The sequence below is a fragment of the Oenanthe melanoleuca genome, chromosome 1, assembly GCF_029582105.1.
Source record: "Oenanthe melanoleuca isolate GR-GAL-2019-014 chromosome 1, OMel1.0, whole genome shotgun sequence".
Taxonomy (NCBI): Eukaryota; Metazoa; Chordata; class Aves; order Passeriformes; family Muscicapidae; genus Oenanthe; species Oenanthe melanoleuca.
This window is the reverse complement of record NC_079333.1, coordinates 1,936,085-2,076,518: the sequence shown is the minus strand read 5'-3', so window position 1 is coordinate 2,076,518 and position 140,434 is coordinate 1,936,085. Positions and strand designations below refer to the sequence as shown.

The following is a 140,434-nucleotide window of genomic DNA, read 5'->3' as shown; positions in this document are numbered from 1 at the left end:
ATCTTTGTTGTGTTCTGTCCCAGAAAAAGCACAGCAGAGCTGGGCTCACACAGATCTCAAAGGTAAGGGTAAGGATTGACACCCATTTCCAACTCAAGTGAAAACTCAGTCAGAACTGAAAGGATTTTTCTGCTGATGTATTAACAGGCAGCGGTCGCAGCCTCTGGAAGTCACTCCAGCATTTCCTGCTGTGTCCCAAAGAAAATCCCACATTTGAGACCTATTTCTGATTTTGCTCATCACTCTGTGGGACAAGAGCACTTTTGTTGAGCAAGTAGCTGGGGAAATTGGGTTCATCTTTTGCTGTGTTTCTTTGAACAACTTCAAACAATGCGCAATTCTAAACTTGCAAGATTTACAGAACGCCATGGGAAATGGATGTCTTGTCAGAACTTAGCAGGCAGTCAGACTGTGCTATTGACACACACATGTGGTTCCAAGTTTGTCTGACATGGTTTAAATTAGCAAGAAAAGCCTCAGGGTTATTAGATTGAGTGGCATAAATGGGACACCCCATCCAAGAAAACAGTGGATACATGAAGTTTGAGAAACATTTGCCCTATCCCGAGGTTTTGCTCCTTCTGTCTTCAGCCCCTGAGTTTCATACTCGTATTAAATGATGTGTTGACAGACACACAAGCATCCTTGTTTAATTGGGAAGCCCAGGAGTTGTCACCAACAGGTACACACATTCTGTTTTTATTCACACATTTCCTCACCACTTCTTTGCCCTGCTCCTCCAAAGAGGCCTCCAGAAGCAGAAAGCTGGAGCTGTTCACATAAAGAATTAAGGGGATTAGCAGCACCACCATGCTTGGGTTATGGCTTCAAAGCAAAACATTGGCTGCACCTACGTAAACGCCTCTGTTTAAGTGATTAGAAAGGAACCATTTCTCAGAAGTACAGGTGCATGACCGACTGCAGCTATCAGGGGCGAGAAAGGGCAGGAACTGCTTGGGAAAGGGGGGTAGGGGAAGGGAGGGGAATTAGAAATAAAAATAAAAAAATAAAAAAAATATATATATAGAAGGAAAAGCGAGGAAGGCGAGCAGGGATGTGCCCCCTCCCTCCCCCGCCCCAGGAGCTCCGGACCGTCCACCTGCCGCTGCCCGAGCCCCGCGGGGCGGCTGTCGGAGCCGCAGCGCTCCCAGGAGAGACTCCCCGCGGCGGGCAGCGCTCGGAGCCGGGCACAGCAGCGGCGGGGCAGCGCCGGGGCGCAGCGCAGCCCTCGGGCAGCCGGGGGCCGACCCCGGGCCGGGCGCTGCCGTCCCGCCCCGTCGGGGGCGGCGGGAGGCGGCGCGGCGGGGGCCGCCCGCGGGCGCGTTACGCACGCAGTGATCTCAGCGGCGGCAGCGCCGGGCTGGGGGCGGCACGGCCGGACCCCATAAAGGGCGGCGGCGAGCCCCGCTCCCGCACTCACCCCGCACGGCGGAGGCGGACGGGCTCCGCTCCGCGAACCACGGAAGTGCAGGCGGGACCGTCCCGGGGCTGCCAGACCAGCCGGAGCGTCCTCCCCGCCCGCCGCCGCTGCGCCGGGGAAGGCTGAGGAGGAGCGGCAGCCGGAGCAGCGCAGAAGACAGCGGGACGGAGCGAGGGGCAGCGCTGCCCTCGCACAGCCGCGCTCCCCGGCATCGCCGCCGCGCCCCGGCCATGGGGAAGCCGACGCCGCCTCTGCAGTGACCGCGGGACGCGGCTCCCGCGCGGTGCTCCGCCGGCAGAAAGGCTCAGACACCCCCCAAAACCTGAAAGCAAAAAAAAACCCCACATCCTCCACATCCATCCCTGTATAAAGTGAAATAAAGAGAGGAGGAGGGCCGCGCCCGGCGATGAGGAGCGGGGGGCGGCTGCCGGCGCTGGCGCCGGTGCTGGCGGCGCTGCTGGGGCTGTGCAGCGCCGAGCGCAGGGCGCTGGTGCTGCCGCGGCGCCTGGGCGCGCCCGGCGCCCGCGAGCGCTTCCGCCTGGAGGCCTTCGGGGAGCGCCTGACGCTGGAGCTGGAGCCCGACAGCAGCTTCCTGGCCCCGGACTTCACCCTGCAGTACCTGGGCGGGCCGCCGCCGCCGCCCGAGGACGACCTCTCCCGCTGCTTCTACTCCGGCACGGTGAACCGGGACCCCGGCTCGGCGGCCGCGCTCAGCCTGTGCGCGGGGCTGCGCGGCGCCTTCTCGCTGCGCGGCCGCCAGTACCTGATCCAGCCGGCGCCCGGCACCGCGCACCGCTCCGGGCCGCACCTCCTGCGCCTCCGCGGCGCCCCGCGGGCCGCCCCCGCCGCCCGCTGCGCCGTGGCCGAGGCGGGGGCCGGGGCGGAGGGGCCGGAGCCCGCCGAGCCCGCAGGTACCGTGGGGATGCCGCGCCGGTAGGGCCGGGGAGGGGGGTCTGGCGGGGATGCCCGCACGCTGCTCGCCCCCCATCCCAGCCCGAGGTGCCCGCCCGGCTGCGGGGATCGCGCGGACCGCGGGGCGCATCGTGGGGCTCCCGTGGGTTTGGGCTGCTGAACGGCGCGGTCTCGCCCTGCTCACCTGCGCTTTCCCTCCCTCTCTTTTTCTAACGCAGAAACGAGAAGCAGGAGGAAGAAGAGGTTCGTGTCCAGCCCCCGCTACGTGGAGACCATGCTGGTGGCCGACCAGTCCATGGCCGAGTTCCACGGCAGCGGGCTGAAGCACTACCTGCTGACCCTGCTCTCCGTGGCCGCCAAGCTGTACAAGCACCCCAGCATCCGCAACTCCATCAGCCTCGTGGTGGTGAAGATCATGGTCATTTACGAGGAGCGCAAGGGCCCGGATATCTCCTCCAACGCCGCCCTGACTCTGAGGAACTTCTGCAGCTGGCAGAAGCAGCACAACCCGCCCAGCGACCGGCACGCCGAGCACTACGACACGGCCATCCTCTTCACCAGGCAGGTGAGGGACTCCGAGGTCACCGCCAGCCCCACGCCCACTGCTCCCTCTCCCCTCTGCCTGCAGACCTCCGAAACAGTGTCCACAGACAGTCGTGTGTCTCCGCAGCTGCAGTGGAGCAGGCTAAAAATGAGCTGCTTTTTATTTTATTCTTTTTTTTTTTTTTACTGTTTGCACCGTGTCTGGTGAAGCTCGCAGTTTGTGCGCTGTCTTTGTAAACTCGCAGTTTGTGCACTCTGTTCCTGCCCCATATATTTTTAGCAGATTTCAGATGGAAATTATGCATTTCATTTCTACGTGTAACCCTCGCCTATGTTCCAGAGACAGATTTTTGCCATCATACCCATTGAAGTGCTGAATATTTATGCTCTTTCCATAAGTAAAGGCAAACTGCCAGGACTGGATGGCTCTTGCCAAGGTTAAGTCTCTGATCTGATTAATAATGAAACTGCCTTTTTTTACAGGACCTGTGCGGTGCCAAGACATGTGATACTCTTGGGATGGCCGATGTGGGAACAGTTTGTGATCTAAACCGCAGTTGCTCTATCATAGAAGACGATGGTTTGCAGGCTGCCTTCACAACAGCCCACGAATTAGGTACTTGAAATTTGCAAAGCCTTTCCCTGGGATTAATTGAAGCCAGCTTGATGCCATAAAGCCCAGCCTGGGAGGAGGCAAAGCCCTGTCTTGGAGCAGGCTTGGACTCTGGGAAGCAAATCCGGCCTGCACAGCACTGTCTGCGAGAGCTGTGTGTGTGCCTGCAGGGAAAAAAAAAAAAAAAAAAAAAAAAAGAGAGAGAGAAGATCCAGTGCCATCTGCTTGAAATCTGGGAGTGTTCAGATTCGGGTTATTAATTACAGACCGGGCTATGAGCAGCTCTAGAGCAATATTTAAAATGCTGTTGGTAATGCTTAGTACAGACTTCCTAAAGTCACAGACTTTGCTTTTCTCCTTTTCTCCAAGGCCACGTGTTTAACATGCCTCATGACGATGCAAAGCAGTGTGCTGGCATCAATGGAATGAGCCGGGATTTCCACATGATGGCATCCATGCTCTCCAACCTGGACCGCAGCCAGCCCTGGTCTCCATGCAGTGCCTACATGATTACAACATTTTTGGATAACGGTCATGGTAAGGTTATTAAGCTTTCCATTCATGTGGCGTTTCAGCTCTTGTGCTTTACTGCTTTCCTTTTTTGCTTTTTTTCTTTAACAGTGCTTTCTGCTTCAGCACAGACTTAACCTTTTGCATGCCGAGGAACCTTATTTTTACAAAAATGGTGGCACAGATGGGCTCAAAGGCTTCTGTTGCAAAGCACATGCAGTTCCTTTTTAAAGCTGAACCCACGGCATCATCTGAATTCTTTTTTTCCCCCTTTTTTTCAACTTTTTCAGGGGAGTGTTTGTTGGACAAACCCCACAGGCCCATCCAGCTGCCTTCAGACTTGCCTGGCACGCTGTACGATGCCAACAGGCAGTGCCAGTTCACGTTTGGAGACGAGTCCAAGCACTGCCCCGACGCAGCCAGTACGTGCACGACGCTGTGGTGCACCGGCACCTCGGGAGGGCTGCTGGTGTGCCAAACCAAACACTTCCCCTGGGCAGACGGCACCAGCTGCGGGGAGGGGAAGTGGTGCATGAATGGCAAGTGTGTCAATAAGACTGAGAAGAAGCATTATGATGTAAGTAGTGAAAAAGGAACGGGTGCAGCTTGGGGTGGAGAGCGCTGCGGTGGGAGGGATCTGTCAGGAGGGGTTGATTCAGTGCTAAAAAGCAAACTCAGGGCAGGTTTTTTAATGAATTTGGGTAAAAATGAGCCTGATGATGACTTTTATGGCGTGCTGTTGTATGGGTTTTCCTGTATTAACTTGTGTCCTGCTTCTGTTGTCGTTGCAGACGCCAGTGCACGGGAGCTGGGGGTCCTGGGGGGCGTGGGGCGAGTGCTCCCGCAGCTGCGGGGGGGGAGTGCAGTATTCCTTCCGGGAATGTGACAACCCCGTGCCCAGGAACGGCGGCAAGTACTGCGAAGGGAAGCGCGTGCAGTACAGGTCCTGTAACGTCGAGGACTGCCCCGACAATAATGGTAATTCTTCCTCATTTTTGACACCCAGGATTGGTGTGTTGTGGGGGAAGAGCGTGGACAGAGATGATCTCATGCCCACCTGCCTTTTCTCTGCCTGCAGGAAAAACGTTCAGGGAGGAACAGTGTGAAAAGCACAACGAGTTTTCCAAGTCTGCCTTTGGAAGTGGACCTGCTGTGGAGTGGACACCCAAGTTTGCTGGTGTGTCTCCAAAGGACAGATGCAAGCTGGTTTGCAGAGCCAAAGGAACGGGATACTTCTTTGTTCTACAGCCAAAGGTATTTCTAAACTGCACCTCTTCCAGCTGATCATGTGAGGAGGATTTTTTTTTCTCTGTTTAAGTGAGGGGTCAAGCAGTGTAGAAATCTGAAATTGTCTTTCTCATATTTAAGCTGGATTATTCCTCCATGTACAGTGGGATCATTGCAAACAGGCTTTAAGTGTTTTTGCACAATCCTCCCACCTCCTCTACCCACTCCACCCTGGTTTCCTTCCCTCTTCTTCCACCAATCTGATTGCATTGAGATAGGTTTGGAAAACTCTGAGGGATCTCTGCCAGAACATTGGTGCTTTCTCATACTGGTTACTAATATGCTGACAGCTTAAAATAAACACGAGGGAAAAATGTTCATCTTGCATAGCTACTTGAATTCGCTGTCATCAGATGGTGAGAGCCAGGAACTACCAGGGCGATGACACAGAGGGTTTTTGTGGAACAGCACTCCTAGAAATAAAGGATGTGCTGAACAGCATTGAAAGCAACGCTGGCAGTGTGCTTTGAGGACATGGCTGCCTTCTAGTGACACTAGAAAGCAGTGGGGCTTTTTTTATATGAAATCAGTAAAACAGTAGGTGTTTTAGATTGTTTTCTCCTCTCACCATGGCATCATTTTTGCAAGTGAGATGAAGTAGCACCACGATCCTCCAACTCCCTGCTACTGCTCCGGTTTTTAGTTTCCAAAGCCCTGAAAACGGCAGGTGCTGCAGGTTTCTCCCCATCCATACTTGGTGTTAGGTGGTTTCCAAGCACTGTGCGTGTTGTAAGGAGGCTCCTTGTGTCCCCAAGGTGGTGGATGGCACCCCGTGCAGCCCCGACTCCACGTCGGTGTGCGTGCAGGGCCAGTGTGTGAAGGCGGGCTGCGACCGCACCATCGGCTCCAACAAGAAGTTCGACAAGTGCGGCATCTGCGGCGGCAACGGCTCCACCTGCAAGAAGGTGTCCGGCACCCTCGTCAGAGCCAAGTGAGTGCAGGGCTGCTCCTCCCCTTGCCTCGTGGGGCAATGAGCCGCCTGCCTCGCCTTCGGACGAGGTTTAGTCTCGTGCTGGGAGGCGTTTTTCCCTTCTCAGGGGGACTGACTCAGAGTTTCTGTTCTCTCCCGCGGCAGACCCGGCTACCACGACGTGGTCACCATCCCGGCGGGGGCCACCAACATCGAGGTGAAGCAGCGGAACCAGCGGGGCGCCCGGCACGACGGCAGCTTCCTGGCCATCAAGGGCGCCGACGGCACCTACGTGCTCAACGGCGACTACACACTGTCCACGCTGGAGCAGGACATCACCTACAAGGGCAGCGTGCTGCGCTACAGCGGCTCCTCGGCCGCCCTGGAGCGCATCCGCAGCTTCAGCCCGCTGAAGGAGCCGCTCACCATCCAGGTGCTGACGGTGGGCGACCTGCCGCAGCCCAAGATCAAGTTCACCTACTTCGTCAAGAAGCCGGCGCAGCCCGGCGCCGCCGACAAGGCGGCCGGCAGGAGGAGGGAGTCCTTCAACGCCATCAGGGAGATCATCTCCTCGGAGTGGGTGATCGAGGAGTGGGGCGAGTGCTCCAAGTCGTGCGGCTCGGGCTGGCAGCGGCGCGCCGTGGAGTGCCGGGACCCGCGCGGCCGCCCGGCCGCCGACTGCGCCCGCGAGCTGAAGCCCAGCGCCCTGCGGCCCTGCGCCGACCTGCCCTGCCCGCAGTGGCAGCTGGGGGACTGGTCCCCCTGCTCCAAGACGTGTGGGAAGGGCTTCAAGAAGAGGTTGTTGAAATGTGTCTCCTCCGACGGCGGCGTGCTGCCCCAGGAAAGCTGTGAGCCCTCCAAGAAACCCAAGCACCTGATAGACTTCTGCAACGCCACGGACTGCAGCTAGATAGGACGACTTGGGAAAGCTAAAACTCCTTTGGTTTTTTTATTATTATTTTATTTTATTTTTTTCCTTCAGACCAGTGCACTGAGAAACACAAAAGAGGGCTAGAGGCAGCGCCGGTGTTTTTGCGTTCAGAAGGTTCGTGGTGAAGATCCGCGGTGGGACGGTGCAAACGGCTTGAGTTGGCTTTGCATCCCAAAAACCCCCTGCCAGCTGAAAATTGGATGGGATAGCAGACCCATGTCATTCATTTCTCTTTAGCAGATGAGGCCCAAACGCATCAGAATTGCCTTTTTTTAAGTCTGTTACAAGTTAAGCCACACGTGAGCAGTGAGACACATTTCAGCAAACATTTTGGGGTTTGGTTATTCTTCCCTTCTTTTGGATTTATCTTGTGGTACTGATCAAATCCCCACGTGTAGGAAGGGGAGGGAAAAAAGATAGCTTAAAATAATTGGTCAGGGCTTACCTACCTCACAAAGGGCAAAAAACAAGATTGGAAAAGGAGCTTTAACTATGTCATTCATGGCTGCTATTGTTTCAGAGAATAGTTTTATATAAAAATAAAGCCATATTCTCTACCTGTCAAGAGTAAGAAATATCAAGAACAAATATCAACTCCACAAATCACTAGAATATCTTTCCTTTTTTTTTTTTTTTGAAGTACCTTTATGTCATCCCAATGTGCCTGTCCACGTCTCTCAGCCACTCCAGTGCCATTGTGGTGACATATGTAATCCAGGGGCTTGGAAAAGTGGAAATCTGAGTCTGAGTCGTTGCTCTTTGTGCCTTCTGCATACCTTCCACTGGCTTTTCTGGTTCCAGCTTGGTCCTGCCTTCCTGCCAAACAGATTCATGGAGTGTGTGAGCATTCCAGTCTTGCTTTCACACTCAAACCTTTGGCCTTACCCCAGCAAAATGGATATTATTTGAGTTAAAAAAAAAAACAAAAAAACAAACATCCCATTATGAATGGGAACATCCTCTGTGGCCTCTGCTGGGTTTGTAGAGCTCATCACTGACCAGGTGGGAAGGCAAAGCTGAGGGATAGCAGGTCCATCCACAGCAAAAGGCCAGCACTCACATCATTGAAGATTGTGCCAGTCCATAGACCATGAGAGAATATGGCTTTCCATATGTATATAGTAAAATATATTACTATAGATTTTACATACTTCATAAGTATTTTATATTTCTCTCCCTTCTGGGAAGGGTTATAATTTGTAATAAATGCATATAATGAGCGTATTTATTTTTATACTTCTTGTCTAATGTGATCTTCTAAGTTATCGCTTTTTTAAAAGGACATATAACAAGGATAGAGTATTTATACAGTATAATATGTTACTAGAGGTAATAAATGAACCCTATAAATTTTGGAAATGGAGTGTCTTTATTTCACTGGACTAAAACCAGTCCATGGAGCAGAAAGATCTTGGAATCTGAGGGAAATATTAAGCAAAAGGCAACTAATTACCTGTGTTAGTGAAGAGGTTTGGAAAACTCTCCCCATAATGTCACACACCACCTTAAAAGAGGTAATTTTGTATTTTATTACTTAACCACCAACTCAGCTATTTCAGAAAATGGAGTGCAGCTGTCCTGGTGCCACTGGTTGTAACAACAGCTTGCAGAGGGAGCAGCGCTGTCAGTGGAGTTTAGACCCAACAAATATGTCCAGAAGCAGCAGGTTTGCCTCACTCTGGTGGGAAAGGAGCAGTCAAAAACCAGAACTGTGCATGAGCAGTCAGAGGTTTCCCTGAGCTCCTGGAGAATTTCCCTCTCTAATTTTCTCCTGATGCTGCTTTTCCAAGAAGCACTGTGTGAAAGAGCTGTTCTAACGCTGCTGGTAACATGTTTTATTATGTTAAAATGGATACTGAACATCAAAAGCTGATTTTTGCTCCCTCATACCTGATCTCATCACCACTGCAGTCAAGAGAAAATCTTCTGTTGGGCTCCATTGGATTTTTGCCATGGAATTTGAGACATCAGTCATTTCTGGATACTTTTGGCTTTGTGTCATGTAAAAATCTATTAAAACTTCCTTTGCCAAAGTTTGGATGCTCTCTCTGCAGAAATAGTTCCTGTTTTATTCCGTGGATAAAGTCCTGGCCCCTCTGAATCTCTGAGAATTCCCATCACGTCACTGGGCATTGCTTTGATGTGCAGAAATGCTGGGGAATTTTTTATTCCTAACATTATTCAGGAGACAGCAAATCCCCTTCTGGTTTTTTTAAATACAAGAAATAACTATTTATTTGTATATATAGATATATATGTGCATATATGTTTTATTCACCATCTCAGTTAAAAAATAACTGGGAGTTTAAAGAGGAGAAGAGTTATCCTGGAGCCAGCCAGACAGATGAGATGTGAAATTGTGGTAGCTGTGCTGGGTATCTGAGCACTGGAAATGGTGTAGCTGGAAAATATGGAGCAGCTCTTTTCCTCTGGCACTGTTAAAATAATAATGTGATTTACTGCTTGAAATTGCCCTAACAGTAAATGGGAAAACACCTCAAAACTCAGTCAAATCAACATCTCCAACAGTGGAGATGCTTCAGTATATTTTGCTTTTATCATTTTCACATCACAAGTGGGTCAGCAGATGCAAAGCAGTGTGATTTGTTGAACTTTGTAGGACAAATAGGGATATTTTAGACAAAATATCTTCACCCACTAGCTAAATTGGGGAATGGAGAAGAAAATACTCCTGGAAAAATTCAGAAAGGTGACTTCAGAGGAATAAGCCAGGCTGCTGGGCAGAGGATCCCAGAGCTCTGGCTGGCTGTGCTCATCAGCTCCCAGGGAAACTGCTCCCACAGCCTGGTGTGACCCAGTCACCCAGCTGGGAAGGTTCCCATCCCTGCAGGGGCAGAGCTGCCTGCCAAGCCCCTTCTGGGGCAGAGACCAGCCCTGTGGGATGTGGCCATTGCCTGCTGAGGCAAGGCAGGTGCAATTAGGTGAAGTTTCATCCCCAGCAAAGGTCACCCAAGCACAGCAAAGGGATCTCCTGGCAGGCAGGTCCCACCCTGGACGTGTCCAGGCTGCAGCAGGAGAGCACTTGGCTGAAATATTCCTGTCTGGCCCTTTCTGCAGGGGCAGAGCTGTGTGTTACAGCATGTGGAGGGTCCACCCTGTGCTTCCCTAGCAAAACAGCTCCAAACACTGACTCCTGTTCCCCTCAGAACACAAAACATGGGCAGAGGGGAAGCCCAAACACAGTTATCAGTTATTGTGTGAGCAGGGTGTTTGAACAACTTGTGCTCCCAAAGCCTGGGGCAGAGGGGTGATTGTGGAGATGAAAGCATTGTTTGGACTCACAGATGGTTTTACAGCCCACAGCAGAGCAACAGGGGCTTGTGCAAAAGGGATTGAATGCTGGGCAAGAGAAGGGCAGCTTCCTGCAGCCCCTCTGCCTGGAAGCTGGGCTTGGCAGCATCAGAGGGATACAGGATCATCCTTGGTCCTGCTGCAGCCCAGCTGACCCCTGGAACAACATCTGAATTTAAATACCCAGAACCAAAGTTGCTAAATCCATCATCTTTAATATGTTGTACTTTTGTGTCATGGTGCTGCAAATCTGAATTTCTCCTGTCTTATCATCCTTCACAGGTATTCCAGTTGGAAATTAGTATTTTCTCCAGTATTAGCTGTAAGATATTTTTCCTACAAACACAGAAAAAGGAGCTGTGTGTTCCAAGGGGGAAGTCATATGGTAGAGATTATAATCAGGCAAGCTAAGAGCAGTGGCCATTCTAATTGTACACCAAATATATTTTTTCAATATAACTAAGACAATATGTCTGTCCCGAACAATTTAAATGTCTGCTGCTGCTTTGTATCATTTCCCATGTGAAAAAATGGAGATGATTAGGGATAAAAAACAACTGAAATTCAAATATTTTGATTTAAAAAATTCTCTGTCAAACAGCACAATTTAAGGGAGAATATTTTATAATTTTTTTTATAATTCAATACTTATACCCATCCTGGCCCAGGCCAGCCCTGGTTAAAGCTGAGATCAAAGGAAAATTTGCCTTCTTGTGTTTAATCCAAGTTTTAATTACATGTTGAATTAGCCCCAGAGGTCAAGCTTTGGTGAGAATATTTTCACAGAGATTAAACTGTGTGAGGAAAAGGGAAGAGAGAGGGAGAGGGAGAAGACAAAGAGAAAAGGAGGAATTTTGTGGAATTTTTAACTGTGGAAACTTTTGAAACAGATGTTGGTGATTAGATTTCAGAATGAGGCCTGGGCAGATTTAGAAGTGAATTAAATGCAGTGTAAAGCCCATCTCCTTTTTCTCTCCCAGTGAACCAACACACACATTAGGGGATATGCTAAAATAATGAACACTGGTGTTTTCCATTTCTTGTTATCCTCCTGCTGGAACAAATGCAAAGCACAAAATGGAAGCATGAAGAGGCTCAGCTGCCTTTGATGAATAAAAAAAAAAAATTAAAAAGCCTTCTGCACATGTCTCCTCTTCTCTCTTTAATTTATAACATTATTTATTTGCACTTTCAAAGGCATGATAGCTGATGTCAGAAAGGAGAGCCCCCAGAGCAACAGCTGCCTGGTGGACAAGAGGGGCAGAGACATCAAAAATATAAATGTCAAAATCCTGCATAAAATACTTTTGAATCTGATCTAAGCCAGCAAAAGCCAGGCAATTCTGAGCTAACTCTGCCATTTGCATAGGGATAAAAATTTGTACAAGCCCATTCCCAAAGCTCAGGCTGGAGTGATGGGTATCACTCTCATGGGGACACTGGCTTTAGGGAGGCTAAGCCTTTTTGTTACAGGGTTTAAATCAGATTCCTGTTGCTCTGACTGGAAGAATCAGTAGGTTGATATCATTTAAGTCTGTACCACAGATGTCCTCATCACTTGCAAGTAGTGAATGAGAGGTGGGGGTAGCACAGGGGGGGACAGGGCTGGCTCCATCCTGCTGGAGACACCCCAGTGCTGCAAGGACAGGAGGAGGGCTTGCAGCTGGACTGTCCCTGGGAGATGGGCTCTGGAGAGCCTCTGGATGGTGGACAAGGCCCATGGATCATGGGTGAAGGTTCATGGCTCAGGGACAGGATGCTTGGCAGGGTGTGACAGGCTCTGGGCTGCTGGGGCCAGTTTGGCAATTTCACTCTCGAGATATTGGAAACATCAGGTGGTTTAAAGCAAGCTGCTGACAGGACTTTGGGCTTGGCAGAGGAGCCTCTCCAGCCAGGTTATCCTTCCCAGCTCCAGGAATTCCCCTGGGGATGCAGGGCTGTCCCTGAGCCACAGAATCATGGAAGCCCATTCCAGCAGTGAACCTGCTCTGAGCTAGAGCTACAGCAAGAACTGAGTGTTTGGCATCGCTGATTATTTGTTCAAAAAACAGAAAATGAAGCCAAGATTCACACACTACATTCCCTTGAGAGTCTAGGAAAGGGCTTCCCACTGGAAGGGGTTCTGAAGTCTGTTTGTGGAGCAGAAAAGCTGCTTTTATGGGTGATTAGGGCACAATTCCCAAGAACAGAGACACAATTTAATTAAGACACAATTTAATTTAGACTTAGCAGAGAATTGGTTCAGTGGCCTGACCTGAAGAGGAACACTGTCAGAGAGCAGAAATGCAACTTTATCAAGTAAATGTACTCGTTGTCCAGTCTGTTCTGAGGGAGAATCACTTTTTTTTGAAGTATCAGTGATGAAGGACAGTCCTTTAGGAGAGCCAGGTTGAGGAGTGATGTTTGACCTGACAGTCCCAATACTGCTCCCCCAAAGACCTGGCCTGCTGGGGGCTGTGTGGTGGAAAACAAAAAGTTGCTGGACTTTTTTCAGCGCCAGGAAAAGCAGATCCTACAGTTCACATTCAATTTCAGCCGAATTCCAGGAAAGTGCTTCAAAGGATGGAAATAATTTGTTACTCAAGACCTGAGCTACTAAAAGATAAAGTGTTTGGCACATTTGTTTTTGGGACTCCAGAGGAGAGCCCTTAGCTTTGGGGTGAGGTGCTCAGCTGCTTTTTGACACAATTCACATGAATTGTTGAACAGGTTTTGCCTGAGTATCCTCAATGTCCAGTGCCCTAAATCTCCTCCATGTTTTCCTTCAGTGGAGCCTGATGTGTCTTGTAGCCAGCTCTCTTATTTTTCACTAGTGAGAGCTTGTTTGTTCTTTTGCTGGGGGCTGTTTGACAAATTCACACAAGACCTGCCCAAGTCAGGCTTGCTCTTAGAAGCATTGCTGGCATGGTCATGTCACTGGAGAACAGGGGAAAGCAAAGCACAACTCGATGTGTTAGAGCTGTAACAGCAAAAAATCCTGATGAAGATGCATTTACACTGCCCAAATCCTTTCTTCCATTCTGAGAGCATTCTAAGCTGTACCTACAAGGCAGTTAAATTTGCTGAACTGAGTTAGATTTGCATTTTCACACGGGCAGAAATAGCTTCACTGGTTAAAGCATTTGCATACAGAACATTAAATCTTCTTTCTTGTGTGCTTCAAGAAATCAGAAATCCTCTTGGGAAGGAAAAATCCTGCTTTTCCCCCTCACAGTGCTGGGGCTGCAAAGGAGGGGGGGTGTTACACACCTACTCTAACATACCCACTGCTTTTAAGTATTTGGGCTGTCAGAAAGTTCAAAACATTTCAGGCACCGAGCAGAATATGAGGTTTGCTGATGCCTCTGCCTTAATGGACACAAATTCTCACAAATAAGCATCCAGCGCCCTGGAGAGTCAAAAATTGCCCACTGGAGCTGGCTGGAGATAATCAAACCCACCCCACACTCCTCAGCAGGGTCTGGGATGGAAAAGCTGAGGAAGCCTAAGAAGAAAAAAGCGCAGTTAGCAGCATTTTAAAATCTGAGAATGGCAGCATTGTTTGGGGAAACAATAAATGTTGGGTTTAAACAATTTAACGTCAAACAAATGTGAAGGCTGTGTCATGCAGGAGCAGCAGCTCCAGCAGCGTTTGAGCTTAAATTTAACATCAAGCAGCAACTCCAGGCGAGCTTTGTTCCCTAGCAATGAGATGTCTGCACATCACAGATGCACCACTTCTTCACAAAACTGCCAGAGTACCGGATTACTCCAAGGAAAATTTCGCAATGGCCTTTGATTCCTTCCTGATGAAGTGATTTTCCACAACACTTTGCTCACTGGCAGATGAGGAGAGGCCGGGGAGTGAAATGTATGTTGGTATTATTACACAGTAACAATAAATGCAGTCATCAGTGTCTGGATTCAGGAGGCCAGGCCTGTGGGCACACTGGTAACAGCAAAACTTCCTGAGGCCCATGAGGTTCACTTCATAAGTGGAATAAAATAAATAAATAAATAAATAAATAAATAAATAAATAAATAAATAATCAGCCATTCCCTTTTGCGAAGCCACGGTAAGGCAGGTTTCAGCCCCAGATTCACTTTAAAAGTGGAATTCATTAATTAAATGATTAAATAATTACATAATTAAATAATAAATCAGCCATTCCTTTTTGTGAAGTCGCAGTAAGGCAGGTTTCAGCCCCAGAAATGTTGAAGTCAAAATGATGACTGGAAGCGCTTATCAAGTGGAGTTTGGAATATTCTACATTCCCCAGTCTGCTCCGGTTGCTTGGAGAGCAAGGATGGCACAGCAGCAGGAAAAAGCAGGAAAAAGCAGGAAAACTCAGGAAAATGCAGGAAAAAGCAGGGAGGGCATCCCAGGGCAGGAGGTCGTGCACCTCCCTTGCCCAGTCCCTGCTGATGAATTTAATGTGACACAGGTGGCAGATCCAGCAAATATCCCTGGAAAAAGCCTCGCTGGCTGACGAGGAGCAGCTGGGTGGGTTTGGAGCGCTGCCTCTCCCTTTCTCTCCCTTTCTCTCCCTTTTTCTCCCTTTCTCTCCCTTCCTTTCTCTCCCTTTCTCTCCCTCTCCCCCGAAGCTGTTTCGCGGTAACGGAGCTCGTTCCAGGTGATGTTTGCTGTCAGTGATGGGGTTGAGATGTTCAGTGGTGCACGCTTTGATTATTAAATTTCCTGCGTGTTGAGCCCTTCCCTTTACTGCCTCTATTGCTCCTTCAGTGCTGAAATGATGCTGTTGAGTCCGGAGGAGGTAGAGAATTATTTGAAGTGGTTTTATCAGAAAAACTACTGTTTTGAGAGCAGGAAGCTTTCCTGTTTTGTTTGAAGTGTAAATATTGTGCAATGCTGCAAACATCAGGCGTTTGTAAAAGCTGTTAGCAGGTGCTAAAAGAAATGCTGGGTGTTGTAACGGCTGGAAACGATAATTTACCTCTCGTGGTTTATGTTAATGTATAATTCATCTCGGTGGTGGCACGGACAAGGAAGCATTTCGTTTTTATGGTGGCTTTTAGTTTAAAATTGGTGAGGATGATTTTTAAAGATTTGTCCGTGGCTGAGTAGGTCTGTCAGATCTGATGGGCTCTGCATTAACAAAATTGAGTTATTCAAGCCCAAGAGCAGAGCATTAGTCTGCCTTGGTATCTGAGCCACACAACCTTCTCTTTCTCCTCCATTCTCTTTCTGCCTGCTTTCTTATCTTTATTTTTAGTCCCATCGTGACATTTGCACTTTTCTTGGGCAGAGAGTGCTAAATAAAAGGGGGAGAGAGAGAAAGTTAGTTTATAAGGTGAGATAATTGACAACTGTTTTGAAGCAAAAATTCAAACCCCTGGTGAGATTAAGGATGAGTTTAATTTTAAAATCATCAAGATGCCATTGTCACTGCAGAAGAAGAATTAAGCTTTCATTTTTTAATTTTCATCTTGATGTGAGTTTTTGCCACAGGCTGGCTGGGGCTGGAAGGGAAGCAGGGATGGTTTTGTGTTTCTCTGCAGCAGGGGGCACGAGAAGCAGCATCCAAATCCAGATTCACAGAGATTAAGGTCTTGGGACAGAGGAAAAGCTAAACCAAGCATCCTTCTTCTGTTCCTGCAGGGAGAGCAAGGCAAGCCCTTCAGGAAGGGAGGAAAGCTGCACAGGAGCTATTTAATTATTCTAAACTGCACTTCCCAGTTTCCTCAGGGGAGGAAGATAGGCATGGAAGGAGAGGGAGGTGTAGAAATTCAGACCATCAAGATTTCTGCCTCCTCTCTCTTCCTGGGGTCACACTGCTTGGTGAGACACGCCAAGTTCAGCCATGCAAATCCCGGTTCTCAAAGTGTCAAAAATCCCTGAATCTGTGTCACTGGACCCCAGGACCTCCCCTTGATGACCCTAAAGATGTGGCTGGAGAGAAATGTGACACTACAGAAAGCCTGAGAGCAAAGTTAGGGTGTAAAGATCCCCGTTCCCTCATTCTAATTCATTATTAGAAATAAAAGATTGGCAAAACAGATCCTTATGGAAATGACTCAAAGTATGGCTAACACTGAAGGAATAACTTTCCTTTTGGCTCCATGGCTGAGGTGCAGTGTTTGGGGGTTGTGAATTTTCAAGTGCTGGCTGATTTGCATAGGCACATAACTTCTTAAAAGTGGAGCTGGCAGTGCTGCCAAGACTTACAGTTGGCCAACAATTTCACTTGTAAAATCCTGCTGGGGTAAATTACTTTTCAGGGCTCTGAAATTTCTTGTGTCGGGCCTCTGTCTCACTCAGTGAATATCTGCTGTTTCATTTTACAGTTATTGGTGTGGTTTATTAAGAATTCTGGAAAAAAAAATAGAAAAGAAAATAAAAGAAGTCATCTATTCTCAAGATAATTGTGTCATGGTGCCCAAGAAAAAGGATGGAGCTGCTGGGACTGGGGAAGAGACTGAGATTTCTGTAGCTCTAATTTTCTGACTCAACCAAAGCCTGTATGCTTTGAAATGCTCTACAGTTTTCCAAAAATGTCTAGAATTTAGTAAAATGAGGATAAAGCCATCAATTTCTCAAAGCCATCTGCAAGGATTCATTTTAAAACCTGGGCTCTGAAGGTACCCAGGTTTAGGATGGCTCAGTTACAGTCCTGGACATGAAATGTTCTCCTTATACTGATGCCAGTCCCCCCTGCCTGCTCCAGAAAAACTTTTTGCTTTTCCAATTACTAGCAGGATGAATTTACACTGTTTTCAATCTGTCAGTTCAGTGACTCAGTAAATTTAGTTATAGTTCTTACATTTGCAAGGCTTTAGAAGAGAGATTTTTTTTACTCTTTGAGGTTATAAAGAACACAGGTGGCTTTAGAGTGGAGGACAGAATTAAGGATACTGAAACAGGCTTAATGAAGAGAATTTGCCCAATCCCACAATTTATCATGAATTAATGCCTGTGGTCCTCACAGTCTCAGAAGAATCTCATGGATTTTATCTGAGGCTTTTTCCTATGCAAAACAAGTGCAGAGGTACTTGCCCTAACAAAGGGCAGAGTGGGAGAGGAGAAAGCCAATTGTTTTGGGAAAGGAATTTAGAATTATTTCATATATGTTTTCTTGGGAGGACTTAATGATGAGAGCAAGAAGACCACTGTTTTAGGAGGTTTTTTTGGGAAGAAAAATGCTTGTCTTAAAGGGACTGCTGGAATAGTCAGCTGAGATGGGGCTTGGGCTGACAGAAACCCCTGGTGTTTGCTTCAGCTCACCTTGGACAGTGCCACCACTTTCCTGTGAGCCCTCCCAGGAACCCTGGGCAGAAATGGGTGCAAACCAGAGTCCTCTAGAAGGGAATAAAGGAAGAGCAGGCTCCAGGCACAGATCAGCTTCAGTGCAGCTGTTGTGAGGCATTGTTTGGGGAACAGCAGAGCTGCTGTGCCCCACAGAATCCTGCTCTGTGCTGAGCACAGCCTGGCTCTGCAGCTCACTGATGGATGGATAAATAACTCCTTTTCTGCTGCACATCTGGGGGAAGGGCTGCTTCCCCTGCTGGCCACATGCCTGCTAAATAAAGCCCAGAGGAAATTGGTTCTGTGTGCTGCTGTCACAGAGGTGAAGCTCAGCAGTGACCTCTGGCCCCTTGAACCCAAGGCCCTGGATGCTCCACGAGGCTGGCAGTGCCAAAGCTTTGCTCTGCTCCTTGGCCAGCCAGGTTATTCTTTAAAGGGATTAGCTAGCACAGCCTGGCAAGTGGTATAGGTATAGGCTCAACAACAGAGGTTGGGAAAATGCAGAATAATTAAAAAAAAAAAAAAAGGTAAAAATAGAGATGTTAGAGTGCAGAAGCTAAAGTGTAAAATTATAGAGTAATAGTATTTTTGGATAAATGTATTCATCCCAGTAACATAATCAATGACCACTGTGATGCAAGTACTACCTATGCTTCAAAGACAAATTTGGTGCAGTTAATCACTCTTTTAAACCCTTTTTTTACTCCTGGTGAAGTAGCTGGGTGCTTTCCCAGCGTGTCCTGTGACAAAGCTGTCAGAGACAGAAGTCACATTTCAGTGTGATTTTGCAGGGCAGAGTTTGACCCTGCAGAACGTGCTCAGGCACATCCAGTGCACCAGGGAGGACAGGAAGAATTCCAAGGGAAAGAAAAGGGAAAAGAAGCACTTGTGGCAGCTCAGACCTCGGATTATTTAAGTGCTTTGGGACCCATTTGCATTTAGACAGGAGTAAATACAATGGAGACAAATATAGCTGAAGCTAAGCCTTTGTATAAATTCTGAGATGATTGGGTGTGTGTCTCTATGGGGTTACTCATGAAGTTGGAACTGGTAAGAGAGGAATTCTGTTTCATTCAATTTGTAGGATGTAATTTGAATTTAATAGTCTTCAATGAAAGGAGGTAGGAAATTGAGGAAGGGAGTGTCTTGTTTCAACAAATCAGAGATTTGATTTGCCTCTTCCTGTGCAAATTTCCCTTAATGCTTGTTATTAGCAAGTTGTTTTTCCTGCAGAGAAGTGCAGAGAAACAGAAAATTTTAAAAAGGTTATTTAGGGAAAGTAAATATTGAAATCCATAGTACAAAATCTTGCTGAGATACCTGATTTTAAATGTCCTTCAGGTCTTAAAGAAAGGAAAAAACCTGTTTTATACATGAGCCTAAATCCATACCAAAGAGAATTAGGGATACACTTATCATTAGTCTTTGCAAGTAACCCAACAGGGACTGTTTGCTTTGGTGTCATTGGTGATAAATTTTACCTATATATGTAAAAAGTGGTCATATTCTAGGCAAAACAAAAATAAAAAAATAAAATAAAAAGTCTAACTTATGCAATTGCTGTACAGAAATTGAAGTTCTCGTGTCCTTCTCAGCCTGTCCTTGTTTTTGTGGCTATTACTCAGACCTTAAACAATGATGTTTTTCGTCAAAGATAAGCTCTCAAGCAAACAGGAAGAGGGTGTAGTAAAAAGTGAACATAAACCATATACTGGAACTGCTGGAATCGACAGATTTTATCAGCCTTTTCTTTTTTATTATGTCTGTATATTGCAATATATCCATCTATTGTTTTTTCTTTCGTTGCTGTCCCCTGGCACCAGGAAATTATATATATAACACAGGGTATCTTTGTGTCCAGGCTGAAAACTGTTGTGCAGAAATTCAAAAATTGGCATTATGAATTTATGGATTCCTTTATGATTTAGCACAGTTTGTGGCAATTACAGTTGACCTGAAAGCAGGGAACAAATATCATGAGGCAAATCCAGTTTTTTCCACACATTTATCCAGGTAAATAGCAACTAAATTTTTCCTCTGTGTGTTTTTCATGTAGGTTCTTACAGCAAAAAGCCCTTCTGCACTTCCCACGTGTGATCAAAGCAAATCAACTGATAAAAAAAAGCAAATTAAAAAAAAACTTGCTGCTCTGCAGAAGCATTCATTGAACCCCTCAGTGAGGCAGATTTTAACTGTGCAAAATATGGATTCTGCAGAGCAGACCAAAGTCCCCCAGAGGTTAGAATTAACCTGGCCCTCTGAAGAATTTGCTTGGGTAACAGAGACATTCAGCACTTTGCCATCTCTCAGTTTACCTCTAATTTTGGCTCACCCTATTTCTCTCAGAACAAATCTCTGCAGCCTCCTGGAAGCTTTTTCAGGCTCTGTCACAGCCTCTTGCTCTGAAGAGCATTAATGGTAATGCTATTTGCCTGTCTTGTTTAGATTTATATTACTTAGGCTGATATTTTTTTCTGGGATTTGTCCCACAGTGTGTTCAGGGTGGTGGTTCCACGGAATTGTTGCATAAACAGAGCTCTGCTCCTTCAGCTGTGCCTTGCAAACAACCTGCTGCCAGCAGCATGGCAACTTGCTTAAGTCACAAGCATCCAAAAAATCGTGTTAAAATCCTGTCCCAGAAATGTTCCCTGCCTTGGGTGGCTGGGAGTGCCTCCCTGTGCTGTTCCACACTTGCCCTTTTTACCTCAGTGGGAATCTCCTGCTCCCAGCAGCGATTCACCTGGCCTCTCTTGAGCTCAGGAATATTTTGCTCCCAGGGATGTGAGAGATTTGCAGAACCAGGGCAAGTCCTGAGGTCAGACCTTGCTTTACCCTTCATTTTCTAGCAGCTGCTTACTTGTTTTCTTGAGGTTGCTGCTACCCCTTTAAAAACAAGCATCCCAGGAATTTTCTTTTGAAACAGGCTTCCCCTCTCTAAATCCAATTATACTCTTTCAGCTGGGTCATTCTCAGCCCCTGCCACATTTTTGGATTTTTTTACTGAATTTATTAAAAAACATGGCCCTGCCACAGGGAAAGCAAGGGGAATTTTCACCCTGCTGACTCCCAGCTCAGCTCAGGTGGGTTTTATTTCCCTTTGGAAAGCACAGGGAGCTCATCCCAGGCAGGACAGGGATGGGCGTTGGGGGAATGGCAACAGGAAAAAGGAAAAGGATTCAGGGTGTGGATGGGGAAGCCAAGCTTTATCACTCATGTTGGCTGAGATAACGGGGTGCATTTTATTTTAGCAACGACAGGAGGAATTCACAGTGCCTTGTGACACTGGCTATGAAGTGACACACCAGTGCCACCAAAACTGCCATCAGAATTTTGGAAAGCACCATTTGAGTTTAGAAGGAATAAATATAGAACATTTTGTTAACCAATACATTAATCATCTCTGAAGCCATTCCAAACAATTTCCCCCTCAAGTGTCAAATAGCATTCATGTTGTAGCCACGAATAAAGACTCTCTTGTTATGGGTAGTGAATGGGGCCAGTAATGGACCACATTGCCTTCTTCAAAAAACTGGACATCTGTTCTTAGAAAACATTAGGATACTTTCAAAAGCAGCACAATCAAGTGTATTCCTTAGCTTCAAATTAAAGTACAACAGTCCAGAGTAATTTCTATTTTTGCTGTCTGCAGAGTGCTGTTATCCGGGTTTAAATGGGGATTACTCAACTGATTTATTTTATTTTCATGAACCCCTCAGATTCACCTTTCAAACACTTCTTGCTGTTTCATATTTCAGAGTCTGGGTGTGAAGCCCCTGCCTGTGACCCCCCAGCTGCAGGGGGTGAGCAGGCAGGGATGCCTGGAGGACGTGTCACTTGGGAGGATGCCACTGCTCTGCTCAGGTGTCTCTGCTGGAGCACTCAGCAAACACTTGTTGTGTAACATTCTGCACTGCCCAGCAGAGAGGAGCAAATCAAGGGGAGAGGCTCTCAGGACCCGAAAATGCATTCATTTTTTGTTATGAAATCCCATATAAATCTCCTTAACCACGCACAGTGAGGGAGGGCAAAGACCTTTGCTTCTGACAGCTATCAGTGTTCTTACTTCCAGCACAGCATTTTATTTCTGCAGCCAGCAAGAGGCTCAAAGTTTGCAAAATGCCTGAATCTGGGTCAGGAAATATTTCTGCTTGTTGCAAGCTGATTTCCCTCTATGCTGGAGGTGTTGAGAACAAGACATCACTGCAGTGCTCTGCTCTGCTCTCCCTTCTGACAATGATCTGTTAGGAGTCCAAAAGGAAAATTCTGGGATAAAACTCCCCTCTCTGCTAGCTGTTACCATCCTGTGCTCCTGCTGTCACTTGAGGGTTTAACCTGCAGGAAAAGAAGCAGCATCACAACCTCAGTAACACCAATTCTGAAAGAGATGGATTTGAGCTGACCCCTTACAAATGCTGAAAACTGCTGTGCCAAACAGGCTGGCTGGGGTTGGGATGGTGGGAAGGGCTCAGCTGCAGCCCCAGTGTTTTTCAGGACACTTGTCAGGTCCTAAACCCTGTCCTGGCCCAGCAAGAGGCTCCCAGTTCCACCCTCTGAGCTGTGGAGAATCTCCCTGGCACTTTCTCCTGCTGTTTTCCCAGGAAAAACCAGGAGCCAGCTCTGCAGCTCAGCCTTTGACCCTTCTAAACCTCATCAGTGACAAAGAAGAGTTAGGAGCTCAAGAGTTATTTTTTACAGCATTTATCTCCTGAGGTTAAAAATAAACCAGAAACCAAGATTTATGGTGCTGTTGTTGGGATTGTTTCCTCTTCTATAAATTGCAAACAGTAAATCAGTCTCATTTAATATATTCTGTCATCTAAACATCTATTTTGCTTAGGCTATTTCTTGATCCACCTTGGCTCTCTGGTGATTCCAATCATATGAAAATGCTCAAACTCAAGGCCTGAAAATGGACAGTTTTCAAAAATCCCTGTTTAATTCTGCAGGATTCTACAAGAAATGCTGCTGCATGTGACTGTTTGGTTGCACATGTACTAGAACATCATGTTGAAACAGGTATTTTGAACATGAGGGAGTTAAGAGCTGAAATTTTAAAAGCATTTTACTTTTTAAAAAAATATTGTTTTTAAAGCCAAATGCTCTTTTAAAAGCTGGGGCATGGAAATGCAATCAGTTTGGGAGTTTCACCTCTTTTCCCCCACCCTCTTGGATATGTCACACAAAAATCTGAGCTTGACTCAGTCCCCTCACTACCACAATTTCCCAGAGCAAGCAGATAGGCTGCACCTCAGGACTGTCCAGAGACAGCCAGGATGCTGTCCATGGAAAAATCAGCTGTCCCAGAAGTGAGGAGGACACTCAAACCTCACAGCTGCCCTGCTTTAGCTCATGGAGAGCTGCCTGCTGGTTTGTGAACAGAGCAGGAACTGTTTGCATGTCTCTGTGTCAGGGCTTTTGTTTATGACTTGGGTCACTGTTTCCATTTCAGAAGAAATAAGATAAATCCTTTTGACATTCTAGCTCTTTCTCTTCTTGGCTCTAACTGATGGTGAATAATTCAGATTTGGCAAAGGGTTTTGTCTGCCCTGAAACTGCATTTCTCAACATTTGCTGGTCAAATTTGCCAACTGTAGTCTGGACTGCAAAGGATTTTACACATTTCAAACCTGAAGAAAAGCCTTTGTTGGTTTTTGGTTTTTTTTTCCAGGTCTCTGTTGTTCTAGTAAAAGATATGGTGTCTCTCAATAAGCCTTTCTGCCATTATAGATCACAGGGCATGGATCTGGCTTAGCCCCATCCAGTTGCAAATGATTTCAAGCTCCTTTGCTGCCTGAACACAGAAAAGCAGCAGCAAAGAACTTAAGGCAGCTCCTGGGTTTTGAACAGTTCAGGATGCAAGTCATGGCTGCAGTTTAGTGGGAGGGAAACACCAAAATCCTGAACTCACAAGGGTTTCTATTGGATATTGGATACCCAGTTCTGGTTGTTGTAGTTTCCAATGACAAAGCTGTGTGCTGGACATACAAAATAATGGAGAAACTGCAATTTGTACATTGTGGAATTGTCTTCATTTTCCAGATTCACCTCCCCAAATCCAGAAATATCTTCAGTGACTGTGATGGTGCCTGTCTTGGTGAATTAACAATTTAACTATGATTTTCTCCCTAATTCCAGTTAACAGAGTAATTGGATCTGCTGGAGGCATGTTCATCAACTGTGGGATGCACAATGAATCCACCCTGGGCTCTGTGTCTAATTCACTGTGTGCCATGAATCTGGCAATTTGCCACTGCTTGAAGTTCTTCTGAGTTCCCTGCTGTTTGCAGGAAGGTCCATGGTCACCCTGTGGAAGCAGGAACAAAGTGGAAGGTGAGGCAGGATGGGGGGACACCCAAAAAGCCCTGCAGGAATCTTGGGCGCCAGGGGGCTGATGTAGAGTCAGTGCAAACAAATCCTTCTGGGCATGAGAAGCACTGGGCTCCTGGCACTGCACTCCAGAGCCTCCAGGGCCTCATCACCCATTAGCTGGAAAATCCCAGTGCTCTGGCTTGTGTGCCTTGGTGCCAGCCCTGCTTCCCTGGGGCAGCAGGACCACTGTCCTTGAGGGTGGGATCAGGTGAAAAGCCTCCTCCAGCCCTGACTTCCACCAGGGTTTCTGTCTCTGGTCCCAGCTCTAATCCCTGGATCCTGCACTGGGAATCACTTCTGGCTCTGTGTGGCTGTGGCCAAGAGTTTCCCAAGCTTCAGAAAGTGCCACAAGCCCACAATGAAGAGCACAGCCCCTTCCCTGCTCCCCAGTGCAGCTTAAACACTTGGGAGAATATTTAGGATTTCTGGGCTGAAAAGTGTCAGCGTGGAAAAGGCTGAACCAAGGCAGAGAGACCAGCGGAAATAGATGGATTTAAAAATAGTGGAACAGAGAGGGGCTGGCTGGGGTTCAGGAGCTGCCGAGAGCTGGGAGCACAGCCCCAATTAGGGCGCTGCAGGACTCATTTGGACCCTGCTCCCGTCCTCGGCAGCCCTGGGCATCCTGCAGAGACTCCTCCAGGCGCTGGCACCGCTCGCCTTTCCCGGGGTTCCCCAGGAGCAGTGCCCGGCCAGGATCCCTCCGGCATGCAGGACCCGCAGCCAGCCCGAGCCTCTCCTGCTCCCCGGGGAATCAACCTCCCGAGCCGGGGAGCCGCGGCTGCCCGGCAGGACCGTCCGTCCGTGTCCGTGTCCGTGTGTGTGTCCGTGTGTGTGTCCGTGTCCGTGTCCGTGTGTGTGTCCCGTGTCCGTGTCCGTGTCCGTGTTCGTGTCCGTGTCCCGTGTCCGTGTCCCTGTCCGTGTCCCGGTCTCGCTGCTTGCCCGGGCAGGACCGTCCGTCCGTGTCCGTGTCCCGGTCTCGCTGCTCCCCCCGCTGCCCGGGCAGGACCGTCCATCCCCGTGTCCGTGTCCGTGTCCGTGTCTGTGTCTGTGCCCGGTCTCGCTGCTCCCCCCGCTGCCCGGGCAGGACCGTCCATCCGTGTCCCGTGTCCGTGTCCCGTGTCCGTGTCCGTGTCCGAGTGTCCGTGTCCCGTGTCCGTGTCCGTGTCCGTGTCCCGGTCTCGCTGCTCCCCCCGCTGCCCGGGCAAGACCGTCCATTTGTGTCCGTGTCCATGTCCCGTGTCCGTGTCCGCGTCCGTGTCCCGGTCTCGCTGCTTGCCCGGGCAGGACCGTCCGTCCGTGTCCCGTGTCCCGTGTCCGTGTCCCGTGTCCGTGTCCGTGTCCGTGTCAGTGTCCCGTGTCCATGTCCCGTGTCCATGTCCCGTGTCCCGTGACCATGTCCCGTGTACCGTGTCCCGTGTCCCATGTCCCGTGTCCCGTGTCCGTGTCCGTGTCCCGTGTCCGTGTCCGTGTCCGTGTCCGTGTCATGTCCCGTGTCCCATATCCCGTGTCCCGTGTCCGATGTCCCGTGTCCCGTGTCCGTGTCCGTGTCAGTGTCCCGTGTCCGTGTCCCGTGTCCATGTCCCGTGTCCATGTCCGTGTCCGTGTCCCGTGTCCGTGTCCCGTGTCCGTGTCCCGTGTCCGTGTCCGTGTCCGTGTCCGTGTCCGTGTCCATGTCCGTGTCCGTGTCAGTGTCCCGTGTCCGTGTCCCGTGTCCGTGTCCGTGTCCGTGTCCGTGTCCGTCTCGCTGCTCCCCGCTGCCCGGCCCGGCACACCCCGGGCTGGCCGCGCCCTCCCGGCCCCGCTCCGTGCAGGAGGGGCACAAAGGCTCGGGACAGCCCCGGGATGTGCCCCAGCAGCGCCGCTGGGACCCCCTCCCCAGGGACGGGCGCTCCCCTCCCTCTTGTCCCGGGAATGATGCTCTTCCAGGCCAGCCCTCCCTGCTGGAAGGAGAAGAGCAGAGCCAAGAGGAGTTACAAGGCTAGCAGGGGCCAGGAGGGGGAAAGGGAAGCAAAGATGGATGTAGAAACCCACGGCATTTTCACTTGTTTGCTGTCTTTTCTTGTTTCGGGTTGGAAAGAACCTTAAAGATCACCCAGTCCCACCCCCTGCCATGAGCAGAAACACCTTCCACTATCCCAGAGTGCTCCAAGCTCTCCAACCTGGCCTGGAAGAGGAACTTAGCTTATTTCAGACTCTGCCAAATGTAGTTTCAACTGTGATTTATTGGAGTTATCACTAGAAATAAGATGATGATAGTGTAGATAACCCCAAATTTTGGGAGCGTGGCATGCGTGCCCGAGCAGCAGAGATTCCTCCTGTCTTTCCAGGGTTCAGTTTCAAAGATGCTGTTCTGCCCTGGAGCAGAGAGAGGGAGTCCTTCTCCTTCTTTTGGAAAGAGCTGCAGGATCCTCTTCTCCTGAAGAGGGCTCCCCAGGCTGCCCAAATAGAGAGGCAAGGGACAAATGGGATCTGCCGGAGAATCTTGGCAGAAAGTAGGGATGGGAGTGACTCAGAGCAGCTCTTGTATAAAATCACACAATCCTAATGGCACAGAATGGTTTGGGTCAGAAGGAACCTTAAAGCTCCTCCAGTGCCACCCCCTGCCATGGGCAGGGACACCTTCTCCTGTCCCAGGCTGCTCCAAGCCCTGCCCAGCCTGCCTGTGGACACTTCCAGGGATCTGGGGCAGCCACAGCTTCTCTGTTTCTGGGCCATGTCCGTGTGTCCTGGAGGGATGTGCCAGGATGCATAGGCAGCAGGCAATCCCTTTAGCAGGGAACAGGAAGGGTTTGCTTCCTACAAGACACAAGGCTGGGCCCCCAGAGGGGGTTTGCAGTGAAACCCTTCAGGTCTCCACTCAGCTGTGGTGCAGAGAAACAGCACCTAGAAACAGCACCTAGAAAAGGGGGTTTGGCTTGTAGGGAAGTGTTTTATTTCCTTCAATGCCTGGATCTGAACTGGATGGAGCCCAAGCCTGTTCTTGGCCACCAGTGAGCCCAGAGCTGTGCATGATCAGAGCTGACAGCCCCAGTGGTGCTGTGCCAATGCCAGCAAACCCCACTGATGGACCTGAGAAACCCCCACAGCTCTGACACCAAACTCACGCTCAGGGGATGGATATCTGAGATGAAACCTCAGCAGCAGTTCCTGCTCACATCCCCTTCTCTCCTGACTTGGCAATTGCCAGCAGTGAGGAAAATCCCTGTAGAGTAACTCAGGGATGGCTTACAGCCCCTTGCATTGGGATAACCAAATGAAGCAGCAAGTTTTACCCTGTATCTATTCAGGAGAGAGAAACTGGAGCCTGTCAGGGCCCTTAGAGCCTGGCTGGGGTGAATTACCAGGCACCTGAGTGCACACAGCTCCAGGTGCCTCCTGCTCCCCTTCCTTCAGGACACGCTGCCTCCCGCAGGGGGCTGCTGGATGAAGGAATGAAAGGCATTTGTTATCCCTGCCACAGTCCATCACCAGGCTGCCTTCCCAAAGAGCTGCAGCTCAGAGGTTTGCCTTGGAGGGAGGAGCTGCTTCACCATGGCATGGCAGCTTGCCCTGGGAAGAGCTGGGAGACACCAGGATTTATTCCAGAGCCATGGGGAGGCTCAGAGAGATGAGCCAGGCTGCAGGAGGGAGGCAGGGAGGGGGTTTCACACTCCTGTGAGCACTCCAACACTGCAGGTCCCAGCCCCAGCACTCCCATCCCGGTTCCCAGAGCTCTGTGCCTCTCATTGGAAGCACAGAGTGGGTGATGCTCCATCAGCTCCATCCCATGCCTGATCCCTGCTTGCTGCCCACCCTCTCTGCACCCCCTTGGGGAAGAGGGAGTTCTGTCTCCAAACCCCTTCTGCTTCCAAAGGCTTTATTTCCACACTCCCAGCTCCCCTCTTTGTCCTGGAAATGGAAAGGCTGAGGCAGACACTGCTGCACATTCAGAGCTGTGTGACCACGAGGTTTGCTGCAGCCAGCCCTGTCAGCTGATACAGCCACACTCATCCAAAGAATCATTTTCCACTGATGTCCAAGCTGTGGCTGCCCAGAGTGGGGGGGGGGGGGAAAGGAGACTTGGTGTGTTTGGGATAACTGGTGAAGGAAAAGCACATCTGGAGAAAGGGGCACATCTCTGCCCTCCCTGTATCCTGAGCTGCTGCATCTGTCAGGGTAAGCAGTTGTGGGATGAGGTTATGAACCAAAAGAGAGTGGATTTAGATGGGATATTGGGAAGGAATTCTTGGTTGGGAAGGTGGTGAGGCCCTGACCCAGGGTGCCCAGAGCAGCTGTGGCTGCCCCTGGATCCCTGGCAGTGCCCAAGGCCAGGCTGGACAGGGTTTGGAGCAGCCTGGGACAGTGGAAGATGTCCCTGACCATGGCAGGGAGTGAAACTGGATGAGCTTTAAGGTCCCTTCAGCCCAAACCAGTCTGTGATTCTGTGACTCTTATTTTTCAAAAATCAGGTCCTCCTGTGGACTCTCCTTCCATCTCCAGCTTTCCAAGATCTCCTTGCAGGTTCTGTACCTTGAGAAATTGAGGAGTGCCCCAAGGCTACCCTGGACCTCCAAACCCCTCAGGGCTGGAGCCATTGCTGTTGTGTGAATCCCTCAGGGCTGGATCCCTTGCTGTGGTGTGGAGCTGAGGAAAAGTCTTGTGTCACAGCAGCAGCTGCTGCAGCACCAGCCCTGCTGCTCCTGCTGCTGTGGGACCAGGCCACGCTTGCTGGCCATGGCAAGAGGCACCTCCTTCCCCTGTGGCTTTGCCACTTGGCCTGGAGGAGAGCTGGAGGAGTGACTGCAGCTTCAGCAGATGGTTATCCCATGAATCACGGGCTACCTGGCTGGTGGTCATCCCTGGATGGCTCCTGCTGGACCTGTCTGGGCACATGCAGCTCATCTGAGCTTTCCTGGGAGGGCTGAGCTCCCTCTCGTGCCCTGCCCAGCCCTGGCTGCACCTCGAGGCCACCACAGGGACAGCTGGCACATGAGATGTCTCTCTTCTGATGCCCAGTATCCCTGTCCTCATATGGGGCAGTTCTGCCCAGTATCCAGAATTCCCAAACACTCAGCTGGGAGGGAGTGGGGACCCCTGGGACACGTCCCTGCTGTCAGGGATTCAGGGAAGGTCTCTGCCTCTTGGCTGATCTCAGGCTGCCCTCACCCCTTGCTGCTGCTGGGGAAACCTCCAGGCAGAGAGGGGCAGGAGGGGATGGGTGAGAGGAAATTCCTGCCAGGAATGAGTCACCCCCTCCTGCTATGCCTGGAAAAAGCAACTGCTCCCATCCTGCTGCAGTGGGGCAGAGGGATCCTTCATTCCTTTGGGATCCCTTTAGGGACAGCCTTTATATTCTCCTGCTTTAAGATACATTAAGCTGGAGTTTCACCCAGCTTAGGGAGAAGCAGCAGAGCCAGATATCAAATCCCAAATGACTTCCCAATTCCTGGCTGGTGAGGCACAAAGCATAGGGTGACTCTGGTTTACTGACATCCTTTGTGTCATTTTAAACTGAGGGGAGAGATTTTAGATTAGATATTGGCAAGAACCTCCTCCATGTGAGGGAGGTGAGGAACTGGCACAGGGTGCCCAGAGCAGCTGTGGCTGCCCCTGGATCCCTGGAAGTGTCCAAGGCCAGGCTGGATGGGGCTTGGAGCAGCCTGGGATGGTGGAAGGTGTCCCTGCCCATTGCAGGTCATCTTTGAGTTCTTTTCCTACCCAAAACAAGAAAAAGAAAAAACATTTATTTCTGCTTCCCACCCTGCTTAGCATTAAATTTTCTGAAAGATCCTCTTGCACAGGACCATCCTCCTGAGCAATTTGGAATTTCCAGGAAACATCCCCTGCTTGTGCAAAAAGCCAAAACTCTCCTGCCTAAAAGACTATTTTTAATGAAGGAATACTGGAGATGGTTTAGGCAGAGAGGGAGCAGCACTAAACCAGCTTTGGGTGTGGCTTTGGGCCTGTGATGGAGCTGCACAGCATAATCCACACTGAACTTTGCTGGTGCAGGATTCATGCTCTGGGAGGATAACAAACCACCCCTCGGGCTGAATCTGGGGCTGATGGCTGGAATTTGAGGAAATCCTGTGAGTTTCTAATCTTAGGCTGTTTTTTTCCTGGGCAGTTTATTCCTTTAAATAGAAAGGCTTAAATGGGATTGACTCCTACAATCCTTCTGGCCTGGGCTGTAATCTTTAATGGCCAGAGATGGGCAGGGATGTCCCATCTCACATCCCTTCTGCTTCTGCTGAGAAGGGAGAACACTCAGCAGCCCTCACTTTCCCAGGGGTCACCTGGAGATCTCCAGCTCCATCCTTGGAACAGCAGGGAAAGGAGCCTGGTGTCTGCCAGGACCCAGGGATGGGGGCAGCTGTGCCAGGGCAGCTCTAGATTGAATATATAGGGAAGGTTTTTCCCCCAGAGGGTGCTGGGCACTGCCCAGGCTCCCCAGGGAATGGGCACAACCCCACAGAGCTCCAGGAGCATTTGGACAGCACTGCCAGGGATGCCCAGAGTGGGATTGTTGAGATGTCTGTGCAGGGCCAGGGGTTGGACTCGACCATTTCCCAGGACTGTGGAGGAGAAATGCCAGATGTGGTGTTCTGACTCACACAACAGCTCAGGGAGCTTTGTCCCCCACAATGGCATGAGGAAACAGCTTTTTTAGGATAACCAATTATGTATCTGAATGTCCATTTAAATTTCAGATCTCCAGGAGGACCATCCACCTCATCCCTGGCAAGCAGAGCCAGGTTCCTCCACAGTTTTCCAGCAGGATTTGCAGTGGGTGGTCACAGACCTGACAGCTTGGCTGCTCCAGTGGTGCTGTTTGCTGCACATATTTTTATCTGTGTGTGGAATAATCATGTCCTGATGAAATCCAGGATCTGTGCAGCCAAGCTGACTTTGCAAGTGCCACCACCCTTTGCAGCTGCCAGGACACCAACCCTGGATTTCCCCATCCTCTTCCTCAGCTCAGTCCTGAGCCAGAAGAGCACATCCTGGAGGAGAGCTCGCAGTCCATTCTCCCATACTGGCAGCAGCTCCCACTCCAGGATCCCCTTATCTCTGTCCATGCCTGTCCAGAGGGTCCCTGCCTGCCCACCCTGCTGATGCATCTGCAGTCCTCCCTCAGGGCACAGGGCAGGCAGGATGGAGCCTTTCCCTCTCCCACCACCCTCTCTTGGAGCCTGTGGGAAGTTCAGAGCTCCTGGGAGCTTGGGATGAGTCAGTGTTTGCACGTCCTGAGTCACTCCAGGGAGTTGCCACAGAGATGGGGGGATGTCCATTCTTATCTGGGGGTGTAAATATCCCAGGAAGTTCTATCTGAAAGAAAATTCCCACTGAGAGGTCACCATCTAGAAGGGTTGCTGCCAGCAGGGCCACCACCATGGACCAGAAGTGTCACTCCATGAGAAAAAGTTTTCCTTGGCCCTGCTTCCATGTGAATCCTTTCAGATGGCCCACAGCTGATTATTTGGGAGGGGTGCCACATCCCCATGGCTGTCCTTGGAAACTCCTGGGACATGCCAAGGTTTCCTCTTGGCAGCTCCATCAGGGCCAGTTTGTGGAACCATGGCATCCCACACACCAGGGAGCCGTGCAGGAATGCCAGGCAAGTCTTCAAAGCTGGGATTTTGGGATGTCTTTTGAGTAGAATAAATTCCCATCCTCCCACTGATGGCAATTTTTATCACTATTTGGGTTTTTTTTTTTGAGCTAGAGATGCTCCTGAGCTCATGTGATGGCCTTGGGAGTGGATTGGCTCAGGAGTCCATCCCTGGTGCTCAAAGCAGATCTAAGATTTAAAGGGGAGAGTGGACACCCTTGCTGACACCCCCACAAGCATCTGGGTGTCCTCTGTGCCTTGATGAACAGCCCAGAGAACACCACAGGATACTTCAAATACACACCCAGGCTTTAGATTTTCACCTCCATTTCCAGCTTGAATTCCCAGGTCAAGAAAAGCTGAAAGAACCACCCCAGGATTTTTGTGTTCTCAGAGTCCCTGCCTTTAACATGAACTAAATTCTCTGTGCTTGCTCAGAGCAGAGGCTGAGCAGGGAGTGAGGCCAGAAAAACAGGGGGTCATGTCAGACTTTCTTTTTTTCTCCTCTTAGCACTGAAATAAAAATACATCCCAAGCTTGTTTTGGGATTAACAAGAAAAAAATTGCTCTTGATGGGAACCATCTGTGGCGGGGAGATGCCGGCTGCTCTCTGCCTCCCACCCTCACACAGACACTCATTCAGGGTGTGCTCCTCTCCCAAATATTATTCCTGTCATCCCTGTGCTGGTGGGAGGAATCCCAACTATTTCAGGAGGTTTTTCTCCCAGCATTTCAGAGCAGCAGCAGCTCGTGGCACCTATGGAGGATAATATTTGCTCTCCCCATTACAGCCCCAGTGCCCAGCTCAGCTTGCTGGTGGCTGCTGGGCTCAGAGGGTGAACACTGTCAGTGTTTTGGCTGTGACCTTTCCACCCCAGACATCAGCTCAGGGCCAAAGCAAACATCTGGAGCCTGTCCCACAAACCAGGAGGGGAAATCTGCCCCAGCAGTGGAGATTCCCTGGCTGTGCCTCTGCTGTGCTGCTGGAAATGAGGGGCTGGTGCTGGTCCCTTCGTGGTGTCAAAGAATGAGGGGGTTCATGGGGTGGACCTTGACTCCAGCTGAGGTTTTGGGGTGGGAAATGGAAACTTCTGGGCTGGAGGACAAAGAGGTGCATTTGCAGCATCAGAAACTCTAGAGAGATTTTGGAAGAGGAAAGGAAGCTCAAGGTGAAGCCAGCAGAATCCAGGGCAGGTCTGGCCCCAGGGGAAAGGCTGGAAATGTTTCTCTGCTCTCTCTGTGAAGCTGAGCAGGCTGCCTGGCTGAAATGTCTCCTCCTGGGATCAGCTCCTGGCAGGCTGAGCAGGAAGCTGGGAGAAAGACAAGCCCAACAGGTTCTGGGCTGTGAATTCTCTGGGATGAGCATTTTGGGGCTTTCTCAGACTTGGTTGGATGAAGGATTTTTGGGGGCCCTGACATCTTCAGTGATCCAGGTCTGGCTTGGGAGGTGGTTTGGGTTTATTTGGAGAAAGGAGGGCAGGACATTTAGGCCTTGCTTACCCTGCCCTCCTGCTTGTCCTGAGTTCTTGTACCCTCCCAGGACTGAGTTAATCCTCACCTCTTCCATGGAGCCCAGCATGAGCTGGTTGGAGTGAAAGATGCTGCTCTCTTCTTCCCACTGGGGCTGGCACAAAGCATCACAGGGCCCTGGTGGGTTCCATACTCCAGCAGATGAGGGCAAAATGCTTTCCACTTCTGAGGCTGGAAAAACCCACCCCCAGACACGGCAGCTGGGGGTGCAGCCCACGCCCCCATCCCAGGAATGTGGGATGTTCTGGGGCTGCTTTGCCCAGCCCTGCTCTGACCACAGGCTGGGAACAGTCCTGGCTGCTCTCAGAACATCCCATGGATCTCTGAATCCATGACTATTGTAAAGGGCTGACCCAAAAGCTGGTGTTGTGCAAGGAGGACTCATCTTTCCAAGATCTTTTAACAAATCTCTCCTGGGCCAAATATACCCTAAAATGCCACTCTGGCTTTAACAGAGAAGGGTGTTTGTGCACAGTTGCTGATGCTTGGGAAGCTGAATGCAGGTGCTGTGCTTCACCCATCAAAAAGCAATTTACAGATTAAATTTATAGAAATTTATATAAACTGCTGGAACAGCATCATGTGGAACACCATTATATTGTAACAGGAGGAAAAATTGCTGTTGTTTTATTAGAAATAGAGGGAAATGGATTCACATAGCATTTTTCAGAGGGTGAGGTTTTGAACTCAGGGGGTTTAATTCCAGCTGTGTTTGTGCACACACGCTCCATCCCAGGCAGGCTGAACTGAGGCTGGGATGGGTTTTTCATCCCCTGTGTTGGGGTCAAACCTCACATCTCCATCTGAGAAAACTCTGGGATGGAGAGGATCAGAAAACTGATGCTCCCCCTGGCCTGGCTGAATAACAGGGGCTTTGTTCAGGGATCCAGGGGTTTTATTTCATTACCTGCAAAGAAGCTGTGAGAAGAATGCAGCAGGTTCCTCCCAGCCTGGAGAAATGCAGAGATATCTCCAAAGGTGTTTAATATTAACTGGAGCAGGGCACATCCCTGAAGGGCTTGACTGTGAGCCTATCTGTGTTTGTACCCAAACATCAGCTGCAAATCCACAACGTGGCCAGGGCTGGAGCAGGTGAAAGTCCTGGAGGGAGCAGATCGATGAATAAAGATCATCCCGTGCTGGCACCAGGAATGTGAGCCCAGACCTTCCTGTGCAGGCACAGAACAAAGGCCTCAGCCAGAGGGCTCTGATTAATGAGCTGGTGAAGGGGAGAGGGCTGGGTGGGCAGGGAGCAGAGGGAACAAAGCAGCCCTGTGTGCATGGAGACTGGGAGAACGCTGGACTTGCCTTCCAGGGTGGAGGTGATGGGAGCTCCTCCAGAAAAACCCACTGGGACCTTGAAGCAAGCAAGGCTTGGCCTTCACACTCACCCTCTCTGACTCTTCTGGTCAGATGTTATCAGAAGCTGTTTGATAAAGCTCCTTCTCACAGGGCAGGGAAGTCTTGCACCACATAATGGCAAATGTATTTCCTTCCTTGCTGTTTCAGCTGCATTCACTTGTTTATTAACTGGACTGCACTAGAAAATGCTGTTAAAACAAAGTTTAATTTAAAACAAATTAGTCCAGAATGCCCTTACTTACTTGCCCTGAAGTTTTCCCAATATATCTGGAATCATGGAATCACTGGAAAAAACCTCCAAGATTATCAAGTTTAGCCTTTGACCAAATCCCACCATGCCCCTAAACCATATTGTGATGTACCACACCAACATGATTTTTTTACTATGTTTGTTTTTGGTTTTTTTTTTCCACAGGAGACTTGTGTTTATCTCAAGCTCGATACTGAGAGCAAGAGCTGGAGGTTATGGATGGCTTCATTCCCTCCAATTCTGTATTTAATTTGGGAAAAAATGCCAGCAAATAAAAGTTCACAAGCTTGGGACACAGGGCTAAGTCTTGCCACCAGCTGGGGGACCCTCTGTGACTGTCCTTGCCAGGACACTGCCCAGCTCCCCTTACCAGAGGGCTCTGGATGGACTGAGCAGATCTGTATTTCTCCACCATCTGAAAGGCTGTGGGCCAGTCCAGGAGTTGTTTGCCCATGACAGTGATGTAGGGCAACATCTTTTAGGGCTTCAAAGGGACAGGAGGGCACTTTATCCTGAGAAACATCTATGGAGACAGATATTCTTCACCTTGCCAGTGGGTCATCATCACCACAAAAACTGCTCCTAGTTCCTCCAGGTCTTCTCAATTTTATAGTTGTTATATTTATTTCATATTTATTTACCTGTTATTTTTATGACTGAGCCATCCCTGTTTCCTCCCCCACACTGCAAGACTTCAGTGCAGTCATCAGAGGGTGCTAAGGGTGACAGGGACCTGATTTACCTGCTACAATAATCCCTTTCCCCCTGCTTATGTACATCCCTCTTATCTCCTGGAAGGGGTTGCTGGTTAACTCTCCCAGAGCAGACAAACACAGCTATTGTGCAAACAGTGTTTCCTGACTCGGTGGACAAAAGATATCTTCATTTCCAGTTGCTGGGTAACCTCAAATATTCCCATTTTCACCCCCAGGGATCTCTTCAGGGCTCAGCAGTTCACCATGGCTTCTGCTACAGGGATGGAGACCTTGCAAGGGCTTGTTGGGGCAGCTTGAGGAGGCAAAAAAAAAATGAAAGAGAGGTGGAACTACAGAGGATGTAACAGGAAAATGGCTCTGCAATCCCCTCCTGTAAATGCTATTATGGTAAAATAATTATGCCTGAGGGGACGCTTACAATCAACACCCTCCTTGCACTTATCAGAGACACAAAGACCTTGGAGAAAGAGGTAGGAAAAAGGACCTTAATGAAAATATTCGCAGCACAAACACAGGAAAGCGCTGAGCTCCCTCCTGCTTGTCCTGCACTCCCTGAGAGCTGGAGTGGGCAGGACAATGCTGTGTCCCTCTGCTGGGCAGGACAATGCTGTGTCCCTCTGCAGGGTGGGCAGGACAATGCTGTGTCCCTCTGCTGGGCAGGACAATGCTGTGTCCCTCTGCTGGGTGGGCAGGACAATGCTGTGTCCCTCTCAGGAGTGGCAGGACAATGCTGTGTCCCTGTGCTGGGCAGGACAATGCTGTGTCCCCCTGCAGGGTGGCAGGACAATGCTGTGTCCCTCTCAGGAGTGGCAGGACAATGCTGTGTCCCTCTGCTGGGTGGGCAGGACAATGCTGTGTCCCTCTCAGGAGTGGCAGGACAATGCTGTGTCCCTCTGCTGGGTGGGCAGGACAATGCTGTGTCCCTCTCAGGAGTGGCAGGACAATGCTGTGTCCCTGTACAGGGTGGCAGGACAATGCTGTGTCCCTCTCAGGAGTGGCAGGACAATGCTGTGTCCCTGTACAGGGTGGCAGGACAATGCTGTGTCCCTCTGCTGGGCAGGACAATGCTGTGTCCCTCTGCTGGGTGGGCAGGACAATGCTGTGTCCCTCTCAGGAGTGGCAGGACAATGCTGTGTCCCTGTGCTGGGCAGGACAATGCTGTGTCCCCCTGCAGGGTGGCAGGACAATGCTGTGTCCCTCTGCTGGGTGGGCAGGACAATGCTGTGTCCCTCTCAGGAGTGGCAGGACAATGCTGTGTCCCTCTGCTGGGTGGGCAGGACAATGCTGTGTCCCCCTGCAGGGTGGCAGGACAATGCTGTGTCCCTCTGCAGGGTGGGCAGGACAATGCTGTGTCCCTCTGCTGGGCAGGACAATGCTGTGTCCCTCTGCTGGGTGGGCAGGACAATGCTGTGTCCCTCTGCAGGGTGGGCAGGACAATGCTGTGTCCCTCTGCTGGGTGGGCAGGACAATGCTGTGTCCCTCTCAGGAGTGGCAGGACAATGCTGTGTCCCTCTGCTGGGTGGCAGGACAATGCTGTGTCCCTCTCAGGAGTGGCAGGACAATGCTGTGTCCCTGTGCTGGGCAGGACAATGCTGTGTCCCCCTGCAGGGTGGCAGGACAATGCTGTGTCCCTCTGCAGGGTGGCAGGACAATGCTGTGTCCCTCTCAGGAGTGGCAGGACAATGCTGTGTCCCTGTGCTGGGCAGGACAATGCTGTGTCCCTCTGCAGGGTGGCAGGACAATGCTGTGTCCCTGTACAGGGTGGGCAGGACAATGCTGTGTCCCTCTGCAGGGTGGCAGGACAATGCTGTGTCCCTGTACAGGGTGGGCAGGACAATGCTGTGTCCCTCTGCAGGGTGGCAGGACAATGCTGTGTCCCCCTGCAGGGTGGGCAGGACAATGCTGTGTCCCTGTACAGGGTGGGCAGGACAATGCTGTGTCCCTGTGCAGGGTGGCAGGACAATGCTGTGTCCCTGTACATGGTGGGCAGGACAATGCTGTGTCCCTCTGCTGGGCAGGACAGTGCTGTGTCCCTGTGCAGGGTGGCAGGACAATGCTGTGTCCCTTTCAGGAGTGGCAAAACAATGCTGTGTCCCCCTGCAGGGTGGCAGGACAATGCTGTGTCCCTCTGCTGGGCAGGACAATGCTGTGTCCCTGTACAGGGTGGCAGGACAATGCTGTGTCCCTGTGCAGGGTGGGCAGGACAATGCTGTGTCCCTGTACAGGGTGGCAGGACAATGCTGTGTCCCTCTCAGGAGTGGCAGGACAATGCTGTGTCCCTCTGCTGGGTGGGCAGGACAATGCTGTGTCCCTGTGCAGGGTGGGCAGGACAATGCTGTGTCCCTGTACAGGGTGGCAGGACAATGCTGTGTCCCTCTCAGGAGAGGCAGGACAATGCTGTGTCCCTCTGCTGGGCAGGACAATGCTGTGTCCCTCTCAGGAGTGGCAGGACAATGCTGTGTCCCCCTGCAGGGTGGCAGGACAATGCTGTGTCCCTCTGCTGGGCAGGACAATGCTGTGTCCCTCTGCAGGATTCCTTCCCCTGCCCGGGGTGCTCTGGGCAGCCCTAGTCGGGATTTGCATCCCAGAGAGAGACACGGACAGGGCTCAACTCCACACGTCCCCAGGAAACCCAGCCTTGTCTGGGTCATCCACACTGCTCAGGAAAGTGTTTCTCCAGCAAAGACTTCCCCACTGTGAACCTGAGAGGAGGAAAAAGGGTTTTTTTCTGCCTGCAGAGGAGATGGAACAGCACTTTTACTTGGAGGAGGCTGGTGCTGAGGATTAATGAGTCCATTCCTCCTGATCCCCCTCTTGAAGGCAATTGCAGCATCTCCCTCACCATCCATCCCAACCAAAGACCAGACCAGTGACTCCTCTGAGACTTTGCTTTGCTGCCCTCCTGAGCTGCCAGCCTCGTACTTCCCTTCCAGGGAACAAAAATGTCCCTTCTGGAGGAACCTTCCCTTCCATAGGCACGTAACAAAACGCCTTCAGGATGTGACATGGAATCCCAAAACTCAGCCCTGGTTTAGAGCTGAGCCAGCTCCTAAAGGAGCAGCTTACAGAGGGAATCACACACAGGGAGTGTCACAGGGTCCAGAGGGTTTCAGGAGGACTTTAGAGCTGCATCCTTTGGAAGGGAAGCTGGCTGGAAATGTGAGGAATGAGCACAGCAGAAATCCCTCCCATGCCAAAAGGATATTTAAAGTAGCTTTGAGCATTCATGGCTCTCACCACAGGACAAGGGGCTTATAAATCTGAAACCAGCCTTGCCTGTCCAAAATTGCATGTTTTCCTGGAGGCTGCATGGAAATTCATGGTAAATTTCCTCCAGTGACTTTTCTTTGACACTGCACAGCCCTTAGCAGCTGAATGCTGCTTTCAGGGGTCAGAGATGGTCCTTCTGCTCACCTTTGCTGTCCTCACAGCTGCTTGGAGTGGCTGCAGAATAAATCCTTCCCCAGCCCTGAATCCTGGTAGGATCCTGTGTTGGGTTCAACCAGACTAGTCACAGAAATGTTCTGAAAATGTGCTTCTGTATCTTTTCAGAGGCATTTTCCTCAGCAAATGGATGCTGTAAAGAACTGACTGGCTGGTGCTGGGAGCATCTGCAGGGATTCTGGAACCTCACAAGTTTCAAGAGTATTTCCTCTTGGTGCCAGAAAAAAATATTTTTTCCTTGATCTTACAAAAGGCTGAACTATTTCTGCTGAAGTTAAAAGGCAATCCTTAGGCACAAACCCAAGGATGTTTAAAGTTTGGCTAAGGCACCAGACTTTCTTATGTGCCTTGAAATATCTGCATCTGTCCTGTCCCCTCCTGCACATCCACCTCCAAGCCTGCAGGAAAACACATCCTAAAGCTCTGCCATGGACCCACAACCAGGCAGCAAAGAAAATGCTCCCACAGATTTCCATCAGGATTTAAGGTAATCACAGCTGGTGATTCTGAAATGTCTCCTGTCAGCAGTGCTGGAAGGAGAAGCACTTGGCAAAGGGCTGCCAGGACAGCTGCCTGTTCCTCAACCCCACAGCTCCTCTGCTGTGCTGCTCATTGCTTGGATCAGACTCTAAATTCTGATTTTTCACCTCCAGTCTTCCCCTTCTGCTGGGTGCAGCAGGATTATTTCTGCTTCTCCTAGGAGAAGAGCCAGTTGCCAGTGACCTCACAGCTTAGTCTGCCTCAGTAAAGAGGAGTCTGGCATTTGGCTCGTGCTTGCTTGTTATTTTGACAGCACATCCCTTCCTTTTGCACTGCTTGGATCAGTCTCTACTTCAGGGCTGGGCCAGAAAAATGGAAAATGGCCAATTTGCAGCAATCCATTGCTGTCAGCCAAGTGTTCTGTCACCTTGCATCAAGAAGGGCAAAGGATTCACAGCCAGGACACAGCTGAGTTTTGGCCACAGTGCAGGGCAGGCCTGGGCATCCTTCTCATCCCAAATAACCTGTGCTGCTGCAGGGTGAGGAAAAGTCCTGAGCATGGTGAGATCCAACAAAACACTCATCCTTCCTCTGAAATGCTACAACCCAAGGACCCCACACCAGGATGGTGGCAGTGTGGAGATCAGGTCCACTGGGAGCTCGGGGTCTAATGTAGGACCAGTGACAAAGGGGGTAGAAAAAACAAAGGGTGAGTTGGAAAGGGGGGGAGAAATCAGGAGGCTGCAAAGCCCAAACTTGCACTTTTTATCCACTTCTATCCCCCCAGGTGGGAACACAAAGCATCCCTCCTACCCCGAGCTGTGCCTGCCCCATCCCTGGAAGTGTCCAACGCCTTGGAACAACCCGGGACGGTGGAAGGGGGGTTGGAATGCGATGATGCTTGAAGTCCCTCACCAGCCCTACCCATTCCCGGGCGCTCACTGCCCGCTCGGGGCTCAGCATCCCCGAACCCCGGCACGGTGCCAAGCACTCCCCAGCCCAGGCGCGCCCCCAAACCAGAACCCCTGGGGGTTCGCTCGCAGCCGGGGCACACCCCGAAGAGAACAGCTCCCCACGGCCGGGCGCAGCTTCCTTCCCTCCTCCTCCTCCTCCTCCTCCTCCCGCCGCTCTCGTCCCTCCGCTCCTCCCGCGCTGCCCGGGGCGGAGCCGCCCGGCGCACCGCCCGCCCCGCTCCGCGCCGAGCCGAGCCGAGCCGGGCCGAGCCGAGCCGAGCCGAGCCGAGCCGGGCCGAGCCGAGCCGAGCCGAGCCGAGCCGAGCCGAGCCGAGCCGGGCCGGGCCGAGCCGAGCCGAGCCGAGCCGAGCCGAGCCGGGCCGAGCCGAGCCGAGCCGAGCCGAGCCGAGCCGAGCCGGGCCGGGCCGGGCCGAGCCGAGCCGAGCCGAGCCGGGCCGAGCCGAGCCGAGCCGAGCCGAGCCGAGCCGGGCCGAGCCGAGCCGGGCCGAGCCGAGCCGAGCCGAGCCGAGCCGAGCCGGGCCGAGCCGAGCCGAGCCGAGCCGAGCCGAGCCGAGCCGAGCCGGGCCGAGCCGAGCCGAGCCGAGCCGGGCCGAGCCGAGCCGGGCCGGGCCGAGCCGAGCCGAGCTGCGGGGCAGCGGCCGTGCCAGCGCCGTGCCTGCCGGCCCTGGCACAGCGCTGCCGGCAGGGATCGGGAACCCGGCGGATTTCCCGGCGGCAGCAGGTAAGGGATAGAGGGATAAAGGGATAAAGGGAAGGGACGGGCAGGGTGGGCTGGGGGCTGCCCGCGTCCCCCGCTGCCCAGGGGTGATGCTGAGCTGCTGCGGGTGGGACGGCTGTGTCGCGGTTCCCCCCAGAAGGTGCTCCGCTGCCCGGAGCCGCGTTCCTGTGCCCCAGAAGGTGTTTCTGCTCCATCCCCGGCAGGCGATCGCTGCCCTGCCCGCGGGTGCTCACCTGGCCGCCAGCATCCCGAGCGAAGTTGGGGATGGGAGCGCCGCTCCCGCCCGTGGGGGACGCGTGGGCACCCACCTGGGGACAGTCCCGGGTGCCCCCTCTGGTCCCTGAGACCCCCAAGCTGTCCGGGTGTGGATCTGGACACCGCTTTTCCCCCTCAGGCCCTGCTCGTTTCGTTTTGGTATAAAATAATGGCATCTGCAGTGTCCCGCGGTCGCAGGGCTTCGCACCGCTCTTGTTCGGGGCTGTAAAATCCTGAGGCAGCAGAATCCCGGGAGGGATTTATTTACTGTTGCTGGTCCAGCTGGAGGAACACTCGGTGCCCATCCAGCTCCCTGAGGATGCTCAGGGATGTCCTGGATCGCACTTGGCGACATTCCCCGGCAGCACAGCCTCTGTTAAAGACCCTAAATTTCCAGCACTGAGCAGAGAGGGTGGAAAACATAAGAGGCTGTTACTTTGTCTCGATGCTTGGCAAATAAACTAATTAAAAAAGAAGAAGAAGAAGAGTAATTAAGGAAAAAGAGGGGGGAAATCGTCTCGTTGCTGTTTTATTGAAGCCCTCACCCATGTCCTGTCTGTTCCCCGCCCGGAAAATTGGGCATGGAGGACTTGGAGCCGGCATATGAGCTGTGGAAAAGGGCTGCTGGAGCAATTCCTGGTGTGGAAGCTGTGAAATTTCACCCCTGGCGAGATGGAAATGGGGATTCTCCAGCCAGGAAAAACCTGGCTGTGTGGAACTTGCCGTGCTTTGGGACTTCAGGGGTGGGTCCTTACATCCACTCTTGTTACGTGTAATCGTGTTGGCTTAAGGGTTATTTTGGGGTTGGAGAGGGATTAGGGATAGATGGCAGGAATAGGAATAGCTGTGCTGTATGTGAAGTTTGAAAAATAATGAATGATGGTTCTCTCTGCTGGCTCTTTGTCCTGGTGGGAAGGAGCCCTGCAGATTTTTCAGCATTGGAAAGTTACGGTGTGCACGGAGAACATTCAATCCAAGTTCGAGTGCCGGAGTCTCCTCGGGGTGCTCCAGCTGCCAGGAAATTTAAATTGCTGCTGATTAGCAAGCACGAGTTAGAGTGGTGCTGCCTCTTACCGAGGTTTTTTTGGGGGGTTTGGATTTCCCAGCCATGCAGGATAACAGCCTTCTCCCTTCTTTCCCCTTTACAAATCGCCAGCCTGCACTTGGCAGGTGTGGCCGGGGAAGAGCTGAGGTAAATGGATTTCCTGCCTCGCATTTTGTCTGGCATGTCCATTTTCCTCATCAGATTGCTGTGGAAAATGGTCCATTAATTCATTAGCCAGCCTTTATCCACCTGGGCAGTGATGCATCCTGACTCCTTAAAGCCTGTTATTTTAACATATTCTCCTCTGCCAAGCTGATATCACAGCAATGTGGAGCTGCAAAATAATTCCCTGTGATTTAGGAGGTGCTTCTTCAGAGGCAAATACAAGCTCTGCTTTGATGGCAGAGTTAATTTTAGAGTGGGTGTCTCTGTCAAGCTGTACCTTTTTATTAAATGAGCGTGTTCTGCTTGTTACACTTTTCCCTGCCATAAATTCGGCAAAGCACGACTGGGGTTTGTCTTGGAAGGAAAATGAGTCTTGGTCGCATCAACTGATTCGGTGTCAGGTTGTACATTCAGAAACTGCTGGCTTGGAATTAATGATAAAGGGTTTGGTTTTTAGCAAGGCAACAAATTGCTTTATAAACGAGGAAGGTTATAACAAGACACAGGGACCAGCTGTGAGGGGACAGCCCTTTGTTGTTAACTGTATACTCGGGTGCACTTGATCTCAAGTAACTGCCTTAAAATCACCATGCCAATATCAGTATATTTAGGGGGTTTGTTGTTGTTGTTTGTTTGTTTTTTGTGGGTTTTTAAATGTTTTAACGTGTGGGTTGGAGTAACTCACGGGTGCCAGTGCTGTTGGAGGTGGAGGTTAAAGATGCAGGGAGCAGGCGGCTCCTCTGCCCCGAGCTGGGTTAGAAGCACTTTGATGCTCACAGGTGGTGGAAGTTAGGTCTGGGTGCCCTTTAACCAGACACACCTAGGGGCAATATTGTCCTTTAACTCGCTCCGTGAGTATTCCCGAGGCTGAAGATAAAAGGGAATGGTTGTACCTTTGAAATCCTCCCGGGCTCGTGTGGGAAGGTGTGGCAGCCACTGGTGGTGGGGCTGGATGTGGAGGGGCACGTCGGGCTCCTGAAGCAGATTCCCTACAAACACAGTGGGGTGGGCATGTGCTTTCCCTGGTTTTAAACTCCTTTTTCTGGAGATGATGCTCTCACGGAGGTTGTGCTCCCATCCCTGATGTGCTTTGCACCTTCTCACTGATACTCATGGAAGGGTTTGGGTTGGAAGGGACATGAAAGCTCAGCCAGTTCCACCCCCTGAGATGAAGAGATCCACCTGGCAGCCACTTTGCTTCATTAGGCTGCTAATTAGGCTCCAAAGAGCTGGAGCAGGGGCGTTTCACTGCTGTCCTGAACCCCAGCCAGTGTTCCTGGTGCAAGGAGTCTGGGGCTGCTCTGGGCGCTGCTGGAGCTGTGTGGGGTGAGTGGTGGCTCAGTCTCTGTGTTCACTGCAGGCTGTGTGCTCAGGGCTCCCCACAGTCCTTGTCTGGGCTGGGTGTGAGGCTGAGCAGTGCCTCTGCTCAGGAGAGGGCAGTGTCACACCGAGGAGCTCATTCCTTACCCTGCTGAGGAGCACGGAGCTGCCCTCGCTCAGAGGGGCTCACAGGGCCTGCACCAGGCTGGGTGTAGGAGCTGAGCACCTCATCCCCTCCTTCTTCCCAAACCAAATATCCCCCCTCCAGCTATTCAGGAACATTCTGAGCGTGGTGCTGGGAAAAGGGATTTAAAAGATTTTATGGCAGTTGCTTTTTGCCTGCCAGCCCCTCTATAAACAGTGATTAGATACAGCTACTTTAATGCATGTCTTAACTTTCAAAAAAAAAAAAAAAAAAAAAAAAAAAGCTGCACATTGGTGTTTGGCTTTGCTCTTTCCTCTTTAGCAAACCACTGTGTTCTCCCCACTTCCTCCAGAAGTACCCACAGATACTGGCAGGACAACTGCCTGAGTATTTGGTGCAATAGTGTGTCATTGCTCAATAGCCTGACAAACAACAAAAAAAACTTTTATTTTTTATGTGCAATCAAATATTTGTGGAAGATTTCTGCCAAGGAGTGGTTTCAAGGTACAGAGTGTTCCCCTGAAGGGTGTTCAAACAAGGACCTTCTGGGGTGGCATTTGAGAAGGTTTTTTATGCCTGTGCCTCCATACATTCTGTGATTTGACATTTGGAATCCATTTCAGGTTCAGATTGAGCTCTGCTTTTGTTTTGGTCCTGATTATGAAATTAGGATTAGTCCTGATGATGAAAAATGTTTCTTTCTTTGACTATTTTTTGTGTGTGTGACTCTTGATCTGGTTTTATTTATTTCTTTTTTTCACTACTGGATGAAGGGTGAACTGGGGATATGAGAGGGGGAAATTGCACCTTTCCTGGGATGCTGCCAAATCTGGGCACCAGCTCTGTCCCCATCTGTGCAGAGCCCTGCTGGTGGCTAATCCCTTCCTTGGAAAGAGCCTGGACTGGTTTTAATGTAATTCCTTAGTCATGACAAGCCTGACTCCTCCTGCCCTCCCTCTCTGTGTTGGAGCCACACTTTTCCATGAGGAGCTTGGGGTCCAGGCTGCTGGATCCTGGAGGACTTGGAGGTGATGGACTGTAAGTTTATTCTCTTCTTGTCTGGGAATGCTCAGAAGATCTGTTTCACTTTCAGAGTTACCATGTGGCACTGTGCCAAAGCAGCTTTTAATCTCCCTTTCCCCCTTCCATGTCACTTGCCTTTAATTTTGCTTTTATTTATTTGTTTAAAAGCCTGCTTCTTCTCTTTAAACGCTGCTGCAACTTGTAAAACCTCCTTGTAAATGTCTGGCCCCTGTGTTTTGCTTCCCTTTCCTCCTCACTGAGGTGAAATGAAACTTGTCCCTCCCCCAGCCCGAGGTGAAATGCACAGAACAGAAATATTCTGGTCCTTGGCTGTTTTTAGCTGTGCTCAGTTTCAAGCTCACGTTTGCCCAGGGAAAGCAGCTTGTATCTGACTGAAATAGTCCAAGGTGAAACCCAGAGTTTCCTCTATTAGGTATTTTTGGGTGTAGCCTTTAAAAAGATGTAATGGACTGGTTGTACCCTTCCATGTCCACGTGCTCTCCTGAGCCACTCTAGGAGATTATATTTGGGCCACTTAGCTTGTATTGATGAATCTCTTCAGCTGACAGTCACCTAATCATAAATCAAGTCTAAAATCAAGTCAGTGCTCTGCAGAATTGCAGCAAAACAAAATACATTAAATCTTCTGGCTTGGAGCTGGCCCAGCCCGTGGGGAGCTGGGAAGTGGCTCCTGAAGGTGACAGGGGATGCTCAGGGCATTCCACAGGGTTCTTGGGAAGCAGGGCTAATCCTGAGCAGGGCACTTAAGAGCTTGGAGAGGATTTGAGGCTCAAGTCTGGGCTTGCTGTCCCGTGAAATTGCCCTGGACCTTGCCAGAGGGAGGGACCTGGCTGCCCGTGGGAGGTGTCCCCGTGTGTGACCCCATCCCAGCCCCGTGTGCTGGCTGCAGGGCTCCTGGCTGAGTGAAATGGGGATAAAACTGGGTCTGTGTCCAGGTCATGCCCAGTGCTTCCCCCTGTGCTGCCAAGGGGCAGGATGGGGCTGGGGGCTGCCCAGCTTTGGCTTAAACCCAGTCCCTGGGATGGATGGAGAGGGCTAAGGTTTGTCTGCAGGGATTTACCACCCTGCTGAGGTCACTCTGATAGCTGGCTGGATTTGGGGGAGGGTGTGTTGTCTGAACTGGCTTTTATTTTTTTGCCAAGAGGTAACTAATGCTTTCCTTGGGATTAAAATATTTCCTGCATGCCCCAGCTGTTGGTGTAGGAAAGAGTCATCCAACCCCTTGACCTTTCTCAGAGGAGAAAAAAAGGCTCTTTTGGAGAAGGTGTGAAGTGTAAGTTCAAATCCAGGGTGTCTCTCTCTTCCCAACTACTTTGATCAACCTGGGCTAATGGAAAGTGTCTCTGCCCATGGAAAAAAAGATGATTTTTAAGACCCCTTCCAACCCAGACCTTTCTGTGATGATTCTGTAATTCTCCCAAAAAGAAATTCCTCAAGGCTGTCAGATATGTGATATTTTGTAGGTAGTTTCCTGATCAGCAGTGATGGTTTGCAGGTATTGTGGGAATTTTGGTATCAATCTGCCTGCTAATTATTCAGGAGTCTTGTTAGTGAGACTTTAAACTGTCAGTCAGTCCTGTTGCAGTTTGAAACCCAGCAGAGAGGCAGCTCCTGGGTCCTGCTCTGGGTGTCCAGGTGGGATTTGCTCTGTTTCTCTCAAGCTTCTTGGGTTGGGATTTCTCCATCCATGGCTGTGGATGGTTGATCTTGGAGATCTGCACAGTGGTAGTGCCTGAGCAGTCCTTGAGATCTGTGCATTTGGGGTATTTGGGAGCCCTGGGATTGATCAAGCCAAGAGGTGAGGTGAGACCTTTTCCAGCACCTATTTTTAGATGTGTTCCTGTTCACGTGCAAATTACATTCATCACCAAGGGCTGCTCTGCACTTGGGACACTGGATTTGTAAGCCCTGTTTTCCAGCTCTTAGATATCAAAGTGCTGCCAAAACTGCAGATATTGATGTCTCCTTTTTCCCTGTGCCCTGCAGCTGGGACTGAGGAGCTCCTACACCATTTGCTGTGCTGCATTTGATGCTCTGTGAATAGAGAGTGGTGCAGGCTCTTGTTTTCAGGGTGATTTCCCTTCCCTGCATGGGCTTTGGCATCACTTGGTGCTGGCTGACAGCTTGCAAGATCATCTCCTGCCTTCCTGCTCCTGCCTGGGACCGGGAGGCAGGATCTGTTTTCAGAATGAAGCAGCTCAGCTCCTCTTTAGCTGAGAGTTAATCACCCAAATGCACAGTGCTTGCAGCCCTCATTAAAAGCCTGATTTAAAGTGCAAGGTTGACAGCTCGGCTGGAGATAGTTTCCCTTATCACAACTGATTCCTAATCTGTCTCCTCTGCATAGGGACGTGTTTGTTTTGGGGTTTTTCTGGTTTGGATGTCCAGGCTCCTGCCCTGGGAGAGCTGTATGTTAAAGGAATGTGGAGTAAGACAGCTGTAGATGTTCAAACCGTGCTCTGGGGTGGCTCATGCTGGCAGGGACAAACCTTTGTGCCTCACAAGGTCACTCAGCTGCGTGGCCAGGAGCTCCCAAAACACAAACCCTGCCAGGGCTCCTGGGACAGCTCTGCTCTGCCAAGAGAAATAAAGCTGCTTGTGGGATTAGAGGGATGGAGCTGCTGTCCCCGAAAGCACGGGCAGTGTGGGAAGGGATTGTCCTTCCCTGGGTTTGAACCCAGGCAGGTTTCAGCCCCAGTCTGGGGAAAAAGGGGTTAACGTGGAGCTCAGACCTTGTCCTGTGCTTTGCTGGGCCTCAGAGCTGGGAAAAATCATTCTGCAGTAGTTCTGGGAAGGGAATCTCTGCCCTGATGATGCTGGTGCCCTGTCCAGTGTCACCTGGAGCAGGGGGGTTGCTCCCTTGCATGGTCCCTGCTGAGAGGTGTGAGCAGGAGGTTGGCTGGGTCATCATGGCAAGCCTGGATTTGACATGAAAGCCAAAGCTCCTGCTGGGCTGGAAACCCTCCTGGAGCTGATCTGCTTGATGTGATGAACAGCCCAGTGTAACTGGGAGTGTGGCTCAGGAGGGAAGCCTGGGGGTTTGTTGGGAAGCTCCAACCCAGTGTCCAGACTTTTAGAGCTGCCCTGTAATGAGCAGACACAGATCCACTTCTAACAGCTCAACAAGCTTAAATTTTTGAGTTCTCTATGTTTCTTGAAGGATCAGCTTACTCTGTTAAACCCCTTTTGTCGTGAGAGTTCTTCAATCCAAATTTCTGGGGTAATTGGTTGTGATGAGTATTGGACCCATGAGGAAATCACTTTTCTCTCCTGGCTTCTCTCTCCCAGCTCAGGGGAAAGAATGACTATTCCCTGAATGCCTATTCACCATTTCCCTGGACTGTGCAGCTCCTCTGCAGGGTTCAGATCTGAATGACTGGCTTGGAGTCTGCTCTGCTCCTCTCCTGCAGTTTGGGGCTGGATGTGGAGCTGTGGGGGGAACACAGGGTGAGCACCAGGAGCCCTCGGGGTCAGGAGCTGGGGCACAGGAGCCAAAGGAGTCAAACCCCAATGTGTGTGCTCCACTTTCTGCACCTTCCCAGGCACTATGTGCCTCCCCTTATCTCAGCTGATATTTGCAGTGCTGATAAGAGAGGGTCTGTAACAAGTGTGCTGTGCCTCAGATAAAACCTGCCCTGCGTAAGAGCTGTTCCAGCTGGGGCTTATCAGCCCTGGGAAACCTCAGTATCAGCAGGGATGAGCCTGCCCTGGGTCCCTCAGCACACAACATCCAACCAGGAATTGTGCTGGGAGTGCTGCTGCTCTGTAAGTCCCTCTCCAATCTGCTTTTCTTTCTTTCCCCCCTCTCTCTTCAGAGAAGGAAATCCTGGGGTTTTGTGCAGCCATTGAGCAGGGAGCAGAGATTTCCTGCATCATCCTGCTGCTCCTTCAGGGCTCTGACCTCTGTAAGGGTGGGAAAGCATTGGATTGAAGCTGGCAAAGGGTAAAGTGGTGGAGAATTGCTTGTACTTGGATATTCCCAGGGATCCAGGGGCACCCTGTGCCAGGGCTGCCCACCCTCCCAGGGAACAGTTCCTTCCCAATATCCCATTTAATCCTGTCCTCTGGCAGTGGCAAAGCCATTCCCCATATCCTATCCCTCTCCAAGCCATGCTCCAGCCTTTAGGCTGCTTGAGCTGGGCTTAGTCAGAGGAAAATCAGCCCTGGCTGTGCTGCAGGTGGCTGGAGCTGTTTTGGACAAAACTGGGAGCAAATGCTGGTTGCTGTTCCTGCTGCTGTGCCCAAGGTCAGCCTGACCGTGGAGCTCCCAAATTGTTCCCAATTTTCCAGCTAACAGTTGCTGCTGCTCAGCTCTGTGAGCAGCTAATGGGGTTTATCAGCCTCTGGTGCTTCTGACTGGGCTTTGTCAGGGCAACCTAATCCCAAAGAGCCAGAGCTAAAATCAGTGGGAATAGGAGTTCCTGGGGCTGTGCAATTCCAATGCCTCAGGTAGCAAAGCCATCTGATTTCTCTCAGATTCAATCTGCTGATTGTTATATCTGAATTGACTGTAAAGCTGGGGAGAAGGAGAATCCTTGGTGCTTCTTACAGCTCCAGCCCCTCAGGTTTGAGGCACTCTCAGGTGTCTCTGGTTTAAAAACCCCAGTCAGGACACACAAACCAGCCTTTGGAAGGAAGGGGTTGCAGTGACTTCAAATCTCCATTTAATATGGAGAGCTGCAAACTGGATCCCTGACCAATTCCTCCTTTTTAGAAGGGGTTTTCTGCTTCAAGCTGGCAGTGAAATACAACTCTGGGTCAGCCTGGAGTCTGTCTCCTGCTTGATTTTATCTGGACACTCTAAAACTTACTGCTGTGCTTCAGCATTGCCTGAAGCTTATGAGAGATTTTGCTCCCACATTTGGTGACTGGTCCCATATGTTTCATTCAGTTAAATTGATTTGGTTTGTTTTTATGTTTGTGGGGTTGGTTTTTTTTTTTTCTGTGGAGGAAAGGTATGAAATAAATACTGCCTGAAAGACTCGTGGCTGTCAGCTCTTGGACAGGGCTGTGAGGAAAACCCTGCTCTGTCTCATGCCCCATCAGGTTTAATGCTTGCTAAATGGAAGAGCTGCTGAGAACAAGTGCTGGGCTGAGGCACTGGAGCTGGTATTGAAAAAATAAATATTGCTGCAAGTGGCTGATCTTGGAAAGAAGTGATGCTGTGAGTGGATGTACAGAGTGCTGAGGTGTCTGGATTCCCCCCAGGGCTCACTGCCAGGTGGGAGGCTTGGGAATTTGGGAAGGCAGCCTGTGGAGAAATCCTGTGTCCCAGCAGCAATAAATCCTCTCCCTGCCATCCAACATGAGGGTTGTATTTAAATATTTTTCTTGCTCTAGAGCTGAAGCCAGCTCGAGTCTGATCTTTTCATTTTGCCCATCTTTTACAGTGTGACAAAAAGAAAAAAAAAAAGTGTTTGCTGCTTGACTGGCTTTTAGAGAACTCTAAAATGATAAATCTAATGTCTGCCATGGTCATCCTGGAGCTCTGAGGGTTTTGTTCTTGCTGGTTTATCTGTGGGAACAGGGTAGGGCTGAGCTTTTTATCCTGCCTTTTAAATGGAGAAACACTGGAGCACCACAAAGAAATAATTTGTTGGTTATTTGTCCTCAGATAATGTGACATAACTTAGGGTGATGCTCTGATGATGACTATGAAAGGAAAGGTGTCAGATACTGAAAAGCTTTGGGATCATCCCTTTTTTCCTTGCAGACATCAGTGGCTGTGGCCAAGAAAATAGGTGTATTTTCTAGTGAGTGCCAAATAAAGGATGTGGCACTGCCTCAGTGGGGCAAGATGAGGGGTGAACCCTTGGATACTGTAGAAAGGCAGACATGGAGATTGATTTCCTTGAGATTTATTCCCATTAATCCACCTTTGTGGGTGCTGTTCTTTGTTTTCTGATACAACTTCTTTGATTGTGAGATTTTTAGGGGATGGTGCAGGCTGAGGTGGGAGAAAGGGTCTGGAAAATGCAGTGGGAGCCTTTGCCTGGTTCCAGCATTTTACTGTGCAATTTTTGCTCTGTTTTAATTGTAACCTCAGCTTAATGTCACTCTTTGCCATGAGCACTGACACAGTGCTGAGGAAATGGAATGGGACAATGGCATCTGTAATACTTTTTCTCCTTCCCTTTTCCTTTCTAGCAGTTTTTCTCCTTTGGCAAAATCCAAAGGGTGAACCCTTGTTTTGCAATCATTTATTATTTATTTCTCTGCCAGAGCAGATACCAGAAATACCTTCAGCTTTGGACACAGCCTGCCCAAAATAGCTCTGGGAGCTCTGCAGGGGAAGGTGTTTGGCAAAGGGCTCTGCCCAGTTTAGCCTGAGCCAACAGTCCCAGCTCACAGAGCATCCTTGGGAAAATTCCCCTCTGCTGCAGCAGTGACACAGGGAGTGCTTCACCCCTCTGGGATGCTCATGTGGGGTGTTTGGCAACCAAAACCCATCCCCTGAGCCTTGGTTTTATTCATCCTGGTGGCTGAGTGTGCTTTGGTGCCCTGGGAATGCATCAGAGCTTTCCAAACCCACTCAGCTCCCTGCTTGTAGTGATTGAGAGGTGTGGAGGAGGCATTATCCCGTGGATAAGTGGGATAGGAATAAAATCCCAGTCTTCTGGGGCTGGGTAGAGGTGTCTGAGCTGTTTTTGGCCACTTTTCCCTGCGAGCCATTGGCACGTGGAGGGTCTGGCAGCTGAACCCACTGCTGCTCCCCCCTGCCCTGTGGAAGATTTGGGCAGCAGGGAATGTGTTGGCTCCTTGCTTTCCACGTGGAAGTGGCACTTTCCCCTGTGGGGGTGGCAGGAGGGGGGATGCTGAGCAGGGGAGATCTGCTTGTTGTCAGGAATAACCTCCCTCTGGGGGAGGAACAGCTTCCAGCAGCATCACTCATCTCTCTGAAACACTGTTGGAAAAATGTGCTTTTTTCAGACTGAACGTGGGTCACTTTAGGACAACCCATGAGCTGTTATGGGAGGAAAAACCCACAGAATGAAGTGAAAACGGGTTTTCAAGGAGAGAGTTGGAGGCTGCTCTGTGTGTGCCCTCACCCTGGCCAAGGCTGGTGGAATATCCAGTGTCCCCAGAGTGTTCAGTCTATCCAGACTCACACCCTGTGCTGTGAGTTTATTTGCAGCCAGGCTGGGGACAGCAGTGACAGTGCTCTGTGTCACTCAGGCTTGTGTTTTTCTGGCAGAACAGGACCTTGCACTGCTGGTCCAGCAAGATCCTGACCTCAGCCCTGCCCTCTGGCAGTGGGAGCCATCACCTGTGTCCTGTCCCTCCATCCTTGTCCCCAGTTGCTCTCCTGGAGCCCCTTGAGGCTCTGGAAGGAGCTCTGGTGTCCCTGGATCCTTCTCCCCTCCAGGTGAGCTCCCCCAGCTCTGCCAGCCTGGCTCCAGAGCAGAGGTGAGGATCCTGCCCAGCCCACAGGCAGTGTGTGGATGGGTGGCTGCCCAAATGGGGCTGCTGACAGCATCTCTAGAAATGTCAGTGGTTATCTGGGCTCTGGAAGAGCTGAGGGTGCAGCAGGACGTCTCACACAGCTGGGCAGGGCTGGGGAAGGTGCTGTGACAGTGACACATCACATCACTCAGTGCAGTCACTCTGCAGGGAGCCCTGGACCTGCTGCTGCTGGTTTTGGCCACAGGCAGGCTTGGCTTGGCTTGGCTGTCCTTATTTATCCAGCACAAATGGATTTGTCACCCAAGTGTCTGATCACTGGTAATTGGTATGGCTGGAGCAAATCCCACTCCTGGTTCCCTGACTGCTTTCTCTGCTCCCCCAGCTCACCAGCACTGCAGGGATCCTCTCTGCTTTCAGAAATACAGATAGTCCTTGAGTCTTCATCCTATTTCTTGTTGGGTGCCAAGATAATGCTGCTGTGGCATTCGCTTTCCTATCCTGATAGGTGCTTTTTTTTTTTTTTCCTTTTTTTTTTTTCTTTTTAACAGCTTAATTTAAAACAAGCTCTGAATTAACTTGTGTGGGTGGGATGCTTCTCTGACTCTGCTGCAACTTGTGGAACTTCACTGTGGCAAAAAATGGCTTTGGGAAGAGCCAGCTGCTGAGTTTTTCCTGTCATGGTTGTGCTTTTCTCCTTACTCCAGACTCCCCACTTAGTGATGCTGTGCATGGCACTGGTCTGAGCACTTAAAAAGTACAAAGATGCTTGCACCCTGCCCAGAATAAACCCTGGCACTAATTTTGGCATCACTCAGCTCCTGCTGTGAGAGAGCTGAGCTGGGAGCCATGGCAGCAACGTCACAGGTACTCAGCAGAGCAACCTCAGAGGAATCTGCATCTTGGTGGAAACAGATGGAGTTTGACTTGTGTCAGGTCTGAGCCCAGAATAACTCAATTTTACAGCAGGGGAAGTGGAAAGGTACAATGCTGCCCCAGCCATGCAGGGATTATTCCCACTCTTGGGAAGCCTGGCCACGAGGAAAACCTCACTTGGATGTATTTTGTTCAGGTTTTTTATTGGGATAATACTAAGCAAGGTGTGATGAACATATTCTGTGACCTGGTGACAGATCCCATAGCTGGAGGTTTCTCTGGGACAAGGGATGGCACAGCTCATGTGTGATTTGGGATCTGAGGAACAAGAACCTGAACAGATTCCCTCTTCCCTTTTTATGTGCTCACTTGGCTTCAAAACTTGCCTCCCTCCCTCAAACCTGTCCCTAAGCCTCAACTTTATTTATCAGCTGGTTCAATTCCTTTTGGGATGGGGTTAAATTCAGCATTGGTTGTCCCTGAGCTGGGTGTGTCTGATTTTCAGCCCTTTTCTCAGGGGTCCAGGCTCTCCCTGGAGGGGGAGCAAATCTTGAATGGTTTGGGTTGGAAGGGACCTTAAAGATGAGCTCACCTCATTATCCAGGTTGCTCCAAGCCCTGTCCAGCCTTGGGCACTGCAGGGATCCAGGGGCAGCCACAGCTGCTCTGAGCACCTGTGCCAGCCCTGCCCATCCTCACAGGGAACAATTCCTGCCCAATGTCCCATCCATCCCTGCCTCTGGCAGTGGGAAACCATTCCCTGTGTCCTGTCCCTCCATCCTTTGTCCCCATCCCTCTCCAGCTCTCCTGGAGCCCCTTCAGGTCCTGGAAGGGGCTCTGAGGTCTGAAGATCCTGTGAGAGCTGTGGGGCTTCTTGTGCAATAATTACAGGTTAACCCCAGCATTCCTGCTAATGTTTGCCTTTTGCTTTAGAGGAACGAAATAGGATCCTAATCTTTAGCTCAAATGCCATCTGTATTTCCACTGACAAAAGTAAATTTGTGCTTAATGAAGCCTAGAAAGATGTCTCAGAGAATGGACAGAAAATCTCTGCCATTTAGAGACTTCTGCTTCCCAGTGTTATTGCTGGGCTTCCTATTATGTCTAAGGAGTGAGGCCTGGGTGTTTTGGGGTGTTTTTTCTTTGGTTGATGCCCTTAACTGTGACTTTTCAGAGGAGAAGGCCCCTTTGGAAAAGCAGATGGCAGACGAATCACGTGCTGCTTCCCTTAGCATTTGGGTGGAAAACATTCCCTGTATACCAGGCTCTGGCTCTGTGGAGATGCCAGTGGAAAAATGCAGGGAAAGAAATGGGGGGAGGATTTCAGGAAGGTGATTCTGCTTTTCAGAGTCTGGCTGTCAGCCTCTCTAAGCTGACCTGGGAGCATGCAGGGGTGGGAATTGAGCTGGGTGATGTCTGTGCTGCAGGCATGTCCTTCCCCTGGATGGGCCAGGACTGAGAAATCCCTTCTGGAAATGGGGAAACCCATTCCAGAGCAGCTCTAGGAGCTTGTCAGGAGATGTGACTAAGGAGGGAGTGGATCTGCCCTGACACTGCTGCTGTACATTGAAGCACTGGGTATTTGCCAGGAAAGGTTTGAAGATAATGGGGCTTGCTGGTGCCAAGCAGAGGTGTCTGCTTTGCTTTGGGAAGAGGTGCAAAGGTTTGATGTTTCCAGCACTAAATAAAGACTTGGAGGCTCCTGCAGCACTTGAGATCCTTTAAAATCCTCCATGTTGAGGGATTGGGAATCATGGAATCACAGACTGGTTTAGCTGAAGGGACCTTGAACATCATCCAGTGCCACCCCTGCCATGGGCAGAGACACCTTCCTCTGGTCCAGGCTGCTCCAAGCCCTGTCCAGCCTGGCTTGGACACTGCCAGGAATGGGACATGAGTGACCCAAGGTGGAGAGCTGCTCTGCTGGAGGTTGGGATGGGGCAGAGCACAGAGCTGAGATGCTGGGCTGGGGAGCTTTGGGATTAGCACTAAATCCTGTGCATGGAAAGAAGCCTTGAGGCTTCAGATGTCTTGGATGTCTGGCATTTGAAGGGCTTCTCTCTCCTCTGGTAAGGTTTTTGCTGAGCCTGGCAGTGAAAATCCCCAGAATGTCACAGTTATTGCATGAGACTTCTGCACTAATAGGATTTAATTTCTGCAGAGCTTCTGATGAGAGGAAGGAGTACCTCAAAGGAGCACAGGTATTTTGGGAAAGGCTTAAGTGGAGTAAAATTCAGCTGCAATCATGTTACAGCAGGGAAGCTTGGAGATAAGTGAGATGGAGCGAGGAGATTTATCACTTCCACATAGGATGTGCCCAGCCCTGTCTCTCCCACCTTCCCTCAGGTCTTCCCTGCTGGGAGAGAGGAATTGTCTCAGTGAAGGGGCTGTGTTGGACCTGCTTGCTTTCCCAGGGAGCTCCTGCAAGGCTTGCAGAGCTCCTGCTATCCCTAGGTTTGAGTTCCTGGCCCAGTGGGGAGCTGCTGCATTTTGCTCCCATTTCCTTGCACTGCCAGGGCTCCTGGGGAGCTGGAATAAGGAGCAGGCTCAGCCTTTGCAGATTGAGGGGAAGGGGAGTGTGGAAGGTTTCCTTCCTGGGGAAAAGAGCAGATAATGCAGCTTGGGGGGAGAAAATCAAACAAAGCAGCTTCTCTTCCCTTCTGGCTCAGAGTGAGGTGTGATATCAAGGTGGGGCTGAGCCTTCCCAAAGACTATGGGAATGTTTTTTCTTTCCTTTTTGTTTGAGGGATGGGGGATTGGTTTATGTGCTTTTCTGTTAAATCTCTCAAACAATGCTGCTTCCCCTTCCTTGGAGCAATTGTTCCCCGTGGCTGACTCTCTTCCTTCCCCTTCCTCCCCATCGTGGGAAGCTCTCCTGGTGATGATGGATGGGCTCACATTTACTCTCTGCTTTACCTTCCTTTGTTCTGCTCAGCTCTCTTATTTTTCTTTGTAATTTCTGCCCAGATCCTCATCACAGGGTGGCTAACACTAGATGTTTTAGTGCTGATGGGGGGAATTAAGTATCAGAGCAGCTGCTGCCTTCACCCTGAACATGGCAGGGCTGGGTTAATGACCCCATGATCCTGGAGGGCTTTTCTAACCTCAGTGATTCCTGATTTTACTGCCAGAGACATGGGACTGCACAGTCTGGCAGACTTTCTAGGTTTAATCACTTGAATCCATGTAGTCTCCTCTTGGGAGAGCCAGTTTCTTCCTTAGGGGGGAAAAAAAATAAAAATTGCCTTTTTGTGACCAGCCTAATCTCAAACCTTTTTAAATGCATCCGTTCTGGGAGATGAGATTTTTTAAATTGATGTTATTTTTCAATGCCCAAGAATCCCAAGACAGTGCTTGGGCTCTGGCAGAAGAGCAGCTGTGGCTGCCTCTTTCCTGGAAGTCATCAAGAGATAAGATTGGATTTGTCCTTCAGGAGCCTTTCCAAGGAAAATCTGTCATAAACCAGGCCTGGACAGAGCAGCATGGGAGGGGTGCTGATCTCTCCACTCCATGTGGGCACATGGGTTAAGTTAGAACTGGACAATTCCAAGTGCCACATGCAGGAATAATAAACACTGGGTTGAGGATGTAAGTGACCTCCTGATTCTGCAGGAACTCCACCATGACCTGTTTCTTTTGGAAAGCATCCCCAGACTCCAGATAAGAACTTGCAGGTCCTTGCAGCTTTTATCAGAGGAGCTTCCTGCAGGAGCTGTTGGTGATTTGTGCTGGGGGAAGAGGAATGTTGGGTGAATGTTCCATGGCAGCCTTTGGATGGCTCCTGGAGGGAACTGGGAAAGGCAGCAGCAGGCTGGGGGGCTCTGCCCTCTCTGGCTAGGTGGAAGTCACATGGACTAATGAAACAACAGTCAATGAGAATCTGTTTTAAGGATTATATCATGCTTCAGCCAGGCCAGTCATCCTGCTGATAACAACACCCACTGCAAACACAGTAATTACCAGTCTGAGCTTGTGAGAGGTGCTCTGATGGAAACCTGGGGCTTCAGGATTGAATAGAAGCCTGGAGAAGCCTGTGTTGGATACTGACAGCCTCATTCCTTGGGCAGTGGTACAGGACCTTCTTGCACAGAAGTCTGAAATAAACTCCTTTCTGTGCCCTTTTCACAGCCCATGGTTAGGAACTGCAGGTGACACCTGAAATGATTATTGACTGGAGAGCTGCCTGGAGCTGCTGCTGACTTGCCAGCTGATAAAACCCTAACCCAGTGTGACCTGAGCATCTGTCCTTGCTGCATCCCAGTCACCAAGGCTTTACCTGCACTGGTCCAAAGCCAGCTGTATTTTTAGCCAGTGTTTAAATAGTGTCCAAACTGTTTGATGCTGTCCCAGGGGGACAAGACTTTTGCACAAAGGACTTTTTGCACTGAGAGCTCATTGAGGGAAGCAGGGGAGTGATGGGGATGCTGTGGGAACTGGGATTGTGGTGGCTGAACTGTCGGGTTCTTCTCTGTGATTCCTTATTGTTGCTTTTAATTAAGATAATCAATAAAGAAATTACTTCTGGGAGCAGTTTTGAAAGGGGTCTGGAGGAAATGGTGAGTCTCTCTTTAGCAGGGGACCAGACACTGAAGTGTTGACCTGGTGCTGACCAGGCAGAGGATCTGGGCTCTTGGCTGAGTTCTGGGAAGCAGAGTGAGATTCCTCCTTCCCTCCTCTCGGGAGACCACAACTCCCAGAGTGATGTTCCCTGGGGCACTCCTTGCTGGAGGAAGATGGCAGAAATTTGGGACAAGTCCTGTGGAGTACTGGGTGCTCTCTGGGGCACTGCACCTACACATCAGCTTTTGCCTAAGGGATAGCATCACTGGAAATGCCCAGAAATGGCAGAGAGATGTGCAAGCCAAGCTCCTGTGTAACCTGCAGCAGCCCTGCACTGCTGGAGCCAGCTTTGGACAGCAGTGCTCCCCAGATCCAGCTGTGCCAGTGCTGATTTTCTGAAGCACTGATCCTCTTCCTTCCTTTCCAGTTCCTCTGAAGAAAACAAATCCATCTGGTTTAGGAGCCAGAACTTGCTGCTGACTCTGCAGAAGTTGTTTGCACTTCTCTTGTGCCCTTTTTATTTTCTTGCCCCAGGGAAGGGACTTTTGGAGTCTTCAGTGCAGAGGTGTAGGAAAGAGCAGAGAAATGGAGTTAACAGATAAACATCTCCAGTTGCTTGGAGAGCTCTTGCACTGACTGTGTGAGACTTGTGTCCCAAACATAACAAGTGGCAGGATGGGAGGAAGCGCTGGGGGAAGGTTAGCTTGGATGTGAGGAAGAATTCCTTCCTTGGAGGAGTGGTCAGGCATTGGGGCAGGCTGAATGTGGGAATGGTGGAATCACAGCCCCTGAAGTGCTCAGGAAGTGTGGGGACTTGTGGTGCATGGGGATGGCACTGTGGTGCTGGTTAATAGTTGGACTCAGAAGCCTTTCCCAGCCTTCATGATTCTGTTTAAATACACCTTCTTTTTATTTTTGCAATAAATCTCGGTGGAATTTGATCTCAAAAGCAGATACCCACTAAAAATCCAGGAAGCTTGGTCTTCCTAGTGTGGGATCATTTAGGCTTTAAAAGATTTATGCTTTGGATCTGTGGTTGTGTGAAGGCTCCAGGAGGCTCCCTGCCTCTGGTGGGCAGTTTTGGCTGCCTGCTGTCCCTGTTTGGTCCCAGGGGTGCCAGCCCCAGCTGGGTGCTGTGGGGAGCCTTTGTCACATCCTTGGCACAGGGACTGGATTCCGTGGGTGGGGCAGCTCCGTGGGGCTGCAGGGACTGTGGTCCAGCTCCTGTTTGTTCAGGCTGCCCTTGGCCCTCTGGCTCACCCCCTTTAATCCCTGGGCTTACCCACAATCAGTGTCACAGGGAGTGTCTGAGCAGAGATTAGCCACGGCTGAACAGTGCTGAGGGAAACTGAAATCTCTCTATTGCTAAAATGGACCCCAAATTCTTACTTTAAGTTATTTTCTTTTTTAGCTTTGTGTTCTGAAGCAGTCCCTGCAGTTCCTGGAGGGCTGTGGTGCCACTGGTGCCTCATGCAAAGACTCCTTCATCCTGGATCAGAAGCATCCCTGTTTCTGCTGTCCCCTGCAGGGTGCTGGCACGAGCCAGGTGCCCCAGGGTGACAGCTGGGGGTGGCCTGGCTGTGTGCTGCTCTGGCTGATCCCCACTAATGCAGTGTTTGGAGAGTGGAGCCTGCCTTGCTAAGGACAGGCAGCTTAACTGTGTCCGGCACATTTGATCCAAGGGGAGCTTGGTAGCTTGTGGTGCATCCTTAGGGGGAAAACAGTTTTTAAACTGAACTTTTGGAAGGGCAGGGGTGCTTAAGAAATCCACAGTTGTTCTGAAATGGTCCCAGAATCACAGGGTTGGGTGGGACCCAACATCTGAGTTGATCTCAGGCTTGGCTGTGATGGCTTGTGCTGGCACAAGGTAGGACAGTGGAAGGTGTCCCTGCCCGTGGGTGAACTTTGAGGCTCCAGCTATTCCACTTTTCTAAGTAGTTTTGCCCCTGAGACCTTCCCAGCCCTTTGGGATGGGTGGCAGGGATGCTCCACGTGGGATACTCAGCCCATCACCACCAGCTCTCCACACTTCAGGTCATCTGCTCTTCAGAGTGTTTGCCTGGGAATCCTGACTCTGCTTCATGTCCTCTTTCAGTGTCCCTGCCTCCTGGGTATGAATTTAGCATGGAACAGGGCTTTTCACATGTTTTAAAAGCTGCCTGCAGAAAGGCTGAGATGAGAGCAAACTTCTGGGAGATGGGAGAGTGTTTGTTTGCTTTCCTTTGGTGGAAGGGCTCAGAGTGTAAAACTGTACATTGGTTTATTCACTACCAGACTCAGGTATCTCATGGACTGGTGGGATCTGCTCTCCTCTGTGGAATTCAGATTAAAAAACAGAAAGAAGTTTGGGAAGATTACAGCAAGAAAAGACGTTGATGGAGTGTTTGCCTCTTCAGTGCCCTTGTCCCTGTGTTATCTGGTTGTGCCTCTGCAGGAATGCTGTTCCTGAGCAGCAGGTCAGGGTGACACTGCTGGCTGCCCTGCTCACAGACTGGCAGCCCTTGTGGGCCTGAGGGCTCCTTTCTGTTAAATATCTCACTGACAGCCCTGGGGCTTCTGGGGCACAGGAAAGGTCAGGAGAGTTTCAGGATCTTGTGGTGAGTGAAGCCCCACCTTGTGTGGACTGGAATTGGTTCAGTGATCAGAGAATAATAGAACACTTTAGGTTTGAATGGGTCCTTGAACATCATCCAGTGCCACCTTCTGCCCCGTCCAGCCTGGCCTTGGGCACTGCCAGGGATCCAGGGGCAGCCACAGCTGCTCTGGGCACCTGTGCCAGCCCTGCCCACCCTCACAGACAGGAATTCCTGCCCAGTATCCCATCCATCCCTGCCCTGTGTCCTGTCCCTCCATCCAGCTGTTCATCCACCAGTGCTCCCAGTTCCTGCCTTGCAGGCTCTTCCCAGTGTGTCCATCCCCTACCACTGGTCTGTGTCCCTCAAGGTACTCCTTGGGTGTTTGGACTTTATTCTTGTCTCATGGTTTGTGGCAGGAGCTCTGTGAGCTCTCAGCACTGGACTGGATGATCTTGGAGGTCTCTTCCAACCTCAGTATTCTGTGATTCTGAGATTTTTTCCTCTGTTGAATGGAAGAAGTGGGGGCAGAAGTGCAGAGTGCCAAGCCCAGGTGCTGCCACTGCCCAGGTGCTGTCTGGCCCAGCAGGGAGGGCCCATGTGCAGCCATCAGGGCTCTGCTGGAGCTGCAGCTGCCTGAGCTGGCTGAGGGTCAGCTGAGGGCACTGCTTACATCCTGTAATTAACAGCTGGGAGTTCATCACCAGGCTGGCACACCCACAGACGCTGGGTTGGAGTCACTCTGTCTCTTGTTGCATTGCATCCTTGTCCCAGAGGTGACAGGAGCTAATAGCAAATGTGTCAGCTTGGGCTGATGGTGCTGATTTATCCTCCTCCCCTGTCCAGTGTGTGTTTGCAGCACATAAAGCACCATCTTTATAAATCAGAGCCTTGCCTCCTTCCTCTTTTTGGCCTCTTGGAAAACCTGCTTTGTGGCAATGTGCAGGGTTTTTTTTAGAACATTGAAAGGTTTGGGTTTGGAGAGACCTTAAAGCTCATCCATTTCCACTGTCCCAGGCTGATCCAGCCTGGATTGGGCAGTGCCAGGGATCCAGGGGCAGCCACAGCTGCTCTGGGCACCTGTGCCAGGCTCTCACCTCCCTCTCAGGGAGGAAATTCTTGCCAATATCTAATCTAAAATCTCTTCCCTCAGTTTAAAATGACACAAAGCTTGTGGCTAAACCAGCCAAAATCACCCTGTACTTTTTTTTTTGTGTCTAACCCAAAGCAACAGGAGATTAAAGTGCTTGGGAACTCCATCCTGGAGCTGAGAGCTCCCTTCTCTTGGGTTGTGTAGGAAATCTGTTCATCGATTAGGAAGGAAGCTCCCCTGGGATGTGGGAGGAAGAAAACAGATTTGAAAGTCTCTTCCACACCTCAGGTACTTGTCTAAACCCTCAGGCTGTTTACAGTCTGTTTTGGTGGGAAAGATTCTGTGTTTTATTTAATATCCCAGCTCTTCTGTAGGGTGAGAGATTTTTGTAATCTGCATCCCATTGAGCAGGAGAATGTTTCCCTGCCTGCAGCTGCATGGAAAAGGCAAGGACAAGGAAGTTATTCAGGAGGTGTTGGAATATTCCAAACCCTAGGGAGAGGCCAGAGGGAAGTGAGGAATCACCTGGCAGGGTGTGCTTTGGGTATCCTCGTGGGTGGTGATGAGCAGGATTCCACATCCTGGGCCTGCTGCAGGAGTTCTTGGGTGTTTGGGAGGCTGGGAGAAACCCAAATGCTGTCTGTGTGTTTCTTGTTTATTTAAACATCAAAATGACACCACAGTGTATGGCATCTGTGAATGGTGGAGGAGAATTTTAAAGCCTTGTAGTGATTCACCTGCTCTCCTTGAGGGTAGAACAAATCTCTCCTTAATCAGTGCTGATAAACAGATTGCAAATTGAAATTATCTTATTCCTTATAATTTTTAATTGATTTTTTAATTTTCTTGCAGCACAATCCCTGAACAGCCTCTAAATCTGAACCCCATTTTTCTGCCCAGTGCTCCTGTGGTGCTGGTAATTCTTCTCTCCTTGACATTCTTTCATCCCTGGGTATTTATGTGTGTATAAACAGAGAGCAAACAATTCTGGCTTGCCATCCCAGGGCTCTGTGACCATTTCAAACATAAACTCGGCTTAGATCTCAGTTCTGTCTTTCCACATAATAAATTACCAGCATTTATTGGTCTTTTGACATACAGGTTTCCTAAGGGAAAAGAAGGAGACTGGCTGAACAAAGCCTTCTCTATAATCAGAGTTTGCAGCAGGCTTTGGACAGAAATTTCAATTCCTGGCCAATGCAGCAAGGATTTTATGGCTCTGTCTATAATTGCATTTATGCCAAGAGGAGGTTTGGGGGAGATGCTGGGTCCTATACCTGAGACTGCATCATTAAAAGATGAATGTGTGCAATATATTCTGGGAATTGCATGCTAAGCACTGATGAAAATTCAGTGTTCTGTGGAAATTCATCACTGGAGACAGTTTTAGAGCCATGCAGTAATTTGGGTTGGAAGGGACTTTAAAGTCCATCTCATTCCATGCACCCCCTGGCTGGGCAGGGACACCTTCACTAGCCCAGGTTGCTCCTGGATGGAGATGACTGGGAAATGGGCTGGGGCTCTGCTTGGGGTGACACTGATGGCTCCTCTTCTTGGCTGCTTTTGTTCTTTGTCACCTTGTGCTGACACAGCTCAGTGCTTCAATAGAAACCCTTTGCAGTGGCACCTGTTGGAGACTCTGACCTAAACTGGGGCTTAACCTGGTCAGCTCCTGTCCTGTGTGGGATCAGATGGGTTTTTTGACACCTGAAAGGCTTTTTCCTCTAGGAAATTCTGTTCTGGGAGGAGGACTTCTCATGGCTCCTGAAGATCACTCTGGTTTTGGAGTGCACAGCAAACTTGGCCCTTCTGAGATGGCAAGCACTGTGTGACTCTTGGCACTGGTTCCAGTTGGGCTCAGGAGCTGGGCAGCCTGGACTCCATCCTGCTGGGCTGAGGATGGACAGGATTTTCCTGCAGGAGGCTCCTGAGCAGGCAGCTCATGAAGGTGTGGCTGAGAGTCTTGGATAATAAAACTGAGCCAGTCTCCCTCTCCTGGCTGGCTGTTCCTCCCCTCTGGGACAGTGCAGAGTGTCCATCCCCTCCCTGGCTGTGTCCTGTCCCCTGCCCCTCCTGGGCACTGCTTGGAGGGAGGCTGTGGCAGGGCTCCAGCCCTCCCAGCCCCTGGGAGCTGCTGGGCTGGGGGTTGTGGCCCTGGTGCCTGGGCAGGAGGATGGTGGCCATCCCCCTCCTGCCTCCAGGAGAGGCATCCCACAGCAGTTTTGGCAGGGCTGCTGCTCCTCTCCTGTGCTTGCAGAGCAGCAGCAGCAGCTGCCTCGTGCCCTCTCCCAGTCAGGAGGGAGAACTAGGTCAGAATTTGCATTCTTTCACTGGATTCTCTGCATAACTTGAACACTTCTTCCTTTTTTTCCCCCACTCTTTTAAACACCGTGCTCCTGTATGTGCATGTTCCTCAGGCTCCCCTGAATCAGAGGGTGAAGACTCAAATTCAGATGTATAATTGGCCTTTAATATCAGTCTTCCTTCCAAAAACACTTCTGGGAGACTCCTCACATGCTGACAGACCAATCCCAGCATGTAAAATTCTGAAAGAAATGCTTGGGGCAGCGTCTTCATTTTTGGCTGCTGTGTTGTCTGGATGAGGAGTTGAATTTTCTCCTGTAGTTCTCATTTTGCATGACAAGAGCGAGTAATTGGGGTGAAATCATCTGTGCTGCAGACTGGGATGGTGAGATTTCTTTTCACTGCTTCTCTGTATGAGTTTTTTTGTGGTTTTTTTTTCTGTTTTGCCATGTCCTGATTGGATGGGGGAGCACAGAAGGACTGTGGCATCCAGAGAAGCATCCAAGCGTTGCTGCAGGGCAGGCAAGGAAGATTTTGGTGCGGTTTTGTCCAGAGAAAAAGAGCTTTGCTGTGATGAGCCAGTCTGATGGGATGGGACAGGAGGGCTGTTGCTGTCCCTGGATCCCTGGCAGTGCCCAAGGCCAGGCTGGATGGGGCTTGGAGCAACCTGGGACAGTGAAAGGTGCCCAGGGTGGGGCTGGCTGAGCTTTAAGATCTCTCCCAACCCAAACAATTCTGTGATGATTCACTTGTGATTCAGCATCTCTGGCAGATTTTTCAGTAATCTGGCAAAATAAAAAAGTGCATGTAACATCCTGAGACCGAGTGATTTTCCAGAGGGTGGTGGCAAGGCAGACCTGCTGCACGATTCTGGTCTTTCTCCATCTGTGGAGGTGATTTCTGATTTGGGCTTTTGTGGTTAAATCCTCCATTACTGTCAGTGTGAAATAAAGCAAATTGTGTGGTCTGAAGGCAGGTGGATGGGTAAAAGTGACAGAATTGCTGTGACACAATCATTATTTTAATGCATTTTCACTATATTTTTAAAGTACTACTTCAAAAGTATTTTTAAATCACTGAGATTTTGCTTTGTGTTTCTTGTAACATGTTTTAGCTAACATGTTTTTAGCTAAAAATTCTCTTTTCTGCTGTGTCTGCTTCATGCTGGTGGAGCTGCCACCTGGATCTGTCTGAGGCTTGTGCAAAGAGCAGGAATTGCCATGTCTGTTCCCTCTGTGCCCCCTTGAGCTGCCAAAAAGTGTCAGCAGCTCTGAGAGGGATCTGCACAGGGATGATCTTTTGGGAGTTGAGCTTTTCCCCATCCTGCCTCTGCTGTTTGATCTCTTTCCTTGGGGCTTTGGCATGTTCAAGCCTTGGCAGTGGGAAGGCTGAGTGGAATTAAACAGAAGGTTGAGTCTTTTTCAAGTTAAATCAAATTTTTTGGGCTTAACTTTTAAGTTAAACCCTACTTTTAAGCTGAACTTTATTGGAGTTTAGATTTGGGAGTTGCAGTGGAATCACTTCTGATTTCCTTGTTCCCTCCTGTACCTGCTGTTTGCATTAATCCTATGGATGTCCTGTTGTTCCCCTTGGATTTTAGGCTGTAATATTCCTCCTCCATTCCTGTTTTTGGTGACCAAAAGGGGGAATTGAGTGTTGCTTTTGGAAATGTGGGATGTGGCTGGAATCCCTGTATCATGCAGTGGTCAAACCAGAGTGCTGCAGAGGTCTTGTTATCCTTCACTGGCATTCCTGTCATCCCTAAAGAGCTTTTCTTGGGCTGTGCTGGATCTGACCTGCTCTTCACCTCCAGCTGGGGTTTAAGTAAACCAGTTATCCTCTGGCTTAAACTAAATCTGTGCCTAAACCTGCCATCCTCTGCCTGGATCTGGAATCTCCTCTCTGTGGGTAACCACAGGCAGAATGCTGGGGCTGCTGTGTGGTGAAGCCTTGGCCACCCTGTGCTTATCTTGTGAGCAGAATTTCAAAGCCCAGCAAGGTGAAAATGCACAGTGAAGCCTCTCCTGTCTCTAGGACCTGATTTTAGCAGGAAATCAATATGGACTTTGGCTTCCTTGTGCAATCTTGTCTTGTAAGTAAGGGGATGATGAATAGGTATCAGCTCAGCTCCTACCAGGCAATAATGGAGCTGGAAATCCTTTGGACTAATAAACTGCACTGTAACTTCAAGCAAAAATTCAGGCTTGTCAGAATACAGAGATGGGGATGATCCTGAACACAACTTATGGATCCTGAAAATGACTCCTGGCTGCCAAGCTACAAATAAAGAGCTCAGTGTAGTGAGAAAACCTTCTGGAGAGTATTTGCCCCATGATGGAGGAGAAAAGCTGCTGACAGCTCTGGTTGGAGAGTCCAGTGCTTCAGCCTCCACAGCTGGTACAAAGCATGACTGAATTAAAAAATGAAAGTCTCAGACTTTGTGCTGCAGCTGGGATTGGCTGGTGCATGTTGGCACTGGGTCTGATCAGGAGCTGGTCCTCTACCTGCTCTTATTTTTTTGCTCTTTGAGGTGGTGAAATGGTTTAGGTTTTCTTTTGGGGCAAAAGAGATGATGTGGTTGGCTCTTCAATATGAAAGGAGACAGCTATGAAGCACATTTGCTGATTTGTTGTCTCTGTTGTGCTCTGCTCCTTCCTCCAGTAACATCCCTGGATTTTGGCAGAGGATTGGAGCTGAAGCTCTGAGGTTGTTGTTTGTATATTTTGTTCATCTTAAAGTGATGTCAGTAACAGGAGGAAGCTTTTAAAAATTAGGGGTATTAGGGCTCTTTCAAGATGCTTAAGTTTCTAGCCACTTAGCTCACTCCTCTTAAAAACAGTAATAATGAAAAAATATAAATAAAATATGAATATAATCCTGGATCTCCACCCCACTCTCCTTATCTTGACAAAGAATCCAATTACTCTGCACTTGTCCTGTTCCTGAAGTCTCTGGCCAGGGAACAGGAGCTGGGGAAGCTGAGGTGGAAGCTGGTGGCACAGGGTTGGGGTTTCCCAGCTGAGAGTCAGATCTTACTGCAGAAGAAAGCAAAAGTGTTTCCCTGCTATAACCACTGGCTCTTCCTGTCTGAAAGCTGAGCAGCCTTTTCTTTTTGGAAACTTTCCCAGAGATGAACCTGGAGCCTGTGGTTTGTGCTGTGGAGAGACTAAACCAGGCCTGGGAGCTATAACCAGGTTCATGGAATGGTTTGGGTCAGAGGGGAGCTTAAAGATCATCCTATTCCCCCCTGGTATGGGCAGGACACCTTCCACCATCCCAGCCCCAGTGTCCAGCCTGGCCTTGGGCACTGCAGGGATCCAGGGGCAGCCACAGCTGCTCTGGGCAGGACCTGCCCACCCTCACATCCAGGAATTCCTGCCCAGTATCCCATCCATCCCTGCCCTGTGTCCTGTCCCTCCATCCCTGTCCCCAGTCCCTCTCCTGGAGCCCTTTAGCCCTGGCAGGGCTCTGAGCTCTCCCTGGATCCTTCTCCCCTCCAGGTGAGCACCCCCAGCTCTCCCAGCCTGGCTCCAGCCCTGCAGCAGCTCCTCTGTACCTCTTTCCTGGCCTCCACCTCTGCTGGAATTTTGGGATTGCTGGGCTGGTTGAGCTTTCCCCAGCACGTGGCAGGGAATTCATGGTGTGAGCTCCAGGACCTGTTCCCTGGTGCTGGCTGGATGTGGGGCTGGGATCAGCCACGTTAGTTGAGGAGAAAACATTCAGAAGCTGGTGTTTAAAATACTTTTTGTTGAGCTGGAGGAGAGGTTTAAGAGGAATCACGCTCAAATCCCCATGAAACCTGAGCTGCCTGTTGCAGGGAGAGATTTCTGGAGCTGTGGCTTCTCACCTGGGTGGCAGAGATGACCTGGTGTGGGGGTGGAAATGTCCTTGAGCTGTGAAACAGCCTCTTGAGAGGCAGAGCCAGACAAACACATCCTCTCTGCAGGGCTGGATCTGGGGACCCAGGCGTGGGTGATGTGTGAGGAAACACTTGGGGAACATCCCTGGAATAGAAGCTCAGCCCTGCTGGTGTCTGCCAGAACAGAAAGGGAAGGTTTCTTCAGGGCTTCAGTCAGTCCACACGAAAAATAACAAGAGAAAACTTGAAGTTCTTGGGAGCTTGGCAGAAGGTTGAACAGAAAACAGCTCCCTTTGAGAATACCTGGAACTGAAGTGGATTTTACTGGAAATACTGGGACAGTGTGTTTGTTTTTAGCTCAGTGGGCATGTTCTCACCCTCTTTCAAGTACTGCTGAGGATGAGCCAAGCTAGGGGCTGAGGGCTTGGACTGAAGTCTCACAGAAACTCCTCAGAAACTTGCAGTTGCTGAAGAGAGAAATGAACCTTCTTGGAAAGCAGCATGGCCCAAAACCCCAGCTTGCTGGAATACGTGAAATTCCTTTAGAAGCTGAAGGATGAAAAAAGGAGATGATGACTTGCAGCAGTTTGGCCAATTGCTGGCTTGAAGGGTTTCTGCTGGAAAAAAAAGAGATTTCCAACCTGAGTAGTCATGCTCTGTTGGAGTTTAGATATGGGCTGTAGATCTCAGGTTGCTTGAAATCCTGAAAAAAGTCTTGGCTTAGCTTCTCTACTGGAAGGAGAGGGGTAAAATACAAATTTCCTCTTTGCAATCACTTCCTTACATTCCTTGAAGAAAGTGATTCCTGCTTATAAAAACTCACAGAATAAATAGCTCAGCTTGGGAGGGAGCTCAGCAGTCCAACCACCTGCTCAGGTCAGCTCTGGAATTACCTGAAGAGCAAGCTGATGGAATAACCTTGGCAGCTGGATCCTGTGGATTGCCAGAGCCTGGTGTGATGTTGAGGGATGTGCAGGCTGATTCCAGAATGGATGGAGGATGAGCAGGAACCACCACAACCCCACTCTGCATCAGAGGAGTGTGAGCCAAGGGGTCTGAGGCTGTGGATACACAGAATTAAATCAAGAATTGGTTTAAAAAGTGTCTTCTAGCAGTTGCACAGTTTTATCCCCCTTAGAGATAAAAATAATAGAATCACTGGATTTAGTTTTATTCATTTCCAGCTTTTTTTATTGAGCTGCAAAGGACGGAGAGAACATGGAAAGTTTAATTCATGTCTCTCACCTGTGGGTTAGAGCCAGGGAAGGCAACCAGTTTAACTTGCCCTTAGCTGGTACACAGAATAAAATGACTTATTTTCCATGAGTGAGGAATCTTGTGTCTCATCCATCTTTAGTATTTACTGGTCTGATTCTTGCTGCCTTGAGGATCCATGGATTTGTTCCTTCTCAGCTATCTTGGCTGAAGAGCTGTCCAGGACAGAGGAAGACTCAGCTCAGGTGGTGCTTCCAGGCAGTGCCTTTTCAGGAGAAACAGTCACAGCCTGCCTAGGTGAATGCTGGGACCTAAAGCCTCCAGTACTGAATTTGGAAGGCAAAGGGTTTGGTTGGTGTCTCTGAAATAAAGAGTTTCAGTAAGGCTGGGGTTGGGAGAGGTGCTGATAATGCCAGGATTGAGGTCAGGGAAGAAAGTGCCTCCTTCCCCTTGTAACCCTGGAGGACTCTTACATAACTGTTCTAAACCAGCTGGAGAGAGAGCTGATGGGAAGGGAAAATAAAAAAAAAACCTAAAAAAAAAAACCCACACTAGTGAAAGATTGCTGATAAACCCAGAGAATCCAAAAATAGGATCAGGCTCCAGGGAATGAAGGAGAACCTGCTGGAGGTAATAACCAGGAGATTGACAGAAATTCAAGCCCTGAGCCAGACAAGCCCCAATCTTGGGCCCTAATCTTGATGTGAGGATAGCTGTGATGTTTATAAATTGTGTCCTGGCTGGGGAGGACAAAAACAACCTCCTCAAGTTCTGGCCATGCCTTGCTAGAGCAGGATGCTCCCATCCCAGGATGCAGGGGAGATGGGGGGCCTGGCACTGGCTGCACTGGTGAAGCAGAATGGAAATTCAGATCTAGATGATCAGGGAAAGGGGTGGTTGGAAGAGACCTTAGAACCATCTTCTTCCAGCCAGATCCTTTTTGGTACCTTTGGCTAGACCAGGTTGCTCCAAGTCCATCTTGCCCTTGAAGACTTCCATGGATTCCTCTCTTCAGTTGAAAATGGTTCCTGAAACATGGACAAAGAGCTGCACTGCCAGATTTGGGAACAATGACTTGACTCCCTCCTTTCCCAATTCTTTTTCTCTTTTCCCCCCCTTCCTTATGACAGATTCACCTGGTGATTTGTTGTGCCACCTTGTTCTGCTTTCATACAGCAAAAAGAGATTCCTTCTGTTTTCTGCACCCAGTTATACTTTGCTAGTCTGGAAATTAACATTTTTTCAGGAAAATAAAAACCCCTCCACCTCTCTACTTTTCATTTTTTTCTTTCCTGGCCAGCTCTTTTCCTGTGGAATTCTGGTTTGTCCAGAATTTGCTTTAAACCCTGGTGTGCTCATCCAGGGAACAGCAGCTTTAAAGCTGATTTGCCCTTGAGTTTCAGTATTGTCTATGAAAAAAAAAGAAGGGTATTGCTGGTGTTCTTTTTTTGTTTCCTTTGGGTTTGGTTTTGTTGTTTTTGTTTGTTTGGGGTTTTGTTTGGTTTATTTTCTTCTAATACTTATATAGCCTAATCCTGAATTTTCTTGCTGAAATTTCCCACTTGCAGCAATCACATTTTGGGTACTTGATGCTTTTTCTTAATTTGATGAACATCTCAGTATTTTTCAGGATCTTTTCAGTCTGTTTAAAACAGTGGCAGGAACTGACTTGGCCAACAAATTATTGAGTGTGAAGTCAATTATTCAATGCTCTCAATGTTTTCCTACTTAACCAAAAAATATTGACTCAAGAGCAAGTGCAGTCTGGTTTCTTTGGGACTTATTTCTAATCTTTAATCTTCCCACTTCCATCCTTTCCCCTCTCCAGCTGTACTTGCTGATTAGTCTTTGACAGCAGGCTGGGCTAGAGCTGCTCTTCCTTTGGGGGGAGGTTTATTTGATCTTTTCCCACCCAGCAGCAAGTCTTGGAGAGCATTCCAGCTGGGCAAGAAGAGGCTGGAGCTCCAGGGAATTGCTGCCAGGGGAGGGAAGGAAAGGTAGGAGAAAGCAAGGAATGGGAACAGAGGCACTTGTGCAATCACACTGTGTTTTGGTAGGAAAATAAGCTGGGAAATGAATATATCTTGGCTGGTGGAAGGAAAGCTGCTTGTCTCCTACCCAGACAGTAGTTGCTCTCAAGGCAGGATCTTAATCTGATGGGATGAAAACCCAGAGTGGCTTTCTGGAAGTGGGATAAAAGCCATTTAATCCTGGAAATGCTGTGTTTGTGTGCAGCTGGCTTGCCCTTTCAAGTTCCATGGGCTCATTTTTCTGGGAATCTCTTAAATGTGTATTGGACTACCAACAACAACAATAATAATAATAACAACTTTTCTGTGGGAGTTCTGTGCTCTGGAAAGTTCTCCTCTGCTTCCCTGGGGTGTGGCTGCTTTTTGGTCTGTATTCCAGGTGGGAGATTCCTGACCCACCTGGGCAGGGGCTCCTGTCTTCAGAGCAAGCATCACCTTGAAAATTGCATTTTTCTCGTGCCTGCCCAGGGCTGGCTCATCTAAAGATGTGCAGGAAGCCTTTTTCTTGAGTTCTTTGCCTGTGTAGTGCTCTAAGATCTGCCTTGGGCAGTGTCCTGGTCTCCTGGTGCCATGGATGTGTTTCTGGGATGGGCAGGGAAGGTCACTGTGGTGGGTGGATGTGTTCCCTGTGGTCAGTCTCACTGACTCAGGGACATTTGCATGGCTGCTGTTGGTTCTGTGCTGCTGAGCACCCTGACTCCTCCAAATCTCTTAGGTGTTAGTAGTGGTTTTGCTCCTCCAACATCACAGAGCTACTTAAAAACCAAAAAAAATGGACTTCCAGCTTGTCCTTTTTCCTAGGCCTTTTCCTAGAAGGCTTAGAGTGCTGCAGAGAAGGAGAGAGAGATGCTGTTGCATCCTGGGCTCCTGTGGGATTTGGCTGCTCCAGGTGTTTGGATGAACTGCCCTGAGCTGGAAGCAGTTCCCACCACAGTGCTGTGGATTGATGGACCCCTGGGGGTCCTGCCCACAATGTGCTCTCTGGACACAGGGCTGGGGGTCAGAAATCATCACCTCAGTGGGATGAGTGCTTGGAGGAATCCCAGGTGGAGAGAGCTTTGTGCCAGCATCCCCAGCCCCATCCTAACCCCCCAGAGGTTGGTTTTGGATACCTTTGATACCAATCCCAGAATGGTTTGGGTTGGAGGGACCTCAGAGCTCCCCCAGTGCCACCCCACCATGGGCAGGGACACCCCCACCGTCCCAGGCTGCTCCAGCCCCATCCAGGCTTGAACAGTTCCCAGCCTGGGGCAGCCACAGCCTCTCTGGGCAGCCTGTGAGAGAACATGAGCCTCTCCCAGATGTCTGCAGCTGTCCCTGTGTCACTCTAACCCTGACTGCATTGAAAGCATCATTTTGCTGATAATATGCCAGTGGTGGTCTGGAAGAGTGTCACTGGTGCTGGAAAAAGGGCACCAGGGCACTGTGAATTAATACTCAGAGAATCAATGCTCATCCTATTAAAGTTCTCAAAAATGACTGAAAGCACTTGGACTAACAGGCCTTGGGTTTGCATCACTAAATGAGTTTGTGGATCCCTCGTGACTGGGCCTTTCCATAAGGAAAACAAGATAGGAGCTGATGTAAGTGGCAGATGGAGCCTTGTTTTTGAGTTTTTATTGAGCAGGACTGTGCAGGCAGGAGCTGGAAATGCCTGTGAGCCTCCTCTGCTCACTCTGGGACTGACCCTGAGGATGGAGGGCGGGTCCCTTCCTGACCTCACCCTCTCCCCATCCCTCCTAGTGTCAGGGTGACCTTGGCTGCATTTGGAGATGCTTTTTGGAAAGCAGGGAGCATTTAAGGCTGATGCAACTTCTTGCCAGGTCACTTGAGAAAATTCCTTTCTCCTGAAAGATTTATGCTGCAGCCAACAGAGTAAAATCCTTTTGCCCTTAATAACATCTTCCTAAAGATCAACACCAGCTTTTGGCAGGATACAGGAATCACAGACAAGACATTTACCTGGAGCTGAGTGATTCTGGAATGGGAAGGGTGGTTTGTAACCTGTCTCTTGTTTCCCATTTTTTTCATTGGATGCAATTTTCCTTTTCCTCATGACAGGGAAACTCTCGTGTCTGTCTCCTTGCATTGAGCAGAGACTGATTTGTACAGAACTGGGAAAAAAACCCAGTAATAACTGGAAGGAGGCTGTAGGAACATGAGACAAACCTCTGCTTCACTGGAACAGAAGAGGGATAAAGTGGATGTTAGCCTTCCTCTGGCAGAAATCAAATCTCTTCTGTGCCACAGGGATGGAGGAGGGCTTGGGGGATGCATACATCTCATTTTTCCAATATCATTTTTGTTTCCATGTTTTTCAAGCGATCACAAAGCTGTAGTGGAGGTGATGAAAAGCTGACTTTGCTTCTTGAACCTCTCCTGGACTGCATCAGTTACCTCATGGACCTTTAAACTCCCCCACTTCCACACCCTGCCATGGGCAAGGACACCTTCCACTATCCCAGGCTGCTCAGGAAGGCAAAGCAAGTTTTTCTTCTTTATTTATTTAACTCCTCTGCAAAGAGAGTCCCTGCTTAAGAACATTTTTTTTTTTTCATGAATAATGTCTCCTGCAGCCACATGGAAAGAATCAATCATAGGAAATAGCCATGTAATCCATTTAGGTAGGACTTTCCACCTCTCATTAAGCCAGAGACATTCATGCCCAATTCTCTGGGTAGCATTGCACAGCAGATGTGCAGGGTATCGATTGGAAAATGACTCTTGCTGGTTTTGTTTCCCTTTTTTTCTTTTTTTTTTTTTTTCCCCTCCCTTACTGTTTCCATTCAAGTGCATGCAGTGGTGTGGAGGCACTTGGCTCCCTCTCAGATGAGCCTTCCTGGGGCTGTTGGTGCAGTTTTCTGTCCTGCTGGCTGGCAGGAGCCAGGTTCTCAGCAGGGCTGTGTGGGACCCTGCTGGCAGGGAGGGTGGAACCTGGCAGGGCCAGCTGACAGCACCCATGGCGAGCTCCTCAGGGCTGGGTTTGCACAGGGAGAACCAGGAGAGGGAGGAGTGCTTGTCTGAGGAGGAAGCCAGGCTGTGCATGTTCAAACCCAGCTCTGTTTCCACCCAATTTCTCAGCAGAAACGTGCTGCTAATGGGGAAGGCTTGGTGCAGACTTCTGGTTTGCAGCTTGGTGAGCATGGCAAAGCTCCTGGAGTCTGTGGAGAGGAAAAATATTCTTAAACCATTTTAATTCTTCAAATGTTGTTAAAATTCCTAGTTGGTGCACGGGTTTTATTTAGCATCCAGCTGTGCTGTCCTCATCCAGCTGTGCTGTCTTCTCATTCTTCCCATGATGGTTTTTCTTGTCTTTTTCTCGCCTGGGCTGTGTGTTGAGCCCTGCTGATGTGGTGTCATCACCCAGACCACACCAACATCACAGGACATTCTCTGTCAGAGGCTCTTCAGGCAGCAGGGTGAGCATGGGGTCCCTTACTCAGGACACTCCCTTCCCATCCCTCTTGTCCCAGACCAGCCTGGTGCTTTTCTGCCTGTCCCTTTGGGTTTGTGGCTCAGGTTCCCTCCAGCTCCCTGTCTCTGCCAGCTCTGTCTGGCTCCTGGTGCTGTCTCACCTCCCCTCAGCTGCTATTTTAGATTTTTAGCTGTTGAGCTGCTGGGTTTTGTGCTGCTCTGAATGTTCTGGGATGCTGTCCCAAGGGGACTCCAGCAGACATAGACCTGGAGAGGTGGAAAGGTTGGACTTGCTCTGCCAAAAAACTTATTTCACAACCTTTGGGCTGCTTAATATTTGTTGTCCATCTCTCCACCAGCCCCCAGAAGATGAAGCTCTTTTTATACTCAGGTTGTCAGAAATTCTTTGGCAGAGGGGACCTGAAGTGTCCCATGCTTTTCCTCATGACCCACCTGTGCTTTGCTGCTTGGAGTTACTTCAGAGCCTGTTTGAGGATTCACCTGATGTTTTTGGATCTGCAGCGGATTTTGAGTTTTCAGAGCTATGACAACACCTTGAGCTGCAAGGTTTGTGCAGAAGGCAGAGACTGTGTGGAATTATTGCTCTGCCAGAAGTTTACACAGGTTTTTCCTGTGCCTGTTCCTCTTCTTCCACCCTTTCAAAGTTGCACCCATTGCTGCCTCACTTTGTGGCAAACATTAAGAATCTCTGTTGCAGAGGGCGTTAGTCCGTCCTGTGCTTATTTATTTAGGGAGATTAAAGTCTAAGTTTTTCTTTTGTAATCCCTTTGAAGTATTTATCTTTTGAAGTCTGAATTTTCATTAACTGGAAGTGTACAACCCCCGAACTAGGCACTGCCCTAGTTTCAAAGCTGTAATTTTTTGGTAGAAAACATTTAAGAACAATAAACAACAGGTCAGACCCACGGGGGCTCCACCTCAGCCAGATCCTATTTGGGATGTGTCTGTTTGGGTCATCCCTTCCCACTCTGGGCAATCCAACTGGCTCTCCCTGGGTTGGGATGCAGCCATGGATTTTTGGGATCTCAGGGAGACAGGAGTGTTCCTTTCTGAGTGCTCTGCCAGACCAACACGTGGCCCATAGATCTTTCTTTTGGTTTTTAAATTTGTTTTTCCCCCAATTCTTATTTTCTGTCACTGAGGCAGCAGCACTCAGCTTTAAGGACAAGGATGTTGTGCTTTCCTGCCTCAGCTCTCATCTAAAAGTTTCCATATATCCATATGCACATGGCACAGGATGCTTTGTTTGCAGTTTTTTGTTTGTTTGCTAGGGAGAAGAAAAAAAAAAAAAGGATGCTGACTGGAGTTTTGTAAATTAAAAATGAATATTTACAGCCTGGAAAAAGTGGGTGGGAGACCTCTGACCCAACCTGATTTCCAGAGTGGGAAATAACATTCTGTTGGGAAGAATAACCCTGCTGGGTCATCAAAGGGGTCACTGCCTGTGCATCCTCCATCCCCAGAATGAATCACCTGAGGCTGTTTTATGGCTTTGGGGTGTCCCATTCCCACCTTGAAATGAAATCTTGGATCTTGAAAGCTGAGATGCTTTGGATTTGTGCCAACAAAATGTGGAAAATGGTGCTCAGTGTGTGTGTGTGCATCTCAGTTTCCTCCCAGGGGAGTGGCCAGAGCAAACAGCCCTCAGTAATAGCTTGTTATTAAACAGATGGGGATATTGACCCTCTTCCATTTCCATTTTCCAAGTCAGGGAAAATGAAATTGCATTACTTTGGCTTGGATGAGTTCAGTGTATTAATAAAAAAAAGTGTGTGAAAATCAGTGGAGAGTGCATGCAAATCCCAAGAATTCAGATAATTTATATGATTTCAGACCAGGCTGGGCAATAGAGATTTCTCTTCTGTTTTTCTTTTTTTTTTTTTTTTTTTTTTTTTTTTTTTTTTTTATGCACAGAACTGTAGTTTGCTCTAGGATAGCTTGATTTTTAGGAAGTGTTTAAGGAAAATCAGGATTTTCCAGTATAATTAAGGAAACAGCTGACAAGCAGCCTTACAAGCAAATCAATAGGGCTAATTGATTATCAGGGATGTTCTCACCTAATTGACATAAGAAATTATTTGCTTAACAAGGTTTTAAGCATAATTAGATTGATACAAGTTTTAGTAGAGATGGAGATGTTGGATTTGCAGTGATTCCTGATAAACAGTGATCCCAGGAGTTGCCAACAAGAAGAAAAACACTTTTAATATGGAAATCAGTAGAATGTGTCAGAGCTATTTTTAAATGAGTTAACATAAAAGATTAACCTCAAATAAAAACAAGTCTGTATTTTTTATGTTTATCTGATTGGGTGAGCTTCCTTGGGCCTGAATTTTGAGAGATGGGGTGCTGTGTGCTCAGGGCTTGCTTTGGTTTTGAGTGTCCCACTCCCTCTGCAGATATTCCCCTCCTTCTCCCCACTTTTGCCTCTCTGAAACCATGGGAGCATCCTTGTGGAAAGCTGAGGTTTTCCACTTGGTCTTCCCAGCTGTGCCTTGGCAGGTGGAGATGCTGTAGGAGACCACAGGTGTCCTCCACATCTGCATGGGTGGAGTTACTGGAGGAAAAAAAAAATGTGTGTTTGCCTCTTTCCAAATGCTTGGCTTTGCTCTGGCATCCCCTGAGATTTCAGGGTTCCATGGCAGTGTTGGACCCCATTGTCTTACAGGGCTTCTCCAGCCTTAATGATTCTGTGATTTCATTACTCAGAAGCCTCCAGCAAAGCATCCTTGGCTGTGCTTTGGGTTTTCTTTTGGATGTGCTGATCCAAAGCATCCTGAGCAGACTGTGGTGGGTGTTCAGAGCAGGGCAATCCCTGGTGTGTGGCTGCCAGTGCAGTCCCTGGGCTCTTAAAAACCACTGAATATCCTGAGCTGGAAGGGACCCACAGGATCACTGAATCCAAGTCCTGGCCCTGCACAGACACCCCAACAATCCCACCCTGGACATCCCTGGGAGTGCTGTCCAAACTTTCCTGCCCATTCCCTGGGGAGCCTGGGCACCCTCTGGGGAAGAACCTTTTCCTAAATCCAGCCTAAAGCTCCAGCTGTTCCCTGTCCCTGTCCCTGGGAGCAGAGATCAGTGCCTGCCCCTCCTCTTCCTCTCATGGGGACATTGTGCCTGCAGTGAGCTCTCCCCTCAGTCTCCTTGAAGGGGGATCAAGGGGAGGGCTTGGACTGCACAAAGCCTTGGGAAGGCTGTGAAACCTGTTCCTCTGGAGCTTCATCCCCAGTATTTACTCAGAGCACTTCAGGACTTGTGCTGTTGCTCTTCCCCTCACTAAAATGAGGGCGCTGAGGTGCTTTAGTCATTGATCTTGATTGCTGCCTTCCCTCTCCAGTCCAGGTTTCTGAATATTGCTCTGAGACTACAGGGGTGGAGCAGTTAACTCAGAGAGACAAAAATCAAATTTTTTAGGCTAGATGTCCCCAGAGATCACTTCAAGTTTGCAACTCCAATTCTTCTTTTTTTTATTTTTTCCCCCCCTCCAAAGCTGTTTGGAAGGGAATAATGTGTAACCAATACCTCCAGTATCTCAGAAGTGCAGTGTGTGCTAATTAGGCATCCTGGAGCCTTTGGAAAATGCTCCCATTGTATTTGCAGATGGAATCTACCCTGCTCCCCCTTTTTAGACAAGTGAGCTGCTTATTCAGCTCTGAGAAGCTCATAGCCCTTGGCAGATGATGCGTCTTGAAAGTCAAGGTTGAGAGCATGAGTGGGTTTGTGTTTTCTATTTTATTTCTTTTTCCCCCTCCCTCCTGGTGCACGTTGCTGGATTTGAATAATTAATGCCTGTTGTCTTGCTTCCTGTTTTCATTTCTGTATGTAATGCTAACCAGCAGTGGGCTGAATCATTCATAGGCTGTTTCTCCACCTCGACAGCTGGAGATGTCATGGGAACAGAGATGGGGAGGCTGCAGCCTTTCTGTGCTCCCTTAACTCCCTTTCTGGAAGCAGGAGCAGTAAGTATTGAGTCCATGCTCTTGGGCAGATGGTGTCAGTGTGGTTTCTCTCCCTGCAGTTCCTGTTACTGCTCAGGTGTCCCTGTGTGTGCAGGGGAGGGTGGGTGCTGCATTTTGTCCTTTCCCAGCTGTTTTGGGCTTTTATGGATCTGGTTGTGATGCTCATGGAGGAGAGGGAATGATTTTAGGCTTGCTGGTTGTGCCTCATGCAATTACACTGTATTTAGGAATGGATTTTGTGAAACTCCTCTTAGTTTTTTTTTTTGTCACTGTGCTTTTCCTGAGCTTTTGTGGAGAGCAGCCTGGAATTCTGGGTTCCCACAGAGCCTTTCTTTGCAGTGAGAGGATCCAGGCTGGGAGCTTCCCTTGGTGCCTTACCGAGCCTTTTCAGCTGTCTTTTCCCCTGGGCACTGCCAGGGACCCAGGGACAGCCACAGCTTCTCTGGGGAGCCTGTGCCAGGCCTGCCCACCCTCACAGGGAAGGATTTATCTCCTATCAAATCGACACAATTCTTGCAAGTGATCAAATGAAATGTCCAGTGAAAGCTTTTATAGATGGAGCTGGCCTGTCTGCCCTCATGCCTTGCATGACTGAAGCAGAAAGGTGGAAATCAGGAGAGATCTGTCCTTTGGAGAAGAATGTGTGCAGTGTGACCTGGAACAACTGTAGCCTTGGAGGTTTTCAGGGTGGGAATAAGGGGTTTGGCTGGGGAGTTGTTAATAGGCTGTGAATGATTTTTACATCCTGCACAGATCCCCCAGCACCTTGTACATCACTCCACACTTGGAATCTTCAGGGCAGAGAGGATGGCTTTGCCCAAGACCTTTAAACAGCATCTAGTTTTGCACATCCTCAGTGTTTCTGTCCCATTGTGACTGATTTTGTGCCCGTGGTGGGAAGGCAGAGGGGGAGGGATGCTCTTGAAGCTGAAGATGGGAGGCAACTTGAGCAGTGACTAATCTGAGCTTTATAAATAGCAAGAGGGGAGGTGAAGTGTGGGCAGGGAGGTGACCTGGACAGGAGGTCATGGAGGTGGCACAGCAGAGCTGGGAGGGCACGGGGGGATGTGATCAGCAGACAGCCCTGGTGCCAGGCTGGCTGTGCCTGTGCCTCTGTCCTGCCTGTCACCCCCGAGGGATGAGCAGAGCCCGTGGGGAGCTGGGCTGGCCACACAGGGATGTGTGAGTCGTGCCCACCTCGTGTCCCCTGCTCGGGTCAGCGCCCCAAGGAGCACAGGGAGCTCTGCTGGAAGCACAAAGCTGGGCCAGAGGAAGGGACAGGGCTGAGGGCTCTGGGGACAGCGTGGTGACAGGGTTTGGAGCCCCAGTCCTGCCTCTGGGATGCTGAGTGCTGCTGAGAGTGTCAGGGCAAGGCTGCCCTGGGCTGTCAGCACGGAGCGTGAATGGACACAGACATGGGCAGGAGCTGGGAGGGCTGGGCTGTCTGTGTCCCTGCTGACATTTCTACACTCCACCACTCCTCCTGTGCCTCAGCTGGATTGAAAAATACAGCCAGCCCTGCTTTTGGAGCCTTCCTTCTGTGGGATGTGTCAAGGGAAAGCTTTTAGGTGGCTGGTTCATCTCCCTAGCCCAGGCACGCTTTGCTGTGCCAATGAGGATGTTGCTACTCAGCTGTCACAGCTTTTCCCAAGACCTGGGAATGCCACATGTAAGGAAGCCAAGTGTTTCCCCAGGAGAGGATAGAGAGAATTTACTGCCCACACACTCTGCACACAGCTCTGCACTCCTGGGAAAGGTGGGCAAGCACTGTGCAAGCTCAGCTGCTGTCAGACTCCACTGCAGCCCCCCAGTGATGCACAGTGGGTGCACACCTGTGGAAAGCTGGGGGAAACCTGTGGGATTGAGCACAGCATCCAGCTCTGCATCCCTGAGAGTGCTTGAGAGGTTTATAAAGGGAGAGGGGAATACCTCTGTTATATATTTTGTGTATACACAAGCTGTATTCTATATTCCTGGGGCTGTGCTGTGCAGGGCCAGAAGTTTGATCTTTTTTTGGATCTGTTCCAGCATAGGATAGTCCCTGATTCTGTGATGCCCCTTCTGCAGGAGGCATGCAAGTGTTTATTCCTCATCTGGGACTGTTTTGCAGGCTCCATGGGATGCTGATGAAAAACTGCTTTAGCTTGGCTCAGCTTCAGCTTTGTGGAGGTCTCTGAATTGATTTTCAGGTTGTTCTTGCAGCATCTCTGTCTCTTTACACTTCAGTCATTCATAAAAACCCAATCACCTGGGCTGCAGATCATCCTCCTGCTTTTGTCCTCACGTGGCTTTCCCAGCAGATAACTCCTGCAAACACGTTCCTTCTGGTGGTGTGGGAGAAGCTGCACAAGGAAATAAAACTTGCAAACTAATTAAACTTCTTGGTCTCGTTGAGTAACGAGTGGGAGATGTTGGCAGAGCTGGGAATAGATCTGATCCTTATCCCTCCTCTCAGTAGCCAGAGGACACGGTTAATTATTAAATTGCTTGTTAACGCATTGAAATATCGCTGGGGATTTTAATTTCCTTTTGTTGTTGTGTCTCCTTTGCCTCAGGGCGCTGCCAGGAGCTGATGGATGTGTGGTAGCTGGCTCTGGAGGGGCTGGAAGGAGCATGGTTAAACACCAACCCCTGCAGTACTACGAGCCCCAGCTATGTCTGTCCTGTCTGACCGGGATCTACGGCTGCCGCTGGAAACGGTACCAGCGGTCACATGATGACACCACCAAGGTGAGCAGGACACCAGCTCACCTGGCACCTCTCCCCTGCCATGCTGCCTTGTCTGCACACTCTTAAATACTTGATTCTATTTCTGTCTTGTTTATTGGCTTGGATGTTTGGTGGGAGTTGGTGGCCGTGGCGAGGAGGTCGTCCCCGTGTGGGTTGGGGCACAGTGAGGTTGGTCGTGGTGCTCCAGGGGATTGAATGTGCCCAAATCTGTTCATATGGTGGTAAAGGGGAACACTTTCCCTGTGGATTTTCACTCCTTGCTCTGTGTCCTGCTGGTGCTTGCAGCACCCTTGGGTGGAGATGCAGCTCCTGTGTTTGTGCAGCATCTCTGCCTTGGTGGTCTGGTTTTAGTGGGCATGGTGGAATTCGGTCCCAGAAGGGACTTGATGGTCTTGGAGGTCTTTTCCAACCTTTATGATTCTGTTCTTGCATGTGACAGGGAGTTTGTAGGTAAGGGTACAGGCTGCCCAGAGCAGCTGTGGCTGCCCCTGGATCCCTGGCAGTGTCCCAGGCCAGGCTGGACAGGGCTGGGAGCACCTGGGACAGTGGAAGGTGTCCCTGCCCATGGCAGGGTGGCACTGGATGGGCTCTGAGGTCCCTTCCAGCCCAAACCCTCCTGGGGTTTGATGAAAGGCAGCAGAAGGTGAGAGCAAGCCAAGTGTAAATGGGCAAGCTGTTGGAGGTGACTCTTCCCTCCCCTGGGTAAATATAGATTGTGAGAGCTCTGGCAGAGGGAATCCAGGCAATGAGGCTTGACTTTGCACCTCCCCTCTTGTTCTGGGCTGTGAAATGAGGTCTTGTGGTGTGTTGATAGGAGAAGTGTGAAAATATTGCTGTCAAAACCACCCTGTTACATCACCTAGGTAAGGATTTTGTTTTAGTGTTCCCTGTACTCCCTTGTTGCCTGGGATGGCTTTTTAAAGTGTCCTTACAAGTTAAATTTGGGGTTTTTTTCCTTGTTTAAATCCTATTTCATCTGGAAGTGCTCCCAGGGGATCCTTTGGTTGCCTTTTGAATGCTTAATTTTGCTCTCCTATTGCTTGGCTCCTCTGTTCTGTTTTTAAGTCTCTAACCAGGGATCTTTTGGCTCTGGAGTGCTTTTGCTCTTGGAAAAGCAGCTGGGAAGGAGCAGACAGGCTGTGTGGCAGGTCCTGTGCCAGAAGTGCTCCTGGTTGTGAATTGCAGCCATTGTTGGTGCTGCAGCTTGGCTGTGAGTTGGAAAGCACTGCTTGAGTTTGTGCAGCCTAAAACAAATTTCCTTTTGCCAAGTAGGGATGTTGGTGCTGTTTTCCCTCTGCTTCCAGCCTGGCCAGCTCAGTCTGGGTGACCACTTTGAGCCAGCAGAACATTACAGTTCTTAACTAAAAATTCACAGAAAAGTTGCCATGAATTTTTCAGTGCTTGTGTTACCAAAAAATATCAGTGGCAGCTTTCCAAGTCTGCTTGGAATTTCCACTGGTTTTGAGCTGGTGCTGGAAAGGAATTTGTTGTGTTTAAAGGCAGCTGATCCAGGCTTAAAAATATGTCCAGTCTGAGCTGGTCTTTTTAAAGTCTATGTGAGGCCTCAGCTTCCACTTTGGTAGAAGAGATGGAGGCAGCAGGAGCCTAAAATGAGCTGCAGGCTGTGTTATCTGCTGTCTTGCTGAAACATCAGACTCCCCAGAATAAAAGGCTTTCACCCAAATTTGGGTCATGACTCAACTTTGCCTCCCTGGTAGCTTCAGCTGAGACCTGTGAATGTTTGTTCCACAGCCAGAATTTTAATGATTCCTCTCTTTTTCCTTCACATGTATGCACATCAAGCTTTCTACTCCATGTTAAAAATTTACATGAAAATGACAATTTTAATTGGTCACCTGAATTCTAGGGGTTTTTTGAGGCAGCTTGCTGAATTGTCATTATCCTTTGCTTTTCTCTGGCCTTTGAGAATGAAGAGAGGAGCTGAAGGCATACAGCCAATATACTGTGATCTCCTTTTAAAATTTTGAACATTTCCAAAATTCCTTTTTTCTATTGTGGGCCCTCAGCTTTAATGTCAAGATCCCTTTTCACTTTTTTTTTTTTTTTTTTCTTTAAATGAAAGACACATGAAGGAGGAGAAATGGTCTTGCTGAGATTCAGATCATTATAATCTCTGTAGCTGGTATGAGGAAGGAATTTCTGATCTACCACAGCTTATTCATCACATGTTCAACCAAGGATATTATGAAGTCAGTGCTTGGAAGCATTTTTTATTGTTTCCAAACCCCTGTTGTTTGTACACAAATATCTCACCTTGGAAGTCATCCTGGGTGGGAGAGGGGACAAAGATTTCCTGCCAAAGGAAACAGCAATGATCATTTTTTATCTACCACCCAGTAAAAAGAAACCACTTTTATTCACTGGCTGGGCTGAGCTATCAAAGCATGGTCTTTCTTTCTGTCACAAATCCCCCAATCCTCTTCTTAATTGCAAGTTGTCTGAACTGTGAGGATGTGGGAGGGGAGATGAGGGGAAATATCCAAGAAAGTCTCTCCCTGCCTTGATCTGCTGCTGCTCATGTAGCTGCAAATCTATAAATGGTATCTCAGCCCCTTCCTGTGAATTGGGTAGTCCCTGTCAGGATTTATGTCCTTAAGTGAAAGATGTGTGATTCAAGATAGTCCATTTGGATAAATGCATCACATGAGCTCCAGCTGAGGCTTCTGGTGGCTTTTTGGGGTCCTTTTGTGCAGAGGTAAATGAGGAGCTGTGATCCATCAGCATAACGAATTGCAGTGCTGTGTCTGGGCTGTGTGTATTAATTCACTCTCTGGTGAGATGCTCTTGTAATTCCTGCTTGGCCAGAGCTGGGGAATGACCTGAACAGATGATCTAAGCCACAGGCTTTGGGCTGGGACTGTGTTAGGGCTGATTCCCAAACGGCCAGAGGTCACTGCTCACAGAAATTGCTTGCTTTGCTGAAATCTGCTATTAGAGGATGGGTTAATTTGTTCTTTTCCGTGTGTTTTTCAGTTTGTGGGTGTTCCAGGCCTGGGGGCACAGGAGCTTTTAAGGGAAAGAGGATCTTTCAAGGCTGTTTGATTTGAGGCTGGGCACTGAAGCATTGGATGCTGCATGTTGGATGTGACCAGTGATTCAGGGCTGAGTCCCCATGAATGGATGTGTCCAAACATGTTGGCTTGATGGGCTAAATGCAGGGAAATCCAGCCATTCCATTCAATATCTGTGTTTTTTCCCTATTGTTCCTGAGGGTGCCCCCCTCATTAGAGGGGGTTGGACTAGATGATCTTTAAAGGTTCCTTTCAACCCAAACTATTCTGATTCTAGAATTCTGGTTTTTTCCCCTTGATGCTTGGAAATGAAAGCAAAACCAGGCTGTGTTTAAGGTTTTACACATCACTTAAACATCTTTTAAAATTCACCTCTGAGCCCTTTACTTTACAGGGAGGCTGTGAGGTGGGTGATTTTTCAAGGGAGCTGTTTGAAATCCATGTGACAGCTGAGCCAGGCAGGAATTGCTTCTGCTTTGTGTGGTGCCTTCAGACCAGACTTTGCAGAGTGTTACTGGTTTTAACTGGGAATCACAAATTTTGGCCTTCATGAAGGAGCAAGATCTCTCTTAGGGCAGGATCCTGGGCTGGCAAGGAGCAGAGAGGTGATCCAGCCTCAGGAACTGGGATTAACCTGCTTGCTCCTCTTTGATTTCCTCACCCTCCCACAGCTCCTGGAGGGGTTGGGATAAACCTGTCTGTTCTGTGTCAGAGAGGTTCCCTACTTCAGCAAAGCTGGTTTGAAGGATGGGAAATCCCAAGTCCTGGACAGCCACAGTGTTGGAGCCTGATCTTGTGGCACACCCTAAATATTGCCAGAGTGAGGATGTTTGACTAATGCTGAATTTGTGGTGCAGTTCTGATAGAGGCAGAATGCCTGTGGGGGAGAGTCTGCAAAACCCATTGACTGTGGGGCCTGGGCTGGGATTATGGGCTCAGACTGGGTGATTAACATGCCCTGGGATTTATAAAGCTTTAGAGGTGTCAAAGGTTTTTTACTGCAGAGCATCTGCAAAACGTGGCTTTGGGCTGTGACCAGCCAGCACTGAGCTGAGCTGCATCTGGAGGAAGGGGCAAGGAGGGATTTTTGGGCTGTGCTCCCTTGGAGCCAGCCATGTGTTTTTACAGAGATTTCTGTTCCCTGGGTACAGCAATGCTCCTCTAAAGAAAGTGGTGCAGCCACTCCTGTCAAATCTCTACTGGTTTGAATATGCTCAATCAACTCCTGGTTTAACCCATATGGGAAGGTCTTTCCAGACCTCACTGTAAGTTCCCTGTACTGGTTTTGATTGGGATACAGTTAATTTTCTGCACAGCAGCTGCTATGGGGCCATATTTTGGGTTTGTGACCTAAACAATCTTACAGCCATTGCTGAAAATTGTTTACACAATATTTTCTAATTCCTTCCCAGAAGGGGGAAAATGAGGTGGTTTATCTGCTGGATTTCCTAAACAAATGTTCTTCCTCTCATCTGTGTAGTTGTTGTTGCAGTTAGACTTTTACAATTGAATTATATAACTCCTTTTTCCAAAGAGACAATGGGAGCCTGAGATCCTGCTAATCCCAGGTTAATTCATTGTGTCTGTCTTTTCTCAGATGTTTAGTCCTTTCCTTTGTGTGGAGCCAAGAATGTGAATTTGGATGAGAGAAAATGAGAAATGGCATTGACATCTTGGAAGTTTGACTGGTGGGAGTCTCAATGTAAGGGTTTCTCCTTCTGATCTTGACAGAATAGTGAAAATTTGTGGCCCTTTTCCAGAGGAGACTTGATTTTCCTCACCCAAAGGGAAGAGAATGTGATCTTGCTGCCCTTGAATTGGACTCAGGTGATTTCCTTTACATTTGGGGTTGAATTTACCAGTCTCCTACTTCACCAGCTCTGCTTTTCCAGCCTCTCTTGTGAATTCCCAGATGTCCTGGAATAGATCCAAGGACAGCTGGGCTGTGGCAGAGCAGAAAATGTTGGAGAGCAACTTCTCAGTGTGTCCTTCCTGGGTGGCTGGATGCACTGGGAATGTGCAGGGGTACATGGAAAAGGCTTTTTATGATCCTTTCTTTTTTCCCTATCCAAGTTGAAGGTATTTTTTTTCATCTCATAGAAGTACCTCGAGGATGCTTGTGGTTCCAAAATGGCCACAAAAATTAATGAGATAAGGAAAACCTGGTCCCAGTGAGAGTAAATGAATGAAACTGAGGGAATGGAGAGGAGCAGAATTAGTTTGAGGTGATGATCCTTGAGAAAGGTGCAGAGGAAGAGGTGGAAGTTGGTAGAGGAACCAGTCTGTGATTAGATCACAGAATGGGTTGGGAAGGACCACAAAGAGCATCTTAATTCCACCTTCCACTATCTCAGGTTGCTCCAAGCCCCAATGTCCAGCCTGGCCTTGGACACTCCAGGGATCCAGGGGCAGCCACAGCTGCTCTGGGCACCTGTGCCAGGGCTGCCCACCCTCCCAGGGAACAATTCCTGCCCCATATCCCATCCCTCCCTGCCCTCTGGCAGTTTAAAGCCCTTCTCCTCTGTCCTGTTATTCCAGGCCCTTGCCAAATGCCCCTCTCTGAAATGATGGTCAGCAGGGAAGGGAACAGCCTGAAAACACATGAGGTGTGGCTTTCCTGGCATTGGTCACAAGACATTTCAGTCATCTGCCACTTTCTCAGAGAGGACTCTGCTGCCTCTGGAGTCTGGTGGGGATCCAAAGTGCTCGGGTTCCAGGAATGCTTGTGGTTTTAGGAATTGGGAACCTCTGTGCTGCTGACACATCTTAGAAACAAAATTGATTAGCAAAGCTAAAAATATAATGACTCTTCTTTGTTGGCTGTGAAGCTGATCTGTGATTTTTATTTACTGTCTTGTGTGTTCTTCTGGGAAAGGAAGCTTGGATTTAGGAGTGGTTGGTTGCAGATTAAAGCTTTTTCTCCAGGTTTTTTTCAGAAGAATTACAGAGTGGGATTTCAAGGGTATAACCTGAAGCTGGAAATGTGCTTGTCCATGGCTGGAGCCACCTCAACCTTGAAAATTATCCTAATTTTGTTTTGCCTTGGTGCCATGTCTGCAGTGAGATGTTAAAAGAAAAGCTGATGAACCGGTCTGGATCCATCATGAAGTGCAGTTCTGAGCCTTTGTTTGGCAGATACTTGTTTGCAGATGATGTCAGCAAGCACTGGAGAGTCAAATGAGGCCCTTTCCCAGGGAAAATCATGGAACAAAAAATGAAACAACTGAGCCTTTGTTTGAAGTGTGCACTTGCAGCCTGTGACTCTTAGAAATGGAATCAGCTTTCTTGTGAGCTCTCCTGAAGGCAGTTGTGAAGTCAAGGTTGATTTTTGGGTGACAAGAGGCAGTGCAGCTGACCAGCAAGCAGAGTTTGGGTGGCTGTTCAACCATCCTGTTGAAATCATGCTGCCTGTGCCACAGGTGGCCCTGGGTCCCAGGAGAGCAGCTCTCACCTCCCTGCCCATCAGCTGGGTGGCTGAGGCTGCTGGGCAGGCACCAGGCTCTTGGTTTGAGGGTGATGTGAGCAGCAGCAGTCTGGTGACTTCAGCATCTCCTTTGTGCAGAAATGTCCTTGCTGGACTCCAATTCCCACCCATTTCTATGGGATCAGCCCAGCTGGATGCTCAGCAAAGAGAGAGGAAAGAGACCCAGATCCTTGTTCCTTTCAGCAGGAACCAGCCCTTCTCTTGATTGTCATCACAGAATGCTTGGGGTGGGAAGAGACCTCAAAGATGAGATAATCCCAACCTTCCATGCCCCAGCTGCTCCAAGTCCAACCCAGCCTGACCTTAGACACTCCCAGGGATCCAGGGGCAGCCACAGCTTCTCTGGGCACCTGTGCCAGGGCTGCCCACCCTCCCAGGGAGCAATTCCTTCCCCAAATCCCATCTAATGAAGCCTGGGGGCAGAGATGGGTGTTCCTGGTGTTGATGTCAGCTCTTCCCCTGCCCCAGACTGCTCCTTTCACCACAGAGCTTTCATTCTTGCTTACTGCTGTCTCTTCACATTTGGCATTTTTTGATGTGACTTTTTGTGGCCTTTCATGGAAAAAGCCAGAGCTGGTTCCTGTAACTCAGGACTGGCTGTGGCGCCGTGCTCACCACGCCTGGTTTGTCACCACTCAAACCACCCCACATCCTGAGCAAACCACCCCTCTGCCATGTGCCTCCTTGTCTGGGTGCTTTCCTTCCCCAAAACACTCAGGAGCCTCAGGTTGTATCAGAAATGGGGCTGTAGCTGAGCAGTATCTGGAAAGGATCTCTCATTTCACTGGTTTTTTTTTCTCCCTTGAAGTTGGTGCAGAATTACTCAGTGTGTGTTTGCAGGTTTTAGTAGCTGTGTGCTCAATCTGACCAAATTGTTTTGCTGCTGTTGTCTGTAGCCATCAGGGATTCCTGCTTCTGCAGCCAGAAGTGAGAGATAAACAGCAAAAGGAACCTATGATGGACCAGTCTGGTGTGTGCTGGGCTTGAAATACCCAAGTTTTTGTGTGATGAGCCAGCTCCAGCATTTAAATTTGCTCCCAGGATGGCTGATTGTTTATTTTCTTTACTTAGCACTTCACCCTTGGGATTTCCACAACAGTAATGAATAAGTAAGCCAAGCTTCTGCCTCCTCTCCAGAGGGATGCTGGCTTTGGACACTCAGCTCTGCTGGGCCTTGTGGCTTTATTTGGTTTCTCTCTGGCTGTGCACTGAACCCATTTAAATCTCTCTTAGGGAAAAATAGGTAAATCCCTTCCATATGTCAGGGTTTAGAAAAATAAGTGATTTCTTTGACTTGCACAAAGCATCCCCTTGTCTGGCAGATACAGGAACAAGTGCACCCTTGTTTCTGGGAAGCCAAGCCCTAACCTCATGCTGGTAAATCTGACATGTCCACTGTTTCACACAGGCTCTGTTGATGTCAGCTGTGCCTGTGGAGGCTGGGGAAGACCCTGATTTTATCAATTTTGCCCTTGAAAGAGAGGCACTTCAGTTTTGCCTTGCTCTAATTCTTTTCTTATTCTAGGCCTTCAGGTCACTGGGTTGCCACCAAAGCTGGGGCAGAAAGCCTTTGGCACATTAGCCCATTCAGTGGCCTTTGTTACCAGATGTGTCCTTGCCCTCTGGACCATCCTGTGGGATAAATAAGTCTGTGTTTTGACACTCTGTGGAGCAGAATGTGAGCACTCAGGGTTTGGCAGCTGGGTCAGGCTGGAGGTGGAGCTGCCCGCCCTGTCTGTGCCTGGGCACAGGGTGGGCTTGGGGCTTGGGGCAGCCTGCTCTGCCCTGGGCTCCTTCCTTCCCTCCTGCCTCAGGCCATCTGGGCTGAATGCAGGTTGCACGTCAGGAAGGAATTCTGGCACTGAATGTCCCTTCCAACCCAACCCAGTGAGGGATTCTGTGAAGGAGAACTGTGCAAAGACTTAAAATACAGCCTGGGGAAGAGGAAAGGAGGATGAAGGGCAAGGAAATAAAACAGCCCAGTTGCTCTGGATCCAATCTGATCCAATATTTGTCTGTTCTTGTTGATTTTAATTAACTGATGTCCATCAGATGGCCTGAGGAGTGACTGGAGAAACCCCTCCAATTCAACAGATAAAATTTGACAAGTATCTTAATTGGAAAAAAGAGATGTTTTCTAGTGAGGTTGCATTGGGTGGACACATGGACTTCTTAGAGAGATAAAGAGATAAAAAGGCATTGCAGCTATTCCTGAGCACACTCCCTTTGAGAAATGGAGAATTGGAGACAGTCCCAGGGATCTCCTCCCTTTCACTGTATTTTCACATACTTTTTAATTTAGGATATTGTTCAGCTGCTTTGAGCCTTTTGTAGGACTCAGGCAGAGTTTTCCTGCTTGGGAGTAGAAATTAATTCAAGATCAACCTTTTGGGCTGTATTTTTGCTGGGTTTCTGCTTAAACATTTTTTGTTGGTTGGTTGTTTTTGTTTATTTTGTGATGAACTGGTCCCAGATAGATCAGTAAAAAGTTGCTTTTCCTGCTTTCTTTGAGTTGGACAGCTTATGATTGTGGAATGTGGGAATTAATTTGAAAGAAAAGTGGTTCTGAAGTTACAGTTAATTTTCAGCAACAGTAGCTGTTGAAAACTGGGGTTGTCACTACTTCAAACTTTATTATTGGTTTTGTGATGGGAGGATTTTGGGATGGGGCCAGTCTGCCCTCTGCAAATATATTAAACCAAATGGGAGGTGGCTTGGTGTGTTGTATAAAAGGAAACAGAGAAAATCAAATAAAAAGAATCCTTCTGCTCAGCCTGGTCTGAAATGACAACAAAAATTTAAAGCTCCCTTTGCTTTTATTTTGGCATCTTAGTACCAGTTTCACTGGGATGAGCTCACAGGGCTGAACAAAGGAATAGCTGGAAAATTAATTTCTTTGGGATTGAAGACAAATTCTGCTCAGAGTTATCTTTTGCTGGAGTGAGCCTCTTGTTGTGCTTCAGAGTTTTAATTGTCTTCAGTGGGAATAACTAATGAATAGATTGATGTGAGTGTGGTATTTACTTTCACAAGTTTCAGATTTGCAACAGTTCTTAATTACAAAGCAATACCTAAAGGGGCTTTGAGAGAGCTGGAGAGGGACTTTGGGCAAGGGCCTGCAGTGCCAGGACACAGGGAATGGCTTCCCACTGACAGAGGAAATAGTTGGGATTTTGGGAAGGAACTCTTGGGGCATGGGATGCCCAGATTAGAAATTCTGCAAGTAACTGCTATAGGAGCCAATCAGTCACCTATAAAAAGGTCAGCCCTCCTCAGGGGCCACTTGGAATGGTTTCCAGAGCCTGGGTTTGAAGGCAAACCAGCTAAAGCTGCAGAGAACACCCTGCAAGCCCCCAGATGAGCTGTGATTCCTGATGGCAGCAGCCCCAGGGCCTCACCTCCCCAGCAATGGGCAGAGGTTGGTGCTGTCAGGAAGCCTCAGGTACCAGAGAGGATGATCCCAGGGACTCAGAATTCCTCAGTGGTGACACCAGCAAGGTCTCTTCCATCCCAGTCCATTCTGTGGTTGCATGAAATGCTAATCTCAGTGTGTTTTGGGTTTATTTTTTCTTTCCCTTGCTCCCACTTTTCCCCTCACCTCCTTTCCTGTTTCCATCTCAGACCTGCTGCCAGAGCAGCCCAAAACGAGCTGCACAGGGAGGAGCTCATTTTGGGCAGCAGAAGGAGCTGGGAGCTGTTTTCTGGCCCTGGCTCTGTTGTACATCTCTGCACAAACCCTTCCTGAGAGGGGGATGTGCAGTCAGGGCACTCAGTCTCATTTCCAGCTAGAGCAGAGCTGGGTCAGTGGGGTCAGAGGAACTAATGAGGGGTATTCCCTTGGGATTCTGTACCAGCACTCCATCCTTGGAGATAAATGTGTGCTGGGAAAAGGGGGTTGTAATTCAGCAGAGTGACATGGCAGCCTGGACTTCTCTTGAGAGCATCATAATTCAGGCAGCAAAGCAGCCAGAGCAGCTTTGCCTTTCCTGTCCCCACTTCTGGAATGTGGGCAGAGCTGATGCAATGGATTTGTTGTGATTTCAACCCCCCAAGCACTGATCTGGGTGTAGGATAATGCTCTCAATTCAGCAACCCACACACTGAACTGTCACCACTTCTTGGGTGATACAAACCCAAATGTTTGCATTCCTTTCAACCCAAGTTCCTTATTCATTTCTGGATGGGTTTTGGATTTGCCACAGTGTGCTGTTTTTTGTAATATTTGGTATTACTCTGGGCTTGTTTTGTTTTGTTTTAATTGTACTAAAAGCCCTGAATGAGAATGATGGCTGTGATGAATTAAACACAAGGCCCTTTCCTCACCAATCTTTGGCTTTAAAGGTGTCAATTTAATTTTTGTTTTTCATGTCAGTGAACTGGCATTTTACACTTTCAGTCCCCCTCCAGGGCCTAAAGGAGCTCCAAAAGAGCTGGAGAGGGACAAGGGATGGAGGGACAGGACACAGGGAATGGCTCCCACTGCCAGAGGCAGGGCTGGATGGGATATTGGGCAGGAATTGTTCCCTGGGAGGATGGAAAAGCCCTGGCACAGGTGCCCAGAGCAGCTGTGGCTGCCCCTGGATCCCTGGCAGTGCCCAAGGCCAGGCTGGACACTGGGGCTTGGAGCTGTCTGGGATAGTGGAAGGTGTCCCTGCTCATTGCTGGGGAAATTGGACTAGATGAGCTTTAAAATGTCCCCTAGAGCCTCAAATTATTGTATGATTCCATGATTCTCATTCCTTTTTCTAGAAAATCCTGAGACATTCAGGAAAACACTTTTTTCTGCTTTTGGAAACAGAGCTTTCCTGGGCTGAACTTGTTCCTTCAAAGCAGGTCTGTGTGAGAGCATTAAAGCAGCTGCAGCTGGGGAAAAGTGATGGAGAAGTGACCCAGGCCACACAGAGCTGTCAGGATGTTTTAAGGTATTAAATCAACTGACAACTGCTGCTAAACAATTATATTTTGCAACAGGGTTAAAGTTTAGCAGTTCTTTGCCCTCTCTGTCTGGGTGTGATTCATGACTTCATACACTGCCTGTGCTCCCAAATGGTTTTCCTTATCAATTACCACTTCTTCTCCAGCCTGTCATTTCATGAGGCTGCCCACAGTGGCATCCCAAGGGAATGCATTTGTCTCTGGGGCTGCCAGCAGTGATGGATGGGCTCACCTCCAGTCAGGTGCTGCCTCAAATTGCTCCTGTCCCTCCCTTCAGAATGGCACATCAGTCCTGATGGATGGGGCAGGCTGGCACTGCAGGGTGGGGGCTGGAGGGAACTTCTGGTGGCTTTTCTGAGCCCTTTTTGGGCTTGTTCCTCTGCTGTGCATGAGATGCTCTTGGATCTGTTTCATTCTCAAGTCTTGCACCCCTTCTAATTATTAGAGGGCTTGCAAAGCACTGCAGGACAGCTCTGGAAATGAGGAGTTGTCTTCCTCTCCTCCTTTCTGGCTTGTCTCCAAAAATGGAGCAGTCATTTCACCCCTGAGATGCTGCTCTTACCTGTGCTTTGTAAATGGATCCCAGCACCAAGCTGGATATTGCACCCCAGGGAGAACCAGGGAAGCATCTGCTGGTGCTGGCACATTAAGTGGTTATGAGCACTAAAACAGCTTTATGAGAAACCAGCCCTCAGCTTCTTATTAGCACCGTGCCTCTGTGGCTTGAAAACAAATTAAATTTGAGATTTTCAACACTTGCAACCAATGTTTAAAGCTATTAGAGAGGTAAAAAGCTGAAATGGCTCGAAAGCCTCCATTACAATTTTACCACTGATTGAAGGGGTGTTCAGAGGTGGCAGTAATGATTTTTAAAGCTATTTCTGGGCTTGCCCTCTTTAGAAGCCTGCAGGGAAGTTGAGAGGGGTGAATGTTGTCCAGGGGAAAGTTCTCCCAGCCTTGGTGCTGCAGTGCCCTGTGGGGATGGCCAGGGGTGAGGGGACAATGACTGTGGAGCCTCCAGGGTGTCTGAGGGCAGAAAAGGCAACAGGAAGAAAAGAAACTCTCCAGTTTCTCCACTTCTGCATTGCTTCCACCAGCATGGGCTTGTTCAACAGCTCATCTTGCCCCGAGTGAACTTTGTTTCTTCCTTTTTCCCCCCCATTTCTTGGCAGCAAAGTGATTCATGGCTCTTTGTGTTTTTTATTTCATTAGCACACATCTCTTTCCCTCCCTTTTTAACCTGCTATGTTTTTCTTCCTCTTTCTGTCATCTCCTTTTTTTTCTGTTTGCTTGCAAGGAAAGAAATAGCCAAAATCCCTTTCCTGAGAGCTGCAGTAACACCAGGCTGCTCAAAGGCAACTCAGATATTTCTTCTGCACCAGAGCTGGCTGAGGACAAGGAGTTCTTGTCCTCTTGTTCCTGATGGTGCTGATTAAAAGACAACACCAGACTAAGAAAGGGATTTTATTCTGCTCTGCTTTGAGATCTGTAAAGAAAATATCTGGGTGACTTTCATGGTGCTTCTCAGAAACATGCAGAGTGTGTTCTTTCTGCTATTTGTGTTTTTTCTATTTTATTTTTTATTTCCCTGCTTTACTTTTTCAGGACTGACTTGGTCAGAGGCTGCTGGGTGTTAAAATTGGGTGGGAACTCCTGGTGGAGAACAAAAAATTAAAATTTCAGATATCATTGCTTCCCCTGGACGTGTTTTGTCCTCCTGGGAGCAAGTAAAGCTTGAGGATGCCTTCAGAATCAGGAGATGCATTAAATGACACCTAGTTACCTTTGGAAGGTAATTTCATATGTGGAAAATGGATATTTTCTGAATTATGGTGCCTTTTTAATGGGAGTCTTGATCTTGGCAGGCTCCACCTTCTACAAACACCTCAAAAGGTGACCAGGAATGAGTTAGTAAGGGAATAAAAAACAAATACATGGACATATTTTGGGGGAAGATCATTCAATTAATGCACTGCCCAATTTTTGGACTCTCACCTTGCTTGTGGGGTTGGGAAGAAATGCTTTTTGCACAGGTGGAACAGAGGCTTGGAGTTTAATAATTCATGCATGGACATCTTGAGCTTTGTTTAAACACTTTTGTCTGTCATCACAGCACTGCCTTGAAGTAGGCTTAGGGTTTGCTTTCCTTGGCTTCCCAAAATTTTGTTTAAGGAGGACTTCAGGTCTATTATTAAGCCATGTTTACTCTGTAGGGACAGTGACACTGGTGAGGAAAGCCTGTGAAATAAATCCTGTGCTACTTGTGTGTGTGGCTGCTGCTTTTTATTTGTTAGAACTTTCTACAGTGGATTTGCTTTCATATAAGTTGGTGGGAGGAGGGTGATTTAAATATGAATTTAGTTATTTCCAGTGGTGGGAAAGGAGTCCTCTGTAGCTGTGTGCTGTCACTGCTGCCAAAATTGCAGCTATTTATCCTCCTCGGGGTCCTGTTGCAGTCAAATTCCAGATGTCAGAGTTTGCTGGGGTTTAAAAATGATTTTAATTTTCTCAGAGGTCTGGAGAGGGTGTCAGGATTGATTTGCTGTCTGTGAGCAATGACTTTGGTTTTGAGCATGAAAGACAAACTCAGGGTCACTGTTTATCCCTTCAGAGGCTTTTTGTGAATATTGAAAACCAAAGTGTCCAGATCAGTCTCCTCTTGGAAATGCTGCTTTTCCAGAGAAGGCTGGTGGGGAAAATAGGATGGGTTGGGTTATCCTGATGCAATTGCTTTTGTCTGTAACAAGTGCCTGTAGTGGCATCAACCTGAGCAGGAAATATTTTAAATTGTTTTCAGGCCTCACAAAGAGTTTTGTGCCTTTTGCAGGCAGGGAGATGGCTGTGAACCCCTGAAAAATCCCAAATTTTCCCTGTTCCTGAGCTGCAACATAGGGGGAAAAATAAAATAGGGATGCTTAGATGTTGTGTGATTGTAATGATTCCTCTGGAAAAGCTTTCTGGTAGTGAAAATCCCAGCAGAGAAAGGTAATTTGGTTTAAAAAGATGCTGCAGGATTCTTGCTGTAAAATTAAAGCACAGCCTCAAATAATGAAGAATAAAAGAAGGGAGGTGCCATGTGTCACTGTTTATGGCCTTATGGTAATTCTGCTTCCAAAGCACATCTTTAATTTGTACCTTGCTCCAGTTGTTGACTCTAATTTATAATCCAATAAACCTATAGATTGTTGCTCAAGGCAAGCCAGACCTAATAATTTAGGAGCAGTTTATTAAGCTCAGTAGCATCTAAGGTGCAATTGCTTTTATGGGCTGGCTTATCCCATGTGGCAGCACCTGGTTTGTTCCAGTCCATGTGTCCTCAGTCCATGGCTGGTTGCTCTTGGTGGGGAAATTGTTCTGTCCAGTGGTGGCAGGAGTTGTTTTCCAGCACCTCTGCCCATGGCAGGGGTTGGGAGCTGGATTTTCCAACCCAAACAATTCTGTGGTTCTGTTTGTAAGCCCTGCTGATTCAGAGTCTGTAACTGGTGTTTGGTGAGTTTAGGTTTCTGGGGTTTTTAGGTTTATGTGTGGTTGATTTATTTTGTTTAGGGGTTGGGGTTTTGTTGTTTTTTTTTTTTTGTTTGTTTGTTTTTTTGTTTTTTTTTTTTTTTTTGTTGGTTGGTTGGTTGGTTGGTTTTTTGTGTTTTTTGGGGTTTTTTATCTGGTTGTTTTTAGAAACATTTTTTTATATGCCACAGACCATCATTTTGACAAGGTACTTTTGATAAGCCTTATTTGCTTTTTTTAAGTACCTGCCAGCAGAAAACAGAGTTCACCCTTCTGTGAGCTACTGTTTGATTGTGTCAGATTTATTTTCTAATCCCACACAACCTCAGGCAGCTGCCACATCTGTCTGGTGGTTTCCCACATGCATCAGCTCTGTGAGCTGGGAGCCTGCATGTTAACAACTCAGTTTTGCACTCAGCATGGAGCACATCAAGAAGAAAGACTTGGCCACAGAAATAAATCATTCAGTTCCTCTGAAGTCCAGATTCTCTCCTTGAGACCTTCTAATGCAGGGGGTGTGTGAGGAGAAAGGCTGTTAATGGGCAGAGCCCAAACTTCTGGATAAAATTCTCCAGACAGCCGTAAGGTCCCCCCTGAGCCTCCTTTTCTCCAGGCTGAGCTCCTTTCCCAATTCCCTCAGCTGCTCCTGGGGCTCCAGCCCCTTCCCAGTTCTTCTCTTCCCTGGACACACTCCAAAGTGTGATTTTTATTTATTTATTTTTTTTAATGGATCATAGAAGTGACCCCAAGCTCGATCTGCTCCTGTAAATAAATGGTCCAGATCTGTTCTGTTGGAGACTTGGCCAGACTGGATGTTTTGTGCCTGCTTCTGGCAGCCCTTCTCCTGCTGGGAATGCCAACATCCACATGCACTTTTCCCTGTGGCTTCCTAATTTGAGATGGAGGGGCATATTCCACCTTTTTCCTGTCTCTTGGCTCCTGTGAGCTCAGCTGTAAATCAGGTTGGCTCGTGGCCACAGCCTGCTGCCAGGAGGTTTATTGACAGTACTTTGATTATTTTTGGTGGTTTTTTCACTCTGGGGTAGTGCAGTCACTGCTTTAGGCAGGATGTTTTGATGGAATGGGCCTAGGGTGGAGAAAATCAGTTCTGATGTTGTTTCTTTGATGGATGAACAATTGGTAGGGAAGCTTTGCTCATCAAAGATTTATGTGGTGGAAAAAAAAAAAAATAAATAATGTCAGGCCTCCCTGTTTTTGTCCTCTCCATCCTTTGGGTTGCTCCCAGAGGTGCTGACCACAGCTGGGAGATGCTTTGGGAAATACCCCCTGTGACAAGACAAGTAAGGGAAAAATCAGGAGAAGTCAACCTTGTTTGGGTATTAAATGCAGCAATAAAATGTAAAATCACATCCCTCAGGGACAATACTCCTGCCTGGCTTTAGAGCTGTTGCTTCTCCTTTTTTCCTGGTTCTCCTGGGAGCTGCAGCCTGTTTGGTGCTGGAGTCAGCCCAAGGCAAGGTTCCTCTGGAGCATGTGGGCTGAAGCAGCAGATGCACCTCCTACCTCTGAGCTTCCTTTGGCTTCCTTTGGAGAGGAAGGAACAGAGAGTCCTCGTGGATCTCTGTGAAATACTCTGATATTCTCTCAGCAGATCTGGAGCAATAAGAACTAGACTGCTATAAAAAACAAAATCAGAAATGTGGCTTAGCACATGCTATGTTTAGAAATTCCATCAGTCCCACTGAAATGGGAGCTGGGGATAACTCAGATATTTCCTGTGGCAAAGGACTGGATTTTTTGGGGTGGGTGTCCTGCAGGCAGACAGTTGACACTCTCAAGTGGGTTTGTAAATCAGTTTTTACTTTTCCTGTGCTTTGTGTGGGCAGTGCTGGCATTTTCCTTTTGAAAGATAAACAGGTGTCTTATACCAAATGTGCTTTGATATAATTAGTCATAATTAACAACCAGGACTGCTTTAGCTGTTGATTGAAAAATCAGGCATTTTTCTCACCAGCTGCTTCTCACTGAAGCAGTTTTGATGCTCTGAGATGCACAGAAAAAACCCAGCCCAGCCAAAGGCAGAACAAGTTCAAGGCCATTCCTCCTCAGAATTCCCTTTCTCAGTGCTTAGGGATTGTGATGACAAAGCTCACAGAGGTGACAGATGACTTTGCAGTGACTCTGCAGCTGACTTTCCTGCCATGGGTTTTGCTGCACAAGCAGTTTTTCTCCTGTAAAGGAAGGAGAGAGATGGGCTGCAAAGGTTTCTTTGCAAAGCAGGTAAAAATTAAATTATTGTAAAATTCTTTTTTTTCCCTTTTACTGTGCATTTATCTTACATTCCTTCAAGTTGAAGATGTTTGTTGTGATCTGAATAGAGTAGGAAGAGAAGAAACTGGTTCTGAGTGTGGTCAGAAGCCTTTAGAGCATTCTGATGCCTGCCAAGCTTCCCTTCCAAGCAGTAGATGGAGGAGCTGCTTTGCTCAATGAGAAAGGTGGAGAAGGATCATTGAATTCAATGTTACACCTTGGTATGGCACAGGTTGTGCCTCATTTTGGGCCACATTCTCTTCCATGAGTAGGAGAGAGGTTGTGTGGTTGGGATAAAACCCAACCCTTTTGGTTGGCACTGTTGACACTCTGGGCAGGATCTATTCCTGTGCTTGGAAATATTTTTTTATTAGCATCTATCCTGGATGTGAAGCCAAAAGCCACATTTTCCATTGTCTGTAAAAGCCCAGGCTGCAAACCAGTGGTGATTTGGGAATTCTTTTCCTGCATCCTTCCCTGAGCTGGGACCTGTCTGGTCCATCCCTCTCCTGGCCACCACAGGGGTTTTATCCCAACTTGCTGAATTCCACGTTGGGTTGTGCAGAGAGATGGTGGGAAAGCAGTTTGCTCATCCAAATTGTCCACAGTCACATGGCAGAGCTGCAGGCTTTGCACTTTTTTCCTGGCATGTTTTACAATCAGTGAGTGCTGGAGTAGGAACAATCTTGAGCTTTGGGTTATTTTCAGTGTGAGCTTTTTTGAACTTCCAGAAAATGTCCTCTGAGAGAGGAGTGGAAAGTCAGGCTGGCTGTGCTGCTGCTTTGAGAAGCTCTGGAGTGCAGCAAGGTGCAAGAACAGCAGTTTGGCAGATTTGTTATTTCTGTGCCACCATCCATTGGAGGTGCTTTAATCAATGTGCAGCTCTTGAAGAGAGGGATAATTATTCCCATTTCCACAGAGCTGAGAATATGAGCCAGATTAAAATGCCTTTTCTGGAATTTGCAATTGATTTTCTGGTGAGGAAATGAACAGAGTTTTCTCTCCAAAGAGCACCCATCTGGGGTGCTGCTTTGCTTCCAAGGGCACTCACTGGAAATCCTGGCAGAGATTCCTGGGCTGATCCCCAGCCTGGGCAGCAGGAAAGGGAGGATTCTGTCCCTCTGTCCCTGCTCAGGTGAGACCCCACCTGCAGAGCAGCAGCACGTGGAGCTCATGGGGAGAGTCCAGAGGAGGCACAGAGCTGCTCCAGGGCTGGGAGAGCTGGGGGTGCTCACCTGGAGAGGAGAAGGATCCAGGGAGAGCTCAGAGCCCTGCCAGGGCTAAAGGGGCTCCAGGAGAGCTGGAGAGGGACTGGGGACAAGGGAATGGACACGCAGGACACAGGGAATGGCTTCCTAGAGGCTAAGTTTAGATGGGATATTGGGCAGGAATTGTTCCCTGGCAGGGTGGGCAGCCCTGGCACAGGTGCCCAGAGCAGCTGTGGCTGCCCCAGGATCCCTGGCAGTGCCCAAGGCCAGGCTGGACACTGGGGCTTGGAGCCACCTGGAGTAGTAGAAGGTGTCCCTGCCTTAGTTTGTTCCAACCCAAACCCTCCTGTGGTTCTGTGAAATGTTAAATTCGCTCTGGTTCTGCAAAGGTGACTCAGGAATGTTCCTCCCTTGGGATCTCCTCATCTCCCTGGCAGTGCCTCTTGCTCAGAGCTCCCTGGCCATGTCTGTGCTTTGCTGCAGCTGCTCCAATTTAAAAGAGGATGAATAAGCCAGGTTATGCTGAGCATGGCCTGGCAGGGCTCAGTGCTGCCCTGGCCCTGGGGAGCAGCAGGAGGGCAGGAGGCAGTGCCAGGGCCTTTTCCAGCATCCACACTGAGGCATTCCAGGCTTTCAGCTGAGCACTGAGGCTCTCCCTTGCTGCTGCTCCAAACAGGATGCCAACAACTTGTTTGTCTCATCTGCAGGCTGGCTGCTTGCCTTTCATCCATGGGGGTGGGAATGGCTGCAGGGGAGCCCCTGGCTCTGCCCAGACACGCAGGGCACCTTTGTTGTTGTTACATAATTCAACTTTGCCAGGCCAGAATTTATAAACATCACAGAAAATGCCCACTTGCATCCACAGTGTGATGTGTCAGAGCTGAGAGAAGTGGCAAGGGGACCTTGTGTTAAGTCAGACCTTTCATTTCTTCGCTGCAGCTCTTATCAGCCTATACATTTTGCTTATTTTAGTCCTGCTTTTTGTGCCTCCCAGTGGTTTGAGTAACACAAGCATTTAGACACCTACTGCTTTAGCATTTTCCTTGCTGCTGTCCTCAGCTGGAGACCAGCTGACCCTTCAGGCAGAATTGCTGGATGATCAACCCTTCCAAATGCTTTTTTAATAAGTCATTGCCTGTCACTTGTGCCACCACGGAGAGAGAAGAGAGAACCTGGGTGGGTTTCCATGCCTGCTTTGCTTTCTGTCAATGCTGCTGCTTTAGCTTTGTCCTTCTGCCTGTGCAGCCACACCAGTGACCTCCCTGACACAAGGGGGGCTTTGGGCAGATGTCACCTGCTGTGGAGGTCCCACAGGCTGGGATTTGTTGTCATACAAAGCAAGGTTTTCCTAGACCCAAACTGGGTCTAATCTGGGGTGTAATCCAGGAAAAGTGGATATTGGTACAAGGATGGCACCCACTGCTGCTTTTCCTGTCAGGGTTTTGTCTCCCAGCACTGGCTGGCAATGCTCTTGCCATTTCAACCAGCACAGAAATCCTTGCTTCAGTTTTGTTTATTTTGTGACAAGCATCATGGCAAAATATTATTTTTAGAACGTGTCTTGCAGACATTTGCTGCCAAGGGTAAAATGTGAGGGAACAATTGTCCAAGGAATAAATTTACTGTCTGTTTCTTCTCCCAGTCCAGTCATTTGCCCTTGGATCTATTTGACATCTATGTCAGATTATTTAGGATATTTTATACAACATTTTACAACAGATTTCCTGTAAACAATTCTGAAATACAGTAATTCTCTTTAAACATGATTTTTTAAATATTCAGGATTTCTCTCATCCACTGTTTTTTCTATAAAGCTGTGCTTATTAAACTCATAAAAACCCAACAGGAGAGAGCTGGGGGCACAAGTGAGCTGGACAAATGGCAAAAGCAGTTTGGGGCCAGGACAGAAATAGGATCAGGAAAGGCAAATGTGGAGCTGTTTCCTCTGGCACTGAGTGATCCATTGGTGTGTAGGGTGATTGGGTCACAGCTTTGCTGGGTTTTCAGAGACTGCAGCCTTTTCTAAACCTGGTGTAGGGCCCAAATGTTCTACTTCCACCTGGAGCCAGAAACCAACCAGGAAAATCCCCAGGATGTGCACAAAATGTTCCTCCTGCTGATAATAATTTTTTTTTCTGAGATTTTTTTGAGTAAAATGTAATCTGAGGCTGTTTTCTTGGGTAGATTATATAGTCCTTTTTTTTTTTTTTTAATTGAGCCTGCCTTTATTAAAGCTGTTTTTAATCCTAACCCCCTGTGCCCCAGGATGCTGGTGCTTTAATTAAAGTGAACCATCAGCTGAATGCAACCAGCATCATGTGCCTTTGCAAAGGACTGTCAGGAGGCTGGGGTGAGTTAGCAGGAATAACACCCTCAGGAGGCTCTGAGGATGAAATCCTCCTGCTGCTTGATGCTGATGAGAGCTCAGCAGGGATGCTGTGCCCAGCAAGGTGCTCCACTTCAGGCAAGCCTTGGACCTCAGCCAGTTGGTCTCTGCAAGAACTGTGGGCTGTGCTGTTTTGATTTTTTTTTTTTTTTTTCCTTCCCTAGATGAGGCTCATCAGTAAAGACTGAAAAATCTGGACTTACTTAGTCTGGAAAAAATAGTTCTCCCCTTGGCCTCCAAGTATGAAAGTGTTTGGTAAAAACCAGGAGGTTACATTGCCTTATTAGCATCAGGAATGGGTTTGAAATATTTGGGTCATTCCTTGAGTTTGTCCAGAAGCACTGGACGAATCCAGTAGGTTAAAAACATGTTATCAGGAGCTATGGAAGTAGAGTAATAATGCGGTGGGGGGTAGATTGGGGATCCCCTATCACTCTCTTCTGTTTCCTCGTGAATCAGAGGCTCCCTCAGGGATTTTTATTTACCTCAGCCTTGAATGAAAGAGGGAGGATGTAATTGCTGGAGGCAGAGCTGGTCCAGGAGGTGATTATTGCTGCTGAAAGTCCCCAGGGGGCTCTGACAGCCAGCAAGAGCCCTGGCCCCAGCTGTGCTCCGTGCCTGGAGCAGCACAGGAATTCCCATCTCGGTGCCATCCAGTGCTTTTTGTGGTGGATGCAGTGAAATGCTGCCTTTGGGTGCTGGACACCTAGAGAGAAGCTGGTCCTCTGGCAGAGTGTGGGGAGGGGCAGGCAGGTGTGGGTTATCCCCCAGTTTGGATCCCTTTATCAGTTTGGATCCCTTTATCCCTCTCCTTGCTGTTTGGCAATGAAAAGTGCCCAATTGCTCCCAGCTTTGCAAGCCCCAGAGCCTGGAGGGAACCAGTCCTACCTCTTCTGGTTGTGTTTTTGGAGGCTGGGAGCAGGGGGTGTTGTACAAAGTGCAGCAATGATATTTTTAGAGATTTGGCTCTCTTTTAGTTGCATCTGTTGAGCTGCAGTTCAGCTCCAGCAGCCCCAGCAGGAGCACATATTTCAGGAATATGTTCTCCGTGCTTTCTGGGACCTGCTCAATGGAATTGTAAATGGAGCGTGGCACAGCTCAGAAATCTCATTCATGGCCTTTTCTAGCAAGGTGTGCACAGAACTATTAGCCCAGTCTTTGCAATAATCAAACAAGATGTGCCTGAGATGTGCAGTGACTTACTTTAGGAAACATCTGGTTAAGTGTTGAAGCCTCATCAGCCAGACCAGAGGGTTTGCTTTGCTTTGCTCCTTGCTTCAAACCCAATTTCTCCCTTTTTCTTCCCATAATGACTGGCAGCTGCCTCTAATACAAGACCACAGGGGTTACCAAGGAGTAGAATCCTTGGCAGTGTTTCTGAAGTGTCCAGACTGGCTCAAATTGGTTGTGCTCCCAAATTTATCCTTCCAGTCACTCCATCTCCTGCCTGGAGAAAGCCCCATTCTATATGAAATTTGAAGTACTAATCCCAGACTAGGGGAAGGCAGAAAGTTGAGGGTGAGGAGTAGAAAGCAAGAAGTGGAGGAGGAGTTCAAGCAGAGTTTTGCAGCAGATGGTTGTGACTGTTGGATGGAGAGAAAATAAAGCCTTTGGGCAGGTTAGAGAGTCCTGTGGGAGCTGCCTGATGCACTGTGGAGTCTTGCAGGCTCCTCCTGCTCTCTTGGGCTCCTGAATGTTCAGTCCAAGAGAGGGATGAAAGCCTGATCCCTCTGCAGCCTGTCAGGTGAGGGAATTTCAGCCCAGGCACCTTGGTTCTGCTCCAGATGTGCATGATGTCTGTGAGGCCAACATTAGCTACTCATGTGTATTGATCTGCTCACTGAAATGCTTCAAATCCTTGGTGTGCAAGGTGCTTTCCATTAGCTGTGTCCCTCTGCAGCACGAGATGGAGCTGCTGGATGTGCTTTTGGCAGGGAAGGCTGATTGCACCCTGGGCTCCAGCAATGAAAATGCTGGATGTGGGTTTTCCTCTCCAGGGACACTGGAGGGAACACACCTGAGCACTGAGGGCTCTCAGTAACCATGGCAGGCTTAGAGCAGACAGAAGTGAACCCGCTGGGGCCACCAAACAGTTTGGAACAGGAGCAGAGGAGGAGGGGCTGAGAGCTGGGGTTGTGTAGCTGGAGGTGGGAAGAGAGGATTTTGCTGCTCTCAGCAGCTAAAGAGAGAGTGACTGTAGAGAAGGTCATGTAATCATATTTTTTTGGTGTTGGAAGGACTTTGAAGATCAATCCTGTTCCACCCCCTGCCATGGCAGGGGTGCCTTCCACTGGAGCAGGTTGTTGCAAGCCCATCCCAAGAGAGCCCAAGCCAAAATGGCCCTTGGCAGGAGGCAGTGGGTGCAGCCTGCATCAGGCAAATTCCAGTGGGACAGAAGGGACGTTTCTCCCCAGGAGAGTGGTGGTGAAACTCTGGAGCAGAAGCCAGAAGAGGGTGGGAATTCAGAGCAAGCCACATTGAGTTAATAATGCAAGTTTGAAACCTCCTTAGGGACCAAAGTGTTCCATTGACAAAGCACTCCAGCTGCCACTTGTTCTTGGTGATACTCAATTTCTGGTTCTGTTGGGGGATGGAGTCATCTTTCATCCTCTGAGATGATTCAATAATTTGCTTGAAGATAATATTTTGTTTGTTTGGATGAGGCCTGATTGGGTAATCCCGAAATGAGGAATTGTGCTGTCACTTTTCCCTTTGTATTTGCTGGATAAATGTTTGCTTTCCTCCTTTCCTCTCCAAACTAATACTGATAAATGCCTGCAGCAAATTGAGTCTTGAAAATGCCAGAGAACAGTGGAGTGCAGACTCCTTAATAAACTCTTTGTTGGATCCAGGAGTGAATTAAAATGGTCTGAAAACACACTTGAGTTACAGTGGTGGTGCTCCACTCTGACTCCAGCTCTTGGTTTTGCTCCTGAGGTACAGAGCAATTGTTCAGGACTGTGTGGTCCTGACCCCTCAAAAAACCCATTTATTTGCCAAAGGCAGGTGCCTGAGCTGGTGGATATTTAGGGACATAAGGATGGTACACATTGCAGGGAGATAAAATCCTTTTTTAGGCCTTGTTGCATTTCCAAGTTTGAGGGTGTGGTTATATTGGATATCTCTGAATGTTATCTGCACATAGAAGTTCCAGCAGGGGGATTTACAGTATGGAATGGTGGAAGATTCCCACACTGGGTTTTGTTTGTGTGGTTGGATCCATGTGCTGCTGTTCTCCATCTGCTTGTGCATGCCCTGCCCAATGTGCTGCCAGATTTTTGGGAGGGCTCAGGCTCCTTCCAGTTTCCTCTCAGCAGAAATTCCATCCTCAAGCCAAGATGCCCTTCAGCAAATAATTGCTTTAAAATATTAGATTTTCTCTAAAAGGCTTCTGTTTTTCAAAACTGGAAGTTTTTTCTGATATAAAAAAAAAAAAGGAGGAGGGGTAAGACATTGTTCAAAAGCTTCTTCCTGTTCTAGTTAGATTTTTATTGAGTTATTTAATTATTTTAATGAATGAACAGGAGGTTCACTGTGCTCAGGAGACAGAGGATGGGTAGGGTCCTCCAGAGGGACTGAAAGCCATGAATTCCCAGGGGCACTTTGGTTTGAATAGGAGCTTTCTTCATGGTGGATGACTGGCAGCTGGAGAAACAAGAGGGTCAGCTTCCTCCTCCCCCACTCTCCCCCTTTTCCCCCCATTTTTTTTCCCAGTTTTTTCCCCTCTTCTTTTTTAAAAATGTTTATTTTCCACCCCCTCTTTATTTCCCTTTTCCCTCTATTTTTCCTTTTTAAATTTTTTAAATAAAAAGCATGCCCCAATTGCTGCACTCATCTGCCTTAAACTTCTACACAACTTTAAATTGTTTCTTCTCCCCAGTCTCAGTGGTGGCTCCTTGCAGAGTTCACAGAACCACAGAATGATTTAACCCAGGACTGGTTTAACCCACAGAATGGTTTGGACTGGAAGAGGCTTTAGGGATCATCTCCTTCCAACCCTTGCCATGGGCAGGGACACCTTCCTCCAGACCAGGCTGCTCCAAGCTGTTGATGCTCTCTGGTTCTCAGTCTTTTAAAGAAAATATCTTTTTCTTTAAATATTAAAGATATTAAGATATTAAAAGATATTAAAATATCTTTTAATGAGGAAGATCTATCTGCTCTGAGGTGGATCTCCTCAATCCAAGCACCCACAACCTCCTCCCTCTATTTGAGGTGGAATCTTGGGGTGGACTCTGCTGTGGTTTCAGCTGCTCTGGGAGAGCTTTGGGCAGGGTTTGATGTGAGCCCAGTGCAATCCTCTCACTGGGATGGGACTCCAGGAGGGAATAGAAAACCCATCTGTTCCCTCTGAGCTGTTCTGGGATGAACTGCAGCAGAGTGGCATTTGAGTTCCTCCACAGAGAGCTCCTGTGCATGCACATGCTGGAAGGGACCCAGCTTCACCCACTGCTGGAATGTGTGCTGTGAGCTCATCCCTGTGGGAATGCAGCCTGGATCCATCCAGCACTGGCATTTCCTCAGACCCACTCCCAGTTCAAAGCAGGCTTCTCTCTTTCCAGTGCCTGCTGAAGCTCTGAGTGGGTTCTGGTGCCAGGGAGGATGCTGGATTTGCTGTTTCATCCCAAGGCTGGCAGCTGTAGGTGGGTCTCAGGGATGCTAATCCTGCTTGGGATGAGCTGACAAGGACTCTAGCAAGCAGCACAGGTGCAGGATGGCACTTCAGGGCTGGTGTCAGCTCAGGTGACTCCAGCAGCTTTGGTGGAGCAAAATCCTTCTGCTCTTTTGGCTCTGCCAGGGAATCAGCTGGCTCTGGCTTGGATTTTCTTGGCTTTTGTGGAGAGACCTGGAGCCAAGAGTGTTGTGCTGCCCCTGCTTCCCAGCTGGGTCCAGAGGAGATGTGAGGGGCAGCTGAGCTCACAGTGCAGCATTTCAGCAGCCTTGGGGACTGTATGTGGTAGCAAATAAGGAATTTAATTCAGTCTCACATGCTGAACCCTCTGATTTGCCTGCAGGCCTCAGGAAGGGTTTGGGACAGACTTCTGATAGAGCCAGTTTAATGATGTAATTTAAACCAATGTTAATTCTAAATATATTGAATTTATTTATATATCCTATCACTATGGAAATATTAATCATATTGCTCTTTATCTAATATGAAATATATTAATTATATGGTTGAGCTTGATGATCTTAGCTTTTTTCCCAGCCTAATTCTATGATTAATAATCCTATTAACCTCAGGAAGTGGGGCACATGTAAATACAGTGATAACCACTTCAGATCAATGCAGTCTCACCCTGAGAAGTCTTGATTTTTAAGACTTTAAGTGCTGATTATCTGTTCTCAGTTTAAATCACACTCTGAATCCTGATACAGTGCTGGTCTGCTTTTTGGGAGGAAAATGGGCAATTTAAAGATTTAAAGACTTAACAAGGAATCATCAAATAGATATCAAATGCACAAGAGTGTGTATTCCATGGAATTCTCTAGAGTTATGTTGTGTTCAGCAGGGAATAGGTCTGGCAGACAAATAATAGAATTGTTTGGGTTGGAAGGGACCTTCAGGATCACCCAGTGCCACCCCTGCCATGGGCAGGGACACCTTCCACTATCCCAGGCTGCTCCAAGCTCTGCCCAGCCTGGCCCTGGGCACTGCCAGGGATCCAGGGGCAGCCACAGCTGCTCTGGGCACCTGTGCCAGGGCTGCCCACACTCACAGGGAACAATTCCTGCCCAATATCCCATCTAAACTTAGCCTCTGGGAAGCCATTCCCTGTGTCCTGCGTGTCCATTCCCTTGTCCCCAGTCCCTCTCCAGCTCTCCTGGAGCCCCTTTAGCCCTGGCAGGGCTCTGAGCTCTCCCTGGATCCTTCTCCTCTCCAGGTGAGCACCCCCAGCTCTCCCAGCCCTGGAGCAGCTCTGTGCCTCCTCTGGACTCTCCCCATGAGCTCCACGTGCTCCTGCTCTGCAGGTGGGGTCTCACCTGAGCTCAGGGACAGAGGCTAAACCTGCATTGGCCCTGGAGGTTGGTTTTGGCAGAGCATCAGTTTCTGGGGAACCTTCTGTAAAGAGACTTTTTTTAGAAACCTGGATTTCCTGGTGAAAGGATTTCTTTAGTTCACAAATGGTGCCGTGCTGGGAGGTGTCTGCTGGCATATGTGTGATCATCTGGAATGAAATAGGTGAGAAATTCCTGTTTCTAATACAGGAGGTTTGACTGAATTGAGAAGGACCTTGTAGGAGGGGCTGGTGGGAGTGTGTGTATAGTTAAACCTCATAACATCTCCTACAGATCCTACAATATATAAAATAAACTTCCTGAGCCTCTCTGCTTTCCTGTGCCACTGCAGTAAATAATGCTTTGTCTGGCAAAAGAGACTGGCAGAGACTTCAGTTAACCAAAACTAATCCCTAAATTGGAAAATCTGTCCCCTGTGATATGAATTTCAGTGCTGTTTTAAACAAGATTAAATCTTCAAGCACAAGAGTGGGTAAAATCCATGAGCCAGTGTCACAGATGAATCAAGCATTGGCTTTTCTGCTGCAAATTCCTTTAACATGAGTTGGTTTTTTTCCCCCAAAACCCCTTAACCTGCAGTTGGTTTTGCTGCCACCTGGCATGCAGTGGGGATTAGGAATGTGGAAAAGTGGTGGAGAATGAATGTGTGTGAAACACTGATTTATTGATTTATTTTTTATTAAGAATTCCATGATTTTATTGAAAATTTAAAATTCTGGCAAACTACAACTTGGTAAAATATCTCTGTCTTTATTAATTTCCTTTTTGGTTCCTTCTGATTCTGTCTGTTGATCACTGAGTCAGAGGATGGTCGGAAGATCAAATATTCTGTGTTTTTCTGAAAGCCCACAAGGAGCTGTGCCTGAACTCACTGAAGGATGCCTTGAGACAGAAGAATTTGCCTGGGTTTTCACAAAACCAGCAAGGCATGGCAAGGGCACCCTCAAGGGCAGACCCAAAATAGATTTTGGAGAGCTTGCCACAAGCTCTGCTGCTTGCATGTAAATGAGGGGGTGAAGTTATGCTTATATATATGGGGAAAAGCTCAAAGGTTTTAAAATGTTTTCCTTGGCTTGTTTTTCCAATCAGTGTCATCCAGTGCAGGAACAGCAGCAAAGCTCAGCCCAGAGGGACCTTTAAAGAGCTGGAGGGTGGGATTTTTGTAGCAGTGCTGGTCTTCAGCATAAAAGGTACCTAAAACCTCAGCTGCCTTGGAAAAGCCCAAATCTATGTGGGAATATAGCCAGTATTTAATTTATATATGGAAGGAGAGGTGTTAGACCCAATGGAGAGGGGGAAAGAAAATCCCAACAAACAGTGGGGAGATTGAGGTTTGAGATCTTGGGGATGTACAGACTGGAAGGCATCCAGAAGGAGGGGAATGGTTTGGGTTGGAGGGGACCTTAATGCCCTCCAGTGCCACCCCACCATGGGCAGGGACACCTTGACTATCCCAGGCTGCTCCAAGCCCTGCCCAACCTTTGGAACACTGCCAGGGATGGGGCAGCCACAGCTTCTCTGGGCAAAATTGGGTGTCTTAATTTGGGTTATGCAGCCAAGAATTTGGAATTTCTAGCTGAAAAACATCATTGTTGGCACAGCAGAAAGGAAATAATTCCAACTCTTTTTATGGCTTTCTTTTGGCTTCTTTTTCTATGGTGGAGGATAGAAGGAGGAGCTGTATCACAGGATTGGTATCCTGGGTGTTACATAATAAAAAACAGTCAACACACAGTTAAGTAGATAACTCCAGCCCTGAGCATGGAAAGGGAGGCAAAACCTACCAGGTTTTAGTTTCTATTGTCACTAAATTGGTTACAAAGCCAGAGAAAAGAGCATTTTCCAAAAAGATCAGTGTGTACTCAGGGTCTAGAAGGGAATTACAGTGGTAGAGTTGCACATAGTCTTTTCCAGTCCTCATCCTTTTTTGCTCATTGTGGGAAGAGGGGGTTTGTTGGAATATTTTCCATGCAGAATTTATTTTAGTGTTTTTCTTGTTGAAATGAAAATGTGGGGAGTGTTTAAGGCCAAGGAATAAAACCAACCAGGAGCCCCTGGAAATGGTGCTGGTGAGAGACAATTTGGACACAGATTGATGTCCTTGTGCTTTAGAATTTTACCCATGGTATTGGAGCAGGGGCACTGAAGAGATTTATTTGAGGGATTTCTTTTGTATGTGTTGAGTAGAATTTGAAATGTTCATGAATGCTGAATGTTGGTGCTGGTGTGGTCTGTTTGCAAAACACTTAAAATATGTGGTGGTGGGAGGAATAAATGTTGGGGATGGGTGGTTTGGCTCTGCAGGATCTGAGCACCTCAGGGGAAGGAATAAGGAGTAGGAACATCCCTAATCCACTGGGTAATCTTCACCATGTGATAACTACTCACTCATTTAGGCTATGCCCAAGGGAAGGGAAGATGCATGAGAATGGAAAAGTTAATTAAACAATTGCCTAAAAAAAAAAAAAAACCAACAAAACACCTAAACAACCACCAGCAAAAAACCCTCAGCAAACAAAACCCCAGCTCCCTGTCAGGAAACGTCCCCTCTTCCCTGACAGCTGGAGAGATGCTCTTCCAGCCCTCCATGAGATGGATCTACATAAATGACCCCTCTGCCCAGCCCTGGGGAGCAGGGCTGCGTCTCCCAGGGAGCAGAGGTGTGCAATCTGCCTTTGGAAATGCCTCTTTACTCCACCTGGTCAGCAGCTGGGATCAGGTGGGATCCTGTTGACACTGGCTTCTCTTTCCCTCCGCAGTGGGAGCGCCTCTGGTTCCTCATCCTCACCTCATCCTTCTTCCTCACCCTGGTCTGGTTTTACTTCTGGTGGGAAGTTCACAATGACTACAATGAAATCAACTGGTGAGTAGAGCTTCCCTTAGGAAATGTGGCTGCCATCGTGCACCAGCTTGACACAGCTTTGGATTCATCTGGATCCTTTGGATGGAGCTGTAATGGTGATAAAGGGAAAATGAGGTGGGAAGTGGGGCTCAAGGAGAGCTGCTTCTGCCTGATCTGTGTAGATATAACCTGGCCTTGCATCTCCACTTTGTGGCTGGGTTTTTGTTTATCTTTATGGCTGGCTGGATTTGAAAGTGACTGAGCAATTTGGCTGCAACTACTCCTCAAAATATCCGTGGCAAAAATTCAGCCTGAAGCACATGGGTGTGGAAAATATTATACAAAGTTGGAAGGAGCTGAAAAGGAGCTTTGCAGTGGGATGTGCTGGAATTTAGGGTGTTGCCAGCTGCCTCCAGTGCTGGAAATTATTCTCCCTTTTATTATCAGCAACATCTTAAAATATTTTGACAGCACCTTGGGCTGTATTCTAACCAAATTGCTTTGGATCATCTCCTTGTCAAACATAAGATGTAAAGTGTACTTTAAAACACAGTGGGGAGCTGATCTCTCAAGTAAATCATCTGGTTTTTAGATGCTGGAGCTGTGTGAGTGAGAGTGTTTACCAACATGGTGATGTGAGCTGGCTCCTCCCAGGAGGAAATGGGCTTTTTCTCTTTGCTCACACCCACACTATGAGGAGTGAAACCATCACCATGGCTCTGGGTTGTCTGTAACAGCAGCATGATAAAAATTCCTTTTTTGAAGTGGTATTTTGTAACCCCTCTCATCTTCAGTAAATGATGTACCTCAGTAAAGATGTGATGTGCTCCAAGTTCACCCCACTGTAAAACCAACTCTGTCTGAGCTCAGAGCTGTGAGAGGGCTAAAAGCAATCCTTCAGAAATGAAGGAAAGCCCTGGTAGTGCTGTCAAGTTTTGGATCCCCAAATATTCTTGCAGGAATTCTGCTCTAGACACAAGGGGCTTTGGGGATTTAACACCTCCAGCTGTCACCTGCAGCCCAAAGCCCTGTCCCTGCCATGCAGCCCAGTCTGGATTGTGCACAGCACTGGGAAAGGATTCCCTCTGCACCTCAGGTCTGGGAGAGGCTGTGTGGATGGAAAACAGCATTTCAGGCACTGCCATTCAGTGGTGAAAATGGGTCAGTGCTTTGTGTGTGCTGTAACCCCAGTTACATCCCTGCTCCACACTGGCACCAGAGGTCAGGCAGGGTTTCTGGAAAGCAGCTGTGGAAAGGCTGGGTAGGAGGAGGAGAGCACAGGGTGAGGTTTTAATTACAGCCATGCCAGTTCCAGGCAAGGGGAGAAATAATTTCCATTGGGTCGTGCAGGCTGAGCCTGGCCCTCTCCCCTTGCAGCACAGCTGCATGGCTCTGTGAAAACAGAGCAGTTTTGGGCCAGACATGGTGTGAGGCACTTGCAGGCATCATTTTATCCCCACAGGGCTGTGAACCTGTTGCTGATGAGGCACAGTGAAGTCCTGGACTTTAGGAGCAGCACCTTTGCTGTTCCTCTGTTGTCACTTCTGGGTTGTGTTTTTGTACAAGATTTCTTTGCTTCTTGCTCCTGCTGCCTTTCTCTCTGCTCCACAGATTTCTTGGTGAGCTGGGAGCTGCCCCAGAGGAGGGGAAGGGCTCTTTGGGGCAAACAGCATCTCTGCATGGGGCATGGCACACCAAGCTGTGCCAGAGAAACTGGGAGAAGGAATTCTGTGACATTGCTGTGAGGAGCTGTTTTCTTCCTTAAGGCTGAATACCAGTGAGGGTCTTGTTAGCAAAGGTGCTTTGTGCCTCTTAAGTAAATTTAAAAAATAAATTGCTTCTGGCATTTCCCTTTTTGGTGTCCACTCTTGATTGCATTACAGTTAAGATTTTTACTGTGTAAGGTTTGTGCTGCACCATAAGCTTTGCTCTGGGTCAGGCAGGCTGTGGGGGCTGCTGTGATTTGTGAACCTGTGTTCCCCTGGAGCAGGACCATAAATGCAAGCCTGTGTAGCAAATGTTTTCCTCCTTGGTTCTGGAGAAAGCTCATCTGCTCCATAACTACCACAGAGCCAGCATTGTAGAACAATCATTTGCACATCAAGGCAAGGCCTGGTGCTCTCAGAGGGGCACTGAAGGGACATCAGAGCAAAAACTTAAATGGACTGAGAGCTGAGGAAGCTCTGGGTGGTGGCATCAGCAAAGACTTCAGAGAAGCCCTCTTTCCTTTCTTCCCTCTTTTTTCCTAACAGCATGTCTGAATCCCTGCAGATTCCTGTTTTTGTGCTCTTGGACTCCCTGAGCAGCCCCTGGACATGGGCCATGCCTGTTGAGCCCAAGGGTTTGCTTTCCAGAGCCCATGGAGGAGCTTTATTCCTGGACAGAATTAGAACCAGAGAATATCCTGAATTATATCATGGAGTCCAAATCCTGGCTCTGCCCAGGACAGCCCCAAAAATCACCCCAGAGTTTGTCTGAGCAGAGCAGAGGCTCTGGCTGATGGATGATGCTGGGTTTGAGTGCTGGGGAGGAGATTGAGTCTTTGACCTGCATTTATATAATGCAGCATTTCTGCCTATTGTGACAAAAAAAAGGCACCAAGAGGCCAAAAGTCCAAAAAAAAAGATCCCAGCCAATTCATTGAATGAGCTGATTCCACCCCAGAACCATCCTGTCCTTGTTGTGCCAAAGGGTTTGCATGGAGATAATCTCAACTCTAATCCAAGCAAATTTAGGGATGTTGTTTTGGGTTTTTTTCCTAAAAATCCAGTGGAAGAATTTGAATCCAGGTCAGGTTTGAACTCTCAGAAGCTGCAAGAAGGGTTCTGGGGTTTCTCTGCCTCTCTCTATCCAGTTAATTTCCATAAGGGATTAAAGCTCTGGATTGTCACTTGTACTTTTTGCTGCCTACCTCTTTTCTTGAAAGATCTATTTTCTAAAGTTTTGTCTACACCTACTGAAGCTGTTCTGGTGTTGAATCCCTTTTTAATCTGCCCTTCCCCCTTGTCCTCCAGGTTTTTATATAACAGAATGGGATATTGGAGTGACTGGTCCATTCCAATCCTGGTAACAACTGCTGCTGGCTTTACCTACATTACAATGTTACTGGTGAGTAGAATGAAATCCCATTTCTCAGAGCTTTGTGTGTTGGCTTTAAAAAGCCAAGAGCTTCTCAGGCCATCTACAAGTCAAGGGATTTTCTCCTAGAAGTGATTTCTCTCTCTTTCTCTTGCTCTTAGCCTTAAGTTGCCTAAAATTAAAAGTGAGAAATTTATGGACTTTGACCTCAGATGACCAAAAGGAAAAGGCAGATGCTCTCAGAGAGGGAGTGCAGCTCTTGTTTCCCATAGAATGGCCCAGGTTCCAGTTCTGGGAGCAAGTGGTATTTGTTTCCCTTCATCCCTTCAGGGTGGTGTCCATTGGGGTGGCCACACACAGGAGCCCCAGGAGCTGTGGGCCAGGCTCTGAGCTCCCTGCACCTTTTCCTCCCCGTCCTTGGCTTTGGAGAGGATCTGCTGGCCATCCTGCCTCCATTCCTGCTGGCTGCCCTGCCTCCTGTGGCTGTCCCCTTGGATGTGACACTCAGATGCTTCAGGGTGGTGCTGTGCCTCTGTCTGACTCTTGGTTTGTCCCTCCCAGATCCTGGCACTGTGTCACATAGCTGTGGGACAGCAGATGAACCTGCACTGGCTGCACAAGGTAAATCTCATCTCCCAGGGCAGCAGGATCCCGGGAATGGGGGAGCCTGAGGAGCAGGCAGGGGGTGGCACTTGCTGTCACCCTGTCCTTGGGAAGAGCATTAAATGTCTGTGGTGCAGTGTGGCCTCATGAGCAGAGTGCTCAGGAGAGGCCATCAGAGCCTGGAGGCTGAGGGTTTGTGAAATGCTTTTGGCCCTTGCTGATGGAGAAACACCAGAGCTGAACCTGTCTGGGGCTCCTTTCTGTGCTGAACCCAGCCCTGGAGAGGGGCTGAGCAGATGTGAAGCTGTCCAGAGTGTTTGTTCTTGGAGGGAGTAGCTGGAAAAGCCTTGGAGAAGATGTAGGTGAAAGAGCTGAGGGTGTGCAGTGTGCAGGGTGAGGTTTGCTGGCCCAAGGAGATTTGTGTGTAAAGCAGTTTGAGAAACCCAAGGAAAGATATTTGGAGCACAGAAGGGTGTGCAGGGAGAGAAAATGGGTTGGCAGGATCCCATTGGAGCTGGCAATCTGTTAATTGGAAATGAGTGGATCAGTCCTGAATCCAATGCCAATACACAGAGCTCCTCCTGGAATTCTGTGGGGAGGTCTTGTAGGATCAGAGCCTGAACACCTCCCAGGAAGGGAGAGCAGAGACCTCCCACCCTGCCTTTTCCTTTTCCTTCTTTCTTTTCCTTGGAGATGATAGAAATTATGTTTCCTCAGGGGAAGAGGATGCAATCAGAGAGGGGGCAGGCACTGTCTGACTGCTGCTGCAAAACAAATTATCAGTTCTTGGGTCTGACATATGTTTCTTCTTCATCAGGGAAAATGGTATTTTTCAGACTTAGGCTTAGATGAGTAAATCCAGAAGAGGGATGGAGATCAGTTGTACCCTGTGGACCCCCACCCTTCTTCCAAAGAAGCCCTCTGTTCATCACAGCTCAGATGTGTTGCTCTCTCTTCCCTTCCCCAGCTTCCTAAGGAGGTTGAGATACAAGACTGGAATAAGTTAATATTTTTCTCTGAACTATACTGAATTAACTTCAGCTATAGATTGAAGTGTGTGGGAAAGGCTCCACACACACAGCTCTCTCCAGTTTTCTCTAACTCTGTGCAAAGAGCTGAGGGTTGCAAGTCAAGCTGAAGATGAGTGTGAGGAGAGGAGAAGGAATAAATTGAAGCTGATGGGAGAAGGAAAGGGAGGAGTGGAAATTTGTGTCCTGACACCTCTATGCCACACAGGATGGGGAATCCTGTTTACATGTACCTAAGTGATCCTGTAAATGTTGGGAATGTGGGATTTTATTTGCTGGTCTGGGGTTTTAAACCTCAGATTGGCCTGGAGGAGCCCTGTGCACCTGACATGATCTGTTCATTTCTGGGGAACAATTTCCTGCCAAGTCTCCCCTGCACATTCTGGATCTGCAGCAGCATCCTTTGGCTCTGGCAGAATAGCAGAGGCTGAATCCCAGACACAGGCAGAGAGTGGGGGATTATTTTTAGACAGACAGCCCAGATTTTCAGTCTGCACAGCTGGAGTTATTTCTGTGGCACTTCTCAGTGGTTTGAACTTTTTACCTTCACCACGGAGGTCACGTTTCATTTTGACTGCTGTGCTCAGACCTTTGAGTGCTTCCACGTGAGAGGGAGGCTGGGGAGGTCCTGACGGGCTGGGTCTTGGTCTGTCACCTCAGTGCCACCACTGTCCCATCCAGAGTCCCTTCCCCAGCCCCAGGATCTGCTACAGCAGCTCACAGCACATGACCCAACCTCCTTCCCCCTGAGTCTTCACACTGCTTTTTTCAGACCTTTTATTGCATGCAAAGGTTTTCTCTCTCCCTTTCTCAACCTATACACTTTTTATAACCACAGTCTCCAGCCTGTAAATACCCTCTGATCTGTTGCAGATTGGCCTGGTGACAACCTTGATAACTACTGTGGTGACCATGTCATCAATAGCACAGCTTTGGGATGATGAGTGGGAGATGGTATTTATTTCATTGCAGGTAAGTTGTCTGCAAGGATCTTCCCTGGGGGATGAAAGGGCTCAGTGCAGCTGAATTCCACGGGATTTATGTATTTCTGTAGGATGAAACTCTTGATGGTTGTCACACCCCAAATTGAAATCTTGGCAATGAGAAAATTGTGGTATCCTGCAGGGCTAGAGAATTGTGAAATGAAAATACATGCAAACTTAATTTCTTACAGATCTGCTCTCTGTTCCTTTTCCTCCTCTTCCTAAAAAAAAAAACAACAGGTCCAAAAATATTCTTCTAATTTTGCTTAAGAGGTGACCACTGACGTGTGTTTGGGAGTATGCAAATCCATGCAAATGCAGAGGGTGGAAATGGCATTCACACAAGTGACTAACATTTCTCAGAAGTGCTTTATTTTATTGGGGTATTTTTAAGGTTTGGGCTGGGAATTGGAGAGCAGATGCATGACTCAGATGGTACATCTCAACTTTGTGTCATGGTGCTGCACCCTGGTGATGGATACAGTCCAGTGTGCTCAGAGAAGTCCAGAAGAGTTTGGGCTGGAAGGGACCTTAAGGGAGGAAAGGGAGGAGTGGAATCATGGAATCACAGACTGGTTTAGTTGAAGGGACCTTGAACATCATCCAGTGCCAGCCCTGCCACACCTTCCACTATCCCAGGTTACTCCAAGCCCAGTGTCCAGCCTGGCCTTGGACACCTCCAGGGATCCAGGGGCAGCCACAGCTGCTCTGGGCACCTGTGCCAGGGTCTCCCCATCCTTATCCTGAGTTTTTTTCCTTATATTTAGTCTGAACCTAGTATTTCAGTTTAAAACCATTCTCTCATGTCCTACTACAACTGGCCCTGATAAAGCCTGTCCAGATTTTTCTAACACACCCCCTTTAAGTCCTAAAAGGCCACAGTAAGTTGTGCCTGGAGCCTTCTCCAGGTGAGCACCCCCAGCTCTGCCAGCCTGGCACCAGAGCAGAGGGACTCCAGCCCTTGGAGCAGCTCTGTGGCCTCCTCTGGACTCCTCCAACCCTCTTCCCAAATGTGTTATTGAGGGAGAAATTCCCCTAAAAGGGGGCTAGAGCTTTTCTCCTTTCCCCTCAGAGCAGCCTGAATGCCAAAGGCAGAGGCAGGATTTGGGAGAAGCCAAAACAGCTGCAGGAACGATGCAGAATCCACCTGGAAATGAAACCTGCCACACCAACGGATTTTCGAGATGCTGGGGTGCCTTTAATCACATTTTCCTCTCCTGTTCTTGTGCCCTGCAGGCCACAGCCCCTTTCTTGCATATAGGAGCCCTGGCAGCTGTCACAGCTCTGTCGTGGTTGGTGGCAGGGCAGTTTGCACGGACAGAGAAAGCCAGTGAGTACCTCCTGTGTCCCTGCAGGGTGGCAGTGATGCTCCACCTGATTCTGCTTTATCCCCCTTGTTTCTCTAATTTCCCCCTTGTTTCTCTTTTTTTCCCCCCTTGTTTATCTTTTTTTTCCCCCTTATTTCTCTTTTTTCCCCCTTATTTCTCTTTTTCCCCCCTTGTTTCTCTTCCCCCCCCCGCCTTATTTCTCTTTTTCCCCTCCCTTTTTCTCATTTTTCCTTTCATTTTTTTTTAATTTATATTTTTTAATAAGCCAGGAAGCTGTTTTCCTTCTCTCTTTCTGTTCCTGGATTGTTTTGTTTGTTTTTAAGAAAAAAACACTGGTATCTCTTGATCTTAAGATCATTTCAGACTCATTTGACTCGTGCAAGGCAGATTACCTAGACAAGTTTTACAGGTCTTTTGGTGCAGAGATGGTGGTGTTGGAAACAGAAGAAAAGAACCAAAACATAAGTGAGGACTTACAGTCACTTTTAATGGAAAATAGGATTTCAGTCTTTTGGAAATATCAGAAGCAGCAGCAGGCCTTGGTGCCAGCCTATTCTTGCCATTTCTGTGTGGCATTTTGGCTTTTTTTCTGAGCAGATTTTTATGTTGTTTTGTTTTTTGTTTGTTCTGGTTTGACTGAATTTTCAGAGCCTGTTGTCTCAATTTTTTGTCTGCCTGGAGATTTGGGTGCTGGTGACACCTTTGAGGTGCAGGACACAGCAGGAGGTCCCTTACCAAGGTGTCACTGAGTTCCTAGAGTGCTCTGTGAGTGATTGACATCCCTGCCAGAGAGGAGCTAAAAATCCCTGGCAGGGTTCCTGGATTTACTTGCTGGCTTGTGGGAACATGTGTCAATGAGCCTATTAGATGCTGGAAGCAAAAAGGAGCCTATTTATGAGTGAAACCAGATCAGTTGTGGCCAGGAGCAGAGCTGGGTTGTTCTGTCCTTCCCTTAAAAAAAAAACAATACCAAAAAAAAACAACAAAAACCACCTTCTTTATCTTGCATCCATTGCAAATATTTGTTTTAAGGGGGTTGGGTTTGGTTTTTTTTTGTTTTTGGGGGGTTTTTGGGAAGGGAGGTTGTATGGGGGTTTTTGTTTTGGTTTTTTTTGGAAGGGGGGAGTTTATCCCTTGAGTTCCAAAGCCTTAATGAGTTTGCAGAATAAATAATAACTAAAAAATCAAGTCTTTTTCTGTAACATCTGTGGCTCCAGATACCTTAGGAGTTCAAAGGTGCCTGTTGTTTTTTATAAGAACATGCATCTGTGGGGCACAGGGGGTGATTCTGTTGCTCTGTCAGCACCTTCCAAAGATTCCCAGGGAGTCTGGGCTTGGTGGGAAGTCACTGACAGATGGAACTGGGAGCTGATGGGTGGCATGGGAGGCAGTACTGCTCATCTGGCCCCGAGCACTGCAGCTGCATCACAGCCCAGGGATTCATTTAAACATCTCCAGCTTGATCAGTAAAACATTATTCCAGTTTTTCTGGTGCAAATCTCAAGGCAGAAGCAGCTGAAGTGGGTGGTGCTGGTGAACCACCAATATAAACTTTAAATGCACTGATGTGGTGCCATGGCTTATTTTTAGCTATGTGTGACTGGTGAATTATTTCTCTTGTCAGGCAGGGCAAAATTTGGTGCTGTCCCACCCAGAGGGTGAAAATGCCAACAATGTTTTGAGCTACATTTCTGGGGGTTTAAGCAATTCACTTAACTTACTGTTTCCCCAATACAAAATGGAGTGAAAACCTCCTTGAGGCCTTGAATTCTTTTTTAATATGTTTTTTTCCTAAACATATTCCTGCTCTTCCACCAGAGGCACTGGCAGTAGGTCAGTGTCTCCTCTGGAGGAGGGCAGAGGTGTCTTGCCTTCGCTGCTGTGCACGAGGAGGGCAGGGCCAGCATTGTCCCCATCTCTTTGTCTCTCTCTCTCCATCCCAGCTTCCCAGATGCTGATGTTCTCTGCATACCTGGCAGTGGTAGTTGCACTTTACCTCGTGCCCCTGGCCATCTCCTCCCCCTGCATCATGGAGAAGAGGGCCCTGGGACCCAAGCCAGCCATCCTGGGGCACCGAGGGGCGCCCATGGTGAGTAGTGATGAGACCCTGGGCTCTGGCTGCCCTGCCTGGCTGCTGCACCTGCCAGTCCCCAGGGAAAGGACACCACAAATACAATTGGAGGCACTCCTTCTGCCTGGGATTGCTGGGGCAGTGAAGCAGGGCTTGAGCCCTGAGTCAAGTGACACTCCAGGTGTTTGAGATACAAACAAAAGGGCAGTTCTTGCCTTGCTCAGGCTGCTTTGTGCCCTTGCATTCTTCTGGCTGCTGGTTTTCATGGACTTGTGGAATCCTTCTCTTCATCTCATTGCCACCATCTGTTTGGGGTGGCTTTGTTTCTTCAGGCTTCTACATAGCTTTGGTTTGTGTTGCTTGTGCAAGTGAAATCAAGAAGCATTTGCTTTGCTGCACCCCTTTTTACATATTAAAAATGAGAGCAGTTAACCTGGCTGCTGGCCTGATTGATAGCAGCAAACACTCACAAAATAAACATCTTCTGCCAGAGCAGGAGAAAGGCTTGTCTGGGAAATAAATCTGTGTCAGGCCAGGTTGTCTTTCATTAAATCAAGCTTCAGCTTTCTTGTGTGGGCAGTACAATAATGAGGTCTCATCTCCTGTATAAAGTTATTAAATCCCTAATGGCTTTTGCTTATGAGTTTATCCTCTTGCCCATTGTAGGGTTGGGTTTTTTTCTGTTTGTTTTATATTTTTTACTTCCTTTCAGTCTGGTTGAGGAATTTACTGAAAATTTGGGTCACAGAATTCCAGAATGGTTTGGGTGGGAAGGGACCTTGAAGACCAAGTTCTAACCCCCTGCCATTTTATCTCTAAAATATTAGGAATCAAAAATGCATTTTATTTTATGTTTTAAACAGAACTCTGACTGTTTTGGAGTGTTACTCACCTGGCATGATGGGACACTAATGCTGAAATCCAATGGACTGGCAGATCCCACACTAAGCCCCACACAGGGAACTTCCAAAGGGCATAATTTTACACAAAAGAAAATTCCATTTCTTAGGTATCACTCTAATCCTGCCTTGTGGCTTTTTTTTTTTTGGTCCATTTCGTGGCTCACAAGGAGATTAACATTGGAAAGGAGAGATAAAGAGGGAAAAAATTAACTAAAAATAAACTAAAATGATGGCCATATATCCAAAAGGACAAGAAAATACCCTTAAATCTTGTTGATGAAACAAAAGATCACATCTTTTAGTGTATAATCATAGAATCCCAGAATTATTTGGGCTGAAAGTGACCTTAAAAACCTTGTTCCAACCCCTTGCCATGGCCAGGGACACTTTCCTCTAGAGCAGCCAGAGGTTTGCAGTGCCTGCAGTTAGTTTGGAATAAAATTTGGTTCATCTGTCCAGGCTTCTTCATTAACCTCCCCAGCAAATGATGCCATGAGTTTCTTTTTTAAGCCCTTGCTAATTAAGGGAAAAACACAATGTGGTGATGTCCAGCTGCAGCCAGGTTGCTCTAACACAGTTTCATAATCTTCTTTAAGGAAGGTCCCCAAAGCTCCTGACTCTGTTTGAATCATTTGCAATGGATTTCTAAGCACAAAAATAACCAAAATTAGTTCATTCCCAGTAATTTTCTAGAAATTACTTGCTGTGTCTCGCAGCAGGAAGAAATGAATAGTAGCTTGATTTCTGCAGGGGCTGAGTGTCTCAAACCAAGCACAGAGAGGAGGAAGAGCTTCCAGAAATCCTGTGCTGGGTCTGTCTGGCTTTATAAAAGTTTATAAAAGAGAGGAGGTTTGGAAATCATTGCTTTGTGCCCCAAGGTTTCTTTCCCTTCAGAAATTGCTTGTATCCCGTGTTATAAACCTGGATTTAGGTTTTAGACATAGCATGCCTGAATATATTGTACCAAGCAGGTATCCCTTAAAAAAACCTGGAGAGAGACAGAGCAAGAGATACAAGCAGAAAGATTGTGTATTTTTTTAGTTGCTGCAGTTTGGCTGTAAAGCCTTTTTTAGAAAATGGCAATAATATCAGCAATTAATTTCTGAAACAGCAGCTGCCCCACTTGGATGCATCTTTGCCTTAACCATGCTTAGTTTGGGGCTTCAGCTCCCTCCTCCTTGGAGGAATAGACAGGCTGGGAGGATGGAAATTCCTGTGTCTCAGATTTTCCTTTCTCACAAAACCCCTCACATTTCAGGGTCTATAAACCCCTGGTGCAGAACAATCCAGGGTGGTGCCATCTCTGGGAACAGGCAGCATCTGATATTGTTGGAAAAGGTTAAATTTGCTTTCCTGGCTTTCTGGTTGATGTTTGCTGAGGTTCAGCAGGTTTTGGGTCAAGGATGGAGAGGCAATTATTTGTGTCAGGGTGGCAGGTTGGGGACTCACCAGATGCTCACAGGGAGATCTGTCTTTGCCTGAAGGGTTCTAATAACAATTACAGGATGGTTTGGGTTGGAAGGGACCTTAGAGCTCATCTGATCCCTCTGCTCTGGAATGGCAGGAACACCTTCCCTATCCCAGGCTGCTCCAAGCCCTGTCCAGCCTTGGACACTTCAGGGATGGGGCAGCCACAGCTGCTCTGGGCAGCCCCACCTCACAGGGAACAATTCCATGCTAATATCCCATCCAGCCCTGCCCTCTGGCAGTGGGAAGCCATTCCTGTGTCCTGTCACGATCTGCCTGTGTAAAATGAGCTCTCCTTTTTTCCTTTTTCCCACTTCAAGTACTGCAGTGAGGTCTCACTGGGAGGCTCTGAGATTTCTCCAGGCTGAAGAACTCTCCCAGCCTGTCTTTGTAGGCGAGATTTTTATGGGAGGGGTGGCTGCAAAAGCAAACTCTGAAGTACAGAGAGAGGATTTTCACCTGGCAGGTTTGCCCTGCAGAAACCTGAGCTGCCTGGGAAGGGACACCCGAGCTGGTGGCAGCAGCCCAGGGCGATGTGGGCAAGCCTGGCTGGGATTCTGCAGCTCCTGGTGGCTGCTGCTCTCTGCTGACAGCTCTGGGAATGTTTGGGGGCTCCCCTTGGAGCTGGACCTTGGCTGCCCCAGGCCAGGGCTGCACCTAAACAAGCCTGGCTTTGACTGGGAGCTGTTTTTAGGGAGATAATGTGGCTCTGTGCTGCCTTTGTTGAGCAAACATAAAAATGAGCTTGTGTGGCTGGAGCCAGAGGAGTTCTGTGCTGAGAGACCAGGGCTGGGGGAAGGTTGGTGCTGACATTTGCAAGGGTTGTTCCACCCCAAAGCTCTGCTGGCCTGAGCTTGGGGAGGGATTAGAAAACAAATGTCACTTACAGCCACTCCAAGTGCTTGAGCAAGATTTATATTTATTTTTGTTATTTTATTATTGTATCTTGCTCATATAGTGCAATTAGGCCTTTGTCCTTAAATATTCCTCTTTGCAGTCCCTGAGTAAATGATGGGATGTGAGTGCTCATTGTGTCCTGATGGAACTGGTCCTGGTGGTAGGAAAACAGGGTGTTACAGTTCTAAACCTGAGAAGAAATTGGGGAAAAAAGTAATTTATTTTTCAAAAATAACTTTATTTTTGTATGATTCAGTGCAGAAAACCTGCCAGGTTTTCTTTCTCTAGTTGTCAATATATTTTTTTTCTGGTCTGGCTGTTGTTGTTTCATGGGTGTTTCAGGAGTAGCTACACTGTACTGCTTTTGTGGAACAGCAAAGTATTTGTCTTCACACCATTTTTATTTTAAACAAACCCTAATTCTGTGACCATCTGCTCCATTCAGCAGGGAGGAATTTCAAATAAAATCTGAGTCCTTCTCTCTGATAGCCACAGGGATACATTTTCTAGGGTTAAGGCTGTTTTTTTAATTGTTGGTAAAACTAACTAGAACATTTGTTATTAGAGAAACTCTGATTTTTAGACTAATAGGTGACTTTATGTAATGAGTAGAAGTGCAAGTAAAATGTATCTTACAGAATGTGTGGTCTAGTTCTCTGTGGTATGGTTTTGGGCACAGATAGATGTGGGATAATAACATTTTGGGTCCCTGATATCTCCAAACCTTTCTCCCAGCATCCTCACTGACACTGCTTTGTAAACTTCCCTTGTGCTACTGATCTCTCATTGCTTTTTTTTTGGTGTGTGTGTTTTCCTGACAGCTGGCACCAGAAAACACTCTGATGTCCTTCCAGAAGGCAGTGGAGCAGAAGGTGTATGGAGTCCAGGCTGATGTGGTGCTGAGGTAGGTCAGTGTGCTGGCTGCTCTGAGCTGCCTGTGGATGATCCAGCCAGGAATGGTCCAGCATGTCCAGTCTGGTCACTGCAGACTTTTCCCACTCACCCAGTCACTCCTGTCTGTCTCTGATGCTGCTGATGATTTCACAGAGGGGAAATAATCAGGTGGACTTGTCCAAATGAGAGAACCTGGATCTCTTTGTCATCTTCATTTGCAGGAAGGCTGCAGTTTATCCTAGAGCCTGTTTTATTCCAGTGAAACACAGCCTGGCCTTGGGAAGAGGCAGAGCTGCTTAAATGTCACTTCTGGCAGGTGCAGACAGAGCAGACATTCCAATTTGACTTTGTTGCACAGGAGAGTTTTCATCAGCCTTGAAAAACCATCCCAAGAGTACACCAGGAGTAAGCCCATCCTTCTCTTCTTCCTCTCCCTCACATGGCATTAATCTTTAGGGAAGGAGGAACCTGCTGACTGTCAGAAAGTGCTGGCAAATGTTGAGCTGAGTGGACAAAACCAATTAGAATTTAGGGAGGGTTATTTCCAGAGCCATGCTTTGTTCCAGGAGTTTAATAATTCCTTAATATTCCTTAGTATTCCTGGTCCCTACTTAGAAACAGAAAAAAGACTCAAAGCAGGTATTTTTTTTTTTTCCCTGACTGCTTTGGAGGTACATGTTGATGGACAGACATTTTTGCCTGGTGGAAAGAAGTTTTATTTTTAATTATTTTCCTTTTACTTTGCATGATTTTTTTTTGAGAGAAAATGTTTTAAAAACAGAAGGAATGATTTAACAATGGAAGGAATTTTTTCCCACCGGTGAGTGGAAGGTCACTGTGGAAGGATGGAGTATGAATGGGGATGTATGTCATACAATTCCTGTTTTTTCCAAAATGAGTTTATCAGCTGTTCTGAGGGGACAAGTACTTAAGTGTCCAGCTCCCAGAGGAGCACTTGGCTCATGTGGCTGAATCCATTAACACTGGCCAAGGAGAAGGATGGGCTTTGGGAGGAGGAGAGCTGGAAAAGCTCCAAGATCCTTCCCCACTGCCACTCATCAACCATCACAGAGGAGCACTCCAGGCTTGAACAATGCCCTTGATGGCTCAATTTCCTGAGCCTTCTCCAGGAGACCTGAGTGCCTTCAGAAAAAGAGGATTCCATTGACTTTCAGACTGAAAATCTGGTGCAGCTGGCAGCACAGCACCCTTATCCTTCAGCAGATGCTCTTTGTACCTGTGGCTGCATGGCTCCATCCCTCCTGGAATATTTCCATGTTCTTCTAGACATGTACCAGCATGGATGGTACATCTCATCGTGCTCCACAGCCATTCCACATCCCAAACCACTTGGAAAGCCAGCTTTGCTCCAAGCAGCAGGAGCCTAGAATTGCTGCCTGTTCCTCACTCTCTTCCACCCCCTCTCACATCTCTTCTTCTAAAGCTCTGATTCCTGTCTCTGAATCACTGCTTCAAACCTGGGCCTGCCAAGACACTGTGGTTAGCCCTGAGTGGTGCTGGGTGACTCCATGAGGGAAGGATTAGAAAGGAGGGAGCAAATGTCAAGTGCCCCGTAGGATTTCTGCACTGTGGTTAAGGCTTAGCAGTGCTCTGCTCTTTCATGAGATGTTAAACTCGAGCTCCTGGCTCTTTTAAACACTCCACACTCTTCATTCTGCAGTTGCCTAGCATTTTTTTTATTATTATTTTATTTTTAACTGTATTTATTAAACCCTTTCTGACTGCAGCTCTGTGGGATTGCCATGTCAGCAGGTTGCTTTGGGCTGGGGGAAGGAGTTGGCACAGCACAGGCCAGAAATAGCAAATAAAGATGCCAGTGACCTTTGTGAGAGGGACTTCTGAGGGCAGTGGTAAAGCTGAGGCAACATTAGCTCCATCATCTAAAATTTGGTTCCATTTTCCCTCTGGGAAACAGCTCTGGGTTGTCTCCTAATTCAAATGGGATTTGTCATTTCACCCCAGAAATGACAAATCTTATTTCAGACTTTTTCTCTTTCCAGACTTTTTCTGAGTCTCCTATTAGGAGCATGGGCTCCTTGCTTTGGAAAAATGTCATTGCCCCCAGGCTGGCTTCCCTGGGTTTGTCCTGATTTCTGGGTGCAGACAACTGTTCCCCTGTCTTTGATAAAAGCTGTCACTACCCTGTGTGGTTTTAGCACTGATCTGGTCACAGAAAATTGAGTGGAAGAAAGTTTAAAGAGTTTTTATGCTTTCAAGAACCATTATTCTCTAATATCCAGATGACTTAAAAACCCCAGGGCATGCATTTGGCTGCTTAGTTTCATCTGAGAGGTGTGGGGTTTTTTTCTTTTTTTTTAAGCATGAACTTAACTCCTGTGGGCATGAAACCAGTTTTCAATTGGAGAAGGCAATTTCAGAGCATTTTTGGTAGTCTGGAAGCCTTGCATCTTGCTGAAAGCCTGATGTTCACATGTAGTCTGAGAGGCTTTGAAAATGTCCCTCCTGATCAGCTGTGAGCAGTTTAGGGAGAGTTTGTGTGTGTCAGTGCATCCAGGGAAACCTCTGATGTTTTTGGGAGCTGCAGAAGCTGAGGAGAGAAGCTTTGATGAGCATTCAGGGTGTTCTTGTCAAAGACACCTGAGCTTGAAATTTTTGAGGGGATAATGGGGAGAAACAGATGAGGCATGGACTGCCAACATCCAGCAGGTATCTAAAAAGAGATTTTCCTCTTGGGGATTTTTTAGGCTGGTTGAGACCTTCACGAGGATTTTGGTGTGAGGGAGGCTGGAGTGGGAAGGGGGATTTCTCTGCTCCATCTGTAACAGGGGCTGTGTTTGCAGCTATGATGGGGTGCCCTTTCTGATGCATGACAAGACTCTCAGGAGAACAACAAACGTGGAGGAGGTGTTTCCAGAGCGGGCCTACGAGCTCTCCTCCATGTTCAACTGGACTGACCTGGAAAAGCTGAATGCTGGGGAGTGGTTCCTGCAGGTGGGTGCCATGGAGCTGTGATGCCACAGCTCCTCTTGCAGGGTGAAGGGTGTAGATCCATCTCCTTGGTGATGTGCTGCAGCTGGACCACGTTTAGTTCTGTCTCTGCTACACTTAGGCTTGGTTGTTCTGCTGTCTTCCTGTGCCTCTTCTGCAAAAAGGGGCCTCAAGCCTGGCTGACAGCACAAAGAACTTCAAGACCCCCAGGAGGGTGAATATGATTATAAAAGAAGTCAGAAAAAACAGCATACAGTTATACACTGTTCCTTTTTTTTTTTTTTTTTTTTTTTTTTTTTTTTTTTTTTTTTTTTTAATTTTGGGACAATCATCTCCACAAAGAATAAATAAGAAGGTCATTTTTTGCACTGGGGGAGTCTGGGCTTTGTGCAGTAATCCTGGGATGTGCTTTGCTTTCAGAATGACCCTTTCTGGACAGCAGGGGCTCTCTCAAGGGCTGACTACTTGGAGGCTGCCAACCAGTCAGTCTGCAAGCTGGAAGATATGCTGGAGGTGATCAAGGACAACACATCCCTCATCCTGAACTTCCAGGACCTGCCAGCAGCTCATCCCTACCACAGCACCTACATCAACATCACCCTGGAAACCATCCTGGCGTCGGGAATTCGGCAGCAGGCTGTGAGTTCTGTGGGGTGGGGAGATTCCCAAAATCCCTTATGGTTTCCATGAATCCTTGTGTGTCACCAGTGGGGCAGCACTGGAAGTTCTACCAGAGGTTGGAATGGAGCAGCTCAGGAGAGGTTGTCTCTGGGTATAAGGAAACTGGTTCTCCCTCTGGTTTTGTTTTTTTTTTTAAGCCCCCACTAAGGCCACAACAGAGATGGAGATGAAGAGCAAAAGAAAAAGAGCTAAAACATAGATGTGGGGATGTGAAGGGGGATTTCTCCCTCAGGGTTTTGGTTCCCTATTGAAAATGCACGTGGCTGCTTCTGTGCTGCTCTGATGAGTGTCACTGAGTTATTGAGGCCAGGCTGGCTGGGGCTTGGAGCAGCCTGGCCTAGAGAAAGGTGTTGGAATGGCAAGGGGTTGGAATAATATTGGGACCCTGAAGCTTTCTGTGCTTTCTGACACTGACCCCCAAAAGAGCACTGCTTTTGACTTGAAGCCTTGGAGAAGGCTTCCAAATTGGAATGATGGAGTTAAAGTGATGGATGTGTAGTTTGAATAGAAGTGTGAAATTTCACATGGAGAAGAGTTTTGAATTTGGGGGTTTAGAATATAATACTAGGTATGGGACAAGATGGATGTTCTGGAGCGTTGTCTCTTTCTTCCTTCTTGTTCCTTCTCCATCATTTCAGGTAGTTTTTGTTGGATACTTACTGCCACAGTGTGGGTCACAGGTGTTTGCTTTTTGGCTCAGAAGTGTAAACAATAGAGATGTTAGCTTTTAATTGGATAGTTAGGCTTTAGAAACCTTGTAACTAGCTAGATTCTCCTCCATTTTCTCACTTTTGGCTTGATAGCTGGAAGTGCTGAAGAGCTCTCTGTACTTTAGATAAGATTTAATAGACAACCAAGTCCAAACAAGAAATCCATTTCTCAAGCATTCAATCCTGACTCTGAGTGAAGGCAGAAGATAAAAGCTAACCACTTTCAGAATGACTTTAAAGGTCCCTTCTACCCAAACCATGTGATTCAATGACCCACTTTACCTCTTGCAGCTGAGCTGTTGATTTGACATTTGGAATCTTGGTGTGAGCTCAGGGGATTGCAGCCCTGGGCTGGACTTTCCCAGGTTTGGGAGCCACCTTGGCCATAAGCTGTGTCCTGTCCTGCTCCCCCCACAGGTGATGTGGCTGCCAGACACAGAGAGGCAGCTGGTCAGGCAGCTCGCTCCAGGTTTCCAGCAGACTTCTGGCCTCAAGCTGGAGGCAGAGCGCCTGAGGGAGAAGGGCATCGTGCAGCTCAACCTGCGCTACACCCAGGTCACCAGCGAGGATGTCAGGTACTGCCCTCTGCCACAGCCCCCAGCATCCTTCCCTGAGTCCCCCAGCCTGGCTGCCTGCACAGAGGCATCCTTCCAGATGGATTTGCCTGAGCCATGCAAGCTTTTCCCTACCCATCATCCAGAATCCAGGCTGCTTCTGGGAGCGCACAGCTGCCTCTGACATCTCTACATGCTGTCTCAGGATATGATGAGCCTCTTTGAAATATAAATGTGTGAATTGGCTGATTCTTAGTACACTCACAGCTCTGGGAAAAAGTGAAGGCCTTTCACACTGAGTCCCCTCTGAGAGCTGCTTCATCTTCATTAGCAGCTGCCCTTTGCTTCCGTTTGTCTGCTCTGCAGCTGCTGGCACGGAATTTTGATTAGCCCAAAGTCTGGAAATGCTTTCAGAAATTCCTCTTTGCAGAAAGAGAAACTCCTGTCCTGTTTCATCAGTTTAAACTGATTAGCTCTGTGTAATGATCTGGCACAGCAAGGGATCCTGCCTGAGCCTGGATGTGAACTGTGTGATGTTTCAGCTCCCAGCTTTGCCCCCTTTCTCAGGGCAGGCAGATTGTTTCTAGTAGGGCCTTTTCTGGTTTTTAAAATTTAAACAGGTTTGCAGAAGAGAAATATCTCCAAAGGAGCTGTCTGTCTGCATGTTGGAGCTGGAGTAGGGAAGAGCTAAGCCTGGAGCTGTTTGAGAGTGTGGCCCAGCTGTGTCTTCCCATGGCTACCAGAGTCAGTCCAGCTCCTCCCCCTTAAAACCAAGGCTGTGCTTTACCTGCAGGAGAATTCCTGCTTGTTTTTCTTCCTGTTTGCTCTGTCCCATGGAGAGGGCTCTGTGCCCACTCACTCATCTATCCCAGTTTATCAGCCCCAATCTCCCATCAAGCCCACCTGAGCTGTCCCCAAAATAAGAGCTGTCACCTGAATGTTTCTTGAACCCTGTGGTGCCCAGTCAAATGTTGCTGCAGCCCTGGTTTAACACAGTTCTCTCAATTCTCCCCAAATCCATCACCTGGATGCAACATTGCTGCAACCACCCCTGCCCATGAGAACCCTTTTGGAGCACCTTGTTCCTGTTGGGAGCTGGGACATGTCCATGTCTTGAACTGTGACCTTCCACCAAAGTGTTTTGCCAGTGTTAAATTGCAGGGATGATTCTGTGCTGCCCCTGTGAGGGAGATTGTTGATGCTTCTGCTTCACAGATAAGGAAATAGAGCAATTCATGTGAATTATCTGGGTACCAAGTAATTGTCATTGCTTGGTTTGCTGCTGGCAGCTCCTGAACCCCAGCTGGCAGTTCTAGCTGCTTGGAAAATGACCTCAGGAGACTGGGAGCTGTAACTCTGCAATTGTCCCCAAAACAAGGGCATGGAAGTTGTAGGAACTGATGTTGGAGACAGGTCTGTCAGTGTTTAATTAAGCAAATTGCCCCTGAAATATTACAGGCATCAGAGGCAGATGCTAATTTCGCATCAGCACGATGAGATGGTTGTTCCAGAAACACACCATGCCCCTCATTCCTGGGGAAGCATCTGAGATGGTCTGTGGCCTGTGCCAGGCAGCAGCCAAGAGGTGAGGAAAGCTGTCAGGATCAAGCCATTGGCTTGCAATGCCCTTGGGTTGCTCACAAAGTGCCCCACTGTTAAAAACTCTGATTCCACACATTCCGAACAAAATAAACCTGTCTGTGGTTGATGGCAAGGGCTCTCCTCCTGGAGGGGAGGTTTGGTGGGGTGCTGCACATCACCCTGTGTGTGCCTTGGCAGGGATTACAGCATGGCCAACCTGAGTGTGAACCTGTACACGGTGAACGAGCCCTGGCTCTTCTCCATCCTGTGGTGCGCCGGCGTCCCCTCGGTCACCTCCGACAGCTCCCACGTCCTCCAAAAGGTGCCTTTCCCCATCTGGCTCATGGTAAGCACCCCCTGCAGGGGCTGGCAGCCTCTGGGAGGAGGAAGGGCAGTGGGGTGGGTGTAGAGGTGAGAGGTTTTCCAGGGAGGTTTGGTTGGGGTTGAGGTTTTCCCCTCCGTACAGCTGAGCCCAAAGAGGGCAATGAATTGATGTTCCTCTTGCACAATCCCTTCAGTCTGGGGGGAATCCTTGAAGATTGCATTGCATCCCCTATTTAAACCACGTGATTTTTCCAGTTTTCCCCTTTGCAGACCTGCTGAGCAGCTGTTAAGAGTTGCAGGAGAAGCAGGCACACAGGTGAACCAGCAAACCAGGCCTCTGTGTCTTGGCCAAGTTGTAAAATTAGGATTTTGCCTGTTCTGAATCCCAAAGTGAGGACAGGTTTTACCTCTGGCTACCCCATTGCTGGACAAAAATAAGTGAAGAGACAGTGATGATGGTTCAGCTGGTGTGCTGACCACTTAGATTGGCGACTGTGAGCAGACCTAGCAGTGCCTGAAAGGACAGAAATCACACTTCCAGCATGAGGCTGTGCCTAAAAGGTCCCACCTCCACTTAAAATGGACCCTGCATGGATATATTTTCCTGTTTTCCCCCAGACTGGGATTGCCAAACAGCATCTTGCCCACACCTTGAGGTACAGCTGAGATAGGAAACTTTCAGCCCAGAGAGCTCTGAGACAGTGTCAGCACACAAAAGGAGGGAGAGTTTCAAATTGTTCCTGTTTGCAGTTTTCCCTGATAGTTTTGGATGACAGCCTGGCATTAGGAAGGTCATAAATGTTGTGATTTATACCTAACCCCTGCAGCTCTGTGCTTTTCTTGCTCCTTGGTGGTCTCCCTGTGATTGCACAAACCCAAATAAGGTTTAAGGTCTGCTTCTGTTTTCTGTCTTGCAGCCTCCAGACGAGTACCACCTAATCTGGATCACATCTGATCTCATTTCATTTCTCGTAATTGTAGGAGTTTTTATATTCCAGAAGTAAGTTTGTTACAGCTCTGCTCTTGTGTGTTTGTCACCTGTGTTTCTGTCCAGGTTGTGGGGTGGAGATGGGAGAGAGGACCCTGAACCTCAGTTCTTGGATTGCAATAGCAGGGGAAATATTTACTGAAAAATCCTTGCAAACAATAATTCCACTCCTAAGATGGGATGGAGAATTGGATGCACCTTTTAAGAATGAGAGATGACAAATGAGTAGTGTCAGATGCTTTGCTCCTGAAATATGTGGAAGAGAAACTGTAAATGCTTTAGGGAAATGGATGTTGAGAATCACATTACAGTGCTTTAAAGGAAGAAGAGGAGAGGGATTTTGAGATTCCACCATTACAGTGTTCAAAAAAAAAAAAAAAACGGTACAGTTTTCTTAAATCAGTTTGATCCTGTTTGGATGTAGAAATATTATGGAATCATGGAATGGTTTGGATTGGAAGAGACCTTAAAGATCATTTAGTTCCAACATTGCTGCCACAGGCAGGGAGTTACTGTGGGAAAGGTTATGATCCTGCAAATCAAATCAGTTGCTTAGTTAGAAAGAAGGAGGAGAAACTCTACTCCAGAAGTTGGACTTTCCTGCAGCAAAGGGCTTGCTCCTCCAAGAGCCTTGTGCAGGACAGACCCCTTTCCCTGATGTTCCAGTTTCTCCACCACATAAAAGAATTGCTACCAGGGTTGAGGATACATGAGAACTGAATCAGAGCAGAATTGCCCAACTACCACCTGCTGATGTGATTCAGCTCTGGGGAATGGGGCTTGGCATTTGGCCTTCAGTGTATGGTTGATTTTTTTGATGTGTTGTTGGTTGGTTGGTTTGGTTTGGTGGTTTTGTTTTTTCTTCCCCAAGTCCTTTTTGGGGCAAACCAGAGCTGCTTCCTTGATGCAGGGATGAGGGGTGGGTGGGAGCAGAGGCACTGCTTCGATGTGCTCGTCCCCTGTCCTGTGCATGGCTTCTCTCTCCTCCATAGCCATGGGAGGGACTGCTCCTGCTCTTCTGCTCCAGCCCCAGTGACAGGATCGTGGCAGCCTCTGCAGAGGGAAATACCAACTGTGATGACTTCTAACTAACCTTTTTTTGCCTCTTTGCTGTGTTTATTTTCTTACTGCTCTGACTGTTGTGCATGTTCCTCCTCTTTCTCTCTCTGCTGCATTCTGGCATCTCACAGCTATCACATGATCAGGTAATTCTGGTGCTTTCCTCCTCTTTCTCTTTTTCATTCAGCCTTCCTTTCTCTCTTTCTTTCTCCCTCTCTGCTATGGCTTCACTGCAGATGGACAGGGTAGGATGCAGCTCTTCTGGTGCTTCCCAACATCTGGCTTCAGGGGGGAACTGTGAGGGTTTGAACATTGCATAGTCTGTAGCCATGAGCACCATGGAAGTATGATGCTGAAGCCAGTGGATGTTTTAAAGGCAATCTGACCTTCTGTTACAGTGATCTAGGTCACTGCCTTTTAAAACAGCCCAGTTCTGAGGTCCCAGGGCATACTGTAATTGGGAGATCCCCAGAGGATGTAATGCTTTCTCTGTGGAAATAATCCCATGCAAAATATCCCCTTCCTTCCTGTATTTACCAGAGATGTTTGAGACCAGCCTCTATCCTAAAGGAAATCATGGAGTCTCCTCAATTATAGATAGTAGCACTTCTGTAATTAGTTCTCTGAAGTAATGGGGCTGATATCTGGGAAGTTTTGGTTCATCAATTGCTGCCCTCAGCGCTTGGGATCTTCCCGAGTTGCACCACTGTGAAACTGGGAACAGAATGTGGAAATGCAGAGCACTGCAGCAGGGCAGGGAATTGCTAGATTTGAAAGTCAGAATCCCAGGTTCCTCCTGGTTTTGGCCCTTCCCTCAGCAGCCATTCCCATCCCTCTGGAGGGAAGTGCCTTCACTTGCCTGCACTAAAGCCTTCACCACTTCCCTGCTCAGACCAAACTGCTCCCTTCTCCATTGCTCCTGCTCTGGGCCATGGGCTTGTATTCCTGAGGATTTGGCTGCCCTCCCACTGCCTGCAGGTGTCCCTGAGGTGCCCTGGTGTTACAACATCTGCCAAGACAGGGCTGAGCCCTCCTGTGGGTGCAGGGGTGGGGTGGGCTCCCCTTCTTGCCTCCCCCTGGCTCGAGGATGAGGAGAAGGCAGCGTGGAGGAGCTGAAGGCTTGAGGCAGGGCAGGCACGGCAGGGGGGACTCTGCAGCTTGGCTCTGTGCTTGCTCCATCTTACCACCCCAGTGCCCATCAGCCCCATTTGTCCCTGGACCTGCCCTGTGCCACCCCCTTGCCATGGCATTGAGCATCTCCCCCCCCAGGCTCTGGCCCTGGCCCTAACCCGGTGTGTGCTGTCTCTGTGTTGTTGTCCCAGTATTTTTTAGTCTGTTCCCACCCGTGTCCATCTGGTCTGCTCTGACTCCAGCCTCCCAGAACAGGACCTTCCTGCTGTCTCTGGCCTTTTTGCACGCTGCTGTCCCAAACCTGGTCCATCACAACAGAGTCCAAGGGGGTAGGAGAGGTGCTGTTTTCTATTCCACCAGCTTGTTGGAGACCCTGAGGCTTCTGAGCACAGCACAGAGTGTTTCACCTGGTGTTGGTTGGAGTTAAATGTACTGCTGGCTCTTCTGAGAGGGTGTTGCAGAGCACCCCTGAAAGATGGGGTGACCCTCTCCTGGCTCAGTGAGAGGAGCCATCCTCTCCTGGTGCATGTTTAACCACCCTGGGCCTGCCCACAGCCACCACAGGGATGGAGAGCACAGGGCAGTGCTTGTTCCTCTTGGCAGGAGGAGGAAAGCCCTTGGCCCCTGCACATGCCTGAGGCTGGGCTCTCTGTGCCTCAGAGTGACCATGGGATAGCTGGGGTCTGTGGGGAAGAGGTCACTTTTGGCCACAGAGTGACTTGATGCTGAAAATCCTGGTGTGGTGGGCAAAGAAAAGACTTGTACTCGTGGTTTTGGTCCTGGTTTAGAGTTTAAGGAGGGTCTTATCCTGTGAGATCTTGCAATCACATTGGCCTTAGTGGGATCTGCCTGCAGGGGACACTAAGGCAAAAAATATGTTCTTCCAGGTCAGAGTGGCTCAGTTTAGATGATGATGATGATGATAGAAGAAATATTTTGGTTTGGTTTGTTTTTTGGTTTTTCTTTATTTTATTTTATTTTATTTGTTTTATACTTTAATGTCTTTGCCTCCTTGTGCTTCCTCTGCATTGCTTCTGTGAGTTGTGTCACGTTGCCATTCCACCCCTTCTTTTCTGTATGGCCTTCATCTGTACCCTGGTCAAAGCCTGACTCAGGTCACCCTGAAGTGTCAAGCACTGGGATTTGGGAAGGGGGTGGAAACCCTACAAGACTGACACCAGCAGCTACATTTACCTGGGGAAAATATTGCAGAACCTCTTTTGTGCATGTTGATTTATCAGGCTGATGCCATAGACCCAGGCTGGAGATTTGTGGGATCTTCAAATCTTCTGCTCCTGGGGCTGGGTAGGGGGTTAGAAATTGCAAAGATGATTGTTTTGATCACCTTCTCTTGTGTGGGTGAGCCACTAGATGGTGCCAGCTGATCAGAAACCTCATAAGCCACCCTAAATCCCTGCTGTTTCTTTGTCAAATAGTTTTAGGGCATCCCTGGCTCTGGCAGGGACAGTGGGATTTACTGATGGGTCAGTGGGGTGGGGGCTGTGAAAGCCTGGCCTAAGCATCATCGCCTTGTGGTGGGATCTTGGGAACAGCTGCCTTGGCTGAGCCCACCAGGCCATGTTTTCCCCTCTTCCACCTTCCCCTCCTCATGAGGATCTGCCACAGTGCTGCTGTCAGTGCCCCCAGATGCCACATCCCCATGGCTGTGAAATCCCTCCAAAGATGGGCACTCCATCAGTGCCCTGGGCAGCTGTGCCAGGGATGGAGAGCCCTTTTGGGGAAGGAATATTTCCTCTACCAAATCTAAACCTCCCATGACACAATCTGAGGCCGTTTCCTTGCTTTTGAAACTTTGAATTGTCTCTGAGCTCTCTTCTCCCACAAGCCTGCCCATGGCACTCAGTGAGGGAAAAATTTGTGGTTTCTTTACTTGGCCAGTGCTCTTACTCTGTTCCCTCTAGAAGTTTAAACACCTCTGTCTCCTTTGTACAGCTGGAGAGGGCTGTGGGACAGCTGCAGTCCTTGGGGAAATTAGTCCATGGATTTGTGAATCCGTGGGTCTGATTCCTGGGTGGAATTAAGGTGCTCAAGGTGGTTAAAGATGTCTGAGGTAACACACTCACCTGTGAGCACCCTCCTACCAGTGGGGTGGTTCAAGGGAGCAAAGGGGCTCTGTGGGCTGTGCCCTGAGGGTGCTCAGTGGCTGGAGAGACCATCCCTGAGTGCTGCTGTCCTTGCAGGTGGCGCCTGGGCAGCATCAGGACCTACAACCCCGAGCAGATCATGCTCAGCGCCGCCGTGCGCCGCTCCAGCCAGGACGTCAAGATCATGAAGGAGAAGCTGATCTTCTCAGGTAGGGATGGGGCTGCTGCCTCCCTGCCCCAGGGAGGAGCTGCTCTTCATTCAGGGCTCTTTTCCTGCTGTGGCTCAGGGGACTGCACTGACCTTGCTGCACTGCACTCGTGGGATATGGCTCATGGGGGCTGGAATGGGAGGATCCTTAAGGTCCTTTCCAGCCCAGACTGTTCTGTGCTTCTGTGGCCCATCCCAAACTGGTTCAGGTCCGAGCACTGATGTGCTCAGAAATCCTGCATTCAGCTTCCTGGGTTATCCTATCTTACACTGTCCCACATCTTCTCCACTCACCACTGTCAAAAGCCATAAAACCCACTAATAACAGTATATGTGACCACAAATGGGGTGATGAGTTTGGGGTAGACCTGGAATTCAGTGGCATTAGAGATTGTGGCATTCCTGATACCCTTGTGCTCTGTTTTTCTGTTGGAACACATTGGTAATGTATCCATCACACCTCTAAGAAAGATAGCAAAACTATGAGCAAAGGTGGAAATGTTTCACTTTAAAAGGTTAAATGTGGTGCATGAAGCTGGAAAACTCACCTTTGAAGGAATATGAATATAATCCCCCCACCCCCTGAGCTTTATTATGGGTTTTCTTTTTTTGTATTTAGGGTCTGGAGATGCCCAGCAGGCATCAGGGTTTAGTGCACTGGGCACAGACAGAGCAAAAAGGCAACTTTGCTTATTGTGTGAAATGCCAGCCAGAGGTGGTGGAAATCAGGTATAAATCCAGGGAACCCAGACAAGGAAAGCAGCATGGCACAGCAGAATTAAACTTCCTTAGCATAAGGAAGTCCTAGACATAAAATCCCTTAGAGGTAAGAGGTGCAGATTGAAGTTTTGTGCCTCTGAAACAACTGTTCCTGCCTAGGGTGGGTGTTTTACCATTAAAACATTGCTGGGTACAGGTTTTTCCCAGTGAAACCAGTGACTAGAGGAGTCAGTCCTTTTCCAGGATGGCCATTTGGGTAGGGATTAGCTTCAGGTGCTTTGTACCACCTCCCACAAGTGACTTGCTCAGCCTGTGACAATGACATCAGGTGTAGGAGGGCATCCAGCTCTGCCTCTGGTGGTGGTTGGATTTTGAAGGGCTGGAAGAAAACAACCCTGGAGGCAGATCGTGTTCAGAACCGGTTTCCAACGAGTGCAGTGCTCCTAATTCCCTGTAGGATCAGAAGGATGCCGTGTGCTGGGATCACATCACTCAGCTCCTCAGGTCCCCGTCCAGAGGGGCAGCTCCTGTGATGACATCCCTGCTCTCTGTGCCCTTCCCAGAGATCAACAACGGCGTGGAGGCCACGGACGAGCTGTCCTTCTGCTCGGAGAACGGCTTTGCCAACGAGATGGTGACGCCCACGGACGGCCGGGACACGAAGCTGCGGCTGGGCTGAGGCTGAGCCGCGCTCTGCCTCCGGGATGGACCCTCTGAGGAACTGCTGCCCGGGCAGGAACCCGCTCCACTCCCACCACTGGCTGCTCCACCTCCCTGCTTGTCAGGCTGGGGGGCTGATTTTTGTAAATATGTAGAAAATCTCGATTTTTTTTTTTGTCTTTTGTCTTTTTTTTTTTTTTTTTTTTTTGAGTGTAATTTTTCCAGGGCATGAGTGGGAATACCGTGTTCATTAAATCCTCAACCTTATGGCTGAAGTTCTTTGAATCTTGATGTGAGAGCCTGAGTCCCCTTGGGGGGTTTTGGGAGCAGCACGTTGGACGTGTGTCCCTTCCTCCCCCTCTCCCCACTCCAGCCCTTCCCCTGGTGCAGCGACTGTGTAGCTGAATGTTGTGACGTTCTTGTGACGTGTTGATTTTGTTATGGTTTCTTTTCTTTTGTTTCTCCCTCGTTCCCCTTTTCCTGGGCAATGAAGCTGTAGCTCTGATGCAGCAGGAGGCTGTTGGGAGAAGCTTGCCTAGGAGAGGAATTCACGCTGCTCTTCCCTGCTGAGGTTCAGAGCCAGGGAAGGGCTTGCACTGGCACCTGCTCCTTGTCCCATCCTCCTTCCCCAAAGCCTGGATGCTCCATGGGGAGCAGCCTTCTTGGAATGTCCTGTCAGAGTTTTGAAGGCAAATCCTGAGCATTGGCCATAGATTGGGCTCTGCTGGCAGCAGTTTACGATTTTTATTTTTTCCCTTTTTTTCTCTCTTCTCCCCAAGCTGGGCTCTGCTGGGAGCCAAAATGTCGTGGGCACCATCACTGCTGGGATCTGGCTGAAGTGCCTGCCACTCCAAGTGGCATTTGCAGTCACTCCTTGCTTCCCTGCTGGAAGAGGAGGTGATGGTGCAGTGGGAGCTTCCCCCTCTCTGGGCTGAGGGTGAAGAAGTTGTAAATAGTCTGGAAGGCAAAGCAGCCCCAGGATATAATTTATTCCTGCAAGGAGACCTCTGCTCCTTGCTGTAAAAGCAGGATCTTTGAAGCTGCACATTGGTGTCCTCCAAAGGAGGGATGGTCTTGCAGCAGATGCTGACAGGCTCTGAAGGCAGAGACTCACATCAGCAAGTGCCCAATGCAAAAGGCTTTAACCCAAAAAGTTTAAAAAGAAGTGAAAACTAAAAGTACAGAGGAGAAGGCAGTCTTGGGGATGCTGATATACATCACATTCCGCACCCAAAGCCACGAGAGAAACAGCCCTGAGCAGCTTGTTCTTGTTCTGGAGCTGCTCTGTCCTTTTGAGGTGAAAGCATTTTGAAACCCTGAAGTTCAGGCTTAGTGTGTGAGAGATGGGGGCAAAAGTGGGTGACTTAACTATGTGAAAAAAACCACATGGATAATGACAGTGTGAATTTTGATGCTCTAAAAAGCACCACCTAAAATCAAGACTTTATTTCTTCACATCTCCCCTGGGTTTTTGTGGATGTAAGTGGAATAAGCCTCTGGTCCTTCTTACCTTCCCCAAATACTGTCCTTCTCCATGGAACTCTCAATGCAGTGAAATGCAGTGTGTCTTGTTCTGCAGAACTGCAAGGTTTTTGGTGGATTTGAAGGTATTTTGAGAATTAGGTTGCTTCTCCCTTTGATGTGGTGCTGTATTGAAACATTCCTGGTGGATTGTCATTGCCAAGTGAGAGATGTTGTTAAACCTCAGCATCTGTTGGTGATCACCTGCATGTTCTGTTTCAGTCCTTGGAGATGACTTTATTGAAAGGTTAAGTGCTTAAAAGCTTGGAAGTGGTAAAAGCAAACCAACAAAGAGTTGTTTTTGCAATTAACCTTTTTTTTCCCCTTTTTTTTGTTTTGGTTTTTTTTTTTTTTTTTTTTTTTTTTTTTTTACAAGACCCAAATTTCATGCATAATGCACTGACTTTTGTTGTCCAGAATATTTGCTACCTTTTTTTTTTTTTTTTTGGAAAAAAGAAGAGGATGATACTTTTTTGATGAGACTAGAGCTAGACCAAAATAAACTCTGCAATGCTCTGTGAAATAAACTGTCAGTATTCCCCTGCCAGTCTATCGTTGTTTTGTGTTGTGGCACTACACAGAGGCCTCCACTGCCCCATCCAGAGAGTTTTCCCATTATGTTCAATGGGAAATTGCAAAATGAGCTGTCATGCTCAGTTCATTTTAATCCCAAAGGTTGAAAATGCCCTGGGAGCAGCTGGAATCAAGAGCAAATCCCACAAAAACCAGGCTGGGAGAGAATATGAGGTGTTCCAGAGATTCACTTTTCCCAGTGCATTTTTCATTTAATGCAGAACCCCTTTCTTCCCCTCAGACCCCTTATCTTTTAATTTGGGATTTTTCTCAAAAAGAGAAAGTCTGGGGAAAAAACCCTCCAAATTATTTGAGGTGCTTTGGGATGGTACCACATGGGTTCAGTTGGTCACTTGGAACCCTTGGCAAGAAATCCCTCATCTCTTGGGTTCACAGAGAAGCTCGACGTGAACACGAATGAATAAAGAAATAACAAATAAATAGAATTTTATTTATTAAAACCCCTTCCGCCGCTGTCCGCCAGAGGGCGCTGCTCTGCGCGGTTTCCAGCTGCGTCTTGCTGAGACAAACCAGGACAAAAAGTTTGCTCGGACCTTATCTTTGGAAACCTGTATTCACTGCACATTTA

At 48.6% G+C, this 140,434-nt stretch overlaps 2 protein-coding genes across 5 annotated transcripts; both read left to right on the top strand.

Annotated features, from left to right (window-relative positions):
• The first annotated feature begins 1,407 nt into the window (after positions 1–1,407).
• ADAMTS1 (ADAM metallopeptidase with thrombospondin type 1 motif 1) lies at positions 1,408–9,160 on the top strand. The gene is made up of 9 exons (XM_056485649.1): positions 1,408–2,331; positions 2,551–2,897; positions 3,359–3,491; positions 3,858–4,025; positions 4,289–4,575; positions 4,790–4,976; positions 5,077–5,252; positions 6,041–6,216; positions 6,361–9,160. Exons 1-9 carry the CDS (start codon positions 1,827–1,829, stop codon positions 7,103–7,105), a joined length of 2,724 nt encoding a protein of 907 aa, XP_056341624.1. The 5' UTR covers positions 1,408–1,826; the 3' UTR covers positions 7,106–9,160.
• A 31,892-nt stretch (positions 9,161–41,052) lies between these two features.
• On the top strand, positions 41,053–139,821 carry GDPD5 (glycerophosphodiester phosphodiesterase domain containing 5). Of its 4 annotated transcripts, none has more exons than XM_056497770.1 (16): positions 41,053–41,118; positions 80,952–81,126; positions 110,727–110,830; positions 113,824–113,917; positions 114,449–114,508; positions 116,392–116,490; positions 117,738–117,831; positions 119,773–119,918; positions 123,988–124,070; positions 126,883–127,033; positions 127,451–127,669; positions 128,839–128,996; positions 130,755–130,902; positions 131,798–131,880; positions 136,260–136,372; positions 137,655–139,820. In XM_056497770.1, the coding sequence occupies exons 2-16, from the start codon at positions 81,010–81,012 to the stop codon at positions 137,768–137,770; spliced, it is 1,785 nt and encodes a 594-aa protein (XP_056353745.1). In that variant the 5' UTR covers positions 41,053–41,118; positions 80,952–81,009; the 3' UTR covers positions 137,771–139,820. The 4 variants fall into 4 exon arrangements, with proteins under 4 accessions (XP_056353745.1, XP_056353767.1, XP_056353754.1 ...); XM_056497779.1 differs by lacking the exon at positions 41,053–41,118 and adding an exon at positions 48,707–48,854; XM_056497785.1 differs by lacking the exon at positions 41,053–41,118 and adding an exon at positions 78,308–78,396.
• Positions 139,822–140,434: the final 613 nt, after the last annotated feature.

Coding starts and splice junctions, on each gene's coding strand:
- ADAMTS1 (XM_056485649.1), top strand. CDS start 1,827: ATGAGGAGCGGGGGGCGGCTGCCGGCGCTGGCGCCGGTGCTGGCGGCG. Junction 3,492..3,857: donor CACAACAGCCCACGAATTAG/GTACTTGAAATT, acceptor CTTTTCTCCAAG/GCCACGTGTTTAACATGCCT. Junction 6,217..6,360: donor GGCACCCTCGTCAGAGCCAA/GTGAGTGCAGGG, acceptor CTCCCGCGGCAG/ACCCGGCTACCACGACGTGG.
- GDPD5 (XM_056497770.1), top strand. CDS start 81,010: ATGGTTAAACACCAACCCCTGCAGTACTACGAGCCCCAGCTATGTCTG. Junction 117,832..119,772: donor TGCACGGACAGAGAAAGCCA/GTGAGTACCTCC, acceptor TCTCCATCCCAG/CTTCCCAGATGCTGATGTTC. Junction 124,071..126,882: donor CAGGCTGATGTGGTGCTGAG/GTAGGTCAGTGT, acceptor CTGTGTTTGCAG/CTATGATGGGGTGCCCTTTC.